At 37.6% G+C, this 144,179-nt stretch overlaps 1 protein-coding gene across 1 annotated transcript; it reads right to left on the reverse strand.

Moving 5' to 3' along the window:
• Positions 1–21,459: 21,459 nt before the first annotated feature.
• On the reverse strand, positions 21,460–118,090 carry LOC129238714 (protein sidekick-2-like). Its single transcript, XM_054873846.1, has 8 exons — positions 118,069–118,090; positions 116,957–117,126; positions 98,056–98,182; positions 94,825–94,948; positions 64,747–64,928; positions 47,645–47,826; positions 29,832–29,946; positions 21,460–21,479 (listed from the first exon to the last, which is right to left on the reverse strand). The coding sequence occupies exons 1-8, from the start codon at positions 118,088–118,090 to the stop codon at positions 21,460–21,462; spliced, it is 942 nt and encodes a 313-aa protein (XP_054729821.1).
• Positions 118,091–144,179: the final 26,089 nt, after the last annotated feature.

The raw sequence follows: 144,179 nt of genomic DNA on the forward strand, positions 1-144,179 counted from the left end.
TGAAGGCCAAACAAAGAGAGTGCGGCGTTTGGCTGGATCTATACAGTTTGGGCGAGTTCGCAAATCTCCAGGTGCACTAAACTGCGAACATTCAACTCAGATGTGAAGTCAGTGTTGTTGTACGGAAGTAAAAATGGCTGGTCTGCAACACCATCACACAGAGGCTACAATTTTTATTCAACAAATGCCTCCGCATCATCTATCGAATATTCTGGCCAAACACCATCAGCCATGACGAGCTGCGGAAATCAACGAACGACGATCTTATCCTATGGCAAATCAAACGTAAAAAGTGGCGATGAATATGTCAAACGTTGAGAAAGCACCAAGAGAATGGCACTGGACTGGAACCCACAAGGGAGCAGAGATCGCGGCCTGTCAAATACCATTTGGCGAAAGTCGATGTTGCGTGAACTAGCAGATGCTGTGATGGGACGGCGCAAAAGCAAAAGCCTAGAATCGTGTAAGATGGAAGTATCTTGTCGAGGCCCTATGCTTCCGAGCGGAATCAACAAGGATATAAAAATTGGGTTTGAGAAAATTGTGTGCTCAATGGGTGCTGCATTCGCGCTCACATTGGAACAAAAAATACAGCACGACTTTCTCAGCAACATTAAGAGCGTCTTCGAGAGGATAAAGCGGATCTTGCACATGGATTCTTGGCTCTATCATTATGATCCTTAATCAGAACAAGAGGTATAAAGAGTGTTGTGAACCTGGTTCTACGGCTACGAAACGAGTTCGTGTCCAGAAATCGACCAAGAAAGTGTTAGCTTTAGTTTTTTTGGAGGCTAAAGGAATTTTGTTTGTGGGTTACTTCCAAACTGGTAAAATAATACATTCTGAATATTATTGTAATCTTTGAGACCAGCTGAAGGAAAAAATTCGTGAAAAATTACACAGTTTGCAAAAGAGAAAAATCATTTTTCGTCAGGAAAATCCACAGCGCCCCAAGAGCAATTTGACAAGCCCATGCATTAAAGCTCTAATTGTTGGAGCATCCATCGTATTAAACAGATTTGACCCCTAGCGACTTCCAACTCTTAAGCTTCGACGACTTCCAGACCTATAAAAAATTAATCGTGCTTTGGTAGCGCTTTTCATCAAATGATGAGGTTGTAACAAGTCTGCAAGTTTTTCTCAACATAGTCCGGGAGCGTTCATACATCTCGGCGGCGCGCGGAAAGTTCAGTGCTTTGGCTGACGGTCTTCCTATCGCTATAAACGCAGCTGGCCATCATTATTATATTTTCATATGTGTCCAAAATTATGTAAAAAAATTTCAATCGGCATAAAGTAGTTTTACTTTTTAATTTATTTTACAAGTTCACCTGTTCTGCTGACGTATTTCCCCCCCTCTACGACGCAGCTGACTATTTTTTTTTTATTCTGCTAAATGTCAACAATACACAGAAAAGTTTCAGCCGGTATTAAATGAGTTGTTAAAAATTTTTCTCGACATGTTTCGCAGCATCCCACGCACCCGAACCCACCGCTACTGTACCAGGTGACGGTTGGTTTCGTAATCCATTGGATGGTGTTTGCCTTCAGTATTAAAATCACTCGGCATGAAATGATAAGGTCAAAATGACCCCCGTCTCCCGGATTAACACATTTTTAGGCCGTTTATTGCGGGCTTGTTGGCACAGAACAATCAAAAACAGGGAGCTTTTGGGTGAATTGTATACATTTACGTATCCAGACTGAAATATAGCAGGGGAAGTGGAGGTGGATTGGCCATACTCTTCAAAAGGATTCCCCAAAAATATGCAGGCAAGGCTGTATAGAAACCCTCAAAACAGTAGAAAGAAGTGCGCCCTAAGTGCACTTGGAAGATAACTCTCGAAAAAGATGTTAGGCTGTATGGATATCTTTCAAAGACGTCCAGGTCATCGAGGAGGTGGGCATTGGAAGCGTTTTATTGAGGTCGTATGGCCCATCCGGGAGGGCAGGAATTAAGCATAAGAGCTCTGGAAGCGTTTTTTACAGCCCTTCTAGATTCTTATTTCAGAGATAACAATAGGGGTGAAAACAAAAATCGGCCAAATTTGCCCATAGCCTCCCTAGCACCAAGTTGCCCTGTCTGAATTCACAAATTGTAATCTCGTTCGAACAAATATTTTGGTGTTCAAGGAGACTTTACTGAGTGATAAAGTCCATTGCAAACCTTAAAATTGTGTTTTTCTGATCCAACCTCTAAACTTATGGGACAACCTAGTACATGTAAATATTGCGCAAAAAGTCAAACAAATACCCTGGAAGGTTATTTAACTGGAATAGGAAGAACGGAAGCACACATAACTGTATACCTACAAAGAATCAGCCGAGAAGGTGAGTAAGTAAATACCACCGAAGCCGTTTTCATACCTCAAAAGCCAGAAAAGTGCTAAAGGCGTATTCTTACTATTCTTTGCCCGTATTTTTGTGGGCAATACAGCTCATTACGAAAATAATCTGCCGCTGAAGTTGCATATTTGAGAATGACAAACTCTTCTGCTACTTTGCTATCTTTGACGCGTGAATTTATTCTGGCATTTGCGGGTGCGGCAGCGTTGCTATAGGCATTCGTACTTAGTTGGGCGTTTGCTTTTTACAAATACTTTGCAGTTTGTAAGTTTTGCCAAAATTAATTACATCTAACGTCACGTTAGCATACTTTGTGCGGCTTATGTGCGTGTGCATGTGTGCGCGTTCATTAAGTTTTCGTGGCAAGGCGGTAACGTTGAGGTAAGAAACGGTAGTGGGTGTTGTGCAATGTTGAAATGTAGGCGAAAACACTTACAATGAGACTTGAATGGCAGGCGTTGGAAGGGAGTAATTCCTGACTTCATGTGTGTGTGTGTTTGTTGATCCATCATTTGGCAGTTGTTAGGTTTATGCTTGTAAATAACGGTCTGTTGCGAGCTTTATGCTTATTTGCTTTACGCACTACCACCAAAGCAAAGTAAGGTAAGGTAACATAAGTAAAAGTAGAATGAAGCAGAGTTACTAAAGTAACAAAAAAAAAATGCAAAAAAGCCGTGAAAATGAAATGTACATATGCGCTTGTCAGTCTGTAAAATGCGAACTAAGACGGCAATAATAATGCTCGAGTTCGCATTACTAATGTAGATTCAGCGCATGTTAAAGTAACCACAAAAGTTTTTTACGTTTCGACATTAAACGAAGGCAAAAGGTAGTAAAGAAAGGTGGATAGTGCGTGGACGGTAGTGCGTGGATGGGACAAATACAGACACATATACAATACAAGTTAGCGACTGAAAGTGGCTGCGAAGAAGATTCTCTACCTGCCCTACAGACTATCTTCAAATAAATAAACTACGCCACCCATCGCATTTACCTTAACATTTACGAATAACCGCCAACCATTCCTTTTCCCTTAACATTTACGAATATGGATAAAAGTGTTGGCGTAGGAAAAAGCTATTTATTCGTATTCGTTGACGTTAAAGTAAGGAAAAATATATGAAAGTATTTATAGTTGTGTTTTCTTTCTGTACAAAAATATTTTCCTGAACGCACGCCCGTCCTTTTCATCAGAGTTTTATTGCACTGCATTTTACTTAAAGAGAAAATTATTCGAAGACTAGGCGTGAGTAAAATAGAAGCAAGAGGGGATGCTTGGAGATGAGGCCAAAGGTAAAGGCGACTTCGATGAAATTTTGCTCACATCACTTTTAGTAAAAGTAACAAGTAAAAAATACTTAGAATTAAGTGAATTCTACTAGAATTTTCATCAAAGTTTGTGCACTTCACTTATAGTTCAAGAAAAAAACTTCTTTAGAATTGAGTGAAGTAAAAGGCCGTAAGATGGGCTAAGGTAAGATGGGACTCGAAGGTAGAACTTTTTTTATAATTTTGAAGCCTTGAGTGGAGTAAAAGGGGGGTGAAGTGAAAGAGGTATTATAGAATTTTTCTATTATAATTTTATAATTTTCATCATTGTGCACTTGACTTTTAGTAGAAAAAAAATATATATATCACCAAGAAATACATTTGGAGACTTGGGTAAGTTAGGTGGAAGGGTTGAAGTGCCAGTCTGGCACTCCTCAAGTAGCACTGAAGCGGTGGTTTGATACCATTATGAGACCTCCAGCAGGCAGATATCTAAAGCCAGCCAGAGCCAGAGTTGATATAAAGGAGAAGATTGATGGGACTTAGTTTGGCGCACTGGCCCAGGCTGTCGAAGAATGGAGCACCCAGTGACCTTAGTTGTCTAGCTGCCAAACCCGGACATTTACAGAGAAAGTGCTCAATAGTTTCCTTCTCTGAAAGGGCACCACAGTTGCTGCAATGGGGATTAAATGTTAGCCCTAGCTTTTCCGCAGGTGTGCCGATCGTCCAGTGATCGGCAAACACAGACACGAGTTTGGAGTACTTGGGTAAAGTAAAAGGGAGGTCTCTGAAGTAGAATTATTTTCCTATAATTTTATTCAAATTCTGCTCAAACTTTGCTCGGCTGACTTTTCAGTTAAGAAAAATACATCTTTGAGCTTCAGTGAAGTTGAAGAGGTAAGAGATATCTCGGAGGTAGAATTTTTTATAAAATATTTTAGTAAAATTATATTATAAAAATAAATAATTAAAAAAAAATTGTGACTTCTAATAAAGGAAAAAGTAGGAAAATAAATATAATATAAGAAAAAGGGGAAAAGTTAAATCGGCTAAGAGGGGGTTTTTTGAAGTAGATGGTTTTTTTTTAGAGTTTTACTAAAGTTCCTGTCAAATTTTGTTCAGCTGACTTGAAAAATACTTCTTTTGACGTTAAAGGGGAAACGATATCTCGGAGGTAGAATTGTTTTATAAATTTTTTTACAAAAATTATTAAAAAAATATATGACTTCTAATATGTGAAAAAACAGAAAAATAAATCTAATATTGGAAAAACGGGGAAAGTTAAAGCGGGTAAGAGGGGGTTTCTTGAATTCGACTTTGTTTTTCTAATTTTCTAAAATTTTGGTCAAACTTTGATAAACTGACTTCTTATATAAAAAAAATACATCTTTAGGCCTTAGTGACGTTAAAGAGGTAAGAGATATCTCGGAGGTAGAATTTTTTCTAAAATTTTTTACTAAAATTATAAAAATAAATAATTAAAAAAAATTGTGACTTCTAATATAGGACAAAATAGGGGAATAAATCTAATATTAGAAAAATGGGAAAAATTAAAGCGGGTAAGAGGGGGTTCCTTGAATTCGATTTTGTTTTTATAACTTTCTAAAATTTTGGGCAAACTTTGTTCAGCTGTCCTTTCATATAGGAACAATGAATTTGTCGGCTTAAATGGAGTAAAAATGGGGTAAGAAATGTAGAATTTTTCTATTATAATTTTACTACAGTTTTCATCAAATTTTGAAGAATTACTGCAAAAACTAATTACGCGCAATTTTGGTTTCGTTCCTTCCATTCGGGCATTTTTGATGTTAAAAACGCATCTCACTCAGGCTGGCCTGTCATCCAAGTCGATAAAATCATAGGAAGAATCGAAGTTGACCGGCATGTTAATAGTCGTAGCATCGCCCAGGAGCTAAAGATCAACCATAAATCGGTTTCAAACCATTTGCGCAAAGCTGAACTCAAAAAGATACTCGTTGTTTGGGTGCCACACCAATTAGCACCAAAAAACGTGATGGAACGATCTGCGCAGCCTTGGCCAAACGGAATGAAATCGACCCATTTTTTAAACGGATAGTGGCTGGCGATGAGAAATGGGTCAAATAAGACAATATTTGCGAAAAAATCGTGGTCAAATCGTTATGAAGCAGCGCAAACGGTGGCCAAACCAGGACTAACGGCCAGGAAGGTTCTTCTCTGTATTTGATAGGAGCTGAAAGGAATCATTTAAGTATTATGAGTTGCTTCCGTATGCGTAAACTCTAAATTCAGATTTCTACTGTCAACAACTACCATCTGAAGCTAGGTATTAACCAGAAACAGCCAGAATTGGGCAACAGAGGAGTTGTTGTGCTCCATCAAGGCAACGCAAGGTCACACACGTCTGCAGTGACTCGCCAAAGATTCCGGGAGCTTGGTTGGGAAGTTTGAATGCTTTCAGCCTACAGCCCGGACCTGGCACCAAGCGATTACCACTTTCTTTCTCCCTTTAATTTCCATATATGCAGTTTTGTTGGCTCACTTTACCCATTCGCCACAAATACTTGCGAAAGGACCCATGTCCGGACAAAAACTGTGTGCGGTAATAGTTAACCTCACCGTGCTTTCTTTCTACCCACTGTTTTAGATCGGGTATTAGTCTCGCTGTCCATCTACTATACCGTTCAGAGTCCCATCTTGCCTGCCAAAGTGTGAGCGTTTGAACTCTAGTATCGGAGAAGCGTGCTAGAATATCTATAGGGTTGATTCCGCTGATAACTAACACCGCTGCTTCAGATACTGTTCTGTATGAAGAAGCCACTCTGAGAGCGCAGATGCTTTGCACAGATTGCAGAATTTTCCGCCGGCATTGCACCCTTACCGAATCTGCACATATTTCGCATCCGTATAAAAGAATCGAGTTCATCGTGCCCATTAAAAGTTTTCGCTTGTTCTGCGTTGGACCTCCAAGGTTTGCCATGAGCTTACTTAACATGCCGCTTATTTTGGCAGCTCTTGTGGCAGCGTGATGTATGTGCGCCCAGTAAGTTAGCCGCGTGTATAATTGCACTCCTGGGTATTTGACCACTCTTTTTGTCGATAAAGTGGCATCAAGTAATTGAATATCTACTTCTAATGGGATGCGTCTGTTCGTTAGAAGGATTAACTCTGTTTTCTATGTGGCCAGCTTTAATCCGTGGCCTTCTAGCCATGTCTCAACTCGGATAATCATCTGATTTAACTTCCTTTTGGCTTCGCCAGTGTTTCGGGCAATTATTACAGCTGCAATGTCATCTGCGTACCCCACTAAATTCACATCCTCTGGCATCTCTATTCTAAGGATTTCATCGTAGCTTATATTCCAGAGTTCCGGTCCGAGTATTGTTTCTTGGGCCGCACCTGTTGTTATTTGTTTAGTCTTACACCCTTCTCGCGTTTCGTATAAGAGCACGCGATTGCTTAGATAGCTACGAATAAGATAGATTTTTCGGGATCTTGAATTTTACCTTTAATTCTTCAATTACGTCGTTCCAACTTAAACTGTTGAAAGCATTTCTAATATCCAGTGTGGCTAGTAATACTAAGCGTTTGGAGTATCGATTACCTGCCCGGGCATGTTCTACACTAGCTATTACATCTTGGATGGCTCCTAAGGTAGATCTGCCACTTCTAAAACCGTGCTGCCTGTCAGACAGGCCACCACTGTTCTCTACGGCTTCGCTAAGCCTACGCTTTATCAGTTCCTCAAAGAGTTTTCCTGCGCTATCCAGCATACACAACGGTCTATAAGCGGACGCTAATGTTGGGTCTCCCTTTCCCTTACTGATTAGTACTAGTTTTTGTTTTTTCCATAGTTCTGGAAAAATTCCTTCCTAAATGATAAGAAACTAATATCAAGTGAAGATTGTGGTAACCGATTACTAGAGTTTTTCGCCAATAAAGACGAAGACTTCCATGGAAGCGGCACTATGAAACCACCTTTAAAATGGCAACCAGTTATGCAACAAAACGGTGCATATTTGACACCAATCGGACAATCCGAAACGCTCTAAATTGTATGATAAACTTAGTTTTGAATTTTACGCAAATACCAAACGTATATTTATAAAAATTAATATTTATTAATATTTATTAAAATATAAAAAAAAATTTATAAAATATATTATAGTAAAACATAATTTAAAATTATTAAAAAAAATCAGAGCACCTTAAATTTTTTTTGTATTCTTCATCAATATCATTCATTATTTTGATTAAATTTTACTTTTTTTCTTTGATTTCTCACACCCACCACCACAAACTCCATTTCTTTCGCACCACACCCATATTCTTGATTTGACTACATTTGCTTTCATTTTAATGCATTTGAGCAGTAAATTTTTTTACTACTGTAATTTGATGTTGTAGATTTTAAGTTCTTTTTTTTGCTGCCATTCTTATTTTTGCGGTTTCACTCTTTGTCAGCATTTGAAAATGATAAACCGCATTCACTGATGCCGAGGGGAAAAAGAGAAACTATAAAAAGTAGTAAAGTATAAAAATAGTTAAGTAATAAAGAAGCAGCATGCAAGATGCAACAGCCAAATACCGCGTAAACCAACTTGCATAAAAAAAATGCAGGCATCGTAAAAAGTTGGAAATTAATGAGGAAAAACTGCAATTAAAAGGTGTAAAAGGGATAGTTAAAAAAAAATAGAATGTCATAAACGCAATACGAGCAAATATTGTAAGGGGATTACTTGCCACCAAATGCCAGAAACAAATTCCAAATGGCTGCTATAAAACTAGCTGACAAATGACTACTCTTTGATTGCTGTTATCTGTAATGAAGCCAATGGCTTTTGTATCGAAGCGCGCGGGTTAATATGCGGGCCTTATATTGGATGATACACCCACTTATGAAGATATTTTTTTCACAATAGCGCGTGAAGAAAATGAAGGGAGTTTATGCAAAATAAATTGTACAGGTGCCGAAAACCCTTGGCAAAAGTATAATTTTTTTTGCCTATAGACGAATGGGTTTGTGCTAGATTCGAAAACTACACTAGGTGTGTGATGTGATGTATCGAATAATAGAAAAAGGTTTTTTCTGATAGCGGTCTCCCCTCAGCAGGCATCGCTCCTCAGGGTGTATTTCTGCCATAAAAAATATCTGTCGTTTGGAGTCGGCATGAAACTGTAGGCCCATTCATTTGTAGCACAACACCAACATTAGTTAACGGCTTACTCAGACTCTGCATGCTATACTGAAAACTAGTTATTTAACTAGTTTACATATATCAGATACAAGAAGGTCTAGTACAAACTGAGCGAAAATCGTCAGATTTAGATGAGTAGAAATAGTAGAGAAAAAAATTTATTAATTCACGTTTCAAAAACATGATTTAAAACGTAATAGAAGTATATTTGTTTTCCATAGAGGTCATTTTGCAACTAGTACAAAACTAGTCTTCTTCCAACTAGTCTGATTTTTTCCTTCAATTACCAATTCATAAACGGGAATATCATAATGAAAGAGCAAACAGAAAAGCAGTATATTTTTTCTGGTGTAGATGTAATTTTGCAACTAGTACAAAACTAGTGTTTTTCGAACTAGTAAGAGTTCTTCCGTCAATTACCGGTTCATAAACCGAATGTTATAATAAAACAATCAACATAATAGCAGTACATTTGTTTTTCATAGAGTTCATTTTGCAACTAGTACAAAACTAGTCATTTCCGAACTAGTCCAATTTCTTTTTTAAATTACCAGTTCTTAAACTAAAGTGCCAAATAAAACAACAAAGCAGTGAATTTGTTTTTCATAGAGTTCATTTTGCAACTAGTACAATACCAGTCATTTTCGAACTTATACAATTTTTTCCTTGAATTACCAGTTCATAAACAAAAATGGCACAATAAAGCAACAAACATAATAGCAGTATATTTGTTTTGCTATAGAGGCCATTTTGCAACTAGTAAGAAACTAGTCATTTTCGAACTAGACTGATTCCTTAATTTAGTTACCAATTTACAAATCAGAAAGTCACAATAAAATAACAAATATAATATAAATAAATTTTTTTTGCGATGAAGTCATTTTGATACTAGTACAAAACTAGTCATTCTCGAACTAGTATGTATTCTTCCTGCAATTACCAGTTCATAAACAAGAATGACACAATAAAGCAACAAACAAAATAGCAGTATATTTCTTTTGCTATAGAGGTCATTTTGTAACTAGCATAATAACAGTCATTGTCGAAATAGTATGATTTTTTCCAGTTCACAAACCAGAAATTCACAATAAAACCACAAACATATTAACAGTAAATTTGTTTTTCCTAGAGTTCATTTTGATACTAATACAAAACCACCCATTCCCGAACTAGTGTCTGATTTCTTCTTTCAAGTACCAGTTCATAAACTAGAATGTCAAATAAAACAACAAACATAACAGCAGCGTATTTCTTTTGCATACCGCTCGTTTTGCAACTAGTACCAAACTAGCCATTTTCGAACTAGTCTGATTTCTTTCTTCAATTACCAGTTTAGGAACTAGCCAAGCAGTTTAGCTTTTCATATCATGCAATTTTTACATATATACACAAATGCATATGTGTGAGAATAATATCGAAAGTCTGTTATTTGTTTCACCTGAGCCATGAAGAAATAAAATGAAATAAATAAAAATTGGAAATATAGTTTGGCTGCTAAGTCAGCAACGGAAATTCATAAATATCGCAATATTGACTTCCTTACACACGAACGCATGCGTGTGTGGTAGAGCGTGAGGGGTGACAATAAAACATAATTGTCATTGGAATTTCACTTTGTTGCACAGCCAAAAAAAGAAAAAAATAATAATAAAAAATCGAAAATGCTGACCTAGCGCATTCTCATACGAAGCAGCCAACAAAAATGGGCTAAAATCACTAGATAGTTAAGGGGCAAAGAGAGGATACCTCCGCTAAAGCTTTGAGTGCATATTGGCGCAAATGCGTGCAACATTTGAAGCAGTGCAGTGTGCATGAAAAATTAAAAAAAAATCCACTTTTGCTGCATTCACTTTCTTGTGCTCCTATGCAATGTTTCGTATGGCATTTCGGTTTTTGGCGATGCATTTTTGCATATAAACAGCGAGCAACAAAAGAATCCTTTAATACAATAAAGTATTCGCAAGCTGTGATCAAGAAATAGTTTCAATGCATTTGCATTCGAGCTACCTGCGATATTTGCGCACTTCAGCAGCATTCGAACATTTTCTCATCATTTACTTCATTCAATATAATCCACGTTAAGGTAAAACATACGAAAAAATATTCACCAGCACTATTTACCTATGTGCATACTTGAGCGCTTATTTTAAGAAACTTATTTTTATAATCCTTAATGCGCTTCAAAAGTTTAATGGCTGTACGTCAGCAAAAGCCATTGGTAGTGGTGAGTGAAAAAGGTGAGGCAACAGGAAAGTAAAATAAGAAAACCAATAACGTAAAAATGAGATGAAAAGCAGCCCTCTTTTGCTGCCGTAAATCTTTTGATGTGGCTGTAAAACTGTTTATTATTACTCTGTTTTATTATTTACTTATTATTGTGCATTATTTTTCCACTCTTTTATGAAATATTGGTATTCCAGTTAATGCGACAACGAAGAGCGAACAACTCGTTTCGTTCACGTCATCTTCTGTTTGGAGATACGAGCCAGCGGGAGTACTATTACTTGCACTTCCATAATTATGCCTCATTGTATGTGTATCAGTGGCGGCTATGGAAATATCTCCGCATGAAAAATAATACAAAAGCTCGAAAGGTCAGCAGCTTTATTTTTGGAATGTCAGGTATGCATATACATACTTATACATACATACATATATGTATGTGCACATACTCACAAGTATGAAAAGTGCAAAATTTCATTATTTCGTAATGTAGGCAAAGATTTAGAATTAAATTACTCCGCTTTCTGTAAATTTAATGTAATATCTTTAAAAAATTATAACATTTTTCTTTCACAGTTAAATTGAATAAAGGATTGAGACACTCTAGAGACCCATATGCTGCCTGTGAAGGAGCATACAAAACTGGTCAGCAAGCAGTTTCTGCTAGCGTGTTACCGCAGGCCTCACCTATGCGGTCATCTGCTTGAAGCTGAGCCACCTCCCAAGGCACGTCAGCTGGCATTTCCTCAACTACGCGAAGGAGATCCAAGACAACACAGACAGACAGCTACTGGATCGGACAGTGTACAGACAGGCTATAAACGACATTACTCGGGAGACCCTTACCACCTTCTTAAGCTCCCGACCCCCGAATGCCAGCATCGGAGTCCAACCACTCCCCCCATTGCAGACGAAGAGCTCCAACTTCCCCGAGAGTCCCGCGTAATCTTGGCACAATTACGTTCTGGATACTGTAACAGATTAAACTCCTACCTATCCAGAACTGACCCCGATATACTAAACCTATGTCCGGCATGTGAAGGCACCCCGCACGACACTAACCACCTGCCCCATCAAACCCACTCATCTAGCACCCCTCTCCCTCTGGACCCAGCCGTCGAAACAGCTAGTTTTCTGGCCTACCGTTAGATGAGCTAGACGGAGACGGCCGGTGGTTACACTAAACTGACAGGGCAAAGCTACTGCTACAACAACAACAACAACACTCTAGCGACTGAAAGTATTAACAGATTTGGAATTTTTTCATTAGAAAATCAAAGTTTTGAAAAAAATCAAATTCCTACGTCCACCTTAAAGGATATTGACGGACGCTTTTCACGTGCCAAGTGGTCTACGACAAGGCTTCCTGTAACCAATTCTTTTTCTTCTTGCCACGGAAGGCGTCTTGAACACTGCCTTTAGCAACGAAAACGAACAGAGAGGCATCCAAGGTCAGACGAACACACATTCCTCAGATACTTGGCATACGCTGATGATATCTGTTAGCTCGCATACAAGCTGAGTGATCTCAAATCGCTGACACAAGCTACGCAGGAGAAGTTGAAACCGAACGGTCTCAAAGGCAACGTTGATAAAACGAAAGCGCTGCATCTCAATGACACCATCAGTTCGAAACCGCTGACAATTTCTGCTACCTTGGCTGCTTGGCAACCGCGGATGGCGGCTCTGAGGTGGATGTCAAATATAGAGTTAGCAAAGCTAAATCAACTTTCCGCATTCCCACTCTATTGTGGCAAAACAAAAGCATCAGCCTTCAGACCAAGCTGCTCATCTTCACGCGGTTTAACCACGTGCAAATTAACTGCGAAGATCACGAATCGCCTGCAAACGTTAATAAATCGCTGCCTTCGTCGGATTTTGCGAGTTTTCCGGTCCTGGACAATAACCATCGCCGAGTTGTTGACGCAAGCAAACCAGGTCGACGTTGCATCAGAAATCAAATAAAGGAAATGGCAATGGATTGGCCATACACTAAGGAAAAAGGACGACAATGTCGCTAAATAAGCGCAATGCTGGAGTCCATTTTCTAAAGCTGGTTAAGCAATTGGCAGACCACGTAGCTCTTGGCGGCGCTCAATAGAAGCTGAAATGAAGTCTCTGGGATTATCGTAAAACGAACTAAGACCCCTAGCATAAAACCGCGTCCGTTAAAGGATCACATTTATAAATATTCTGAAAAAGTTCTCGTGTGAGACGCGCCATGAGTAGTGGTCATTTGATACCAACTTGGTATCGATACTTTTATTTCTTCTAGTGCTCGGAACAAAGTATCGGGTGCTGAATAAATATCCGTAAAATAACGCTTACTATATATTCAAGCGTTGAATAAAAAATTTTTGCTATAAAATCTGACAACATTTTCTTTCTAAAATTTCTATGTTGAGCGATTTTTTTATGTTTTGTTAGAATTTTTTAAAAGAAAATGCATAAGCATTAACAATTTTTTATTTTGCATGAGAGATGAAGCAGAAAACTTGTCCTCACTAGCTAAGGTACAAAAAAATCATTCCTCTAAATATTTGCCTGATAGGCAGGTGGTTGGTTTCCTTTCTGTTTAATTATAATTGCTACTCTCGAGAAAAGTCTTTCGCGCTTGTAGAGTATGCCACGACAGCTAAATACATAAGTACGTAAAATTTTATAAAGAGAGGGAAAGAAAGTTTAATTTTTTCCCACTTGTATAAAGGATTGAATATTCAGTTAGACCCTTCTTTTAACCTTGAAAGCCCTATGGATAATGGAAGAACATTACACTCAGTTATCAAAGGAACTATTCAGATAGTGGGAGATCTATTTGTATGAAAGTTAACGATAAATGCTACATCCAGTATTCAGAGACGATTCAAGAGATAAAATACGAAATTTAAATTGCCCTTGATGAGATAAATATTGAAACTTTGGACATAGGAAAATTTACTGCAAAATCGGGTCAATAGAAATACAAAATTTAAATTTCCCCTGATGCGATAAATACTGAAAGTTTTGACACTAGAAAATTTACTGCGAAATTGGCTCATTAGAAGGGTTGCTGAGAATCCCAAGTATTTTTGTTATAGTTTTAAATTTTTCTTTTTTGGTAGGCTTGAGTATAATAAGAAGTGGGCGGCAATAGACCATTAGGTCGAAGTGCAAACCTCAATTCTATCTATAATAAGAAGTAACTGAAAACATTAAAAAAAAACTTTATAATTTTCAGATTTATTCAATGCTTTAATTCAAAACTACTTATTAAAATTTTTTTTTAAAGAAAATATACTTGTTGAAAGCAATTGAAAAACATACTTTTTAAAAAGTTTTTTTTTAAGAAAATATACTTTTTATAAAAATAATTATTTAATTTAATAAATTAATTTTAAACTTTTTTGAAAATATATTTTCTTAAAATTTTTTAAGTATATTTTTTAAAAATGTTTAAAGTTTCTTTCAAGAAAAATATTTTCTTATAAAAATTTTGTATATAAAATCTATGTTTTCTTTCAAAATTTCATAAAAATTTTGAACTTAATTTTTTTTCTGCTTACTTCCTATTAATAATGTAATTTTTGAAAAAATTGCGATAATAAGTAAAATATTAGGTTAACTTTACACTTTAAACTTTTCATTGCAAAACATCATTGAAATATATTTTTCACATTTGGCGAAAAACTAACATTTTTCGATTAAATTTTTTTTTAAGAAAATGTACTTAAAATATCACTTTTTAGGAAAACAAACTTTTTAAAAATGTTTAACTTTAAAAAAGTCATTGAAATTTTTTTTTTAGACTTAAAGAAAAATTAACTTTTTCCGATAACATTTTTTTTTAAAGAAAATATACTTAAAGTAAAACTTTTCTTGAAAACAAACTTTTTTAAAAAGTTTGACTTTAAAAAAATCATTGAAATATTTTTTTACATTTAAAGAAAAATCAACATTTTTCGATACAAAATTTTTTTTTTATAAGATGTTTATAAATGTTTAACGTTAAAAAAATCATTGAAATATATTTTTCACATATAAAGAAGAAATTAACTTTTTTTGATAAAACTTTGTTTTTTTGAGCAAATGTACTTAAAATACAACTTTCTAGAAAAACTAACTATTTAGAATTTAAGAAAACCGTTTGTAACTTTTTAAACTTAAAAAAAAATTTTCTTATAAGGAAATATATGTTTTGAAAGAAATTTTAAACTTTTTTTAAAAAGTATACTTGAAAAAATTTTAATTTTTTTTTTAAGATTTTTATTTTTAGGAAAAAATTCTTTTTTAACAATTTTTTTACTTTTATATTTTTTTTATCGTTGAGAAGGTTGTAAAATGTTAAAAATACTGAAAATATTTTACTTTAAAATGGTCCATACCAAAATTTATTGTTGCCCTTTGCTCTCACGCGGAACCATAGGAAATTTATTATATTATACGAGTAAGTATGTATTTATATACCGAAATGTATGCAGCACTTATTTATAACTGAACCAAATTCCAAACGCTAGGTGGACCACCCTGTAGTAGGCAAAAAAAAAAGACAGTTGTGAATTTTCAAATATCAGTTGAAGTGACTCTTTTATGTAAAGAATTGAAAACTCAAATTATCCACTCGATTCCATATTCTGAACTTAATTCCACAGCTGCTTAAAGCTTCCCACATAAGCACTTAATTCTCACCTCAGCGGAAAGGAAATACCTTTGGGCCTTCTGTGTTTAACCAAATACTTTGCCATTCCGATTTGAGTATTGTTAAGATTCAAATATCCGAAGTTTACCTTAACACCTGCAATGTTGATCCTCTTTTTTCGTTTGAAGTAACCGAATGTTGACGTTGCCGATAATAAAAGCTTAAAAGTCACTCGTAACAAATTTATTAGCAGTTAAGCACATTGCACTTTGAGCCCTTAACGATAAGGCAGCAATAAAAGCAACAACAAAGTAAAACAGTTGACGAAATGAAGGAGTTTGGCAACGTCAAATAACAACAAATTCGTCAAGATAATACAAATGTTAAAAGTACACGCAAACACATACACCACCGCCCATAACAGAGTTGACAGAGTTTATGACGGCTTGACAGCTGTGACAATTCACGTCTATCCTTCCCCAGCTGGGCGCTCACTCGCTGCACTGCCGACCGAAGCGCCAAGTTAAAGAAAACTTTTTGTTTCACGAAAATCTTCTTCCTGTTTGGGCTTATGAGTTACGATGATATTTACATATTTACATTTTTTGTCAAAAATGTGGCGAGCGGTATGAATGAAGCAAGCAAAAATGATAATAATCGTGGTGCATGTGCTCCGTTGAGGAAACACAAATCCAGCTGCATACATACGCACCTACTCCGTGAAGCGAAAAACAAATCTTTAGTTTAAGAAATACCGCTCGTCTTACTGGCGTTTCTTTTGCTCTTACACCCACACACAGACACTCACATACATACATACATGCATTTTTATTTGTTTTCCTTGCCACCAAAGCAGTTTATGCAAAAGCTTTTAAGGGATTTTCGGATGCTGTGTGCTTAAAGCGGGGATCAGCTTCCAAAGAAATACGATAATGAGTTTACATGGCAAATAAGCCATCGACCTCTAAGCGTTAGCAGGTAGGCTTTGGTTCGTTCGGGGGTAGTTTTGGTGTAGAGATAAAGCAAAGAACTGCTCGACGGCTGTTTGCACGCAAGTTACGCTGCGTGCCTTCTTATAAAATTTAATATTTTCTGTTGTGAATGAAAGCTGAAATATTTATCTTCAAAGATTTTCATAATATCACTTGATTAATTATGGTTTCTGGCGCGAAGAAATTATTAAGCGCAGTTGGAAGTGATAATTTATAATGGACTTGAAGGAAGAGTAAGTGTAACAAAGAAGAAATACCAAAATACGAAATACGAAATAAGTACAATACGAACTACAAAAATAAAATAATACTAAAAGCTTTACAAAATGAAACAGTACAAGAAAGCGACTTTTTATGTAGAGTAAGGGGTTAGAGATCAGTGGCGGTGGCCGTGGCCAAATGGGTTGGTGCGTGTCTAGCACTCGGCAGTGCATGACCATGAACTGATGGAAAAACTTTTTAATGGCGATTGCTCCTCGGCTGGCCATAACCAACAACCGTGGGTATATCCGCCATGGAAAAGCATCTCATAAAAAATACAAAAAACCATCTGCTGTATGTCAGACGAGGCCGTTTGGTGTTCTCGTAAATGTTCGAATTAAGTTAAAAAAATGCCAGAAAATCAATCTCTAATTTTTCTTAGATGTAAGAGTTTACATTTCTCATTTATTTAATGAATTGGATTTTTAAGCCAGGAATTCAATATTATATTTTTTTTTTGTCAAATATCTCACGAAGCCTTTTGAGATAAATATATAAATTGAGTTTACAGAAAGTCAAAAAATAAATATTTCGTCCCCTTAGTATTAAAATCGCCTGTACATTTTTTGATGTTTTGAGAAAATGAATTTCAAACTTTTTGTCGAAAGTATTGTTATACTAAGGGGACGATTTAGTATTTTCAGTTCTCGTTTAAAGTCAGGAAATCAAGTTTTTTTTTATTTTATTATTTTCATTATTATTATTTTTTTGTTAATGTTAGTTTTTAATTATTATTATTATTTTTATTTTTTTATTATTTTTATTTTTTATTATTATTTTTTTTATTTAACGTTTTTATTATTTTTATTTTTTATTAGTATTAGTTTTTTATTACTTTTTTATTAGTGTTACCTTTCAACTATTGTTATTTTATTTTTATTTTTCTATAAAATTTTTTTTATTTTTTCTTTTTATTACCATTTTGTTATTTTTTTATTAGTGTTACTTTTCAACTATTATTATTTTATTTTCATTTTATTTTATTTTTTTTATTATTTTTTATTACAATTTTTTTATTATTTTTATTTTTTATTTGTATTACTTTTTCGTTTTTAATTTTTTTTATTAATGTTACTTTTTAATTTTTATTTTTTTTTATTCTCTATATTTTTTTTTAATACCATTTTGTTATTTCTTTATTAGTGTTAGTTTTTAATTATTATTATTTTCATTTTATTTTTTTTCTAATTTTTTTTTATTTTTTATTAGTATTAATTTTTCAATTTTTATTTTTATTAGTATTACTTTCTTATTATTATTATTATTTCGTTTGTTCTTTTGTGTCAAACAGCTGGCGAAGGTTTTTGTAATAAATATGTGAATTGAGAGTGAAAAAAATCAGAAAAGCAATTTATAATTTTTTCACAGGTTTTAAAAATGAGAAAACCAATTTTTTATTACTTCTTTTTTGTGTGTGTCAAATAACTGACGAATCTCTTTCTGATAAATTTTTGAATTAAATAAAAAAAAAAAAAGAATTTATAAATCAGTCAGAATAAAATGAAAAAAAAAAATCGATTTCTAATTTCTTTAATTTTTTTTTTAAGTCCGAAAATACATTTTTCAGTAGTTCAATTCTTTTTAATTCTAAACTTTAAATTTCTTGTGAGCTACTTTTAAGTGGCGTTCATAATTATCAGTGTGTAACTTGTGCTGTTTGCAAAATTCGTAGCTTGCCTTACAGTGCATATGGTAGGGTATTATCGGAAAACGTGCTGGACTTGATTCATACAGATCTTTGTGGTCCCATGCGGGTTAAATCGTTGGGGGGAGCGTCGTATTTCATTACATTTATTGATGATTTCTCCCGTTATATGACAGTGTATTTTTTGAAAAATAAATCTGATGCTTTTGATGCATTTAAACATTTTGCTGTGACTGCGGAGACACAGATAGGCCGGAAAATAAAAACTGTGAGAAGTGATAATGGTAAAGAGTTTGCCAATATGATGTTTAAGCGGTATTTTAGTGAAAGGGGTATTGTTCACCAAACTTCAGTTAGCTATTCGCCTCAACAAAATGGCGTGGCTGAGAGAGCGAACAGAACATTAGTGGAAATGGCGCGTTGTTTACTCGAAAGTTCGACATTGCCTCAATATTTGTGGGGAGAAGCCATTAATACATCGGTGTACTTGAGAAATAGAACAATAACTAAAGTGTTGAAAAACTTAACTCCTTATCAAGTGTGGTATAACAGGAAACCTTCGGTGTCACATTTTAAAATTTTTGGCTGTGACGTGGTGGCTTTAAAGAAAGGGCCATATAAGGGTGGCAAATTCGATACAAAAGGCACTAAACTAAAATTTGTTGGCTATGCCGGAAGTGCTAAAGGCTATAGACTTTATAATCAAAACAAGCGAAGCATTGTTATAGCTCGTGATTGTATATTTTTTGAATCGTCTTTTGAACCAATTTTAATACAAGAAGACGTTAGTGAAGAAGTACCTTTCTACCATGAAATAAAAGAGTCATCTCCATCGGATGATGGCAAGTGCAGTGAAATTCAGAATGAAAGTGTTGTTGAAGAGCAACTTGAAGACAATGGCGATGATGATGATGAGGGGTATTCTTTAGATGAAGAAAACGACCCGGTAGTTACGCGAAAAAGAGGTCGAGGAAGACCAAAATTATTACGAACAGGTACTGTTGGTAGACCAAAAAGACGGTATAATGAGGTAGAGGTTTTAAATTACATTGCTGAGAGTCCTGAAACTGTAGAAGAAGCTTTGTCTTCGCCAGAACGTGAATATTGGGAGGAAGCTATGCAAATAGAGTTCGATTCGCTTACTAAAAATAATACGTGGGTGTTGGTGGACCGACCAAAACATAAAAACGTCATTGGTTGTAGGTGGGTGTTCACCAAGAAGCGAAAACCATGTGGTCGTATCGAAAAGTACAAAGCGAGATTGGTAGCTCAGGGGTGCTCCCAAAGGCGCAACATTGATTACACCGAGACTTACGCACCTGTTGTACGACATTCGACCATTCGATTGTTGTTGGCTTTAGCAGCGAAGTACCAACTGGTGGTTAATCATGTCGATGTAGTATCAGCTTATTTAAATGGTGATTTAAACGAAGACGTCTTCATGGTACAACCATTAGCGTTTGAAAGTTCAAGATACCCCAATAAGGTTTGCAAATTAATTAAACCCATCTACGGTCTTAAACAGGCAGGCCGCGAGTGGAACAAGAAGATCTCCGAAATCCTCACGACTATGGGCTTCAAAAGATGTCAAGCGGATAGTTGTGTATATTTTAAGAGGGAGTATAGTTCCATGTGTCTTATTGGTTTGTACGTGGATGATATGCTGTTAGCTTGCTCTAATGCAGGGCAGACGAAAATTATTTTAAAGCAGCTAAATGAGTTTGTTGAAACTGTAGATAAAGGGCCGGTATCGTTTTATTTAGGTATGGAAATAGAGAGAGATGCATCTACTGGCACAATATCAATTCATCAAGAACATTATGTGAATCAGCTTCTTAAAACATGGGGAATGGACTCATGCAAGTCGGCAACTACACCTTGGGTTGATGGCACGGTGCTCAAGAAGTGTGAGAAGCAGTGTAAAGATATTGACGCGATGCGATACCAAAGTTTAATCGGAGGGTTGATGTACCTGGCGGTAATATCTAGGCCAGATATCGCCCATGTTTTATCTAAATTATCACAATTTAATAATCATCCACATGAAGAACATTTTAAAGCTGCGAAGCACGTGTTACGATATTTGAAGCAGAGTTCAGCAGCGAAAATTACTTATTCATCTACAGGCGAAAATTTGGTTTGCTACACAGATTCCGACTGGGCTGGTGACGTATCTGATCGCAAATCATACAGCGGTTACGTAGTATTCATGTCTGATGGTCTGGTTTCTTGGGAATCAAAAAAGCAGCCTATCGTTGCCCTCAGTACAATGGAGGCAGAATATATAGCTCTATGTCAAGGCGCAAAAGATGTTGTTTTTCTTCGAGCGTTGTTGCATGAAATGGGGTATGACGGATACGTAAATGAACCTACGAACATGCATTGCGATAATCAAAGTGCACAATTTTTGCTGAAGAACCCGATGGTGCACAAGCGCAGTAAACACATAGATTTAAGATTTCATTACGTCCGTGAGTTGTTTGAAAAGGGCGAAATCGAGGTACATTTTGTAAATTCTGATGCAAATGCAGCAGATATAATGACTAAATTTTTAAAGAAATTGAAACATAAAAATGGATGTAAATTGCTAAAGCTTACAATGTAATTAAAATGTACTCAAAAGTAGCAATATTATTATTACAGTTTTGTCGTAATGAAAATATTAAAATACGGAAAATTTTGAAAAATGTAATTTATAATATAACTGGGTTGAGAGGGAGCATTGTAAGAATCATAGCAACCCATGATTATAAGAATCATAGCAAGCCATGATTTGTAAGAATCATAGTTGGCTATGTACATTTTGGTTCAGCCGTTATTCTTAGTTTTAATATGTACAGTTAGTTGAAATAAAGCAACCGAGCAGTTTAAACGTGCGTTTCCTTTGTTCCCGGATGTGTTATATAAAGGTAAAATAACCTTACACTTCATTTACATGGAACTTATGTACTCTGTAAAAACAATTATACATTATAATAAAAGCGTGAATCAAGAATGATAGAAAGAAGATTGCGCTCATCAGAGAGTGCGTGACGTCACGTTTTTCCGAGTTGTACAGTATTGCCCACCATTTGCCCTTCCCAATAAACTTAGTGCCATTTTATACCGAAAATACGAAAATTTTTAAGTTTGTTGTTTGTTTCTATTTTTTTAATTTAAAGCTACCGAAACTTTAAGTTAAAAAAAAAAACTGTATTATTAAGCAAAAGAAGGTTAAAAAAGGCCACTCTGAGAAGATTTTAGTGCTAATGAAAATTAGTTGGTTCGTACAAAATTTGATATTTTGAAAGCGTAAATTTAATTTTTTGCTATTTTTAAGGTTATGCAAGAATATTAGGTGTCCCTCTCTTAACTCTTCTTAAGATTGAAAACCTTTTTACTTATTTTAGAAGGCGTTTGAATTTACTGAAAGCGGGATAAAACCATAGAGGTGTAATCGTTTCTTCCGGCCTTCAATCCTTAGTGGGACATAGGGCATAAAGAGGTGTATTAATTAGTAAAAATAAGCCACAAAATACCAGAAAATACTAAAGAAACCATACTGACATTTTTACAAAAAAGTACCTTATCTAGTTACATAACCTCAAATATAGCAAATCAGTCGTTCCGTTAACAAAAGAGTCTCTCTTAACAAAAAAAACTCATAAATAAAATTGTACAAAAGCATAACACATTTATTTGAACAAAAAAAAAACGCATTCTAAAGGCAATTTGTCACGCATACAAAGTTTTTTAAGTAATTCAATAAAAATTTGGTGTTTTATTTTCTTTAAATGGGCATTTTAGTGCATTTTTATATCCAAAGCTAGGCAACACTGCAGTAGCGAGAGAGAGATATGACTACCGAAAGCAGAAGAACCCCAACAACACCTGCAATCGCGGGCAATGCCACCAGATGTTAAAAAAAAGTAAAGCTAAATAAAACTGATTTAATTATTGAACTATTTTTTATGAAATGTATATTTTACAAAATTAGAAAAATTATATTTTAATTGAAACAGGCTAGAAAAATGTCATGAAGAAAGAACTAAAACTCTGAGACTAAATAACAAAAAAAAAAAAATGCTTAATCAAGTTACGAAAATGGTAATCTGGCCATACCGAAGCTAAAATCACGTAACTCGTTGTCGAATTCGCTGAGAGCAAAGTAACGGGACCACGATAGACGCCATCTCATTATTCTTTCCATCATGAGCGTGAATTACATCCACACGATTTTTCTTTCTCTGCGCGAAAGTACTGCTTCAGTTCCTTATGATAAATGCTTGAATTAAACTCAAAAAGTTAAAAAGTTTTTTTTTCTTGGTCAGAAAATCAAGGTTTTAGTTATCTAAATCAAGTTGTATAATTTAAAATAAACTCCATTTTTTTATAAATTTTTGAGTGCCAAATAAATATGACGAAGCTATTGGGTATAAATATTTATGTGTTTAAAAAATTAGAGAAATTAAATTTAAATTAAAAAAAAAACATTTAACCTATAATTAAATTTTTTATGTCACAATAATAAATTAAAATTGTTTTATACATTTTTTGGGTGCCAAATAAATATTTGACGAGTCTCGTTGAGATAAATAGAAGGAATGAGAACGAAGAAAGGAATTTGATATTTAAAAAATTTTTAGTTCAAAAGATGCATTTTTTATACTTTTGCTTTCAGATAATCAAGCTTTCAGTTATTTTGTTTAATAATTTTTTGTAAATTGGATTAAATAAACATAATTTAATTTTCCATTTTTGTAAACATTTTTCGAGTGTCAGATAAACATATTTTTGTATTAAATAGGAATTTAAAAACTTAAAGAAAAAAATTTAAATTAAAAAAAATTTAAGTCAGGAAACCAAGTTTTCAGTTAAGTATATAATTTTTTTAAGTCAGGAATTGAATTCTCCATTTTTATATAATTTTTTTTAGTCAAAAGAAGAATTTTTTATACCTTTATTTTTTTAAGTCAGAAAATCAGGTTTTCGGTTATTTTTTTTTAATAATTTTATATAAATTGGATTAAATTAAAATGATTTAATTTTCCATTTTGGTATACCAAGTTTTTGAGTGAAAGTGAGAAAAAATGTATATAAAAAAAAAAACGTAAGTCAGGAAAGCATGTTTCATTTAATTACATAACTTTTTTTAAGTCAGGAATTTAATTCTTTCCTTTTATATAATATAGTTTTTATAATATTTAACAAACCCCTTAGGATAAATATTTGAATTAAGAAAATAAATTGTTCAGTTACTTAATTTCTTTTAATTCAAAAAATACATTTCTTTTTAGTCGAAAGATCAATTTTTTATATCTACCTTTACTTTTTTTTAAGTCAGAAAATCAAGTTTGTGGTTATTTTTTTTAACGATTTTATATAAATTGGATTAAATTAAAATGATTTAATTTTCCATTTTTGTATAAATTTTTTGAGTCGAGCGAGAACAAATTTAAATAAAAAAAATGTAAGTCAGGAAACCACGTTTTCAGTTAGGTATACAATTTTTTTAAGTCAGGAATTGAATTCTCCATTTTTATATAATTTTTCTAATATTTAACAAACCGCTTACGATAAATATTTGAAGTAAGAAAAAAAATAGTTCAGTTATTTAATTTCTTTTTAAGTCAGAAAAAGACATTTTTTTAGTCAGAAATTCAATTTTCCAGTTGTCTATTACTTTTTTTTTTAACGTGAAATATCTGACGAAGCGTTTTGTAATAAATATTGGAGTAGGGTCCAAAAAGGTCCAAAAATTACAAAAATTTTTCTAAGTCAGCAAATCAAGTTTTTAGTCACTTAATTTTTTTTTAATAATTTGAAAGTTTTTTATACATTTTTTGAGTGTCAAATACATACCTGTTGAAGCTATTTGGGAGAAATATTGGATGAATTTAACGCAAATCAGAAAATAAATTTTGAGTTTTTTCATCATTTTTTGAGGCGTTAAAAGCGAAGCTTTTTGGGTTAAATATAATATTTTAATTCATTAAAAAATCTGAAATAAGTTTTTTTTACATATAAAGTATGTACACACATAATTTATAAATATATTACCATGATTAAAATTTGTTGACGAAAAAGCATTTTCCCAAAACAAGCCAAAGCATGTAAAACTTAATCTCTGTGGGCCTGCATTTTACTACGACTTCACCTAATCCATTGTCCTTTCGCAAGTAATGGATATTGAAATCATTCAGTAAAATAAAAAAAAAGAAAGGAAATTCTCAAAAAGGAAGATAATGCAAGCCACACTCATTTATTCATATTTGCCTTCTGTATGACATTTGTGTGCTTTTTTTTTGTATTTATTTTGGCTAAATCCCCAATGCCTCGCAACCAACACCATGGACCTTGGCCTAAGCAGGCCGCCAACTGAAAGTAATGCCTTCAAAGCACCAAATGTGGCATACAAAACAGGTGGCGGAAATTTTTGTTATTGTATCACAAGTATTGTGGCAAACATGTCAACAGTTATTAGCTACTAACTATTACCGCCGTTGCGTGGCAAAGACCTTCACGCTTCAATGCACGAATACTTGCCACACGAAGCAAACATTAATGTGGTGAACCCCCATGTGGCGGGAGTTATGATGGAAAAATACACAACAATGCCAGCTGCAGCAGGGGACACCTTTGTGAAATAAGAGAAGGTAAATACAGGCAAGCAATTATAATGCAGAAATGTATGTACATACATACACACATAGAAAAGGATACACAAAAGTCAGTGTTTAGTCAACAAATATGATTTCACAAGAAACTGCGATAGCTGCAATCAATACCAAACCGTTGCTGGAAAGCCAGCAGCAATACAAACAAGGGGGGAAAAACGTGAATTGTATTGCATTGCCAGTTAGGCCAGACAAAAAGTTATGACTTTTCAACTTGAAAGTAATACGTCTTTGGCCTTTTTGGTTGGCTTAAGCCGTAGCCTGGCAAGCCTGTGTGGGGAAAATAAATAAAGACATGCATACTTTTGGCTTATGAAATGTGAAATGCGAGTTCGGAGAAGTAGTAGACCGTTGAAGTCGTCGGCATATTTAATTTTTGTTTTTCATAGGAAAATTATTGTATAATTCTGTTGCAGTTCTAGCAAATGTTAGCTCAAGAAACTTAGAACGTTTAATGATGTTACATAGCAACTGTACCAGTACATGTTTGGGCGTGGAAGTGGGCGCAAGTGGAAGTGCTACTTCTTAATCTGTTACTTTTTCTTACTTCTCTTTCTCCTTCTGCACTTCTTCTTCTCCCCCTACTCCTCCCCCTCCTTACACTTACTCCACTCTCTGACAAGTATTTCATATTCCACACAACCTTTTGTTATTTCTTCTAGTTTAGTTAGTCGCCAAAGGTGTTTTTACTGCATACATTTCGCCGTTGTCAATGTGTGTAGACTGCAGTTATTTTTAACTTTTTGACATCTAAGTCTCTTGGTTTTTGTCCATTTTCTTTTCTAGGCCTTACCGGCTGTTACATTAAGCATTTAAAAGGATTCTTTAACTCTTGGCGTACTTGGTGTGCATACTTTTTAAGTCGACTGTATTTTGTTGTGCAACTCAAAGGGACCGTTGTTGAAATACACATCTCTGTGTGTTGTGAGTTTATGTGAGAATTCACCCGTGCCGTCTGCTCGTGTTCAGTTCAAAGGGTGGTGCCCCCTTTTGTTTCAATACTAAAAGCGTACAAATGGAACGGCCAAAGGACATATTCGGGCAAGTAATGCTTGAGCGGGTGTTAGTGATATGAAGAGCGATAGTGTCGAGTGTTTTTGCTATTTATGTAAAAGTAGATAGGAAGTATGAAAAACACTTTTAGATTTGTTGCTTTGCCTTTGTTGTTAGCTTATCTTGGCATTGCGTTTGTGCGTAAACATGACTTGAGAAATGATTGTGGCTAATGTGTTTGAAAGGTTTATTTCTATTTTCCCAGGACTCAAGTATGTTTTTGTAAATGCTTTCATTGTCTATGTTTTTGGCAAATCGTCTAGAGAAATTGCTTTAAATGAAGTTGAGTTAATATAGCTTGAAGGCTAGTTTAAAAAATATTCTTTTTTTTCTTATAAGTCAGTAAATTTTGTCGAATGAAAAATATTCATGCAGCAGTTATTCTTTTTCCCACTAAGCATAGTTCACTTCACTTAAAAACTAGTGGAAGGATATTTAAGAATAAATCGCTTGCAACCACTACTTATTTTTTCGTTTTTTTTTTATTTAACTTTATTTTGTATGCTGTGTGTACTTCAATCAGAGAAGACCTTTCGCAAATATTTGAATTCATTTAAAAATTGGCATTGATTCAAATATTCAAGCTAATTTGGGTCCCAGGACACAAAGGTATAGATGAGAACAAAGTAGCGGACGCATTGGCAAAAGAGGCTGTGAGCACAACATTAAAAGCACCCGAATCCTTCCTTGCTACGAGACAACATACAATCAAGGAGAACCGTAGGGCTGAACAGCTTAGGAGGTTAACTGGCATCAAACTATGAGGCTACACCAAGCGAAGTCTTTAATGGGTGAATACAACGGAAATAGTTTTAAAAAACTCATAAATATGCCTAAGGATGAACTGAGAATGCTCAAGACTGGTCGTTTCTGCGGCCAAGAAGACTCCAATACACCTTGTCCTGGAATGCAGTGATATAGCGCGGAGAATGTTGAGACATCTCGGACAATTGCAAGCAGAAGAAAGGCATATAAGCCCAGTCTAACCCAACTTCAATTATTTCTGCGATTTTAGACATCATAGACATCACTCACAATTTAAGCGGCCTGGTTGCATTTTTGCCTTTGCCAAAGAAAAACTGTAAAATGTACCAAATTTTCTCTTTGATGACTTCCATTGTTGACACCCTGTCACTCACAACTGAATGGAACAAACAAAAAACAGCAAAAGAGTTTTTTAGTGCGAAATGCCACCTTGACAACGAGCATAAACTTTATATTGTTTGATCGATACTTTACGAAATATTGATGACTAAAACCATCTAACGAGAAAATAAACTAATATTTGAACATTTCGCAGATGTTCATAAATAAATGGAAATACCACTCCAAACTAAGATCATTGATTTGTTTGTAACGTAGCCAAAATTATCACAGCGTGGAACTTAAGCGGTTTTGAGCAAAAGTGGTGCTAATGTATCCAAAGACACGGTTCGAGAACGCTTACGTACAGAACATCTCAACTTCCGGAGCACATTGAAAAAAGATTTGCTTGGGCTAAGGCAAATTCAGAACGGACGAATCTTCTTTTCGGCGGAACAGCCCTGGTGTATTGCCAATACTGAACAATTTCGACGAACTGTTAAACAACCAGTTGAGGTTTATGTTTGGGACTGCTTCTTCGAAGAAAGACTTGGCACTGTATTTGTGTTTACCGTTATTGTGAATGCAGTTTTGTTGAATAAAATTTTCCTAAAGGCATCATTGTTATCAGCTGGGAAGATATTTGAAAGAATTAGCAAACCTTGGATTTTGCAAGAAGACAGCGATTCCGATGGTGTATAGAGTGGAAGCAGCAAAATGGGATTCAAATGCTGGATTGCGTTCATAGTCGACCGATGCCAGCCCTATGGAAAATGTTTGGGCTCAAGTTAAGCAAAAACTCAAAGGAAAGTAAATATGGACAGTTAATCAGCTATCAAGGCAAATTCTGTTGAATTCTACAGAGCGATTTTTTTTCTGTTTTTTTGCTTCACATCAGACAAAAAGTGTTTTGTATGCGACCTATTCTAAAAAATTCTTTTAGAAACTAGTATGTCTTTTTAGATACCTGAGTGGGCATTCTATTCTAAGAATAATATAATTAACATGACGAAGTATCGATCCCATGCACTACCTATTTAGTGCCCGACATAATTTAAACAATCAAAGATGGTCAAAAGAGCATTCTTTCTCAGACTGGATATATCAGTCCAGCTGTGTTTACCTCACTATTTTTTAATCGTTCCCTTTTTAGGTTTCTTATGCGCATCACTAAAATGATAGAAATAGTTTTTCTTAACAGCGGTCTTACCTCGGAAGGCAATGGTAAGCCTCCGAGGGTATTTTTGTCCTAAAAAAACGACTCACAAAAAAGTGTAGGCTTAAAAGTGTAGGTCCCTCCATTTGTGGAACAACATTAACACGCACGCCACAAATAGGAGGCAGGTCTCGGTCAAACACCTAACAGAAATGTATGCGCCAATGTTTTATGCGATGTATCCCTGCGATTATGCGATTATGTGATTCGACCGTGACAGATTTCTCCGCAGAGCGTTTCGTAGTTCGAAGAATTTATTACTGAGGTTTATGTTTTAGGGGTTTTAGGGGTTAAATTTCAAGGGCCGATGTTGAATGTGAACCACACCTAAACGTCAACGACACCGTTGGACTCCTTTCTTTGGAGTTATTTAAAGGAAAAGGTGTACGTCGATAAGCCAGCAACAATTCAAGAGCTAAAGGATGAGATAATTCAGCACATTAACGGCATAGTACCTCAATTATGCCTCAGTGTCATCGAAAATTTGGACCATCGGATGGAGGTGTGACGTCGAAGGCGCGGCGGCCATTTGGCCCATATTTTGTTCCGTACGTAATTGGGCCATACCGGTATTATCATAATAAGGAGAAATGACAATAATTTCCTAAAACAATTGTATTTGATTCTAAATCAACACCGGCCCTTGAAACTTAACCACCCTTTAGAATAAAACCCTACACCGTCAATAGAAGAATTCTTTTTGTTTTCTTTCTCTTTCTTTTTCTTCTTCTTTTTCTCTTTTTTTCTTCTTTATTTCTTTCTCTTTCTTTTTCTTCTTCCTTGCGTCTTTTTTTTCTTCTTTTTTTCCTTTTTCTTTTTGTAAACGTTTCAAAAACTATTGATTTTGTAATTGGTGAGTCACTACCGACGAAATTTTGTGACCTCAAATTGAAGACGTGGACAACAAAGTCTAAACGAGATCAAACGCCATACCACATAATCCATCAAAAACTCTATCTCGTACTCGCTAAGTTCAAGAAATGTTTACCATTTAGCGTGCCATGTCTATTGGCCGCCACTAAGACGACTATAACGCGAGCCCTTCATCAGATAGAAGGAAAAAGCATCAAAAAAGCCTTGCGAAATTCAGTAGATAGATTCAGTCAGCCGAGGTAGTCATTTCAATGAAATCCTCCTGACACGCAAATGGAAGTACTTTACTCTTTTTTCTTTTAAAATATTTTCAATAGCTTTAAAAATAAACGAAAGCGCTTTGCAATTGTTCTTAAGAGTTCCTAGAAATCCATTGAAATTTTGCCAATATTTGTAATTGAAATTATTTTGCATTCACTCACCTCCTTCATCGGTCATCACTAGTATGGTGGTCTCCGGACCCAAACCTTCGGGATTGAAAACTTGCACTGTGACTTTGTACTGCGTGTAAGTCTCCAGATTAGTTATTTCATGACTCTGTAAGAGAAAGGGATAAAATATAACAGCTGATGAAGTATGAAGTATTCTAAAACAAAAATTCCATAATAAACAAATAAAATAAAAATTATCAGTTTTCTTTCTACCTCTCTATCTCAATAGCCCCTAAACTACAACTAATAACAACAACAAATATAATTACACACATTAAGTAAAGTGATTGCTATGCGATTACATAAAGGCTATTACAAATTTTCCTTGCCCAACCAGCAAATTCTGGTGCTTAACTACTTTTGTGCTGAATTAAGGATTTGCAGTAAGCTTTAATTTGGTTGCTAACGTAACAACAAGAATTTCCATTTATACCCAAGCGCACATACACCGAATTATAAGGTACACGCACACATGCATACACGCAAATGGTAAATGGTGAACAGAAAATGAGAAAAACCGAATTCAAACTGGCCAACCATAAAATACGTAAGCTCATTTGGTTAAGCAGCTCATTCAGAGACAGAGTGACCCCAGAGCAAAATGCATACACCTACTACATGAATACATTTTGAATATACTCTCATACATGTAAACAGACTAGCATTCATGTGGCGATCTGCATTTGCATGTGTGTGCGCCGTAAAATATACACCAAAGTTCAACTTGGCTACAGCTTATGCGTTGGCCTAAACACTAACGTAACTAAAACATTCACTCCCACACCTACGTGCCGAATGGTTGGACAATTGCAATTTATGCGACAGTGTTGGTAAATTAAATTCGTTAAGGGATGCCTAAAACTACACACGCAGCAACTAAAAGGCAGGAATAAAATATTAAAATAAAGAGTTGACAAAACCGCAAACATAGGCAGCGACACGTTAACGTTGAGCGCACATTTGTAGGTGGGCTTTTAATGCTTGCGAAGGTGTTTAACTAAATGTAGTTGCACACACACGCATTGGCCCACACACACACACATGGCAGTGTCAGTGTATTGCTGTAATTAGACTGACACGAAGGAAAGCTTACGTGGTATGGAAAGAGGGGGTAAGAGGCCGAGTAATACCTATTAATAACTGTTTTTATTTGAAATGCGCGGCCGTTGTTTAGAGCTGTCATTTGCTTCTGATGAGTTTGCGACTTTGTTATGCACTCAACTGTCCTGAGTTCGCTATGGTTATCGCTATCATTATCACTTTTAATACGCTTATCGATATCAATATCGATATCCATGTTAATATTAATGTCAAGTATAAGTATAGGTATGAGAAGGACCAACAGGACTGACACAGCGGAAATTTGTCGGCGCAGTCGATGCCATCCGCTGGTAATAAATACAGCAGAGAACCATAAAAGGCCACAAGAAGACCAGGTGGCACTTTATTACTATTATTAGAAGGTCATTACGCACTGCGACCAGAGCTGATCTATTGTGAAAGGCCTATTTTTGTAACTCTAGAGTTTTAGGCTTCTTGAAAATTTTAGCACAATTTTGGGTTTGTTGTTCCAAATATTGCATGGAGATAGTACGATACCACCAAGTTGATGAAGTCTCTGTCTGCCCAACGCAGGACATTCACAAAGCACATGTTCTGAGCTTTCTATGTCCATTTCGCAAAAGCGGCAGACATTGGTCTCAGATAGACCAATATTATTTAGATGATACCTCAGGCTGCAGTGACCTGTAAGATATCCTGTTAAAAGACGCAGATCTACTCTACTTAGTGAGAGCAGCTTGTCAGATATTCCTTTGTTGGGACTTGGGAATAGTTTGGCTTGACGCTTACCGGCACAGTTTAGCCAGCCTTTCTTCCCATTTCCCAAGAAATTCATTAATGTGGCCTTTTGTGAGTCCACAGAAAGGCTCAGGACCAGTAAGTTGCATATTTGCTGCTTGGTTTGCAAGGTCATCAGCCATTTCATTTCCCTCATGTCCTTCATGTCCCGGAATCCAGCCAAGTGTTACTGTGTTGAGGTTTCCTAACGTGTTGAGAAGGTTTAGGCAATCATTTACCAATTTAGAAGTGATAGTTGTAGAGAGAAGGGCTTTTAGAGCCGCTTGGCTATCTGAAAGTGTGTAGATGTGAGTACCTCTCATTTTCCTGCTAAGGCATTCTCTCACACATATTTCAATGGCATGTATTTCTGCCTGGAATATTGTTGGGTAGAGTCCCATCGGAAACGATTTTTTGGATTTAGGCTCATTGATTCCTGCCCCTGTTCTACCATTTTCCAATTTGGACCCATCAGTAAACCATAGCTAAGAGCCAGGTTTGAAAGTGATAGAATTAGTTCTCCAGTCTGTGCGTTCATTAATTATTACTTGGAAGTTCCTGAAGAGTATTGGTTTGGGTGATAGTATATCATCCCTATGAAGAATGGGACTATGTCGGAAGTCTTCTAAGATCTTTAAATGTCCTTTCATATCCCCACTTTTAAGTTCAGATATACCTTTTAATCTTAAGGCACTCGAGCGAGCTTCCCTTTCAATCAAGATTGGAAGCGGTGGTATGTTCAGGAGCACATCCAAAGCATCCGTGGGACATGTAATACCAACACATATCAGGCGATGCAGTTTGTTTAATTCGCTTACTGCTTTTCTTTGCTTGACCTTGGGCCACCATGCTAAGGATGCATAAGTGACTATGGGTTTCACAACTGTGGTGAATGTCCACAAGAGCATTCTAGGGTTAAGTCCCCATGGCTTACCAAAAAGCCTTGTGCAGGCAAAGAATGCTCTTGTGGCTTTTGAAATAACTCCATCAATATGGGAATTCCACGTAAGCGTTTTGTCTAGACTGACGCCAAGATAGTTCGCTTCTGTCGAGAGTTGAATTGTTGTTCCATTAAGGGTCGGACATTTGAGATTTATGTTCCTTCTCCTAGTAAACGGTACAAGTGCTGTTTTGGATGTGTTAATGGAAAGCCCTTTTTCTGTGCACCATTTGTTTATTATTGTAAGGGCTTGCTGCATGCGATCCGAAATGGTTTCTTCAGATGGCACTTATTGCGTTGTTGCAACTTGAGACGTCAAGAACGCTTTCAACTCGGCAAATTCGTCGATGGTTTTCTCCTCGTTGAAGGGTTTTGGAGTCTCCTCGTATTCATATTCCGAATCACCCGGAGTTATTTCGACGAGAGGTTCCTAGAGTACAACGCAAACGGTGGGCCTCAAAAGTACATAGTGACTGGCAGGATACCTCAAGGCTTTGTTCTTGATCCTACGCTATGGATCGCGATGTATAGTGGCATCCTAAGATTAGAGCTTTCCCTTCGAACGCAACACTAGCCGCCTATCCTAAGGCAGACGACATTGTTCTTGCTGTGGCAGGATTGCATTGTTCACCTGCGCCGATGCGATTGCAAGGATCCCGCGATGGCTTTATAATGCGAAACTCTAGCTAGTAGTGCAGAATTGGAAGCAGTCCTACCGAGCAGACGAAGAAGGAGGGAGAGCTTATGTATTAACCTGATACAAGTCAGCATGCCATGTCTATTGGCCGCCATTAAGGCTACTGTAACACGAGCCATTCATCAGTTAGAAGGGAAAAGCATCAAGAAGGTCTTGCGAAAACCAACAGATAGGATGAGCTACAACTGAGCCAGCCGAGATAGTAATTTCAATGAAGAAGCGCAAATGGAAATATTTTTTTATTTTTTTATAGAAAATTATATTTTTAGTAATTTAAAAATAAGTTCTTAAAGAGCTTAACCATCAACGACGGGGGCTTAGACATTCAGTCAAAGCCAACGGCAAAGTATCTTGGGGTCATGATCGACTCGCGCATGCCTTTTAAAGAGCATGCGATTGCAGCGGGCGTCAAAGCCAAAGCAAAATGATTCCAAGCTCGAACGTTTAGGACAGTATACGAAAACATAAAATGTGTTATTGGCGGAAAATTTCCAATGGATATACATACATGCAAATTACATGACCTCTTTGATAGACCAGGCGCAAGAAGTTCAAGGGAGCAGAAACGAGAGCAACAAAACTCAATATATGGCAATGAAGATGATACTCATCCCGTGCGACTTTTACCTACCACAGGGGACATGGGACATGGATGCTTTCACCATTATCTGCACAGATGTCCACCTGCTCTGAAGAGCTCGAAGACGCGAAGCTTGTTCTATTCCACTATTCTCGGTTCGCAAGAAGGCGCGAGGAGTTCGCCGTGGCGTGTGGTATACAACCGAATGTGTCTGACCTAATAAAAAGCCTTATACAACTCAAAATACTAGGGAGATGCGGTGTGCAAGTTTGGTAAGCTGGAGATGCGGTCGGTGAGTGAGCTCGATGCAGAAATGCTAAGAATGGAACTGTTTCAACAGTAGCTGGTAGAAGCAGGTAGCTATGGCACCCGAGCCTGTATTCATTTAGAAGCAGAGTTCCAGTGGAGGTCGAATAGAGACGAACTGACGACATTCACAGACGCCTCAGTTTATCACTCAAGATTAAGTCATGCAAGTACAGTTACAAGATCTGACCTATAGTATAAGCTATTGGAGGACGGACGAACGTCGTATTACCTATATACTATATGTCCCAGACAGAGGGCCAGCACGCAGGTTCCTATTGTGGTCAATTGACAGAGTCACGGCCCCGCCTCGATGTAATGCACTCATCCAGTCCAGTGTGGTAGTCAGCTGAAGAGAGCAGGTTTCTTTTAGAGGGAACATGACCCACATATCTTCGGTGTGACGGTAACAAATGAATGTTTCTGACATTTTTATAGGTATAAGTATAGGTATAAGTATAAGTATAAGTATAAGTATAAGTATAAGTATAAGTATAAGTATAAGTATAAGTATAAGTATAAGTATAAGTATAAGTATAAGTATAAGTATAAGTATAAGTATAAGTATAAGTATAAGTATAAGTATAAGTATAAGTATAAGTATAAGTATAAGTATAAGTATAAGTATAAGTATAAGTATAAGTATAAGTATAAGTATAAGTATAAGTATAAGTATAAGTATAAGTATAAGTATAAGTATAAGTATAAGTATAAGTATAAGTATAAGTATAAGTATAAGTATAAGTATAAGTATAAGTATAAGTATAAGTATAAGTATAAGTATAAGTATAAGTATAAGTATAAGTATAAGTATAAGTATAAGTATAAGTATAAGTATAAGTATAAGTATAAGTATAAGTATAAGTATAAGTATAAGTATAAGTATAAGTATAAGTATAAGTATAAGTATAAGTATAAGTATAAGTATAAGTATAAGTATAAGTATAAGTATAAGTATAAGTATAAGTATAAGTATAAGTATAAGTATAAGTATAAGTATAAGTATAAGTATAAGTATAAGTATAAGTATAAGTATAAGTATAAGTATAAGTATAAGTATAAGTATAAGTATAAGTATAAGTATAAGTATAAGTATAAGTATAAGTATAAGTATAAGTATATGCTTTATTTTATCGTACATATGTCTGTGTGTAGTCCACAAAATTTAGTGGCTTGCAGATAAGAATACGTTTTTACGTATGCACTTTTGCTTAATTAGAAAATCTTATCGGACTCAAGTCCTAGTAGCGGATTTATTTGTATTTATGAAGCTTATAGGAAACGAAATGGTAAATGTGAATTTTTGCAATCTTTACTTTTGTGCGAGCCATAGTTCATATGAGAGATTGAAAAGTTCGTGATTACTCGTTATTTATTTTTGTATGAATTTTGCGCCAAAAATATGCGCAGACAATTTTTTTTTTTCAAAGAAAACAATGCACACTTATCGCTTTCGCATCAGCAGAGCATTTAAAGTTTGAGGTTAGCCGGTAAAGCTCACTATTGCATTCACATACATGTATACTTATATATATAGTATATGTTTGTATTGGACTAACGCACACCCAAGCGGGTACGCGCAGACATCATTAAAAAGCAGTTTGAAGCTGGCAAATGTGCATTGCGCGACGTCTGTAGTAGATTTGGTAGTAGCTATATATGCATGTATGTGTGTGTGGTAAAAGTAACATTTTGCTCCGTTTGTTACATATACCCAAATTTATTTAATTCTTTTTTTGTGTTCTACTCGGCGAGCACGCGTTAGTGTGCTGCGGCACGGCGTATCACATGGAACAAAATGTTGCGATAAAAAATTGAAGTTGCACGTTTTCGCCTCGCAGGGTAATATTTCAGCATCAAAGTGTTATGCAAATAAAAAGAGAATAGCTAAAAAAAAACACAAAAAAAAATCTTAAAAAAAAAGGAAAAGTAAAAATAGTATAGAAGAAAGAAATATTCGAGCAAATGCACTAGAGTGCAAACAATCGAAAGGGATGAAAGCTAAAAAAATAATATTGAAAAAAAAAAACACAAAAAAAAACATAGAATAAAAAGCGGAAAGTTACAATAAAAGCACGGAAAACGCAGCAAATGGAAAAATGAAAAGCGTGCGCTAAAGGCGCGATAAGTGTGCGCTTTTCCGAAAAATATGCACTTGGGAGTGCTTTACCGTTGCACTACTGCTCCAGCGTAAGCTAAGCGTTGGAAGTGTGCATTGGCGCCATTGCCATTGCCCATCCACTGACAGTTCACTATTCGTCGGTTTTCGCGCTCCATATACTGCTTCGTTGCAGTCTTTCCCTACCCCCTGCCGCACCATTCGTACGTGAGTATAATCGCTGATAATTTTCGGGATATATTGTAAGCACGATAAGTTTGCAATTGCACTGGCAGCACATAAAAGAAAAAAATTCACTACTAAAAGGGAGGCGCTAACAAAGCGTAATATGGCATATGGTGGAGCGGCTGGCGAGGGGGGCAGAAGTGGCATAGAAGTTTCCGCTGAAGCACAGGCAGTTGGTGATGCATTAAATTTGGAACGTTTGGGTTTGTTTACGTTGCTTTATGTCGTGAAATTTAAATTGAGTCGTATTTTTTACGCAATAGAAATTTATTTGGAAGGTGAAAATATTTGCTCTAAAGTACCAAAGATAATGGAGAATTATGGTGCTGAACGTTAAGATATTTCTATGTAAGTGGGTATAAGAACTTTTAGTTTGAATACTTGAGAACAATTTTTTTTTTGCTTAGGCATCCATTTAGGGGGTGAAATAGTAATGAATCTGATATTAAAAGCAATAAAAGTGTAGAAGATTAAAATATCAAAATATGTACTATTTATAAGTGCGCGTCTGCCTCACCTAAGGGCGCCTTTGCAGGTGTGAAATCAGATATCTAGACCCTTTAATTCAAAGTTGAAGCTGTACTGCATTTTACACATAAACACTTTTTATTATGAAAAAAACGTACCTTAAAAAAACGAAATTTTTAACGGTTCCGTTCTGGTAATATAAATGTCCAATAGGAGGCGTGTTCTGGTAAGCTAATCGTCGAAAATTTTGAAGAAAGTTATGGAAAAAATCCAGTTCGACCGACACTTATTTCATAGCCCTAGAATTTTGCATAGAAACCCTCTTTTTTCGGCCAAGTTTTATATTTCCAATTTGAGTTATCACACCTTAATTATCAAACACCCCGATTATCTTGATAAGCTTTTTATTGTCTTTGAAAAAGCCTACGATAGCACCAAACGGGAAATCATCTTTAGTTACCACAGATAAGCTAATTACTCTGATAAGGGAGAGCTACAAAGACACGAGCTGCTACTTCTTGCACAAAGGATTGCTTTCTGAGCATTTACAGGTGCTGAGGGTTGTACGGCTAGCATGCATATTGTCGCCAATGCTGTTTCTGCTTGTCATCGAGGACGTCAAGACATTCAGTGGCAGATAACCAATCATTTTCTGAGGTGCCTGGTATACGCGGCTGACATTTGCTTGCTACTTTATAAACTTTGCGAATTGAAACTGCTTACTCAAGGCGTGCGGAATAAAGCTTCAAGGTACCGGACTTAAGATCAACGTTAGAAAAACGAAAGCATCTCAATGACTTCACATCTGAACCGGTTAGAATGGGCACACAATAGGATGAAAGTGTAGACACATTTTGCTACCTTGGCTGCATGACCACCCACGAAGCTGGGTCGGAGGTAGATGTTGAGTGCAGAATTAGCAAATCTATTTCATCTTCGGATTGGACATACGTTTAGAAAATGTGATGGCAGTATTGTTGGGTAGGTAGGTAGCACTAAAGCGCCGTTTTGATAACATTATGAGGCCTCCAACAGGCACAGCCAGCCAGAGCTGTTGATAAAATATAGAAGATTGTTTGATTGTTGGCGCACTGCCCCAGGCTGTCGAAGAAAGGAGCTCCCAGTTACCTTAATCGTCCCACTGCCAAAACCGGACATTTACAGAGAAAATTATCAACAGTCTCCTTCTGGGAAAGGTCCCCACAGCTTCTGCAATGGGGATTAAAGGGTAATCCTAGCTTTTCCGCGTGTGTGCCGATCGTCCAGTGACCGGTAAACACAGCTACGAGCTTGGACGTTGAATTGCGAGGAGTCCAAGGGACTTTCTGAGTCATTCATATATTGTACTGGGGCCAAAGGGTTCTCGAAATAGCACATGAAGAAATGAAGCTCCATCTTTTCTGCGCTTTCCTGTGCAGTTCCCCTTTAACAACTGTCAGGGGGATGCCAATGCCCGGGTAGGAGGTCTCTGAGGCCAATTCAGTGTCCTTCCTGGTAAGCTCATCAGCAATTTCATTTCCCTCTACGTTGCTTTGCCCTGGAACCCAGATCAGAGATTTGATCACCTCCTTACAGGAGTTTACTAATTTCGTTCTGCACCTCAATCGCGGCTTGACTATCGGAGAAAATGTTAATATCTCCCTCGCTACCGCGTTCCCTAAGCATTTTGCATGCCTGCAGGATCGCAAAGACATCTGCTTGAAAACACTAGCAGTATTCGGCAGTTTAAAGGATATAGATAAATGAGCTGATTTCGAGAAAACCCCCGCTCCGACACCCGATTCCATCTTGGAACCGTCAGTGAGGACAGAGGTGCAAGCTTCGGTGCAGATTCTCTCCTCCCTCGATGTGTAGGTCCCGCCTTGTGGCCCCTCCCAACAAGCTGGCTTCGGAATGGGTAGACCACGTATCACCTGCAGATGTTCAGATCAAGCTCTGGAATGAACTTTCTTTGCTTTATTTGGAGCTAAGTGGGAATACATGAAAAAAAAACCGTGCACTTTGGTGAAGAAGCGTAATTCATGCGCTATGCTCCAATAGAAGTTAAAGAACAAAAATATAGAATAATAATAAAATTGAGGGAATGAGACATCTTGAAGTATATATCTCATCTCGCACGAGGGTCCGTCCACGAAGCTAACGGAATCTCGGGTATTCTGGCTTTCAGTGCGACCTCATGAGGGATAAAGAAAGTTTCAAGGGAGACTGGAAACTAGGCTCCCTCCATCCAATTCCATTAAATCAAAAGAAAAAAAATAATAATAAAAAACAATTAAAAAAAATCGTGAGTGACAACGGAAGTTTAATTGAAACTTGAAAGTAGGCTTTTGCGACTCCCAGATACGAAGAATCGGAGACGGGAAACTCGTAAAAAAAATCTTGTATAATCGACATAAGGGATAACAGAAGCTTTGAGGGGGACTGGAAACTAAGCCTTTCCGACTCCTGGTTACGAAGAATACGAGACTGGAAACCCGTCCTTTCTGGCTCCCTACATTTATTCACTTTCATTTCATTCACATCCGATTTAATTAGATATACATGTTTATATCGTTGCTGTCTCCACTCGGGAGCATAGGGCCTCGACAAGACCCTATTGAGGACTTCCATCGAGCATGGTTCTGGGTTGCTGTTTTTGCGCCGTCCCATGATGTCGACATCTGCTAGTTCGCGCAACATCGACTTTCGCCAAGTGATCTTTGGCCGACTCCGACCACTGCTCCCTTGCCCCTATATATCGTATATATATTTCGTTTGAGCAGATACTTACATTAGCAAATAAGATTTGCTAATTTATTGTTAGTTTCGTATACAAGAAAAATTCAGTAAATCAAGAAAATGAAAAAAAAAAAAAATATTATTATAATATTGGGTTGGCAACTAAGTAATTGCGGATTTCCCTCATAGATGGCTTCAGTTGAATTTTTAGGTATGCAGACGTAGTACAAATGCAAAACACATTTTGTTATTTGATAGCTGGCAATTCAGCTGTTAATCAGTAAAAAAAGTTTTTTGATCGATTGCGTAGTTTTCGTTTGGCGTTCGTTGAAACATGGAAAAACAAAAGGAACATTTTCGTCATATTTTGCTTTTTTATTTCCGCAAAGGGAAAACCGCATCACAAAATCATCAAAAGTTATGTGCTGTTGATGCTGGCGAAGCCTTAAAAGAACGGCAGTGTCAAAATGCGTTTGCCAAATTTCGTTCTGGTTATTTTTCATTCAAAGATGAAAAACGCGCTGGTCGTCCAATGAAGCTTAGCAATCATCGATTCGGATCGTCGCAGTACAAAACGTGGGATTGCCGAGAAGCTTCATGTAACACATCCGTGCATTAAAAATAACTTAAAACAACTTGGCTATGTTCAAAAACTCCACACTTGGCTTCCTCACGAACTGAAAGAAACGCATTAACCACTGCGATTTGCTAAAGAAACGTAATGAAAATGATCCATTTTTAAAACGAGTAATAACTGGCGATGAAAAACGGGTTGTTTACTAAAACATCTAGCGGAAAATCGTATTCATCAAAAGAAGGTTTTGTTATCAGTTTGGTGGGATTACAAAGAAATTGCCTACTTTGACTCTTACCACCCCACCGAATGAACAATTCTGATGTCTACATTGAACAACTAACGGAATTAAACAATGCAGTTGAAGAAAAGTGCCACATCCACCATATAGTCCTGACCTTGCACCATCTGATTACTTTTTGTTTCGATCTTTACAAAACTCCTTGAAGCATGTCAAATCGTACCTGATTCAGTTTTTAGCTAATAAAAACCAGAAGTTTTATGAACGTGGGATTATGATGCTGCCTGAAAGATGGTAAAAGGTCATTGATTAAAATGGGCAATAGATTACAGAATAAAGTTAATTAGTTCCATGAAAAAATAGAGTTTGATTTTCTAAAAAATGTTATGTTACTTTGATCTGGACAACTCTATGAAACGAAGACATAAATACATATATACGGCCTTATTAAATTTTTCCGGAAAATATTTTGAAAACTTGTATGCCTTCTAAGCCATCCAAAAAGGTATAATATTGAAATTAATGAAGTAACTTCTTAGGCGTCGATGGACGAGCGAGAATGGAGAATAAAATTTTAAGACCATGCAACGTTTTGGGCATTTTCGTTCCGCGAGAGAGAAAAAAGATATATATATATAACGTAGAGGAAAGGAGAGAGAGAGTTATACCTCATATATATCTTAGATACACTTTAGGCTGTTTTCCCTGAATTTGCCCTTGTGGGTGCTAATTTCTACTGAGAATTAACATTGCCTACTTTTTGGTTTTTTTAATATTTTTAAAAAAGGATGTAATTTTGATGAAATTCTTTCTTATTTTCCCAAAGTTTGAAGTGTGAAATTATATGGAGTTTGTAAGAAATATATTTTTCAATTGAGAAATTCAATGAGCTATAAAACTGCATACTCGAAATTTTTCCAGAAATTCCGTTTAAGAAACGTGAAATTTTAATGAAATTTATTAATTTTCTTTTAATGTTCAAAATTTGGATTCATATGGTTTTTGTACGAACATGAGTTATATTTTCATAAAAAAATATATAGGAAACATTTAAATTTGTTAAAATTTGTCAATAAGTCTCAGTGCTATAATTATTTAACCCACTCATTATTTACTTTACCTAATATAACATTTAATAGTTTATATTCCTTTCCTGAAATTGCCATTTTTAACATTCCTCCATTACTTGTTGTTGTCGCCATTGTAACGACTACGATTGGATTTGCAGGCGATTCAACGAGATCTGCGTAAATTAGCATTTAATATTTAGTACATAAGCCATTTTTACGCTTTGCTTGACATTTAACTAAGTTGTCAACGTTCGTAACACAACAACCCAACAACAAAACAGCATGCAACAGCAGCAACAAACAACAACAGCAGCATAAATTCACAAATACATCGCGATAGTTGAGCCACTACAAAGCAAAGTACAAAACAATAGCTGCTACAATAAATGCAACAATAATGACAACAAGTGTGAGAACAATTTAGATTGCTCCAACTACAACTACAACACCAAATTCAAACAAAAACTTAATTCAGCCTATGAGCTAGCGAATAAGCGAACGACACCGGAAATTGTAAGTAAAACTTTTTTGGCTTTGAATTTAAGCCCAAAATACCAATGCAGGCGATAAGGAAATAGGGGGGATAGGTAGATATCAAAGTACGAATTAACACAACAACAAAATGGTTAAGGAAGGTAGGTGGCTGTGGCGTATTGAGGTGATAGTATCGCTTCTGTCTAACTATACTTTCAGGTCTTTCGTGGGCGGTAGGTCGCAAATTGTGTTGGCAAATGGCAGCAGAAGTGAATTTCGAGTTAGATGTTTGCACAGAATGTGAGTAAGTGTGTGTGAGTGCATGTTTGTGTTTCGTAGAGAAAACCCTGCTGTAAAACAGGTTGTGTCTTCTACGAAAATTGAAGTGGAACTTGCATCACCGGCTACAGTCTGGCTTTTTAACCTGCTGCTTGAAAATATTCACCGAATTACAGAATTCCAGCGCTCAGGTATCATTTCTTATTAGAGCTTACAAGTTCTGCTGCAAATCGTTGATATTTATATCATCGGCCCCAAAAATAGTTCTTTTACTACTACGTTTTCTAAACGGTATAATAATGCGAATCCATGGAGCTTGAAAGGGAACGACTTCTCCGAGCCGTTCGAAACCAAACGAGGTTTCGGATAAGGTTTTTCGCTGTCGTGTGACTTCTTTAACCCGAAAGTGGAAAAGATCATGCAAGCGGCAGAACTTAATCGCTCAGGCATAATTTTTATAAGAGCTTGCAGTGGTAAGCGTATGCCGACATCGTCGTTTGGCGGATATCATCGGCCTTAACAAGCGTGCCGTTAGTTCTGCCTTTTGAAAATTGGATAAAGCAGAAAAACGAATGGGTCTGGGGGTGAGCGAAGACAAAACGAAGTACCTCCTCTCATCAAACAAACAGTCGGCGCACTCGAGTATCGGCACCCAGGTCACTGCTGACAGTTATGATTTCGAGGTTGTATATAAAAGACTTCGTTTATCTAGGAACCAGCATTAACACCGATAATAATGTCAACCTTGAAATCCAACGTAGAATTTCTCTTGCCAATAGATATTATTTTGGACTAAGTAGGCTGCTGAGCAGTAAAGTCCTCTCTCGACGAACAAAACTAACACTCTACAAGGCTCTCATCATGCCCGTCGTAACGAATGGCGCAGAAGCTTGGACGATCATAATATCCGATGAAGCGTCCCTTCGAGTGTTTGAGAGAACGATTCTGGACCTTTGCACATAGGTGGTGGCGAACATCGCAGGCGATGGAACGATGATCTGTACGAGCCTTATGAGTACATAGACTTAGCGAGGCGAATAAAGATCCGGTGGCTTCGTTGGCTGGGTCATGTCGTCCGAATGGAAACAAACGCTCCGGCTCCGTAAATATGCGAAGCGATACCTGGCTTGTGGTAGAAGAGGAAGAGGAAAGGCTTCTGGTGGATAGAGGACTAAGAAATTGGGTTCACTTGGTGTGTCTAACTGGCGCCGGTTAGCAAGAGAAGGAGAGGACTTGCACGCTTTGTTAAACTCGGCCAAAACCGGGTAAGCGGTTATCGCGCCAATCAAAAAGAAGAGACAATAACAAAAATACAAAGCGAAAAAAGTTTTCCTTAAATTTTATTTCATTTATTGTTGTTAAAGGACAATTATAAAGCGGGTAACCCTCTCTGGGTGTTTGGCGGCCGAGCTACTTCTCCTATTTGTGGCGTACGTCTTGATGTTGTTCAACAAATGGAGGGACTTACAGTTTCAAGCCGATTCCGAAGGGCAGATATTTTTTATGAGGAGCTTTTCCATGGTAGAAATACTCTCGGAGGTTTGCCAATGCTTTCCAAGGGGTGGCTGCAATTAGAAAAAATGTTTTCTTGGTTTTGGTGTTCCACCGAGATTCGAACTTACGTTCTCTCTGAATTCCGAACGGTAGTCACTAACCAACCCATTCGGCTACTGCAGCCGCTAAAGGACAATTGCACAAATTATTTCTCAGAAAAGCGCCGAAGAGATCGAGCTCCATGGGATGTCCCCAGTACAATAGACAGAAGACTCAGATAGCTCTGGCTAATTCAGGCCATTTAATTTCCAACTCATAGCTGTGTTTACCGGTCGTTGGACGATCGACACACAGAAAAGCTGGATTTACCATTTAATTCCGAATGTAGAAGCTATAGGGATCTTTCAGAGAAGGCCACTCTTTAGCACTTTCTCTGTAAATGTCTGATAAAGGTCATTGGTGTTTCTTTTTTCAACAGCCGATGGACCGTGCTCCAAACAAAATCCAATTAATCTTCTCCATTACATCAAGAGGCCGGCTGTAGACATCTGCCTGTTGGAGGTCTTAAAGTTATCATAACGCCGCTTTAGTACTACTCGGAGAGTGCCAGACTGATACTTCAGCTATTTTACCAATCTCTCTTTATTTTATTTGCCCGATTAGTATATTTAGCTCAGATTGATGCTTTGAATAATATTCCTGATTTTTTGAAGCAATCTTGGTTAGAAATAGGAAAAGTTAGTTCAACAAAAAATAGAAAAGAAAAGCACAAAACCAATATTTCACATCCATGGGTTGAACCTTGTTATATATATATATATATATATATTGTTATATATATATATATATATGTATATAAGGCCGAGCCCTTCCTCCAATTTTTGGTGCCCGTCTTGATGGGTTTCCTACAGTTTTAAGTCGACTCCGAAATGCCGTTGGTTTATTGTTGTTATAAGAAGCTTTTTCATGGTAGAAATACACTCAGAGGTTTGCCATTGCCTCGCGAGGGGCGATCGCTATTAGAAAACACGTTTTCTTACCCTCAGGGAGTTTTAATTTGCTCATTTGGCCCCATCGTTCTGCAAACGAGTTTCCCATCCCCACAAAATTAGGGACCCAGTATAATAGAGATAGAATCAGATAGAGATTGAAGGATATAGCCGTATCTACTGGCAGTTCCTCTGTACCTCCCACCTGTAATTGAGTAGAATATACTTTAGTTTCCTAGCGCTTGCTTCGATGAAAGGGTAGGTGCTCTAATTGGTTACAAACCAAGGAAAGCTTGGTTACTGGGCACTCGGACTAAACGGCAAGACGTTTCTTCTCTGATCGTTCCATGTGGACTGTTATCCAGTATAGAAGCAAACATTAGTTCATTGTTGTATTTTCAAGAGCTCTGCAAACAGACTTTAGTTGCTGAAGCCAAAAACTAGTTATAAAGGTGTCCAGGACCTTAATTTATAGGTTTGCCTCTGAAGCAGATGCTGTAACCATTGTAGTCTTTTCATACAAGTTTACAGCTTAAAGCATTTATTAGATTTTAATTATATTTAAAGAGACTCCCATCGAGCGCGACCCCTAGTGGCGGATAGGGCAATGCTCGACAGATATGTGGAATAGGTGGGAAATAAAATATCAGCGCGGACTAAAACAGGAATATCAACTCTATTGCAGCCAACAGGCAGATATGTACAGTCAGCCAGAGCTATTGATATAATGGAGAAGATTGATGGGATTTAGGTTGGCGCACTGCCCCAGACTGTCGGAGAAAGGATCACCCTTAAGCCTTAATCATCTAGCTGCCAATCCCGGAAATTTACAAAAAGAGTGCTCAGGAGTCTGAAAGGTCCCCACAGCTTCTGCAACGGAGGTTAAATAGTAAATCGAGCTTTTGATTCATTAGCGTGAAGTTTCCAGTACTTTCTGAGTCCTTCTTTCATTGCACTGGAGCGAAAGGGTTTCCAAAATGGCACATGAAGAAATGGAGTTCCTTATTTTCTGTGCTTTCCTGAGAAATAATTAGCGCTCCATTTTAACAACTGTCTAGGGGCGTTGCCGACCAGTTTTCCCAATCCATTCTTCCCAAAACTTTTTTCCCAATGCTTACTTCTCCCAAAGGCAAATGTTCCCAAATTTTTTCATCCAAACTGTTTTTCCCAAGACTTTTTTCCCAAAAGTCATTTTTCCCAAAACCTTTATTCTACGCAAAAATACGGTGGATTGCGTAGCCGAAGCTGGACTGATGAGGATTATTTTTTTGAAGCGCGGCCGAAGGCCGCCCACGCGAAAAGGAGTTCTACGCAAAAATACGATGGATTGCGTAGCCGGAGCTGGACTGATGAGGGTTATTTTTTTGAAGCGCGGCCGAAGGCCGCCCACGCGAAAAGGAGTTCTACGCAAAAATACGGTGGATTGCGTAGCCGGAGTTGGACTGATGAGGGTTATTTTTTTAAGCGCGGCCGAAGGCCGCCCACGCGAAAAGAAGTTCTACGCAAAAAAAACAAGTTTGGGAAAAATAGGATTTTAATTGAATTGGGAAAATTGTTTTTGGGAAAATTGGTTTGGGAGTTATTTTATTGGGAACAAAAGTTTTGGGAAAAATGACTTTTGGGAAAAATTGATTGGAAAAAGTGTACGGTAACCGTCTAGGGGATGCCGATGACCGGGTAAGAGATCTTTGAGGCCAATTCTTTCTCCACCCTGGCAAGCTCAACAGCAATTTCATTATCATTTCATATCGAGTTAAAAAAAAAACCATTCAGTGCCTTACAAATAAACGGCCTTACAGTAAATCGTCTGACTCCGAGTGAGCGGCTGTACATGGAATGAGGAAAACTTTAACGGGAGAAGGGACCGGGAAACGACTAAAGCAAACTACAACCATCCAAATCCGGACTAGTCTTGTGCTCGCTTGAGCACAGTTCAATCTACCATCACACATACATGCATATGCATATATAGGCACATATTTAAGTGAATGTGTGCTGATTTATTTCATTGTGTGTGTTAGATGAATTGGCGGGTTGGCGGTGTCATGGCGCAAGGTTGTTGGTCGATTGTGGTGTGACCGTCAAAGCCTAAAATGTTATTCACAGAATAGGCATGACTGCCTGGCTGGCTGGCTGGTAACTTTCTTTTGCGTTGGGGTGAGTGGTTACATTTCTGTGCTTGCCTTTGGCCAAGCTGTCAGACGTTCACTACACAGACATCGGTAGCAACACCGGCACCGACACCGACACCGACAATGGCAATCAAATGAAAATAGATGACATTCACGGCTGACATTGCAACATTCTGGCGCGAGGCTTGATTGTACGTTTTAGTAAGCGAGTGCGGATGGGGGTGCAGGTGCGAGTGCTCGAGCCGCAGGTGATAAACGAGACAATGTGACGAGATGTAAACGGAGATATATGCACGCAGTTAGGTATGCGGAGATCAACATGCGCTGCTGGTAAATGCGTCCCGACAATAAAGCGTGTTTTTACACACACACACACACACACACACACACACACACACACATACCTATAGACATCCATTCACAGCTAGTTAACTGTTTGTTTTACGCGAAAGACAACAAACTAAGGCTGCTGGCATTTAGCGGTTGAATAATAGCCCTATTTTGCAAGGTGGAAACGGCGTTGCATGTTCTGCGCCATTAAGTTGCGTTAAATTCAGATGAATGCGATCATTATATTGCTTTTGTAAAGTCTACACTTCTTGCTGTATCTGAAACTGTTTTAAACCAATATTCTCACTGAGTCTAGTCGACTCACTTACCTCGACGGTGCTGTCGCGTATGTAAATCTCTTTGGTGTCATTGCGATCCCGCGGCCGATACGTGATGCGGTAGCCGAGAAACTCTCCGAGGATGGTGTCGGCAGGTGGGGCTTTCCACGATATATACACGGACGTGGACGAGGTGTTGTGGGCGGTGGTGGGAATCGGCTTGCCAGTTGGTGCTGCAATCAGAGAAAAATATTAAGAATATTAGACAAAATGAACTGTTGATTTAGAAAATATATTAAGAAAATGCAAAAAATAAAATCCCATTTTTTTGAGATTTCTGACTATGCCTAACCCCTTAAATATTTGTTGTTAAAACCATTACTTGATTCAGTAAAAAAAGCCTGGTTATCCCAGGCATACAAACTTGCCTCCACCAAAATTCAGTGCAACAGCAACATTATAAATATAAACGATCTATACGAGAGGTGCAAAATTCAGCCAGTACTTAACGTGGAGAAATGGCGAAAATGGAGGTGGATTGGGCCTACGCTTCGCAAGGACGCAAATGAAATCTGTCGTCAAGCACCGGATTGGATTCCACAAGGTTTTCGCAAGGTTGGCTGTACAAAAATATCTGGGAGGAGAACTCCAGAAGGAAGTTGAAACGTCAGGAAAAACTTGGAACGAAATAAAGTTTTTTGAAAAAAAAAAAAAAAACAGATGCAGATGTTTTACTGACACTCTATGATCCAGTGGGAGAAACAAGAACCGATGATAATGTTGAAAAAGTCAAGACATATCTATGTTGCTTCAAAACCTACTTTTTCCACTACTTCCTAGGAATTTCTAAAAATTCCGCAGAACAAGAACTCTTATCCCTTTCAGACGATCTATGAACCTATCACTTTTGTAGTTTCTTCGTAAGGCTGAAAATGCTGATCAGCCACAGGTTCAGCCATCCAGCAAATAAAATGACAGTTGGAAGCACCAAATCAGAAGAGTAAAAAGAAGGAGTTAAGTCCGCGTATTTCAGTGTAAGTAACCATGCCTTCACCCCTCTTGAGACATGAGGGCGAGCGTTAACTTTCTGGAGGGAACTTTGTCGTGCCTCTCTAGCCATCTTCTGTGACCTCTCAGTGTTCGACTCAAGCACGTTAGACGCTTTCTGTACTAGTTTCCTGTGATAGTTTCTTTCGGTTTTGTTTTTATTTAATTATAATACATTTTTAAGAGATGAAACTTTGGCAAGCTCCGGTCATTAAGTAAAAAATGCCAAGTTTCGGTTTTCTTAAAACTAGGCCTTTGAAGTCGTTGATATAGCTTCTTCAAAAAACGAATAACGAATGGGTCTTTGCACACTTCTTCAATGTAACAGTCAAGCGCCTGAAGCAAATATGTTTTTCACAATTAATTTTACAAGGCAATAAGTAATAGAAATTATAAAGGGTTTCCCAGTAACAGGTGTTATTTTGAATAACCCGCTATTTTGGTAGATGTCTCTTCTAAACCTGTAATTTTTTGGTATTTCACAAGTAGAAACTACGCCATTAATAAAAATGGAGCGACACATGGCAATGAACGCATTAAAATTCACTATAAAAATGGTGAAAATTTGGCAGAGACGGTTCGTAAATCTCGAACATTTTTGGGTCATCGTGAAGCATCTTGTCGGACCGCAATACAGAAATTGGTGCAAAACTTCGTGCTCTTGGGACAAGTTAGTGATGTGAAGAATAAAACCCGTGCACGTCGCTCAAGAACAGGCGAAAATATTGCTGTTGTAGCCGAAAGTGTTGAAGAAAACCCACCGTATTTTGCATAAAGATTTGGGTCTTAAGGCTTATAAAGACCAGTTAACACAAGAACTCAAGCCGGCCGATCATCAACAACATCGTGTCTTTGCTGATTGGGTCATTAAAAAGCATGACAACGATCTGGAATTCCATCGAAAAATCATGTTGAGTGATGAGGCCCATTTCGCCCTCGGTGGCTTCGTCAACAAGCAAAATGGTTGGTTCTGGGGCTCAGAAAATCCAAAAGTTATTGTTGAAAATCCTCTCTATCCTCAACGTGTGACTGTTGGGTGCGGTTTATGGTCCGGCGGAGACATTGGACCTTACTTTTTCGAAAATGAAGCTGGAGCAACAGTTATAGTGAATGGATTGCGCTATAGAGAGATGTTTAAAGATTTTTTATGGCCGGCTCCAACAAGGGAGGTTATAGCCCTGGTGGAATATTGCCAGCAAAAGCGTCTCCGGTGGATCCTCTGCTGTGATGCAAATGCGCACCACACAGCGTGGGGAAGCACAAACATCAATCCAAGAGGTGAGTACCTTATTGAATTTCTACTTAGGTATAATATAGTATATCAATCCTAAACCGAGGCAACGAACCTACATTCATTAATGCAATCAGAGGTGAAGTCCTTGACATCACTCTCTCTAGCCATAATGTTTTGTCCGAAATCTCAAATTGGCATGTGTCAGAGGAAACATCTATGTCGGATCACAGACATATTAGATTCGATATAGGTGCAACCAAACCACAAACGACAATTTACAGAAACCCCAGAAAAACTAACTGGGACTACTTTCACTTCTATCTAGAACAAAGTGTTAACTGCTCTAAGCGTCACATTCAGCTTATATCTGAGCTTGAGTTCGAATCGAACGAACTACATTCAAACCTAATATCTGCGTTTCAGGAAAGTTGCCCAGTAAAAGTGAAAAAGCCACAAAGAAATGTTCCTTGGTGGAATAGTACACTTTCCAACCTCCGTAAAGAAACAAGAACCCTATGGAATAGAGCTAAAGCAATGGGGGACTGGTCCTCCTACTCAACAGCCCTAACCAACTACAATAAAGAATTGAGGAAATCTAAAAGGGCTACTTGGAGGAATCACTGTGAAAAGATTTGTAGTCTTCCGGATGCTATTCGAATCCAAAAAGCCCTACTAAAAGATCACTCAAACGGCATTAGTACCCTGAAAAAGCCAGATGGAAGCTACACAAGGAATCCAGAGGAAACCAGTCAACTTCTGCTGGACACTCACTTCCCTGGATCACTTGTGCTAGACGAGATCTCTGTACCGGCAGAAACTACTACATCTGCGGGTGCTGAGAACTTAAAACTAGCAAACAAGCTATTCCATGAAAAGCGGGTACAATGGGCGATATCAACATTCAGTCCATACAAATCTCCTGGTCCTGATGGGATATTCCCTGTCTCTTACAGCAGGGTGCTCACCATATTATCCCTAATTTGACCAGGCTATACAAAGCAAGCTTACTGCTAGGATATTTGCCTACAAAATGGGCTGAGGTTAAGGTCGTATTTATTCCAAAGGTAGGGGAAAAACCCGAACAATTGCCTAAATCATACAGGCCAATTAGTCTCAGCTCATTTTTCCTCAAAACAATGGAAAAGATAGTCGATCAGTATATTAGGGAATACAATCTAGCTAAATTCCCATTGCATCGACTTCAATTTGCCTATCAACAGGGAAAATCCACTGAGACTGCAATACACAGCCTGGTAACAGTTATAGAAAAGGCTATTGAGTCCAAACAGATAGCTCTATGTGCATTTATTGACATATCAGGAGCTTTTGATAACACCTCCTATGAGGCAATCTATAATGCCCTATATCTAAAGGAGGTACCTGAACCCATCACTAGATGGATAATATTCATGCTGAAATCTAGGACGATCAGCACTGAACTAGGAGGAACATTCAAATCGATTAAAGCCACAAGAGGTTGCCCTCAAGGTGGCGTACTCTCACCTCTTCTGTGGACTCTAGTCATAGATGAACTTCTCCACAAACTGAATAACCTAGGATTTCACACTCAGGGTTACGCTGTTGACCTAGTAGTTTATGTATTAGGCTGGCATGAGGAAACCATTTCGGATCGCATGCAGCAAGCCCTTACAATAATAAACAAATGGTGCACGGAAAAAGGGCTCTCCATCAACCCATCCAAAACAACTCTTGTACCGTTTACTAGGAGAAGGAACATAAATCTCAAATGTCCGACCCTTAATAGAACAACACTTGAACTCTCGACAGAAGCGAACTATCTTGGCGTTAGTCTTGACAAAACGCTTACGTGGAACTCCCATATTGAGAGAGTTACTTCAAAAGCCACAAGGGCATTCTTTGCCTGTACAAGGCTTTTCGGCAAGACATGGGGACTAAGCTCTAGAATGACCTTCTGGACATTCACCACAGTTGTAAAACCCATAGTCACCTATGCATCTTTAGCATGGTGGCCCAAGGTCAAGCAAAGAAAGGCGGCAAACGAATTAAGCAAACTGCATCGCCTGGTATGTGTTGACATTACAGGGGCTATGAAAACGTGTCCCACGGATGCATTGGGTGTGCTCCTGAACATACCACCGTTTCCAATTCTAATTGAAAGGGAAGCTCGCTCGAGTGCCTTAAGACTAAAAGGTATATCTGAACTTTAAAAGTGGGAATATGAAAGGACATTTAAAGATCTTAGAAGACTTCCTACACAGTCTCATTCTTCATAGGGATGATATACTATCACCCAAACCAATACTCTTCAGGAACTTCCAAGTAATAATTAATGAACGCACAGACTGGAGAACTAATTCTATCACTTTCAAACCCGGCTCTTAGCTATGGTTTACTGATGGGTCCAAATTGGAAAATGGTAGAACAGGGGCAGGGATCAATGGGCCTAAATCCAAAAAATCGTTTCCGATGGGACTCTACCCAACAATATTCCAGGCAGAAATACATGCCATTGAAATATGTGTGAGAGAATGCCTTAGCAGGAAAATGAGAGGTACTCACATCTACACACTTTCAGATAGCCAAGCGGCTCTAAAAGCCCTTCTCTCTACAACTATCACTTCTAAATTGGTAAATGATTGCCTAAAGCTTCTCAACACGTTAGGAAACCTCAACATAGTAACACTTGGCTGGATTCCGGGACATGAAGGACATGAGGGAAATGAAATGGCTGATGACCTTGCAAACCAAGCAGCAAATATGCAACTTACTGGTCCTGAGCCTTTCTGTGGACTCACAAAAGGCCACATTAATGATTTCCTTAGGAAATGGGAAGGAACTTTGCTGCACACTGGCTAAACTGTGCCGGTCAGCGTGAAGCCAAACTATTCCTAAGTCCCAACAAAGGAATATCTGACAAACTTCTCTCACTAAACAGAGTAGATCTGCGTCTTTTAACTGGATACCTTACAGGTCACTGCAGCCTGAGGTACCATCTAAATAATATTGGTCTATCCGAGACCAATGTCTGCCGCTTTTGCGAAATGGACATAGAAAGCTCAGAACATGTGCTTTGTGAATGTCCTGCGTTGGGCAGACAAAGACTTCACCACCTTGGTGGTACCGTAGTATCTCCATGCAATCTTTGGAACAACAAACCCAAAACTGTGCTAAAATTTCTAAAAAGCCTAAAACTCTAGGGTTACAAAATAGGCCTTCACAATAGATCAACTCTGGTCGCAGTGCGTAATGGCCTTCTAATAATAATAATGGCCGGAATTGGGTGGTATTGATCTGGACAACCTTTATTTTCAACAAGACGGCGCTATGTGCCACACAAGCAACGAAACCATTGATCTTTTACGGGAATAACTCCTCTTACTGGATAACCCTTTAAAAATTTAACGTTTTAGTACGCAAGCCCTGTCCAAAATATAAAAAAAATTTTTTTTTGGTTCCTTAACCCCTTATGTGCAGGGTGCATACAATAGTTCAGGAGATGAATATCTGTGGTTATAACTTCCCGAATCCATTATTTTCCTTTTTGCTTAATTTCAGATAATACCGAAGATGGGCGACTACAACTTCACTCAAGAAATGAGAAGACATGGAGTTACCATCGCCATCACATGCAAATCACACCGATTTAGAAATCTTAAATTTTCTGAAGTGCTCTCGTTCATTCGTTCATAAGGTTGGCCGTGAATTGGAAGCATCGGACGGTGACGCAGAATCATTTGCAAATCGCAAAAAACACGAGAAACGTTCTGTCACTTTTCGATGTGGAAAATTTATTCAACAAGAGCATGCATTGACGAGGATCCTTCAAAATAAAGTTACAAGAGAGCTTAAAGTTTCTGAGGGTCTTATCTATCGAGTTCTCCATGAGAATCTCCGCTATAAATCCTTTGTTAAGCGCAGAAGACTGTTTATATCGGAGCAAAATCGAGAACAGCGAGTTAGCCGACCAAAACGCCTTCTAAGTAAGAGTAAACACACTGGTTTCTTTCTGTTGGAAAAATTATGGTTAAGACCAAAAGACCAACCGCAGAAATGGTAGTTGGCTATGTTCCAGTCCTACAGAGGTTCCTGTAGTCAGCCACTGTTACGGTTTCAGTTGTTGCAACAAAGAACATGCCACCACTCTTCTTTACTCAAGGATTTCCAGTAAATTCTGCTGCATATATCGAGGTTACAGAGACAGTAGAAATCTCTGGTTTGATGGTATATGGGGTGACATCCCATACATCTTTCAGCAAGACTCTGCTCCTTCACACATAGTAATAGCGACGTTAGCTTGGATGGCTGAGAATTTTAATGACCACATAACACCAAACTTATGGCGGCCTAACTCTCCAGATGTTAATTCCATGGATTACTACGTATAGGGCGTTGTTGAGCGTGAAACCAACAAGTATACTCATAGCTCCATTTCTTCTCTGAAGGCTGCAATTAATGTCGTTATGGCAAATATGAATAAGAAGCATTTGATTCGGGAATGCAATCTATTCAATGGTTTTTTAAGTTAATGTTGTGCAAAAAATCGTAACAGCACAATTGTTCTCAAAATAAAACCTATTTAGTTTCACTTTGAAGATGTACGAATATTCACAGAAAACATTGTTTCTGTTTCTCCCTTGTCGCACTTCTTGAATTATTCCATTCTTTTGCCCAACATGAAAAAGAAGGCAAACAATTTTTTTTTCAATTAATTAAACTCTTTACTCGGAGTCTTTTGGGGTCGCTGAATAAGATTTTGAATTAAATTTATTACTGTATTTCTCATTAGTACAGTTCCTTCGATTCTCTAGAAACTTATTTCTAGGTGGGTTTTTGGGGTTGCTAAATACCAATACGAAGTAAATATAATTTTTGTAATTGAAGTGACGAATTTAATAACCAGTAAAAGAAGGGAAAAATCAATATTGGGTTTAAATTTAAATTTCCTTATAGCTAGAGACCCTGGTCGCTAAGTAATTTTTAATTTGTACAAGAAAACGTCGAATTCGTATTCAGTGGCCATAAACACCTACCTTACGTGCAATTAGGTTAGGATATCTATAACAGTGGAGAGGTGAGGCTACAAAAACTTTGGGACCTCAAAAGTATTTGTGCTTGCTCAGCACTTTCGGAGTCAACGCGGAGACCTCCTTTTCTGAATATACTAAAGGTAGTCAGAGGAAAAGCAATCCGCTCTTTGCATGTGAAAACTATCTCACGATTCTGCAAAAATGTTGTTCATGTCAGATCCCCCTCTTGCCAGTTCGTTCGCTTTTTCATTTCCTTCAATGTTCCAATGGCCCGGGACCTAGATGAAGGCAATGTTATGGTTTTCACTCAAGGTGGTAAGGCTATTTTTTTTTGTTCCACCAGTTTACAGGTTTTTTTAGCGGAATCCAGTGCCTGCATTGCAGCTTTGCTATCCGAAGGAATAACGATATTGCCCTTAAAAGAGAAGCCTGCGATTAGTGGCCTACAAACTTCCCCAATTGCCAATACTTCCGGCTGAAAGGCACTGCTAGTATGAGGAAGGCGTACAGATTTTTCAATTCTAAATCTATGGGAATATATGTATACCAGCTCCAACAACGCATTACAGTTTTGAACCATCTGTGTAGACTGTGGTGTCGAAGTCGTTTAGTAAAAGTCCCTTACTTAATTCCTTCCGAGATGGAAAGAGAGTGGCAAAATTAAAATTGACTGATTACATCGTAGCCCCTATTGAAAATTGCCATGGGGACCATGTAATCAGTCCTCCCTGAGGTGAACTGAGTTTACCGCAATAGTAGACTGGCTGAGGAATCAGCCCGATAGCTTCTTGTAATGAATGGCCAGGTACTTCCCTGAGTTTGCTTTCAAACTTTTTTGTGCCGCCCAAAAGTTATGTCAGACATTTTGCGACTAGTTTCAGCGAATTCCACAGCTGGATTGCCGCTTGACCACCGGAATACGTTTTTACTTCCTCGACAGTTATTATAGAAGTTAACAGACAATCAACAGCTTCTTTGATAGCAGCTATCTTAGCTTGGTACTCACGGCTGGGCTCATGAAATAGAGTTTGATGAAAATATCGTCGCAGAAGATGACACCACCGAACCTACAGGCCAACTTAGAGCTAATTCGTAAACAGTTTAATCGAACTCTGACTCTAAATGCTCCAATCCTCCATTGCGGAAATGGATGGAAGGGATCCCACGTGGACCAGTGTGGGATGTGCATCTATCAGTCAACATGGTAATGAAGTAAAATTTTCTAAGAATCCTGGAGTGCCTTTAGCTCAAGTTAACTTTCTTGTGATATCAGTGCCACCTGTAAAGTGCGCTTCTCCCAATATTTGTTGTATTTTTAGAAGGCGCAATACAAATAAATAACTAATTGTAAACTAAAACTTCGACACTCCCACCTTTTAAAGTTTAATTCGCAGTCACTTCAGCTTGACGCTATAGTTTCCCCCACTGCGAGTATGATAATCCTATTTCATTTCTCCCCCATCCTTGAGCGTATTTAGATGTGCTTGTCACAGTGAGTTACAACATCGTGTCGCCGTCCGTGTGAGACATCGTGAGTCACGTTACTCACCAGCAGCTTGCCGCTTTTCCATACCCTCTCTCAGTGTGCATAGTATTCTTTGGCGAAATGAAGTGATTACCCTTCCTTTCTTCTCTCAGTTCTTGTTCCTGTTTCATGTAGTGAAGGAGATTCACACTACATACATACCATTTCCGAACTTGTCTTTTACTCACTCGCGTCTTAACGCTTCACTGCGCAAATTGATGCTTCATTTGGTTACACTTTGCGTTGTTGTTTTTTTTTTCCAATTTAGTTAGTATTTCTTCCTGCCACTTTCTGTGCAAATACCATCTGTTGTATGCCTTTAATGTCCCTCTACTGCGTAGTCGTACTGGAAAGTCAGTTGACATACTTCAAAGTTTACTTGACGCTTTTGGTTTTTTTATCACCGCCCATTTTACTTTTTATTTAGCTCACTATCTGGAGTAGTCCCGGGGACCATATTTTTTTCGCGCTCTGCCCTTCTTTTGAAAATAGTGGTGCGTAAGGTGACAAGAGAATGAGCTCGCTTTGACGCTTCGCTAACGTTTTTGCCCACCTGCCATTTAATGCAAATAAGTTCAAAACTTTAAGTTGATTTCAGTTCGAGTAGAAGTAGAGCGAGTTAGTAAGCTGAGCCCATCGAAAGGAGGTAACGAAAATAAAGGAGTTGAAGAATTTATAAGCGGCTGCGACTTTGTTCATAAAATAGTTTTTAAATATATTTTATATCCCCGGAGAATATAGAACATTTGAGTTGCGGTTCTTTGTACACTGATGGGTATACATCTTCAGAGGATGTGCTGGAGTCTCCTGTCAACGATGAAATTGACATCGAAGTTGTGAGCCCTCAATTGTTGCTGCTGCAGTAATGTTCATTCCTATAGGCCTCCACTCGTCGTATCTCCTGCACTGCCTAGATGTTAGCCCTGCGTCAAATACTTTGAACAATTAGATACAGGTATCGAAAATAGTATTTTTTATATTTTTCGGAAAAAAATCAAAAACTTCCAAATATCGCAATATGATACCTCCCCAAGGAGACATCTCTAAGAACATGTCGGAGCGAACTCAGAAGGCTCCTGTTTCCCATTGTACCAGAGTAAAGTTTTCCGTCCGACTTCTCAGCCGAAGCTACTAATAGTGGAGCTTTCTTGCTAAAATAATTTTACAATTCCATTGCAGCTCTTCTAGCTTCCTAAAAAATTTATTTATGTCACTTATTTTAAAACGCGAAAAGCCTGTCATTCGCTATATCGCATATCCATTGAGAGACCTAAAACTTACCGCTACTGAACGCGGATATTAGCAAAAGAAGTTATGACCATTTTTCTAGCTCTTATTAAGGGGAGTGCTGCACAGTTTCCGTAATAGGAAAGCTAAATGCTTGTAGCATGTTTTCCTAGTGGGCAAGTTTCTAAGGTCATGGAATTACTAAGTCTGCAGTTCCCACTTATCCAGCTACCCAAAGGTGATATCATTAACATTATATAATTTGAAAAGAAGTTCAGAATTAACCTGGGCAATAAGGTAAACTGGAGTACACCTGGATTTGAAAGGAAGTTCCACGAATGTAATTTACACTGGTACGCAAATGGCTCGAAGAGACCTGAAGGAAAAGCCGCTGTAAGATATGGCCCCAGAACCAAGTGTTCTATGCCGATGGGTAGTTTTTCAAGCGGAGGTGTATACCATCCATCCATGCGCAGAGATAAATTTAGAAAGCAATCTCCGGAATGAGCGACCATCAGATGGCTCTCAAGGCACTGTCATCCTGTTAGACTAAGACTTCACTGGTCCTTGAATGTATCGAGAAATTGAATCTGCTAGGAATGCACGATCGACTCAGACTCAGACCCAGGACGCAGGGGTATAACTGGGAACGAAGTAGCGGATGCATTAGCAAGTGAGGCTGCGACCTAGTGATTAATAAGATTCGAGCCCTTTCTTGCTAAGGGACAACACACCATCAAGGAAAAGCTTGAAGTGAACAGCTAAGGCTAAGGGAAGTGGTGTGCACATTGATGTTGTTCCACAAATGGAGAGACCTACAGTTTAAAGCCGACTCTTAATAGGAAATGGTTTTAATGGGGAGCTTTTTTATGGCAGAAATACACTCCTGCAATATGTGGCCATTTGAATAAAGGTAAGTGTCTCTTTTTTTCTATTTTCAGTTCTTAGCGGGTTTCTATGCTTTCTGGCTTTGATTACTGATATCTGCGAACATCGGGCGTTTGCATAGGATATAAACCCATGAGAATCCGAATTCTTCGTTAGAAGTGAAATGTGGCGAACATATCTGTATACGCTGCGCAGCAGTAGAATACTCATAGAAAAATATTGTTATAAAATTATATTTATATTTTAAATGATCCTTTCTTATTTTGAAAAAAGTAGGAATTTGTTTATTTTGAAAGAAAAATGTGGTTACAAATTTTTTTATTTTAAAGGAAACAATTTAAAGAAAAATTTTGAAACTTTTTTATTATGAATGAAACAATTTTGTAAATATTAAAAAAATTTATTTCAATCAATTTTAATTTCAATTAATTATGAGGTATCTATTGTTATAACTTAAAATTTTTTTTTTATGTTAATAAAAAAATTTTTGAAAAAATTAAATTCCTTTATTTAAATAAAAAACTGCAAAATTAGTTTATTTTGAATGAAAAAATACTGAAAGAACTTATTTATTTTGAAGGAAACAATTTTCAAAAAAATTTCTTTTTTTTATTTTGAATGAAAAAATTTTGAAAATATTAAAGAAAAAATTATTTCAGTAAATTTTTATTTATATTAATAGAAAACTCTGTTTATAACTTTACATTTTTTATTGAAAAAAAAATTTGGAAAAATGAAATTTTTTTATTTTCAAAATATTTATTAGAAATTGTCTTATTTCGAATGAAAAATTTTTTAAAATATTAAAAGAAAATTTTTATCTCAATTAATTTTTTTTTATATTAATAGAAAACTATTTTTAAAACTTGACATTTTTTATTGAATAAAAAAATTTTGTTACAAATTTAGTTCTTTTATTTTGAAAAAATTAAGAATTTGTTTATTTTGAAAGCAAAATGTTTGTTATATATTTTTTTTTTATTTTGAAGGACTTTTCATTTTCAATAAAAAAATTTTGAAAATATAAAAGGCAAATTTTTATTTCAATTAATTTAAATTTAAATTAATTATGAAGTAACTATTTTTATAACTTAAAAAAATTTTTATTTTTTTATTTTGAATGAGAAAATACTAAAAGAACTTATTTATTTTTTATTTTGAAGGAAACAATTTTCAAAAAATTTGTTTTTTTTTATTTTGAATGAAAAAATTTTGAAAATATTAAAACAAAAAAGTTTATTTCAGTTAATTTTTATTTGTATTAATAGAAAACTCTTTTCATAACTTTAAATTTTTATTGAATAAAAAAGTTTTGAAAAAAATTTAGTTCTTTTATTTTGAAAAAATTAAGAGTTTGTTTATTTTGAAAGCAAAATGTTTGTTACATATTTTTTTTTATTTTGAAGAAAACACTTTAAAAACATTTTTTTTTATATTTTTATTTTGAAAATTCAAATTCTTTAATTTTCAAAATATTAGAAATTTTTTGTATTTTGAATGAAAAGATTTTGGAAAACTTATATATTTATTTTATTTTGAAATAAACAATTTTGAGAAAATTTGAATTTTTTTTTTGAATGCAAAAATAATGTAGATATAATATTAAAAAAAAATTTTAAATAAATCGTTTTTATGTTAACTATTAACTAACCAGTTTTATATATTAACATAAAATTATTTTTTTTTAATAAAAAAACTTGGAATAAAATTAAATTCTTTTATTTTGAAAAATTTAAAAATTTGTTAATTAAAAAATTTTGAATAAATTTAACACTTTTTTATTTTTAATGAAAAAATTTTTTATTTATTAAAGAAACAATTTTATTTCAATTAATTTTTACTTAAACATATATTAAAATAAACCTATTTTTATAAAATAAAATTTTTATTTTTAATAAACAATTTTTAAAAAATGTAATTCGTTTGTTTGGAAAAATTTAAAAACTTGGTTATTTTAAATGAAAAACTTTTGAAAATATTAAAAGAAACTTTTTATTTCAATTAATTCTTATTTATATTAATCGAAAATTATTTTTTTTTAAATAAAATTTCTATTTTGAATGACAAAAATTTGAAAAAATTTGAAATTTTTTTATTTTGAAGGAAATAATTTTGAAAAAATTTCAAATTATTTTTGTTTGGCTGAAAAAATTTTGAAAATATTAAAAAAATATTTTTATTTCAATTTATTGATTTTTATATTAATCGAATTTGAAGGAAAGAAGTTTGAAAAAATTAAAATTTTTTTATTTTAAATGAAAAAAACTTTGAAGAATTTTAAATTGTTGTAAAACATTCCCGTCATTTTAAGCAGAAGGCTATTGATAGACAACCAAACACAAGGAAAAAAATTATAAAATTTTAAGAATTTAATTGCTCAAGAAAATAATAATCTTTCTAAATTTGATATGAGGGTTTGGAATGGATTTGGGTGACTCCGTTTATCTCCCCATCGACGCAAATGATACCACATTTTTGCAAATTGAATCAGAAAATTTTAACTCAAATAAAGTTTTACTACCTCTAAGCACTCTTTTGATTTTTGCGATCTTCATAGCTTCTGTAAAATAATGTAATATTTTATTGATTTATGAAAATAAAAAAAAATTTGAAAAAAAATGAATGAAAGTGTTTTGAAAAAAATCATTTCTTTTTGTATTTTGAATGAAAATGTTTTGAAAAAATTTAAAATTGTTTTTTATTTTCAAAGAAACAATTTTGAAAAAAATTAAATTTATTAGTTACAAAATTATATTAGTCAAGATTTCGATCGACAGCAAATGCCAAAGTCGATTTTCTACTAACTTGCTATGGTTATCTCCTACTTTGCATCTGTTAGGCTTCGCATAAGTCTTTCAAGTCTCTCGCCAACCCCTTTTACTGCCTCTAAGATGTTCGTCTTTATATACAACATACGGAAAATACCTAAGCAGGACAGGAAAATTAATTGGAAATCTTGCCATGGAAGAAAGGACTTCCCAAATACGTTGTGATTTGTAAATCAAAAACTTAGGTTTCACTGAGCCAACTGACTCCAAGTAACCGAAAATTTTAAATTTGTACCACAAACCAGATTAAATATTAAAGCTATTGTAAAAAAGAATGGAAGCGTTAAGAATTTAATAAAAGTAGTACCAAGCTCTCTTCATTAAATGAGAAACTATTCGCTGCATCAATTTTCATAAAAATGCAAAAAAAGGTAACAGAGCAATATGGAATTAAAATAAGATAGTACGCGCATATGTATGTGTTAGTTTTTCCTCCACGCACACACACATCCAAACACACGCGAAGCAGAACCTCTTTGCCGAATAATTTGCCTGGTTTCTAATAAACGGAAGCTCATTTGGCGTATTCAAGTGCCGTAAATGCTTGTGGCAACAACTCACATGCTCTACAATACATACACACACACACACTCGCTCAAACACACGCACACATTCAGCATCATGCGCATTTAGGTAGCAACAAAAAGCATTATTGGCTGCTTAGCGAAGCGTGCGTGGAGGACATTTTCTCGTGTAAATATGTAGAAAATGTAAGTATGTACATATGTATGTATGTGGCCATGTGAGTGTATGTGTGTTGGCTCCAACAATGAATGGCTTAATTGTTGACAAAGTGACAACCGCAACGAGCTTAAACGAACGCTTTAATGGTAGCGCAAGAAAGCGCTGAGGTAGGAGCCAGATGAGAAGATAGTGGAAGACATTTCAAGCACGAATGTGGCCGCGTTGGCAACTGCACAAACAAAAATAACCGAAAGAGCCAAGCAAACAGGCAGCCAGCCAGCCAACCAGCCAACCAGCCATCTGTTGTTATCTGGCCTTCAGGTGAGGAATCCTTTGTGGAATTAGTTGTGTGTAGATAGATAAATGTGCGTATGTAGGTGCCATAGAGCGTCAGCAGTCACATATACATACATGCGTACGCACATAAACAGATAGCAAACTGGTTAACTGCCATGAAATCGAGTCACACGCAATATTTTGGTTCGTTGCGGAAAACTGTAAGGAGAAATTTTGCACATGGACGACGCATGGACTGACTGACTGCATGACTGCCTTACTGCCTGACAACAGTTAGGCAAACGATTTGACATTGTTTGTTGTGTTAGTTTTTGTTGTTATACGAGTGGCGAATTGACGGCTGCAGGTGAGCCAGTCGCACACTAATGATGCTTCAATGGTCCCGCTTTAGTGTTTGCCACAATTATTCTTGTTTGTTCTCGTCGTTGTTGTTGTTGGTATTGTTGTTGCTTCTATTACTCCAATCGAGGCATTTGCAACTGAATAGCGAGGGTCCCATACATTTGATCGTTTTGCCGTCTACATTTGGCCATTCAATCATAACATTTGGCTTTGTGAGCAACATTTCGCAGCTCCATTGATGTACATTTGGGCGAATGTGGGCAATAAATTTGCGTTTGTATACACGAACGTACATACATATGTAAATGAAATGATATGCGTGAATATACAGGTGAATATGCGTATACAGCTGCTGCCCGAATAATAGCATCTCTTTATAAAAATATATATTTTTTCTCTCTTTTTCTTTGAAAATAAACCAGACGATTACCAGCCTCTCGCCCAATCGACAACAGGAGTTTAATCCGCATGACCTACTTACCCGTTTTAGTTGTTATGCCGGGCAAAAAAGGAGATCTAAGACTGTTACTGCCACTAAACTGCTGAATGAAAAGTGTGAGGTGTTTTTTTTCTTGTTCACTCCTCTTGGGAGCATAGGGCATCGACAAGACTCTTCCATCGTACACGGTTCTGTGCTGTTGTTTTTGCACTATCCCATGAGATATCGGCATCAGCTAGTTCGCGCATCATCGACCTTTTCCAAGTGTTTTTGGTCGACCACGACCTCTGCTCCCTTGCGGGTTCCAGTCAAGTGCCATCCTTGTAATGCTATGTGGTAGTTTTCTCAGTGTGTGACCTATCCATCCCCACATTCTGCGTTTCATTTGCATAAAAATGGGTTCCTCGTTCGTTAATCTCCACATCTGAGTTGCGTGCGCTATTGAAACATTGTGATTTCAAAAATTATTCTACCATACTAAAAAAATTTTGAGTTGTCCCGTCAACATTTTCGCGACATTTTTTCTCCCAGTTTTATCACTTGTGTGCTGCTAATATTTTCACCGCAACTGCATGTAAACGCCGTTGTTAAAAGCAAATGCTCAATTATTGGTTATCAAGCCGTTACATATACCACTATGGCGCTTTGATAGGTATTGGTTTTATTTACATCTCTCTTGCATGCGGAGTTAAGCTGCTTGAGTGCCTATTGGGAGCCTGTGGGACGCATGGGACGGTAATTGACTTTTGTCTTGAGTCACTTTCTCTTTGACATTTTGTAGGTGGGATTGTGTTGCTTAATTGGCTTGCAGTTCAATTAAGATGCAGAAACTCTTGCAATTCGTTGTACTTCCAAGGAGGGATATTCATCTAAATGGCACACAAAGCTTTGAGGAGTCAAGCATTCACAATTGCCTTAAGTTAATTGCCCTTATTCACGAGGCACATATTCACAAACGAGCATGTCCTTTTCTTGCCCACTTTACTTGGAGAGTCAAAGACTATTCTTGCTGTTATTTGGTAGTTATCACATGAGATGCAGTGAGCTACGGAATGTCAAGAAAAAGTAAGATTATATGGCGTCCCTTCATAATGCGGCACGGTTTTCTTTGGAGTTAGTTCTATATACTGACTTTATTATAGGTGCGCGCAAACATTCAAAAATCGGCATGCAAAATGACTTTAAAAAAGTGTTCACTCCACAACAGAAATGTGTGGTTGAATTCAATGAATTGTCACTAGAGTCAGTTAAAATGTGGAAAAAATAAAAAGAAGAGTAGACATAGAAACCTGGGAGAAAAATATTATTAAGTTGCAAATAGTAAAATTTTAGGAGTAATGACTTTGTGGAACATTTGAACCCATTAGTTCCCTCATGAAGGGATCTTTTGACCACTGTTTTAGAAACTCCGAATAAACTGGAATTTCTAAAGTCGCTAGAGGGTTAAAATCCTCTAGACAATTATTTGGCAGTACTTGTCAGATTCTCTCCACACATTCGAAGAGCGAAACTTAGTTGAGTAAAACCCTTCATAAGCAAACAAAACAAAAACAGCATTTCGCCTGCTTTAATTCTCACTCATCCCGGTGGTTCGGAAAATGTTAATTATTTGCTTTCGTTTAACTCTACTTACCCTCACGCAATGTAAAAATGTAGTAGGATTCTTTGGACGGTGGGCTGATACCCAATTTGTTCACCGCCAGCAAGCGAAAGCTGTAAACCGTGAAGGGTGTAAGTCCAGTGACTTGATATGATGTCGCATTCGATTTCGTTAAAATTTGTGGTACTTGATCCCATGAACCGTCTTCGCCGACACTGAAAAAACAAATGAAAGAAATAATATGTAAGTAGATGTGGGAAAAAGCTGTTTAATTTGTTGAATTTATAAATCGGTGCAAATGTCTGACTAAGAAGGAATGAATGAAAATGAGGCTCGCATTAAAAAACACAACCTAAAACAGGGAACTAAAATATGGATACAAATAAAAACCTTGGAAATACTGGAAGATCACGAATGGTGTTAGTTACTCCAAAAAGTTCCTGACTATGTACGAAAAGGGCCTCAGTTTACTCTGTGTCGTACTTACAGGCCACTTTGCCTAGAATATCTAGCACTAGTTTATGCAGCTTCTGCTGTGATGAGGAGGAGTCCATGGAACACTTAATCACCAACTGTGAAGCAATAGAATACAGAAGACACAGAATCCTGCCCAGGTGCGGGGTCGGTAGGTACAAATAACCAGTTTACTCTGGACTCTCATTTAGCCAACTAACGAAGAGCTGATGCCCGCGCATCTTTAAGAAGTCCCTCTCTGTGCGAGCTGCGCGCTTGACAATTCCCTGTTCTTGAATGAGATCACTTTTCTTTTACCAAAACTTTCCTTTCACTTTCACTTTACTTTCACTTTCCCTTTCCTTCGCCTACCCGAATGCTTAAAACTCGTTGGCTGAACATGTTTTAGACCAAGCCATTTCAACCTAAAATGAATACAAGATTATCTAAATAAATTGTAAAATCAAATCAATTGGATACGTTGGAAAGTCTTTCGTATTAGTAAATCCAAACAATTTGTATCACCTCAAACAGGTTATTTTACCTACTTTCATCACAAACTAGAACAAAATAGTAGAGATAATGTGAAATATCGAGGTAAACCAAATAAAATCAGAGATAAACACAGACAATTGAAAACGTGTACCACATCTGCAGATGCAAGGTGGCGCAAAATTAATCATCTTATCGGAGGATTCATAATTTTCGCAAATTGTGTCGTAGGCCAATCATATTTGATAGCTGCCATATCTTACAGCTGTAGTATAAGTTAACAATGACAATGATCATCCATTCATTTCCCCTTCAGTACGCTACTACTGGGTTGCATTCTAAACAAGATGATAATGATATTGGCACCGTGTGCAAAAGCAACGGAATTGTCACCTTATGCCAAAAAAACAACAATGGTATTGATCAATAAGTACAGCCTAATGCAAAGCGACCTGAATTGTTGCTACACAAAAAAATGCAACGGGAAGATGGAAAAACAGCAGTTCGAACACGCAAGGTTTCCTACACCAATTCTGCTTCGCCGATGTGCCATTGATTGCACAAGTTTAGAGAAGAAAACATCGAAAATTATTTTATACAAATTTCACTAAACTCATTCTTCACTAAGAGTTTCATTAAATCAGACGAGTAAGACATAAATAAACCGTTGTCCAAACGAAACGAAAAAAACATCGAAAATTATTTGGCGCCCAACTAGCAGGCTTCCCGAAAAGAAGAGGATCATAGAAACCCTGAGGAGCTGATTTACACCATTATTAATATATTAATTTAACGACGAAATTATTTATGTAAGTGTTATTTCAAATATTGGTTACGTGGAACTTAAAGATTGAATTTTATGTGTTGTGTGCATTAAAAGTAATTTATAAAATTAAAAACAGCACATGTACGAAAACTGCCACAAGATTTTTTTTTTTTTGAAGCCCCAAAATTTAATTTAGATTTCTATTTACTGCATTGAATGAAAAATAAAATAAATTATAGAAAGGTAAAAAAGTGCTTAAGGTCATTCGAACTTTTTCACTTAATTGTTATCAAATGCGATAGTTCGATACCTTTTAGCAGTAAAACTTCTTTAAATACTTTATATAAAGATACGTACATATATGTGTTAATTAATAGTGAGATTTGACATTAACTGGGCTAATCAAGGCCCGAATTTAAGAAACTGTTTTTGTGAAATTTTTCATATTTATACATTTTTCTTTACATATACATTTTTTTTGGAGGCTCTTTGCCTCAAAATCTGCGAGAATATATTATTTTTTATACAAACTTAATTTTTTGTGCTCTCATGACTGTCAAATCCAGGAGGTTGTGATATCGTTAGTACATACAATAACCAATTCAAGTAAAATAAATTGTGTCAAGTTGTGAATCAAGTCTTTCGTCGAAGGGTGAATTTATAAGCGAAAATGTTTGCTAATAGAGAAGAGGTGTTAGACATTGTCAATACGTCTAATGAACGTACCAAGCAGGAGCTAGGAGAACAGATACGACGTCTAACTTTAGCCGTTAGTCGGCTGGAACCAGCCAGTGTCGAGCCGTTCTTACCAGTATCCATAAACCCATTAATTGAACAAAATAATGCCAGTTTAGACTTAATTAAATCTCTACCCGAGTTTAAAGGTGAGTCTTCCACGTACCCGGCATGGCGAAGTGCTGCAGAATTCGCTATGAATTATTACAAAGAAGGGTCGGAGAGGTATTATGTAGCCATGGGGATTTTTAGGAATAAGATTGTTGATTCTGCCAACACTACTCTCGCATCATTTAATACCGTTTTAAACTATAAGGCGATAATTTCCAGGCTCGATCAAACCTATGCTGATAAAAGGCCATTATACGTATTGGAAAACGAGCTTAGTATTTTGAGACAAAATAACTTGTCAATTGCAGAGTACTACGACAAGGTGGATAGGCAATTATCGTTAATAATTAATAAACAAATTATGACTCATAGTGGCAATAATGATGTTGTAGAAGCTCTGAATGATCGTGCCAGGGACAATGCATTGCGCGTCTTTATATCTGGTCTCCGTCGACCAATGTGCGACATACTTTTCTCGGCAAGGCCGAAAGATCTTCCATCCGCTCTCGCAGTCGCACAAGAACTTCAAATGAGTCATATGCGTTATGACTTTGCACAAGCATTTGCAATGGGTTACACCCCAAAGCCTAACAACCCCAGAGCATCAGTGCAACAGCAGCAACCACGCTCCTACCCAAATGTTACGAAGATGCCAACCCCAATGGAGGTTGACAACGGTTCATCTTTTTATAGACAGCACACCACCAATCCTTATTTGACACAGCAGCAACACAACAACAATTTTTCTAAGCCTAACATATTTACCTACACCCCTAAGCCACACATTTCCAATTCTAACCAGCAATTCACGCATAAACGAGCTCGAGAGCAATCGAGTTCCGACCGAATACCTATCCAAAAGGCCCAGAAGATTAACTTTATGCCAGATTTAACTAACCCCAACACGATATGTGAAACTGAAACTCAGGAAGGTGTCGAGTGTAGGGACTACTACTATAGTGATTATAACCAACATAGTGATTGTATTATTCGTGAGGAGGGAGATGCCATTGCAGATCACGATGACGTTATAAATTTTTTAAACTAAATTCGCTCCTGCCGTATATTACTAAGACAGCTAGAAACGGTCAGGAGCTCCGTATTTTAATTGACACGGGTACATCAAAAAATTATATCAAGAATTCTCCATTTCTTCAAGGTGTTAAACTGTTAGAAAAGCCGTTTCGTTTAAGTTCGATTAATGGTACGAATATCATTGATAAAAAATGCTTAGTTAATATATTAGACCATACCTCAACATTTTATTTACTTTCAAATTTAAACATGTTTGACGGTATTATAGGGTATGACTTCCTGCGGAAAATCAATGCAAAAATCATCACTGACAGAGGGTATTTACTTTATCGTAACGGCAAGGTTAAATTACAATATCTCTCAAGTAACCAGGTCAATTCAATAACACTAGAAACAGACTCAGTCCCATTTGATTTTCAATCTAAATTTCGTCATATAATAAATAAAAACGTAAACGCCTTTGCTGACCCAGATAGGGCGTTGCCATACAACACCTCTGTGAAGGGCAGAATCCGCACAATTACCAAAGAACCGATATATAGTAAAAGTTATCCCTACCCTATTTCAGTAGCTCCCTTCATTAACAAGGAAATTGAAACCCTTCTCAAGGATGGTATCATTAGGAAATCATGTTCGCCCTACAACTCACCAGTCCATGTGGTATCCAAAAAAGGGCTCGATGAGTATGGTAAGCCGAAGTTGCGGATGGTGATAGACTTCAGGAAGATCAATGAGAAAACTATCCCCGATCGATACCCCATCCCAGACACAACAGTAATTCTCTCCAATTTAGGAAAATCTAAATACTTCACTACCTTGGATCTTAAGTCAGGGTTTCACCAAATTCTCATGTGCGAAAAAGATATGCAAAAAACGGCGTTTAGCATAAATAATGGCAAGTATGAATTTTGTCGGTTACCTTTTGGCTTAAGAAACGCACCTAGCATATTTCAAAGGGCAATAGATGACGTCCTACGAGAGGGAATAGGAAAGTTTTGTCACGTTTATGTCGACGACATAAATATTTATTCTTCCGACGAAGAGTCTCATTTAAAAGACATTGATGCTGTTTTGGGAAAACTTGAAAAGGCGGGGATGAGAGTATCGCCAGAAAAATCTAAGTTTTTCAAAACCGAGGTAGAGTTTTTGGGCTTCTTGGTATCCGAAAAAGGTATCAAAACCTGCCCAGACAAAGTAAATGATATTATTAATTACGAACCCCCAAAATCACTTCGAGCATTACGATCATTTCTCGGCCTATCCGGATACTACCGGCGCTTTGTAAAGGACTATGCTGCTATAGTCAAACCGTTGACTGCATATCTCCGGGGTGAAAATGGTAACGTTAGTGCGCGGAGTTCAAAAAGTGTAAAAATTGAGCTTAGCTCAGAAGCACTCCAGGCGTTTGAAAAAATAAAACGGGTTTTGGCTTCTGATGATGTTCTGCTACAATACCCTGATTATAATCAAGCATTCGAGCTAACAACTGATGCCTCGTCTAGTGCACTTGGTGCAGTTTTGTCTCAAAATGGCCGTCCGATCACCATGATTTCACGCACACTATCTCCTTGCGAACAAAACTATGCAACTAATGAACGTGAGCTTCTTGCGATTGTATGGGCACTGAAAAGACTACGGCATTATTTGTATGGAATAAAAAACATAAATATTTTCACAGATCACCAGCCACTCATATTTGCCATTTCGGAAAAAAATCCGAATTCAAAAATGAAAAGATGGAAATCCTTCATAGAAGAGTTTTCACCTACGTTCCACTACAAGCCTGGAAAAAATAATAAGGTAGCAGACGCGCTTTCCAGACAATACTGTCACAACCTTAACTGTACGGAACAAAGCCAAAGTGTGCACAGTGAAGAGTCTTCAACTTCTGTCATTAAATCGGTTAAGTGCCCTATTAATCAATTCAGAAATCAGTTAGTTTTATCCGAATCAAATACGTTTAGCAAAGCCACTAAGATACTTTTTCAAAACCTCGTCCGGCATACAATCTTTTTCGACAACATCGCAAACCTAATACAGTGCATAAAATATGCTGTTAACCCCAATGTTAGCAATGGCATTCATTGTGACCTTTCTACTTTGGCCAAAATAAAACATACCCTAAAATTAACATTTCCTGGGGTAAAGTTTATCCATACAGAAATCCTAGTGATAGACTTGGTTAACAAGGACGATCAGCTAGAAACAATAGCAGCTGAACATAACCGCGCTCACCGTGGAATGCACGAGAATTTCCAACAAATATCTCGAGAATACTACTTTCCAAAGATGAAAAAAATGTTGCAAACGATGATCATAAATTGCAAAATATGTTTGGAAAATAAGTACCAGAGGAAACCGCTTGATCCTGGAATAGGAAAAACCCCTATTCCCCACCTTCCAGGCGAAATACTCCATATGGATATTTTTATGACCGGTAAATGCCATTTTCTAACCTGTGTCGATAAACTTTCAAAGTTTGCTATTGTCAAACCTATTGCATCGAGATCCTCAATTGACATTAAAGTTGCCCTATTAGAAATTTTACTGACATTCAATAACCCTAAAACCATTGTTTCAGAAAATGAAAAAGCGTTCCATTCGGATTTAATTAAGAGTTTACTTAGGGACAATTTTTCTATCCAACAGTTTTTTATACCCACTCTCCACAGCGAAAGCAATGGCCAGGTGGAACGGTTTCACTCGACCTTGCTGGAAATAGCGCGTTGCATAAAAGAGCAACAGAAGATAGATGAAACAGTTGACTTAGTCCTGCTAGCGACACATAAGTATAATTGCAGTATCCATTCCGTCATCAATGCTAAACCCACCGAAGTATTCCATAATTACCCTCCGGAAAAATTAGAAATAGTAAGACAAAAATTGTTGGAGGTCCAAGAAAAAGTTTTACACAGGAACAACTTAGGAAAAAAATTAAGAACTTATTTTCCTGGTGAAAAGGTTTTCCTAAAACGAAATAAAAGACTTGGAGGTAAGCTTGATAGGATTTATGTTGAGAAGGTTATTGAAAAGGATCTTGGCACCACAGTTCTGATAGCTGGAAAAAAAATTCACAAAAGCAATCTGCGGTAAAGTAATGGTTTCTGCCGAAAAAGTAATGGTTTAAAGACAACTAGAAATTACTTTTATTGTTACTATTATTATATAATACTACATATGTACATATGTACAGACAGAAAATTTTTTACGCAATTTAGTTTGAATGAAAATTTTTGTCGTTCAAACATAAAATTTCAGCAGTTTAAAATTATCTGCCAGTTGCCTAAAAATATAATTCTTTTTTAATTTTATAAAAGAAAGGCCAAAATTTTCCATTTTAATTGAGAAATTGAGCTTTAATGAAGAAAATTACTTTAATTGTGGAATTAACTGTCTTACTGCTTCACCTATAAATTCCACACACCGATTTTGAATTATCACATTTCTTAAGAAAACAAATATTGATTGTTAATAATTGTATGTAATATATTTTGATAGTTAATTGTTCATACATGTGTCATAAGAAGCAAAATTGTCTAATATTTAAGTCAAAATTTGTAAACTCGAGCGACTACGTAAATCGTATTTATCCATCTTACTAACGAATCTCTACCATCAATACCGCAAAGATGATGCTGCAACGTACCTTTTATTATTTCGAATCGAGGACGTTTCGAGCTTGATAAGGGGGATAGTTAACAATGACAATGATCATCCATTCATTTCCCCTTCAGTACGCTACTACTGGGTTGCATTCTAAACAAGATGATAATGATATTGGCACCGTGTGCAAAAGCAACGGAATTGTCACCTTATGCCAAAAAAACAACAATGGTATTGATCAATAAGTACAGCCTAATGCAAAGCGACCTGAATTGTTGCTACACAAAAAAATGCAACGGGAAGATGGAAAAACAGCAGTTCGAACACGCAAGGTTTCCTACACCAATTCTGCTTCGCCGATGTGCCATTGATTGCACAAGTTTAGAGAAGAAAACATCGAAAATTATTTTATACAAATTTCACTAAACTCATTCTTCACTAAGAGTTTCATTAAATCAGACGAGTAAGACATAAATAAACCGTTGTCCAAACGAAACGAAAAAAACATCGAAAATTATTTTATACAAGCAGCCCAGCAAAGGAGCGCGCAACTGTCAAAATAAAAATTTCCATCAGTCAAAAACTTTTTTTTTTGTTTAGTAAAAAGCTATTCAAAAACAAAGCTGGATGATTAACTTTCCTTACTTCTAACTATATGAACTTTGGGGATGGTCAAGAGCTACCGATTATATGCCTGGGGCGACCGCTATTAGAAAAAAACATGTTCTTTATTTTGATTTTTCACTGAGACTCGAACACACGTTCTCTCTGAATTCCGAATGGTAGTCACGCACCAAACCATTCGGCTATGGCGGCCGCCCGATTATACTATATGAGTAGGAATGTGAATATCGTTAATTTGTTATCAGGTGCCTGCTGGAGAATTTCAATAACTTTGAAGAAATAGAAAAGCATTATTTTCCAAGTAGATGCCTGCAGTAATCGATATCTCGTAAAGTATCGATAAAAAAAGAGGTTGTCTGTAAAGTCGGTTTATTGACGATAGTTTAACGTGACAACGTCATAAGAAAATATTGATGGAATGGTTGCAATTTTCAAAACAAAATTTTAATTTTATTTGTTTGATAGATATTTTGTATGGATATAGAGAAGGAGGTAAATGGAATCGCAATGGAATAGGTCAAGTTAATAGGTCTATGAATAAGTTCGTGCGGTTTTTTTTCGAAATTTGAATTTCGGATCATTCCCATGGCTTTTAAACGTTTGGAAATGGTTGATTGATCAACTCCCAAAGTTTTTGCAACCTCTTCTTGCGTTTGAGCCGGATCTTGATCGAGCAATTCCTCCAATTCGGTATCCATGAACTTTGGCGGCGCGGCCAAAATCACCACTTTTAAAGCGTGCAAACCACTTCTGGCACGTTCGCTCAGCTAGAGCATGCTCACCATAAACTTCCACCAAGATACGATGACTTTCGGCTGCTTTTTTCTTCATATTAAAATAATGAAGAAGAATTCCCCGCAAAAACACATTATTTGGCACGAAATTCGACATTTTCAAGTGTGGTAAAAATATTGTTGTTTACGCTTCAAATAAAAAACTTATACTGACGTTTGTGCCTTACGACAGTAGCTCTCCAATGAATGTTTGGAAATGTGGATCGATGGAATAATAATCAAGTTACGCCATCTGTTGTTTACATTTACACAAACGTGAAAAATGACGAAACATTTATCAAATTCATGAAAGATATGTTTAATTTCGATTGTGCATCAGACGTTAATAAGTCAACAACACTAAGAGGCAACATCATAGATTTGCCTTTTTCAAGACACTTTACACTCGAAACACCCCCTTTCATTTCCTACTTTTCCTAGCATCGTCCTATTCTCAACAGAGAAATGGTTCATTACCATGCACACAGGAAGAAGGCATATGCAAATACAAGTATGTGAATTTATATACATACATATACATACATATATATGCTCACTCAAGTAGGGCAGAGCCAGATGTCGGACGTTGCCGAACGCGGGGGCCGATGGTGCTCTTTGTCGTTCGTTCCGCGCTCTCGCTTGCAGTTCAAGCAAGGTAACGACGCATGAGCAAGATAACGACGAATGAGCAAGATAACGACGATTGAGCAAGATAACGACACATTTTTTCGTGTGTGCAGCCGGCTAAATCGAATTATAAGATGTTGTCACGTTAAAAATTTTAAATTTATGCTCACTGTGAAGATAGCATTTCACACTAAAAAATACTTTTGCTGTTCCGTTCAATTGTGAGTTACAGAGTGTTAGCAATTGAAGTCAACATAGAGAAAATTTGGTGCACTTCACATTTTTGCAATCGATTAATACATTATAGGAGAATATGCCTTCAAAATTTTATAGTGGAGTTCAAAGTAATTTCGGAGTTACAGGCCTGTTACCGTCCCTCGTGTGAGTATACTGTCTACCTTCTGGGGGGTTAGATGGGAAAATGAAATGATGCGAACAATATAGCCACTCCTCTCCAAATGGCAACCTCTACCCACTGTCCAGGACCTGATGTCCTGGACTTTGTACTCCCTGTTTTCGCTAACCAAGCTCTGTCGACCGGTGACAAGGAGGTATAACCTTGTCAGTACTTTAAGCTAAGGTGTCGAGGTACCGAGTCGAGAGCTGAATGGCTGGCAGTGTCTAAATAACCAGGCTTTAACGGTCCCCTCCGATGCCCAGGCAAGGTCGGTTGTAATAAATGCCTTAACACGGCATGCCGGCTCTGCCTACTCGTGGGACCAAATAGCGAATGGAATCAAAAATATTAAAAGAAAAAGAAGGAGTTAAGGAGTTAACGGAGAGTGTGCTGGGCACGCTCTCCAAGGATGATATACTGGCCTCCAGCCAGGAAATGATTGTCGAGCCATGTACAAGAGGTGCAAAACACAGCACCCCGCTTCTCAGACCTAGCCTACTTCAGTCGGCTACCAAGACAACCTCTGGCGAGGTAATCAAGGCGGCCTCTGGAAAGGTTTCCTCTGGTAAGGCCTCTGGTAAGGCCACCAAGGTGACCGCTGGCAATGATGGCCCGGTGACCACTGCGAAGGTCACCATGAAGAAAAACAACCACAAAAACAGCGTAAATCGGCACGGAGCTCGGCTAAACCTAACCGCTCACAGGATGTGAGTGGACGCGAGGCCCGGTGACCACTGCGAAGGTCACCATGAAGAAAAACAACCACAAAAACAGCGTAAATCGGCACGGAGCTCGGCTAAACCTAACCGCTCACAGGATGTGAGTGGACGCGAGGCCAAAAAGACCAAATACTCCTCAGCCCAGGGGGCTGAGCGCCCTTCAACCAGTGCGGTAGCCGAGGCCGCTTTCGCTAAAGCTCATCCCTGTTTCAGAAATTCCTAGGCGACCACGAGCTAGAATCTGGTTGCCGAAAATGGAGCTGGACAGTTTGGAAATTGTCCAGTGACTTAAGCTAGAAAATTCTGAGGTTCCTATGGATGACTGGTCTGTCATCAAAGTAGAAGAGCCTCAGCAGCATAGCTCCACGGTATTACTGCTGATTAACAACGAGTCGCTGGAGGCACTCGGAAAACAGCAGTTTAAACTTCGCTTTGGCCTCAGGTTGGCCAAAGTGAAGGTCTTGCCCGTCTCTGTCGCTCTGGATGATGACTTGGGGAAATTGGGGTTGACACTAAGAAACTGCTTGACGATCTGCGGTTATCTGGGACGGACGCAGATTATGAACACGGAGAGCAGTCGTAAAGTTATGCAACACTTTTGAACTTTGTTAAAAGTAGTTCAAATTAACCTTCGTCATTCTAAACTAGCCACCGATAACCTGCGAGTCACCCTCCGTGAGGAGGACATGGATGTCTCGCTGATACAAAAAGCACTTTTTTCAATAATTAATTGTGTATTCATTTTTTCATATTTTTATATTATATGCGGGAAAGTCTTCTGAATATGACAATATTTTTCTTTTGTGTTTCAGGTGAAAACTACGACCGCAATCTTACACGCCGTTTTACTAGCGAGCAACAAGAAGCTGTGCGAGATCCCTCATATGTCCGCCATTTCGTTTTTTCTGTTTATGTTCAAAATATATTTATTACTCTTCAATCATGCCTTCAAATAAATGCAAAAGATTATTCCTGTGTGTCGCTTTTTTCGCCGCGAAAAAAGGAGAAAAAATACCTTTTCTTGAAGCCACTTATAAAAGGCCCCCCTTAAAATGTGAATGGTGTTTATGGTACCGATACTGTAACAGCTAATTACGTGCAATTTGGGTTTCCTTGATACTGTTCAGGCATTTTTGATTTTAAAAATGCACCTCGCATAGGCAGGTTTATCGTCCAAGTCGATAAAATTCCATAAATAATCGAAATTTACCATCAGGTTAGTTATCGATACATCGCCCAGGGGGCTTAAGAACGACCACAAAAAAGTTTTGAATCATTTGCGCAAAAAATGTATGCAAAAATAACAGATTTCTTCTTCCCAAACTATTGTAATACTAAATTATCTGCGCAAATGCTAACATTGGGCGCTAATGCCTTAAAGAAGAATACAAAAATATCACAAGCCAAAAGTATTGAGTGAAATTAAATTAGTTTGAGTATTGTCCAGCCCACCCGCTTGTGTGCATAAGCGTTAAAGAAAATTTCATAAGCTCTAATGACTTCGAAAAAGGCGAAGTGCCTTTGCGGTTGAGTGAAAATGCGAAAAAAATAGAAAATACTTTTTTAATACAATTTTTTTACGCTCATAATGGAAATTTGCTGCGAAAGCTAGAATTGTTAATAAAATACTGCGTGCCAAATGTGAATATTCGTATAATTTAATTCTCCAATTTAGATTTGGAAGAGTTTTGCATTATCGCATTATACTCAATTATTAGACCACAAATAATAATTTTAATGACTAATTCAAAAATGCTCTTTCAAAATTAATTCACATGCAACCCATGCACATTTCAATAGAAATGGCTGAGCGCATACACACACACATACATACACATACACACATGAAATATGAAATAAATCTAAAAAGAAATAAATTTTGAAAAGAGGATTAACATTTGCACAGCATCAAAGTGAATTGAGAAGCGGGAGTGCATAATTTTTTAATGTGTGGCTCAAAACATATGTACACATCAACACACAGCCACATCTATATGCACACATACACACATGCATGTGTATAAAAGAAAATTTTATTATGAAATGGGACAACATAAAAATAATAAATTCTATTGAAAAATATTATCAAAGCACCATCAAATTATATGTGTGTATGTGTGCGTGTGTGTGTTTGTATGTATGCATAGGAGCACCGAGCGAGCCAGCGCATTTAGTTAAACGTAATAAGCAACGCCAACCAGTGAATGCAAAATTTTTGAATGGACTCGGAACATACACACGCATTAATTCATCTAAAGAAATAAGCATTAGCGAATATTTACTTGTGTATTTGTAAGTGAGTAACTAAAGGGTTTTCCAATAACAGGTGTTATTTTAAATAGCCCGCTATTTCGGTAGATTGACATTTTTGAAGCTGTCATTTTTTGATATTTGACAAGTAGAAACTACGCCATTAAGAAAAATGGAACGAACAACGCATTGAAATTATTAAAATTCGCTATAAAAATGGGTAAAAGTCGAACATTTTTGGGTCAACGTGAAGCACCTTGTCGGACCCCAATACAGAAATTGGTGAACAAATTCAAGCTGTTGGGGCAAGTTAGTGATGTGAAAAATAAAACCCGTGCACGTCGCGCATGAACAGCCGAAATCATTGCTGTTGTAGCCGAAAGTGTTGAAATTGCACCGTATTTTGCATAAAGATTTGGGTCTTAAGGCTTATAAAGTCCAGTTAACACAAGAACTCAAGCCGGTCGATCATCAACAACGTCCTGTCTTTGCTGATTGAGTCGTTCAAATGCATGAAAATGATCCGGAATTCCATCGAAAAATCATCTTGAGTAGTGAGACCCATTTCCACCTCGGTGGCTTCGTCACCAAGCAAAATTGTCGGATCTGGGATCTGTGGCTACGAAAATCCAAGAGTTGTTGTTGAAAAGACTCTCTATCCTCATCGTGTGACTGTTGCGATTAATGGTCCGGCGGGGTCAATGGACCTTGATTTTTCGAAAATGAAGCTGGAGCAACAGTTACAATGAATGGATTGCGCTATCGAGAGATGATTAATGATTTTTATGGCCGGAATTGGATGGTATTGATCTGGACAACGTTTATTTTCAACAAGATGGCGCTACGTCTCTCAGAAGCAAAGAAACCATTGATCTTTTACGGGAATAACACCTCTTATTGGAAAACCCTTTACATATTTTTGATTATTATGCAGATATTCGAGCTGTACGCGCTTATGCAGCCGAAGCGGCAAGCATTGCTGTATGCGACCGCTCTTCGAGCGACAATATACCGCTCGAAAATTACCCGGAATTTTTCAACAAAATGAAAATTGTTGACTGAAATTTATTTTACTGCATTCAAAGTAATCTAAGCATGGAAGACGTCATGGTGCCGATCCAAACTGCTCAACACCTATAAGGAGGATATCAAATATTTTGGATGTGCAAGTAACATTTCTGTGATCTGTGTTCCACAACATAGGAACATAGAGGGAAATGAAATTGCTGAGGAGCTTGCCTGGAAGGGATCGCCTAAATTCGTCTCAGGGTTCTCCTACTCGGTCTTAGACCTCCTTCTGACTGTTGCGAAAAGGGAATTGGACAGCTTATTTCTTCTTCGCGCTAGTAGTGATGGATAAGAGGTTAGATAATCTGCAGGAGAAATGAATTGATGCAGCAGCAAGAGTACAACACCGACTGTGGCATGCGGGATATAAACTGGCATCTGGCATGAAGACGGAAGCGGTCCTCGTTACGACACGCAAAATGAGGAAGCAGATGAAATTGCGGATTGGCGGCCACGATATGCTGTAGCGGGAGGCTTTGAAGTACCTGGGTGTCTTGATTGATGGACCACTAAGCTTTAAACAGCATCTAACTACTTCAAATTCCAAAAGAGCTGCAGGAAGCGGGGCGCTCACAAGAATTCTGCCAAATATTGGAGGTGCACAAGGTGCAAGAGTCTCCTGTTCAAGTTGGTAGCGTTTGGTGTTCTCTTTGCTGCTCCCAATTGGGTCAGAGCTAAATCATCTAACGTACGACACGTAGCACAGATGTTACGACCGAATGCACTCAGAGTGCATTCAGGATCGTCTCTGACGACGCGATTTGCGGTATCGCCGGAAAACTCTCTATGGATATACATGCACGAGAAATGAGTCATCTGTATTACAGGCAGGGAGTAAACCCATCAACGGAGAAAAAAGCGACAAGAAGTCTTCAATCCATAGAAGAATGTGAACATAGATGGGATCTTTCAGTTAACGGGCGTTGCATCCATAGACTTATACCTGAAATCGCACTATGTCAGACCAGGGACATGGCAACGTTGATTTTCATCTAACTGAGTTTAAAGCGGGCATAGATATTTTCGGTAATATCTCCACCGTTTTAAGCTGACAGACAACGCTTACTGCCGGCACTCCTCCGACACAATCGAAGATGCATAATATGTTAACTTCCGTGACCGTTTTCGAAACGAGCGTCACCCGTTGGAGACCCGTTGCAGGTGTGCACCAATAAGTAATTGGAGTGCTGTTAAGACTTATGCAGCAAAAATAATGCAGTACCTCCAATATGAGGAGTGGGCGCGGCTGAATAGTAGGAACTCTTGAGTATGGAGGCACTAAGTGTTTGACTGACGAACTACACTCACGAACAACTGAGGTAACGCTCACTACGGTATCAGACGGGAACAAGTCGATACTTACTATTGATGACAAAAACCTCCATATGTCAGAAGGAGAAGACGCAGAAACCAATTGGGGTGAATGTACACACAGGCGACTCAGAAGACATACGAAGACCAGCCTATAGCAGGAAGCTCGCTGCACTAAGGCGGACCAAGAGTGATAGACAACTGTTCCACTTCATGGGCGCCGTTGTAGGCCCTTCCGAAGTAATGCAGAAAATAGTTCCGAGAACGGAGTCTCCCCAGAAGAGGAGTAGTGATTATTTTAGTGATCCTACCACTCAACGGAGTAGACGACGGCCGCTGTAAGTGCGTAGCCATTTTGAACCCTACCTCACCCCCACAAAAAAAAATTTCTTTCTCAGAAAAGCTTAGAAGAGATGGAGCTGCATTTCTTCATAGAATAGACGCATAAAACAGAGAATTTTGGGCATTATTCCACATTCAGTTCCCAAACTTGTAGCTGTGTTGACCGGTCATTGGACGATCGACAAACACACCGAAAGCTAAGCTAAGCTGTTAGGATCTTTCAGAGAAGGATACTGTACTTTCCCTGTAAATATCCGGGTTTGAGAGCTAGACGATTAAGGTCAATGGATGCTCCTTTTTTAGATAGCCTGGGGCAGTGCTTCGACCTAAATCCCATCGACCTTCTCCATTATATCAATAGCTCTGGCTGGCTGTAGATATCTGCCCGTTGGAGGCTTCACAATGGTATCAAAACTGCGCTGTACTGCTACTTGGTAGTAGTAGTTCAACCATTTCACTTACCTACCTAAGTAATAAACTGCTTGACTATTATTCACACCATCCTTCCAAAATACTTGCTTTCCTTATGGATCTCTACTTTACTGCTTTAAACGTCCCAAAATGCTTTCCTAGGCCTCCTTTCGAAATACCTACATATGAAGATTTTGAAACCACCTCCAGCTCCTTTTGGCATTTCGTCTTTATTGCTTTAGACTTCCCAAAAAGCTTTCCTAGCCGCTTTCGGCAATACCTAAGGAAATTGTGAAACAGCCTTCAGCTCATTCTGGGATTTCTTTTTTATCACTTTAAACGTCTCAAAATGCTTTCCGCGAAGTAGTCACCCCTTTCCGGTAAGAGTCTTGAGAACAGATGAAATTCAAGTGAGGTCTTACTAGGAGCATAAGAAGCTTGTGCAACCATATTTAAGTAGTTTCGGGTCAAATTGTGCCAAGTGGAAATTTGTGAGCCGGTACATTGTCTTGCTGAAGAGGGAATGAATTGCTACTCTACAATTCTTGCCTTTGTTGATTAACCGTTTTCTTCAGAAGCCTCTGAGTGCTCTCGTGATATTCTTTATTTATTGTTTGGTTTGCGGAAAAGAAGATGGAGAGGATCCCACATCACTACTTGTAGATAAACGGTCAACAAAATTCTGATTTCGCATAGACTTTGTTGTGGTTTTGTAGGTTTTGTTTAGTTTTCTTTGCTTGGTTTTATCGATGTTTCTTGGTTCGCCGTAACCAGACACGTATCTCGTTACCAGTAATAATGCAATGGTGCAAAATACGCTACTTCGATTCAAAGGGAAAACAGCATTCGGTCGCTGGTAGGAGGAAACAGAAGTTTGCACATATCTTGGTACCCCCTCCACGGTGCTCAGTTTACTCGAAATAATCAGTTATTGAGCACAGCCATTTCTTTGAAAAAATTTATCTCAAAAATGTCAAACAAAAAATTTAACAAAATTTCCTCTTTCATCAGCATATGAAAAAATGTGAACCCATACATATGAGACCGAAACTACACAATCGGTGTCTTTAAAAACGAATTGAAGTCAATTTCAATAAGAGTTGTTGGCACACGAAGCACTTCAAAGAAAATGTTGACTCACATCTTTCCACCATTCAATTTTTTCGCTTACGACGGTTTATTTTCAAGCCTGCACTCAATGATGCTGAAAAGAAATCGTCAATTTTATTTTGCATATCGGTGTGTTTGACGGAGAGAAGGCATATGTTAACAGCATAGGCAAGGCCTTCAAGATGATCATGGAAGTTACAGTAAATACCTCTTCTATTCTCCTTAATGCAGCTTTTTAGTATGCCATCTAATAACAATTAGAAATAACAAAAGGAAAACCTTGCAGTACACTATCACTGGTGGGAATGATTTCTGCTCGTATTAGGGCTATCAACTTTGGCAAGACGACTAAAATACCTTGTAATCAGTCATCGAACTGTTTTCCTTTGTCTAATTTGCAAGTTTTCTGCTTAGTTCTTATGAGCTGGTTGTAGTTTTCAACGATTTGTTGCTTATCAGCAAGGCTCTTAGGTTGGTTCTTTATTTTTCTTTGGCCGTCAACTTTCCTCAAAGAGGTCACAGGTATACAAAACCAGCGGAGAAGTGTTAGTGAACTGCCAGAGAGTCAGTTTTACGACATCGTGGGAAGTTTTCCAAATTGCAGAAAGCGCGGCTTATGACGTAGTTGAGTCTAGGTCTGATTTGAAGCTACTTTACGAACTTTTAAAAATACCTGGTGGCGCAAATTTAATCACCCTGTAGGAAGATTTATAATTTTTTGCAAGTGGCGTCGTACGTCACTCCAGTATACAAACAGTATCGAAATCAATTTCGCACGGGTAACCATATCACTCCACCGGAATCCTAAAAGAACCGACTGGTCTCTGTTCAATAGGGTTTTCAATAATAAATTGAACAGGCGAACTTTTTCCTACTCGTCCACCGATCAACTGGACAAGCAGTTGGAACACTTGCAGCGATCCTGATAGGCCTCAAGCCTTCAAAGTGGCTTGTCCAGTATCTTGAGGATCGTGCTAGGACAATCTTTCCAAATAGGCAGAGTTGGATCGAGGGGAAAATCTGCACCGAAGCGAGGGAGATATTAACATTTCTCTGATAGTCAAGCCACGAGCAAGGCTCTGACGACACCATGGTGCTGAACGAAATTAGTAAATTCCTGTAAGGAGAAGGTTAAGCTCTTCTTTGACCTGCGTTCTAGGACTTAGGAACATAGAGGGAAATGAAATTCCTGATGAGCTTGCCAGGAATAGGACTGATCTGGCCTCAGAGACCTCCTACCCGGTCATCGGTATCCGCCTGACAGTTGTTAAAGGGGAACTGTACAAATTATTTCTCAGGAAAGCGCAGAAAAGATGGAGCTCCATTTCTTCATGTGCTATTTCGAAAACCCTTTGGCCCCAATACGACATACGAAGGACTCAGAAAGTCCTTTGGACTCCTCGCCATTCAACTTCCAAACTCGTAGCCATGTTTACTGGTCACTGGACGGTCGGCACATCCCCACATTTAGCAAAATCCATACATTTTCCAATTTTTCCTGTTTCCATTTATGTGGAGCCGCAGCTCTATGTGGCGGGCATTTCTGCATTCTTATGGTATTTTAAGCAATTTTTTTACCCCTTGAATTTTGGCGCTCTGCTACTCTTCCAACGGGCTATTCGACGTTGTTAATGATGTAATCAGTTTTGACATATTGTTTTCAAGAAACTGATAATTAATACTAAGCAGGATTATTATTAGCCAAATGATTGATAAAATGACTGTCAGTGTCAGCGTAAAGAATTTATGAGTTATAAAATTAATTTGATTAACTTCTTCGTTAAAAGTTGCACATAAGCAGTTATGCGTTTATAGTCCACTAAATGACTTCATTTTGAACTCAAGCTCATAATTTAATTTAATCACCTATTTCAATAAAATATCAAAAGTAGAGGGAAATAGTCTCTAAAATGCACAAAATTAAAATAAGAACTTCTCTAGCAACAGCGTTTTTAAAGATTTTTGGAGCATAACAACCACAACCAGCAACATTTTGAGCTACTTTTTATATGTGAAAGAAAAATCTTCTATTCCATTAAATAAATCACCACTCCGGCCATCGGCTGCCACCAGCTATGCCGCACGTGTAGTCTGCAACCCACAGTTTATTTATTAAATTACATACATTTCCTCTCATTTTATTTATTTTTTAATGTATTTTGTCCTTAATTTTTTATATTTTCCCGACCTTTTTTCCTGTGTATGGTTTATTGTACGCCAAAAAGCGTTCGGTCAGAAACATTCGTTCGCACATAAATCACATAAGCATGAATGAGAAACCAGTGCCAGAATGGCGGCATACTTTTTAAAAATTTGCCTGTTTCACGGTGCTTGCTAGCCTGTTTACAAGCTTGAGCTTATGTAAGAGTGAGCTTAACATTTTTCCCATATAAACTCGTTTGCTTTTTTTCTTTTTCGGTAGTTGTCGTTGCTTCAATTGTGGTTAATAAAAGCGATTTAACGGTTTTGCCGCTTTGGTTGCTGTTGCTGCATTTCATGCTGGCTTTTCGGTAGTCTATAAATTCCATTTAAGCTGTATTCGCTGACAGTCATTTAACAAATGATTTTATGTGCGATTAAGAAGTTGAGAATTTTTACGCATATGCATTAATTGAAATAAGTCAACAACAAAAGCTGTTGTAAAAAATGAAATCTAGTAATCGCAATACCAAGGCAATTCCCAAAATCCGCACACAACTGCATTGCATTGTCATCGGTTGATGCGCGAATATGGCTGCATTTTTCAAAATCTGAATTTAATTGGGGAACAACTTTTTATTTAATGAACAGACTTTTTTAGGTGCTGCATTGATGCCACAATTCGTTTTTGTCATTTGTGGTGGTGGCGTATATACGTATGTGGATCCTGCATAGCGAAACCGTACCGGTAACTAATGCTGATAGACGTTAGAGGGGTTTGACAGAAAGGTACTAACATTAACATTAACATTAACATTAACATTAACATTAACATTAACATTAACATTAACATTAACATTAACATTAACATTAACATTAACATTAACATTAACATTAACATTAACATTAACATTAACATTAACATTAACATTAACATTAACATTAACATTAACATTAACATTAACATTAACATTAACATTAACATTAACATTAACATTAACATTAACATTAACATTAACATTAACATTAACATTAACATTAACATTAACATTAACATTAACATTAACATTAACATTAACATTAACATTAACATTAACATTAACATTAACATTAACATTAACATTAACATTAACATTAACATTAACATTAACATTAACATTAACATTAACATTAACATTAACATTAACATTAACATTAACATTAACATTAACATTAACATTAACATTAACATTAACATTAACATTAACATTAACATTAACATTAACATTAACATTAACATTAACATTAACATTAACATTAACATTAACATTAACATTAACATTAACATTAACATTAACATTAACATTAACATTAACATTAACATTAACATTAAAACCGTTTGATCCCAACCTGATAGAGTTTCTAAAAAAACCTCTTGATTTCGGAGGACTGCATAAAATACTTCCTAAGCATACATTTTGCTTACAACAGCGTATCTTTGCAGCTCTATGCATATAGAATGAAATGCAGCTATACTCATTTAGAAGCTAAACGAAGCATAAGAAGGGTAAATGAGCAGCAAAAAACTTATATGTATCAAAAGGTGAAATTCTCCTTATTAATGCGACAGTAATGCTCACTGCTAACTTCATTATAACTTCAGCCAATTTTGAATGGAAGTGTGCTCCCTCAACAGCTCCCTCTCTCTCTCTTTTTCTCGCTCGCATTGCTGCTCTAGAGCAGTAAGGCCTACGCGAATGGATGCCTTCAAGCGACGTGGTTGTGTTGGTAGATAAAAAAAAGTATGTCGAGCAGAGCGCCAGGACCAAGCGTAAATTACTCTTGGGGTTTCTTTTTTGTTTTACGCCTTTGATGCCAAAAAACAAAAAACTGAAAAATTTACTTCTTCGTTATTGTTTTTGTTTCTGCATCAAATAGTTGGCAGGATTTCATAAGCACTGAGTGACATTCTTGCGGCTTCTGCTTTGCATCCGTATGGGCCACGGAGACTCACTAAGGCTTTCACTTTCATCTTGGCTCAGTCTCGGGTGCCTCGATCAACGTTTTACTTCTTATACTGTTATTGTGTGTGTGTGTGCCAATTGATAGAACAATTTTTTTATATATAGTTTCCTCAACTTGCATTTTTTTTATGATGTGTAGAAGAAATATTTTCAAAGTGGGGTGCTTACGTTGCTCATGGTAAATTAATTGCGAAGTTATCAAATGGGAGGGGTTAAATTATATAGAGTAAAATTTATGAGTCGCCAAGTCATTTTTTGAGAAGTGAAGTTGAGCTCCAAAAGCTGGGAGTTCGTGGGTTTTGGCTAATTGCGAGTTGAAAAAGTAAACGTGCAGCTTACACGAAATTTTATAATTACTTTTGAAAAGCATTTGAAATACATATAAAATATTAAATTTAAAGTATTTTGTTTTTGTAGATTAAATACTATTTTTAAATATTTACACTCTCTCAGGAAGAAATTTATTAAAAATGCCACGGAAAACTTCTATGACAATTACCATAAATGTATATTTTGTGAGTGTAGTAGACATATTAGTTAAACATTTTCTAATTAAAAAAAAAAAATTAATTAAAAAAAATTATTAAAGAAAAATTAAAATAAAAAAAATGAATTAAAAAAATTAAAAAAAAATTAAAAATTAATTAAAAAAAATTTAGATATATAAAATTTGATAGAAACCAAATAAATTCAATTAAGAAAAATGATATATGAATCAAAAAAAAAAAATTTAATCAAAAAATGATTATTGAGAGGAATATTTTAAGATATTAAAACTAAAAAAAGAAATATTTTTTTCCTTATTTTAAAGTATATAATTTCAAGGGCCGATGTTGAATGTGAATCACACCTAAACGTCAACGACACCGTTGGACTTCTTTCTTTGGGGTTATTTGAAAGAAAAGGTGTACGTCGATAAGCCAGCAACAATTCAAGAGCTAAAGGATGAGATAACTCGGCACATTAACGGCATAGAACCTCAATTATGCCTCAGCGTCTTCGAAAATATGGACCAACGGGTGGAGGTGTGCCGCCGAGGCCGCGGCGGCCATTTGGCCCATATTTTGTTCCGTACGTAATTGAGCCATAGCAGTATTATCATAATAAAGAGAAATGACAATAATTTCCTAAAACAATTGTATTTTATTCAAAATCAACACCGGTCCTTGAAACTTAACCACCCTTTATATATATTGAAAGTATATGTATATTTTAAGGCATTTCCGACAAAAATATTTAAATACTCTGCTGAGTAACTATACCACTAAAAGTTACTGAGAAGTAATTTTTCTCTGAATAAATTTTAGTAGCAATGTTTTTTATGAAAATATAGTAAATTCTCGCGCAAAAACCGTGAGAGTTCACTTCACTTAAAGGGGATAAACCAGTTCCGAATGAGGCCTTGAAAGCCAGCATTACTAATAGTCCGGGAGCCAAGAGTCATTTTGACCTCATCATTTCATGCCGACTGATTTTAATACTGAAGGCTGACGCCGTTCAATGGATGACGAAACCAACCGTCACCTGGTACAGTAGCGGTGGGTACGTGCATGGGATGCTGCGAAACGTGTCGAAAAAAATTTTTAACAACTCATTTAATACCGGTTGAAATTTTGTTTGTGTATTGTTGACATTTAGTGGAATAAAAAAAAAATAGTCAGCTGCGCCGTAGAGGGGGGGAAATACGTCCGCGGCCGCCGTGGCCGAATGGGTTGGTGCGTGATTACCATTCGGAATTCACAGAGAGGTCGTTGGTTCGAATCTCGGTGAAAGCAAAATTAATAAAATCATTTTTCTAGTAGCGGTCGCCCCTCGGCAGGCAATGGCAAACCTCCGAGTGTATTTCTGCCATGAAAAAGCTCCTCATAAAAATATCTGCCGTTCGGAGTCGGCTTGAAACTGTAGGTCCCTCCATTTGTGGAACAACATCAAGACGCACACCACAAATAGGAGGAGGAGCTCGGCCAAACACCTAACAGAAATCTACGAGCCAATTATTATTATTTTTTTTTTAAATGTCAACAATACACAAAAAAAATTTCAGCCGGTATTTGTTGGTATGAGTTGGTAGAAATTTTTTTTCGACACGTTTCGTATCCTCCCACAATCACACCCACCGCGGGTGCGCCAGCTGACGTTCACTTACGTTATTCATGTTCTATTCATATAAATGGTTCTAAACGAAAATGATAAAAATTGCCCAACCAATGTGAAATTTTTTTTTTTATTTCAATTTAAATTCCGGTATCCCTAAATTTATCCTTTACAACCAGTAAAAAGTTACTCGTAGAGAGGAACCTAAAAAGACACTATACTATTTTCCTAAAATACATTATTTTATGTATTTTTATGTAAATGTTAGTACTCATACCTAAAAATATCAAATAAAAACTCCCTCGGCTATATAAACAAAATAAAATTATTGTTCGAAAAAACAATCAAAAATTCTAGTTCTTCATGCCACTGCTTGCTTCTAAGCTCTATTCCCTAATCTACAATACATAAAAAAGGTTTCTTAAATACTAATTTTTACTGCCTCTAACCTATGTCTTCTCACTTACAGCTTGAACATTTATATGTTTGCTTGTATAGGTTTGTGGGTGTAATTTCGCTAGATCAGTCGCTTGACTGCATTTATAGGTTAAGCCACAGTGTTTGCAAATATTCCTAAAATGATTTTCTCTGAATTGTTTCTAATTTGTTTTTTTTTCACTTTTCAGTAGCCGTATGTGCTACGCTTTTTCTTCTTCTTCTTCTTCTGCTTCTTCTCCTTCTACCTACTTAAGTTGTCTTACAATTTAATTCATTATTATCCTTAAAATATTTATATACGAAATTTACTCTCATTTCAGTGAGTGCTGTGGATGAAAGTGCTGCACACACATATACACACATAATGCTGCAAATGTGACTAGATATGCATGTATGTGTACAGTGACATACCACACATACACATACACATATACAGGAATGTAGAAGTAGGTACGTATGTTGCTCTATGACATTTTTCCCTTGTTGGCAGCCATCGCTCAACATACATATCAATTAAAATGAAAGTCATCATGTTAACGCTGCTGATACATCTGACGATGGCGAATGGCGCTGATGTGGCCGATGTCGCTGCTGTTACAGTTGCAGCGCTGATGGATTGGTTGGAGGCATTTACTATGTGCCGCGCCGGTGTGTTGACAGGCCAACGTACGCAGCTACACCATTTGCACTACCAGCTTTAATGATAATACAACACTCGTTTTTCCATTTTACTTATTTATTTTTCTTGGCTTTTGTTTTCTCTTTTTTTCCTGCTTTTCTATGATTTCACTTCGCTCGTTGGGGAATTGCAGCAGCATTAAATTGCAACAAATGCGATCGCGTTGCGACTGCAGTGCAGCTTCGTTGTGCATAAATGCATGCAGGCGTGGTGGAAAGTGTGGGCAGACGGGCCCGCTGGATATCAGTGCATGGCTGGCTGGCTGGCGGCAAGAATATTATGCGGCCGCTCATCTCGCTCCCTCGCGCTATAGTAACAATCATCCTGCCACTATTCTGCTGCATGCAATACACTTTATGATGCCCACAAATGCAAACACATTACGTTTATATGGCTGCTTGCATTACGGTAGGAGAATGTGTGTGTATATGTATGTAGATGTGCATAAGTGCTCTGCAGGAAAATGAAGAAGGAGTATGGTAACATTCTTGTCTAGATTCTGGTATTTAAAGGAAGAAATCAAACATTTATTTCTTCGGCTCCCAAGTGCAGCATAGAACCACAACAAGATTCTTAAATCTATCCCTGTCCAATGACATTCTTTTTGTTTGGTTCCAGTTCAATTCTTCATCTTCTTCTTCTTCATTGACGCGATAACCGCTTACACGATTTTGGCCGAGTTTGACAAAGCGCGTCAGTCGTCTCTTTCTCGTACAAACCGGCGCCAGTGAGTCTTGACTTCACTCCACCTGAACTTTCCAACGCTGAGAAGGCCTTCCTCTTAATCTGCTACGACCAGCTGGTACCGCATTGAATACTTTCAGAGCCAGAGCGTTTGTATCCATTCGGACGACATGACCCATCCAACATAGCCGCTGGATCTCAATTCGCTGCGCTCTGTCTATGTCGTCGTAAGGCTCATACAAGTGATTATTCTCTTACCTATGGTACTCGCGGCCACCAACGTGTAAAGATCCAAAAATCTTCCGCCAAATCTTTCTCTCAAACACTCCAAGTGACGCCTAAACAAATATTGTCATCGTCTACGCCTCTGCGCCATACGTCGGGACGGGCCTCAATTGCCTAATTAGTCAAAGCAGCACTTGTTGGCAAGAGAGATTCTACGTTTTATTTCTAGGGTGACATTGTTATCGGTTTTAATGCTGGTTCAAGATAAACGAAGACTCTTACAACCTCAAAATTATAACTGTCAACAGTGACGTGGATTCCGACAAAAATGATTTTTGTGATGCAAATCTTTATTTGGGCCTTTAGAATTTTTTCAAAGTGGAAAAGATGACATCCGTCAAGTGACCACCGATACAGTTAATAAACATTTGTGCCCGTTTTATCGCATTTTCCGTGATATGCCACAAGATTTTTCGAGATAACTATTCGCATGCCTGTCGAATATTCTCATTAAGAGCTGCAATTGTCTGCGACTTCTTGCCATATACCTGGAACTTGAAGTAGCCCCTAACAAAGAAGTCTTGGATGGTTAAATCGGGCCATTTTGTTGACCATGCCAGATCACTAAACGCGGAGATTACGCGACCAGGACACGCTTCCTTCACCATAGCCATTGCGGTCCGTGCTGTGTGTGCGATTGCACGGTCTTGTTGAAATCTCATGTTAACTAAGCACCGCCCATCCAAGAAGTCATTTATCATGACCTTCTATCGGCCGCCGATAACAGTGACCTTATCGTCGATGATGTCCTCAAAAAATACGGTCTAATCACATTTCTCTCGTCACCGCCGTATCTTCCAGTAGCTTTGGCTTTGAGTGGGTGTAATGGCTCTTCAGCAATCACTTGCGGATTCTCAGTGCCAAAAAACCAAGTTTTTGCTTATTGACGTAATCGCTTAAGAGGCACCGCGTCTCGTCGCTCATTTTCAATCGTTAGAATGAATCGTTGAATGGATGACTTTTTGTTACATTTTAACTGGTCGAAAACTACTTATTTTAGACACGTATTGGACTAGAAGTTGTTTTACTTAATATAAACTGGTATTTTGCTGATGTTTGGCGGTTCAATTGAAATTTCGTAGAACAGTGCCAAGTTAAAAAACACCTCTCGCTAGCATGAAAAAAAGGTAGAAGACGAACAGGTTGAACTGAAAAGTGCACTGGCATCATTTTATCAGAACTAGTCTTTTTCCCTGCAGGGTATGCGCTATATCTAGATGTATGTATGTGTGCGCGCAACGCGATTGTGCTGAAGTGTAAAAAATCCTCGTACGAACTTAAGTGGAAAGTAGAGCTGGCGTTTCTGAATACTCGTTAAGACATTTGCAGTGACGAAGGTAGGAATTTTTCTTTGGGGGTAGGCATGAACCCCCCAAGACTATGGCAACGAAACTCAATCAGCAACTTCGTTCAACTGGTATAAAGACGAATGTTGTTAAAACTAAAATCCTGTATCTCCAAAGCATCAACATGACTGGATGTCCGGGCAGCACCCTTGCAGTGTTTGAGAGAAAGATTCTGCGGCGGATTTTCAGACCTTTGCATGTTGGTCGTAGCCGATGGATCAATGAGCTGTATGAGATTTCCAGCATCAGTGTATTTCATTTAGTGTTTGCCTCTTTAAACTGACGAAGCCTTCGAAGTTAACTTCTCCACTTGGAAGTTGCATGGTTTTTTAGGTTGCTGTCTGAACAATCCCTCTTTTATATACGGCTCTGTGTTTATATGCCAACATATACACCCATATGTGCGCACACACACAAACACACATAACTATAAATACATACTCTCAATTAGTAATGAGCTGAAATGGAAATTGTGTTGAGAAAGCCAAGAGCTTAAAGATCTTAAATGAGCGAATCAGCATGCACAGGAGTGCCTGTAACCTACTACCAATACATATACAAATAAATTGTATCTTTTCAACGGATACTTTAAAATATTTTAGTTAATAAAACTAAAAAGTTAAGAGCTTTTTGAAAAATGCTGGAATTAATCCTTCGTGTAAGTAGGTAGTAGTGGATAGTAGTAGTGGTTGTAAATGGACACACCTAGGTCTGTTGTATGTCCATTGTGGTACAACCAGGGCTGTCCCCGCTCTTCACTCTACATTGTCCCCACTGAACCAAACTGTGGCTTTAATACATCTAACACGGCTTGTTATTTTTAAATTGGCTACTTCTGCCAAGTTATTCAAAAAGCGTTCTCCTTGAATATTGAACTTTTTCCTACCCACTTATAAAGTGTATTATAGTCTCTTCTTCTTCCATGTCGTTACAGCTTCTGCAGTAGTTGTTATGGGGGTTGCTCCTAGTCTGCTGGCATACCTGCCTATAAGTCAATGCTCTGTTAGAACCCCAAAAATATTTCTCATGCCCTTCCTGTTCAGTTTCAACAGTCAAATTTGTGCGGCCCATGCTGATCACGTTTTTCTACTCGTTGCACAGTTCAGGAACTGAGTCTACAGCACGTTCGCAGATTTAATGGAGTCTCTACCTATTAGTACCTTAAAAGTTGCTTTTGTTCCTTTTATATGGTTGATTTTGTAATGTGGTACCCAATCTCACTAGTTCATCTTCTTTACAGTTACCTTCTATGCCTCTATCGTACCGGTGAGCAGAGCAGATTTACTGTAAAGTAATGTGTTAGTTTTGTCAAAACGGTGATATTTTCTTTTACTGTAATATTATATTATGCGATTGTAGTGATTTCAGGGCCGATTGGTTATCTGATTATGTATTTCTCTTGTGGTGAGAACACTTTCCTTAAGACCAACTGGCTTTCCCTGATCGCCAGAATTTCAGCATGAAATACACTACAATGATCCGGTAGCCGGAAGGAAGTGCTGGCACTCATCTCCTCAGAGTAAATGCCTCTGGCTACGTGCTCATTGAGCTTAGAACCATCAGTATAAATATCAGCTCAGTCCATAAGTTCGTGCGTATTTTACCCATAATTTCACTTTTGTAAGATTTTTGGATACAACAAATTATTCGCGGAATATAACGGAACTATTTGTATCTTCTTTGATATATTGTGCATTCAACAATTGATTTTAATCGCGGATAGAAGCACGTGTTGTTAAAAAATAAAATGGAATCTTCGAGCGCGTATAAAAGGCATATTTTGTAATATATTTCTTTATAAAAGTGGTAAAAATGCAACAACTACTACTGCAGAAATAAACACTGTTCACGGAGAGGATACCGTGACTGTAAGGACCACGCAAAAGTGGTTTTCAAAATTCCAAAGTGGTAACTGCGACGTGGAGGATGCCCCGCGTTCTGGTCGTTCTGAAGTCTTTAACTCCGACGCCTTGCTCGAACTCGTGGAAGCTGAGCCAAATTTGACAGTCGATATGATAGCTCAGAGGTTAAATTCATGGAACAGTTCACAGGCACCTGCTTCAGTTGGGAAAGGTTTCAAAGCTAGGAAAATGGGTTCCGCATAGACTTTCCGTCGCCAAACTTCAGCAGACAATGAATGTGTGTTCTCAGCTGCTGCAACGGCTTGAAAATAAAAGTTTTTTGAACCGTACCGTTACTGGTGATGAAAAATGGGTACTTTACAATAATCCTGTTCGCAACCGCCAATGATTAGAATCGACCCCTAGAGATGTCCTTCACCCCAAGAAGATTCTCTTGTCTATTTGGTGGGATATGACCGGTTTTGATTATTATGAACTTCCGGAACCAAACCAGACTATAACTGCTGATTATTATTCCCATCAGCTATCAAACCTGAATGAGGCACTTAAAAAAATCGACCGTCTTTAGTGAATAGACGCAAAGTTTTGTTTCACCACGACAACGCAAGACCTCATACCGCAAGGCAAACATTAGGCAAGCTGAACGAGCTCGGATGGAAGCTAATGCCGCATCCACCATACTCTCCGAATATTGCACCCTGTGGTTATCACCTTTTCCGTGGACTTCAATCCCATATAAGTAACAAGAACTACTCCTCAAAAGGAGCTATAAATAGGGATATCGAAGCGTATTTTGGCTCCAAGGACAAACCATTTTTTGAGCAGGGAATTATAAATTTGCCTAAACGTTGGGAAGACAATGTAAATAATGAACATTTTTTATTAATTTTAAAACCACCTTTGAAAAACGCACGAACTTATGGACTGATCTGAAACTATATTAACTCCACTTCTAATGGCCATTACTCCATTGTCCTAATCTTCTCTCGTTGGGAAAGTTGTGGTAAAGGATGTATTTATGTGCAGCTCTGTTGAATTACAAAGGTATATTTATTCTTTTTTTAAGTAACACCAAACAAAATTTCGATCCAGACCCGTCCCCACCTTTCAATACTGATAAAATACCTGGCATAGATTATTTAAGGGCAAGCCCTCTTTTCATTTCGTCTACAATTTCGTTAAAACTGTTTTCGCGTACCTGCCCTTAGAGTATGCGTAGTGTATGATTTATTGAGAAAAGCGGTGAGGGTTATTGGCCTAAAATCCTTTGGTTTCATATGTAAGCCCCTGCCTCCTTTGGGGATAAAAATAAAACCCACTAAGATACATCCCATCGGTAAGCGGCAAAGGTTGAGACAAGCGTAGATATTTATGAGAAGGGTACTTCGAAGGTCATAGACTGCTTATCAAGTAGTGGAAAATATACCATCGAGTACTGGCACCTAATTGCTAATTCAACCTTTTTTATGACTTATGATATTTCCACAGATACTCCAGGTCCTCAAGTTAAGAGTGTCGGAGTCAGTGTCCTCTGTGCACCTGAGGAAACAGGCGCTCATGACTAATCAAATGGACGATGTAGCTCGTAGCAACCTACCAACAAATTATCTTCCAGATTGTAAAAAAACAATCATTCCAACAATATTTGTGTTCTATATTATCATTTAAAGTTCCCACGTTCTTAAAAAATACTCGATATATGCATATGTAACCTCTTTAATTGATCTCGGATCTAAATTTGACGACATACTTACCGAGTCTCAATAATAAAATGCGTCACTGGTGCATTTCGTGGATGCTGAGAATGCGCCCAAGAAAGATTCACAGAACGCGAAGTAAAACTTATTAAAAGTGGGCGCTCAGGTGGATCGGGTACATCTGAAAAAAGTAGAGGTGAGAAAATAAGTTTGAATAAATTATTTTTAGAAACAAGCTAAAATTTAAATTTAGTTTGGTTTGAATAATTCCATGAAATAGTTTTGAAAGATAATAGGAATTTACAATGCGCTTTAGCCTTATTTAGAGTCTTAGCATTTCTAAGTTTTCCAATCAGCAATCAACCAAGTGTACTCTGTTGAATATTACTAAGGAAGATTTTGGGAAACGAAAAGTGATGTCAGCTAAGAACATGGAATTGCTGAGTGTACGGGTCCCACTTGGCAGGGATGGTATCACTAAAGTCATTAAAGAAGTAGAAGTCAACATATTATATGAGAAGTTAAGAATAGAACTGGACGACAAGGTAAACTGAAGTGCACCTGCATTTGAAAGGAAACTCCAAGAGTGTACCATGCACTGGTATAGAGATGACTCAAAGACAAAAGGGGGTTTAAGAACCTTATAACCCTCCCCAAGGATAAACTGAGAATGCTCATGGGAATGCTCACAGTTCACTGATGACTACGCAGTTATCTGCACATAATCGGGATATGGTCCACCGAACCGTGTTTCTCGGAAACTCCAATAGGCCTTTTCCTTGCGTGTAACGGTATAGTGCGGAGAAGGTTGAATCATCTCGGTCAATTACGTCCAGGAGGAAGGCATATACCAAAATGGTTACAAATTTAATCTTCGAAATAATAGCTACACATTCTTCACATCTCTCAGGCAGTTTGTGTATGCCCCGCCAAAAAATTGGCCGTCTTTGGCAGCAAACCAATCATGGAGCCATTTTTTGGCTTCCTCGTGGGAATTGAAGCGCTGCTCGGAAAGTGCGTGACCCATCGATGCAAACAAATGATAATCGGAAGGCGCCAAGTCTGGTGAAGTAAGCCGCATGCACCAGCGGTTCCCAATCGTACGTCTTCACCAATTTCCGGGTCGCTCTTGTTCGATGTGGCGGCGCATTGTCACATTAGCAGTTCATGCGGCACCCATCTTCCGACCATTAAAATCATGCCCATATCTTTCAAACATTTGGAAATGGATTTTGGGTCACTCCCAACTACTCTGCTATAATTTCTTGCATTTGACCATCATCTTCATCCAACAATGCTTGCAATTCGGCGTCCTCAAACTTTTTCGGTGGCCGGCCACGGTCCTCGTTCTCTACGCTAAAATCACCACTCCAGAATTTTTCAAACCACCTGAAGCACTGTGCTCTACTTAGAGCATGCCCACCATAAGCTTCTATAAGCATTTGCTGAGCTTGAGAAGCGTTTTTCTTCAATTGATAACAGAAAATCAACGATGTCTGCAAATCGTAGTTTGAAGGCACGAAATTCGACATTTTTAAGAGCAACCCTAAATGCATTGTTGTATGAACCGTAACAAACAATGAACTAAATATTGTTGACAGATGACAGGCGAAAAAAACAAGACGTTTGGGAAGGTTTAAAAATACTCCTAGTGACATATATGGACTAATAGCTGAAAGTCTCGTTTCATAGGTATATAGGTACCATATACGCTCAGCCCAACCCAGCTCTATCTTAAGTTTAATAAGGGAACTGGGGTTGGATGAGGTACTGTGATGAGTAGAGGGCATGAAAGATTTTGAGGTCGAAGTGCAAACCTCACAACAAATTTATCTATCTATTCTCAGCTTTACATTGTCTTCTAAGGACTTGTGATAAATGAATGGGTCTAGTGCTCGCTGAATGCGTTTTACGTATAGTTGAAAACTCGAGTCGATTGCAGGAAAGATTCCAGTAAGAAGGCTGAATTAGGAAGAAAGTGATATGCTACCTCCTAAATACAGACTAATATACTGGCAGACTTTGTAAAGATAATTTAAGAGGAGTTCGCGCAATGGTGGGTGATTCAGATTTATGCCACTTTGAGAAATAAAGTTTATATCGACGTAGAATCAAAAATTTTAAGACGGGTTTCTTTGTAAACAAACCTTGTTTTTAACTCTATTAGGGAAAAGTATCTGGGATGCTAGACTAACTAGGTTTGGTCTTTAACTATGGTGAAAAATACAATTCTGAGGTGAACTTCGGATGCCACGTCACTTGGGAAATTCGATAGCCGAATTCTGCACGATTATTTTACATGTACTCACACACTCGCCCAACGTCCGGTGTTTTTAACGTGAGTCACTTCCGGCGACGTTATAACACCACGGTGCTCAAAAGCACAACGGATCAAATCAATGCGTTTATGAGAGCCCCAAAAACGCTGCAAGCATTTACGGTACCAATTAGTAGCGTGGAATGGACACACAAACCATCTAGGGGTTCGCGGCTATCTAAACTTCTACCGTGATATGGGTCCGGCACCCGGTGGCAGTGCAACTCCACATCGAGCCCAAAAAGGCTCTGCATTTGGGAGTTAAACCCCAACCACCACGATAATCCCCGTAGGGGCCGTCCTTAAGAACAGGTCGGAGCAAGCTCCGAGGGGTCCTGTTTTTCATGGTGCCACATTTAAGTCTCCAGTTAGACTTCGTAGTTAAGTCTACTACCGGTTGAAATTCCATACAGCTCTGGACTGGTGGGCATACCGCAAGTCCCACAACAGCACACACAAGCTAAAGCTAATCAACTGAATGCCTAAAAGTTCCTTCGCCGTACAAATAATTCACGCGCATATTGAACAAACAATTCGACATTCCAACGAGTGAAAAATACGCCACTCGCATCATACCGTCCATCGGCTTAACTAATGGCCACACCCGCAAGATTCCTAATGTCTGAGTACATCGGGCATTTGTAGAGGACACGCACCCAGACTTGTCTTGCCGATCCACAAACACATTCCTCACTTACGCACACTCAACCAATCAGTCTTTGTTCACAGATACCAACGAAGTGTCATTGGTTAATTTTGTTTCTCATATCACCAACGCAATTTCGGTTTATTTTGTAAACGCGTCCCAAGTGACGTCAGCCCATCAATTGATTCTGCCCAATTCGCTCAGAGTCGAATAATGGTTCGTTAAAGAGCACACCTCTAAACATGTTTCATCATTCATCATCGGCATACAAAATATTATATCTCTTTGACTGCTGATTCTGTTAGTTTTTCTTAATTCCACTCACCTTGCACCAATAAGTCCACAATCGCCTCCGGTATGTGACGATCATTGACTAGGCAGAAGTACTCAGCCGTATCTGTGGCTTTGGCGGGGTTAAATTGCAGCCCAAAATTATCCGAGAGAAGTTGTATCTGTAATGAAAAGAATTTAAGTGAGAATTAATGAACCATTCACCTGATTTAGTAACAAGATTAAATTTTATGCAGCGTATAAAAGAAAATATCAGGAAAAGTTTTTAAATTAAGATTGAACTTAATCTGCAGAAATGAATTATGCAACTATTTCATATGAGCCCTGATTTTGCGTATATTTCCTGCAACTTTGATTCCGATAGGAACTTACAACATTGCGTATTTGGCTCGTTAAAACAGTTATGTAAAAATTTTCATGCTTCAAATTAAAATTTCATACAATACCAAAGCGTAGAGTAGAGTAAAAATGGCAAAAGTAATAAAAATTTCAAACGCTGCTCAGAAACCACTTTATAAACGGCCACCAAGCAGAACTGCCGCTCCAATTTTCAAAAGTGAAAGAATGTCAAAAAGTAAGCAAAACCGACACAGCCGCCAACCAGCCTGTTTTCTAACTATGTAAGTTCGAAAACTTTACATTGCCTTTGAAATTAATTAATTAATGTCAAGTAATTTTTCATGCATTCCACATTAGGGTGTTTGTATGCGTGTGTGTGTGTGTGTGCGTGCTAGCTGGCGCGCGATAACGCTCATAATTTCAAGCCGCTTGCAAAGCCACAATTGCACTTTCCACCAACATAGACGCCGACTGCACTTATCCTTAATTATGCAGCCGCGCACACTTTGCCAACAGGCCGCAGAGCAGAGTAGAGCCAAAGCCAAAGCCAAAGCCGAAGTAGGCAGCCAAATCAGAAGCTGGCAAACAAGTAAATTGCAGCGGGGTAATGATAAGGCTTGTCGAGTTCCACAAACTTGCAAGCTAACTGTGTTTGATTTTTCTTCGTTTCTTTTCTTTTTTATAAACCAAAAAACTAAGCGAACTTACATTTGCTAACTACCCCTTTGGCGCCTCACACTCAGCTACGTAGCTAGAAAAACGTTAGTTGCACGGCCTTGAATGCGGAAAGCAAGTGCCACTTTAACTTAGGTATGTGTGTGTGTGTGTAAGTACATAAGGACTTACATAAATATGCAAATAAATAAGTGTGCATGTGTTTGGCATTTGCAGGAATTTGAAAACTCAAAAAGTTTGCTGAATATAAAAAGAGCAAGGATTGAGGAAACATAAACTATTTGTGGCTGCCTTGAAAGTTTCATGCCAGTGTCGGGCTGTTTGAATGCCTAGCGATGCATCGGCTTCGAGTTGGTTACACGCCTCGCTGTCTAACTAGCTGACTAGACTGCCTGCTTGGCTTGTTCGGGCTTGTTAGTTGGCTCAATGTCTGGCTGCCTGACTGCCTGACTAGTTGACTGCTTGGCTGCTGCGCTGCCTATCTGCATACAAAGCCGAGCTGAGTTTGGTACTGTGATAGGCATTCAAGCAAAGACAGAGTTGCAGCATAATTTTAAAATTATGTACCGCATACGCATTCACCTCATCACCTTATTACTCACACTCACACAAACATACACAAAGGTGTACCTTCTGTTCAAAAGGTGTGCTTAATTTCTCATTTAAACGAATCACGAACTGTATATGAAACTTAAATTTACTTTGTGTCAATGGCTTCGGCTTCAGTTTTCAACACACAAATCGCCATTTGGAGTCAATTAAAAATCACACTGATTTAAAAAAAAAAAAAATTCCAAACGATTTTCTTCGCTATAAAAAACGTCCGAATAGGAATTTTACATGGTGGAAACTTCTCTTTATTCTATTCAGAATTCGATCTTCAACAGTTGTACAAGCTCCGAGGCTGCTATAATAGTTTGCAAGTTGTTGGTGTTGTAGCATCATAAACATTTCTCATAAATATACGGGGAATGATGCTGAAGTGACAGTCCTTGACCGCATATAAATTCGGGTCGTTCCGGTTACGCAAAGCCGACTGCCATGGAAGCGATAGTTCCCACCTACGCTATAACTCAGGCGGTGCAGCTGGTAGCCGAATTTACTGCTTGCTACTCTACCTCAGACTACGACAGTCAATAAGACAGTAAGGCTTAAGTAAGTAAGTACTTCAGACCCGTCCTTAGATGCTCTGATTGGTCTACCACCACTTAATGCTTTCATCCAAGGAGAGGCCTTGAAGGCCATTTGCAGCCTGAAACACAATGGGGACCGTTGCGGCCCCTGTCCGGAAAATTGGAAAACCGGGAAGGCATGGACTTCGATCCAACTATTCTTTCCATGCCCCTTGACTCCATGCCATCAAGAGTCGTACTTGAAAAGAGATACAGTGTAGTGCTACCAGAGCCGCAGTTGTGGGAAGACTCAGAAAATGAGCCCGGCAAACACTGTTTTCGCATTTTCACGGATAGATCCAGGACCAAGCACGGCTCCGGCTCTGTGGTCTACCTAGGATCCAGCGAGACAAAACTACATTTTGCTCTTGGAGTGCATGCATCCGTGAGGTGTATGCAGTTCAAGAAGCGATGAACTTTGTTGTGGAAGACAGATGAAGAGGCAGATCTATATGAGTCTGTACTGGCAGCCAAACTGCGCTCATGGCCTTAGACAGCCCCTCAACCACATCAGAGGTAGTCGATTCCTGTAAATCTCGGCTCAACCATGTCGGTAGACATAATAGCCTGATGCTAACATGGGTACCAGGACACGTGGTTATCGTGGATAACGAGACCTCTGATACCTTAGCTAGGATGGGCTCTGAGGGCAACTTCGTTGGCCCGGAGTCTGTTCTGCTACTCATTTTTGAAGCCATCAAAGCCACGGTTAGCAAGTGGACTACTACAACCCACAAGCAAGCTTGGCAGGCTGAGAGAAGATGCTGATGGACTAACGTGATATTGTCGGGTCCAACCGGCTGTACCGCAAGTCCTCCTATCATTAAGCAGAAGGGACTGCAGACAGCTGGTTGGACTGATTACGAGCCACTTTCTGTAGGCGAAGAACATGAAAAAGGTAGGCATCTCAGAGAGTGTACCCTGCCCAGCTTTTGAAGAGGAGGATTGGACGGCGGACCACTTCCTGTGCGTCTGCCCGTCTTCCTCTCGACTCAGGTTTGAAGTATTTTGCACTGATGTGTTAAGAAGCGATCACCTTGGCTCCTTGGCACGAAAATATGTACTCAGTTTTTTTGGAGATCAGGGAGATTTAAATAAAATTAAAAGGGAATCCGAGCGTAGTACAATGGACTTAACTGTGTCTGAGTGCTGCACTTGCTAATTTTCCCGACAAAAAAAAAAGGCAGTAATGGGTGCGATGACCAATTCGCTCTGTGTTCGAAAGTGTGGAGCTGAAATACGTGACCCAGAGGGTGTTTCGACTCAATGGAATTCAAAGGAATGAACCAACCGATACGCTTTATTCATATACATATACAGTATGCGTTACTTAACGTGTACAGCGTCCGGCCCTCTCCCTACTATTTTTGAAATAAAGCTTGACGTGGTAAGAATGTTGAGATGAGTCATTTGAAGCTTGGAACAAAAATGTTACGAGTACTCAAAATTACCTTCCGCAACACTTTCTATTGCCGCGCTGTTAACGACTGATTAACTGGTTAAGAACTCGCTCGCCTTGGTTCAGCGTTTCTCCTCTACTATTAAGAAATATTCCATGTTAGGTTAGGTTAGGTTGAAATGGTTGCTCAAAGAGAAGACACACTTGAACGAAAATCAAAAATTCGTCCTTCGGGAAACCATTGTAAATGAGATAAGAAGGCTTGGAAAAGAGGAAGGAGCAGAAGGGGGGATGTGTATTTGGTAAAGACAACAGAACTATGAATGGTTTGGGGTGGTGTTAGCCGCTTCGTACTACTGATGAAGCCAATAAGGTTTTTAATATCAATCCTTGCTATATCAGCAGGCGTGGCAAAGAGATGAAAGTCAAGATGCTTAAAATTTAGCCCTACGAAAGCGGGGAGAAAGTACTGAGATGATTTCACCACATCCTTCGCGCAAGTTACTCCGATCCACTCGTAGCCAGAAAGATTTTGCGACCTAACAAGTTTGTGTACTTGCATAGTGCTCGCTGAGTTGACGTGAAGTCCAGCTCTCCAGGAGCAGACCGCAGGTAGTCAGCGGGATCACAATCTTTTTGTTTAGCGGTGTAACTACTTCACAGGCCCCTCTTCTAGCCAGCTCATCTGCATCACAGCTTCCTGCAATGTCGAGCTATGACCAGGTACCCAGATGAGCCTGATATCACAGAATTCGGATGCAATCAAAAATGAAATCACATGATCAGACATTTACTAATGCCTGTGAAACAGTGTATCACGAGCATGAGCTGAAGCCTACGCCTCCATATACTTTCTTGTCTTTGACGCTAGAGATCAGTTCCGAGCATATGTAAGTACATTTTTTATTAGGAAAGTTAACAAAACCCAATCTAATCTGCCTGAAGCTGTTTAAGCTCTGTGACTAACGAAAACATCGGCAGAGTGAAGAAAGCTCGTAATGTGAACACCACAGCTGCAACACCCATCCAAAACGATCCATGCTTATTGGTCATTCGCTTTGATTAGCGCAGTGCCGGTTACTGCAAATCTCTACCACCGGTAAGATTATTAATAAAGAGTATCACAAGAGCAACCGAAAGCACTTTATGGTAAACGTTCATTGGAATTGTCATAAATAGTTCGAAGTTTCTTCGCGGGTTCACTCATCTAATTTTTTGCTCAACTGTTTAAGTAAAATAAGCTGTATGCCCACCCTTACTTACTTATTTGTATTTGTATGAGGTATCCTCGTGGGACTATTTTCTGTTCAAGCTACCAATTTCCGTAAAACGCTTCGGGAGCATTGAGGCGGCAAAAGAGAATTCACAGAGGAAAGGAAAAAGTGGAGATTGGGAGTAGTGTTGTGTATGGATTAGTGGGAAAACTACTTGGATGAGAAAATGAATACGTAATTAATAATTATATTTTCCCTTCATTGACGAATTTCGGGCTCTTTATGAAACAGGTAAGTTGAACAATTCTCCACACAAGAAAAAAACAAGTTTTTCGAAATAGAAACAAAAAGAATATTATTTTTGTGCAGCAATACACGATTTTGCGCCCTTTTTGCTAGATTCTTCTTAGCTCTGACTGAATTCGGTTTGACGAAAATACCGTATTTAAAATTGGACAGCGACGTAGCCGAATTGGTAGGTGCGTGACTAACATTCGGAAGTGCACAGGTTCGAAAATTCGGGCAAGAAGAATCAAGTGAAAGAAGAAGTTTTTTCTTTTTTGTATTAGCGACCAGCCGTCGGCAGACAATGCCGAACCACAGAGTGCATCGATAATCCGATTCGATAAAGAATTAAACCGAGGGGAGTCAAAATTAAAAACGGTATGAAACCAAAAAAAAAAATATTGAAGTTTCTTGCTAATATATTATTCTCACTTTCCGAAATGATGTATCAGCCATATGGAATTTGGAAAAAGTGTACCTTTGGACCCTGAAGTTTCAACTACTACTGGTCAAAACTATATATTACCACCGCATACTTACTGAACTTCGTGACAGCATGAAGAAAAAGCAACCCGAATAGAGGAAGGCAAGTTATGGGTTCGTTTTGACAAAAAAGAATTGAATCACAAATCTGTTTTTAAAACTCGTTTTCCAAACGTATTACAAAAAAGTCTAGCAAAAATTATGCAATATCTAAATTATTTACATTAAAATGTTATACCCACATATAAGAACGAGGCTCGTTTGAAAAGTCCCCGCAAAGCTAGCGAGAATATGGCACTAATGGCACATATTGAGGTTATGGTTTGATAGTCTATCTTTTGAGAGAACACACACGAAGTTTTAGCCAGTTCCGTCCATTTCTTTGTGTTTGGCATTAGTTTCAATTGAGTGATTTTCCTTGTCCATCGCGACAACGCACCAGCTCACGGCTCAGCAGTCGTTTCACATATGACATATTCTCTAGACTTGGCTCCCACAGATCCCTCGAACTACTATTTGTTTCTCAATTTGAAGAAATAGCAGACAGGAAAAAGATCTTATTCAAACGATGAGTTGATTGCAGAAACGAATGACTATTTTTTCAGAATTGCACAAATCCTACTATTTGAATACAAAAATTTGCCAGATGGTGGCACTCTAAGTTCTTTATACTTTGCAAAAAGTATGGTGTTTTTTCGAATAAAGGGTGAACGAATATTGCATGTCCTTTCGCGCGGCTTAAGCTTGCTGGCGGATGCGCATATGAGCCAGCTAGTTAGTGTTGAGTAGAAAGCTGTTAACGTAATTGATGGCAGAAATCCGCCGGCGAACCCAGCCAGTCATATAACTGCGTTGCTGCGTCATATTCATGCTTAGGCCCGACTACAAAAGCCATTACACGTTCTTTTACATACAAATGTATGTATGTATGTGTGTATGTGCTATACACTCGTTCAACTTGTGCTAGCTACTCAACGGAAATGTGCTTGTTTGTATGTGTGTAGATGTGCCTTTCCACAATTTTAGTGTTCATCATTACAGTAAATGGTTTAAAAGTTTCGGCCACATTACTCGGCATTGGCTTCCTTTTATTATTACACCCAGCCGCTCTCGTGTCTTTTGCCTTCCTCTCTCACGCTTACCCACACTTGAACTGCATTAAAGGAGCGCTGGGGAGTTGCACACCAGTTATTGGTAATGTCTTGGCTGCAATTGTTGGCTAGCACGACAATGCCGCTGCCACGTGCATTTAATTTTCAACACACACACACACGCGTGCATATATGTGCATATATTATTTGGTTTGCATGTGCTGTGCGGCAAGAATGTGTTAAATAGCAGGCTGGGACACTTAAAATTGTAACCGGCAAGTGCGCTGGACAACACTCAACCGCAAGGGCAGGCGATCAGGTTCAAGTAACTACAGGTAAAACTACTTTCGGAACTCCCCCCCTTTCGGCTTTCAGCTAACTAACTATGATATGTTGCACCGCTCGCCTTAAAAACTTTGCACTTTCGAGTTATTTCGATTATTCTACACCAGCAGCAATCGCAACTTTGCCTACAACATTTGCCGTTGCCGCTACCATCTTATGAGGCCTGGGCCGGCGTACACGTTTAACAAGCAAGCGCGTCTTCTCACCTTGCTTGTTGTAGTTCTTCCGTGTGCCGTCTTTCCTTCCGCATATGCTATCCGGATCGCTTTCTTTTTTGACCCCTTGGGAAGCTATTAACTTTTGTTTTATGGACCAAACTAATGATTTGTGTACATGGCGAGTGTTGAGCTGCCGCATGTCGACGCAGAGTGCCGGAGTTGCTGTCAGTTGCTAAACTTATTCAGAAAGAAGAGAAAGAGCTCTGCGGCGACTATGAAGTGGCGGCGAGTGTAAGGTGTTGCTCTAATGCCATTGCCGAGCCACAAGACGCAAGGTTTACTCCCAGCAGGTATTAGTTGACAGCCTAATGCCAGGTGTACCCGTACGGCACACAGCACTTGATTTAGTGAGATAACTTGGAATCATACGTGTGTGAAACTATTGGGCGGGAGGTGGTGCGAGCAAATCCAAGCGAACTGCTCGGCATGTTCATATGGACATAAGAGTGGTAATACGTTGGATAAACTAAAAGTGACAAAGTAGGTAAGGGGTTGGGTGAATTGATTAAGTAGCCCTAAGTATTAGGACATATTTAGTTGCTCAAGTCGCATGGGTGCCAGTGGCGGACAACAATATCCTGGTGTTAACTGTCGTTTAGCTCAGAGAAAATATTAAAGTTTAAATTACTATAAACACCAGCTCCTACGCTGCAATTCCTTTCACTCGGCCGCATTCATTTTGCTGTACTGTCCGGTACAAGCGAAAGTCGCTTGAAGAAATGTTCCAAAAAATGCTCTACCAAATTGACATTTTCTAAAAAAGCTCTGTCTTCTACTTATAGTGAAACCAAAAGACTAATTTGGAGCTTAAGAAATGCTAAAGCAACGATTCTGGCAGACCTTTTTCGCAGATATGGAGCATGACATGTATGAAGGCCAAAAAAAAAAATATGGAACTGACTTCTGAGCTTAAAAAAAGCAGTGAGTGAATTCGTTAAGGTATCAACTATAACTGCCGAAACATGGATGAGGTACTTCTCTTCCCTATAAAGCAATGGAAAGGAACCAACCCTATATTGGTCCGGCACTCAAAGAGCAACCAATTAAAAAGGCCTTAAATATAATTTGGGAAATTACTTTTATTCAATTCAATGTAAAAAATGTGTGAAAATAATAGAAAATTAAGAATCAATTTACTTTTGCTCGATATGACCACCTTTTGTCTTGACTATGGCCTTGAGACGGTCCAGAAACGAATCGCAAGTTGCCTGAATGTGACTTGCATGTATTTTGAACCACTCGCGGTCAATGGCTTTCTTCAGCGCTTCGAGACTGGTAAATCCTTTAGTTCGGACTTTGCTCTTCAAAATGACTCAAAGAGAATAATCCATCGGATTCTCGTCTAGTGAATTGGAGAGCCATTGTGTGGACTTTATGAAGTTCGGAACGTTGTTTTTTAGCCATTCTTGATTCACTCGAGCTTTGTGAGACGGTGCCGAGTCCTGTTGAAAAGTCCATGGCCTGCCACCGAAATATTTTTCTGCCCACAGGTTCAAAGCAACCTCCAGAATACTCCACCGATAATATTTCGCATTTACCTTGACGCAAGGCTCGATGAAAACGATTGAAGAGCGCCCATCTGCCGTTACAGCGGCTGCCTCCTGGTGGCTAATCGATGACTCAAATTCTCGTACGAACGGTTGGTCAAATAAACCCTATCAATTTGAAAAATTGTCGCGTCAGAAAACACAACGTTCGGAAATGGACCGCTTACGGCTAAGCGAAGCAACTCCTTCGCTTTCTCATGTCAGACTTGAGAGATTGCAAAAACAAGCATTACAGAAAACAGGTTTCCGAAGAAATCGATCAGGAGTAGACGCAATATTCAATAAAATGAAGGTATGCGAAAAAGCTTTGGCACTTAACGAACCTAGGCTTTGTAGACTTTTTTGATAGTCAGACTGGGTGAGCTTTTAGCGCTGCTTAAACTGAGGCATATACGGCAAAATGTTACAGTCATTATAAAAGAACTCAGCACGGGGAACAAGACATCTATTCGAGTGGATGGCTACCTCTTTCTATGAAGTAGGCTCTTAAATCTGGATGGAGTGGCTTCACGATTTCTCACTGGATTTATATGGAACATCGTAGTCGTCGTTGTTATTTCAGGCGAGGAGGCGCTCAAATTCATTTGAAACCTTGAATTATAGGTTCATGGTTAAGAGCAATAAACATCATCAGAGGTTTATTGTGCGCAGGCACTATAACCTAGTGAAGTAACGACCTACTTCATTTGAAGACTACTCAAACAAAGTTTATGTACGTATTCTTATGTTATACAAGTACATGTAGAGCTTCCGATAGAATAGCTTTCAATTCAAATATTCTGGTCAACTTATGTCTATGATCTATTTTTTTATACTCCAGTAAACTCCATAAATGATACTCTTCGTCGCTGCTGCTATAATATGCCGATGTCGTCGCATTATCGTCGAAATCAACCTCGCTGTATGATCGGCATTTTAGATTAGATAAGATTTGTCGGACAAGCCCAAGCACTCAGTCAAGAGCCCATTGCACTCCACCTGGCCAGATTTCAGTAGAAAGAATAGAGATAGGAAAAATATGGGTGATGTGATCGACATACTCCAGCTTAAAGCGAGAGGCGAGCAACGTGGGGCTTGTAGTGAATGAGGGCAAAACAAAGTACCAGTTGAGTCATCGAGTCTTGGACAATATGCCAGTGTTGACAACCATCGATTTGAAGTTCCGAAGGGCTACCAGGGGGCCAGCAACAGCCTAGAGAATATGGTAGAGAAAATAATAGTTGAGAATAAGTCTTACCCACAGGTGTTACTTTGGGCTCAGTAGGTAATTCAGAAGAAGAGCTCTCTCTCTCTCTCTCTCTCTATCTCGAAGGAACAAACTGACATTCTATAAAACGCTCATCATTTTCGTCCTGCTAAATAGTGCAGAAGCACTTTTTTCCCCTTGCAATGGTATCTCAAAGAATGAACCAAACTTCTCTCGTCCAAGTGTGCCTACTTTCTAGGCATTCCATTACAACCTAACTTAACCTAACGAATGATGTCAACAGCAAATGAGAAAGTTTTGGGAGCTTTCGGGAGAAAAATTCGCCGTAAATCAGTGGTCCTCTCAGCTTTGGTGAGGAGTATCGCGTACGGTGGAACAGCGAGCTATTTAGCAACTTGGTACATCATCGAGCGCAGGACAGACAACGCTGGGGACGCCGATGACCGAACAAGAGCCCTTTGAGACCAATACAGTTGATCTCTTCTTGGGAAGCCCATCAGCAATTTAATTTCTCTCCGTCTGAGTCTACCCGTCGTCTGAGCCTACCCGTCGTCTGGGCCTTGATGGTAACTGGACTATCGGAAAAAAATGTTCATATCTCCCTCGCTCCCTAAGCATTTTGCTTACCTGTAGGATCGCAAAAACTTCTGTCTGAGAAACACTATTAGTATTCGGCAGTTTAAAAAACCCCAGCTCCGACTCCCTTTATTAACTTGCAGCCATCAGTGAAGATAAACGTACCAGGCTCGGTACAGACTTCCCCCTCGTTCAAATTCTGCCTACTTGGAAAGATTGCCCTGGCACGACCCTCAAAGTCCAGTTTGCGGATAGAAAGCTGTACGAAGTTCACCGAAACGCGGTGTTAACTGCCCAATAATGCCATGTTCCTTCAGAGATTGCCTCTAGAGGCCAACATCCTTTAACATGATTCCACTCGTTGTTAAATGTTCTGCCTTATTGTAGTAATTTTTTAGGCGTAAGTAGATATTTTTGCCGTAAATAAATAAAAAATAACTTCTGCTGTTGGTTGCCTTGATTTTGTACTGTGATTGTGCATAACTATAATATATTTCAAGTAAATATGTAAAATAAAAGAACATTTGCCGCTCGTTGTGTGGAGAAAATGCACAAGACCACCAGAAAAATAAATTGTCAAAAATCAACACGATTTTTGAGCCACTTGAAACTTATTTTTTTAAACCAGAATCTAATGAGTTACAAAACTGCATACTCGAGTTTTCTTTTTAAATTTTAATTAAATATTTAATTAACTAACATTTTAATGAGCCCTTGATGATTTTTTTTTTTAATTCTCACAAAGTTTAAAACTGGGATTTATGCGGTTTTTGTAGAAGCAAGAATAATTTTTTCACCAAAAAAAGTAATAAAATTAGAGCAAATCCTAATGGTTTTGAAATGAAACAAACAAACAACTATTTAAGGGTGAGAGGTTGAAACTATTGAGTGCTTATTTTCCTTAGTTTACCAATTTTTAGAAATATCAAATGTGAATTTGATATTAGAAGCTTTACAGCAGAATATGTAAATGCAAGCAAGAATATATTTTTGAAATAATAACTGCTCCGTAGCAACAATGCAATTTTATTTTTATTCTGTATGGATTTCAAAAGTTAGATATTCATTAAAAGCAAAAATCATTTACCCAACAATTTCTGATTTCAAGTTACCTTTTTCTAATTGAGTTGCATGTGAGTATATTATTAATCTCACGTTAAGAACTCAATACTTATATGTACACACAAAAATAAAATTTCAACTAATGTTTGTTGTTTTTCTACAATTCAACTCGCTCATTTCACAGAGTCCACCGTAAAACACAGTTGCAAACAGGAGCTCTACAACGCTGTCAGTGCTTCGGATATGAAAATGTATATATAAATGTATGTATGCACATACACTACTACATACATACGCACACACTAACTTTCTGTTTGCTCCTGTTACCCCACAGTGGCACTGGCAAGCCCAAAATAAGCAAAATCTAAGTAATTTTATTCACTCAAAAATTTTTTAAAATATTTTGTATTTGGTCTTTTACACATAACGCATTTGGATATAAGCACACACATATACATAAATGCAGTGAATTAAAAGCATACACATTTATATGTGCATATACAGGGGATTACTATAAATACATACCGATCTTTTGCCAAACTCCTTTCAACCACAATTTTCAGCACAGTTGCCCTGGGCACTATCGGAGCTGAGCGGTGTGCCTTTGCAATTCAGTTGTGTTTATTTTTTTGGCAGTGTATTAAAATTTTAAGCTTGAATACCTAGAAATATTCTACACCTATGCAATAACAAACAATGCGAGCGCAATGCTTGCTGCCAGCAGTAAAATGGAATTCGATATTTTCGAAGAATTATGCCATTCAAATTTGCTTGCAACGGGTGTTTTTTCGATTACTAGCTGTATAGAAGTTTCTCTAAAAATGTTAATTTTTTTTTGTAATTTTATCTATAATGTAAACCAGTTGCTCAAGGAAACATATAAAGGGGTTTTCAATTGGCGCGGGTCGACTTTGGCGCCCTGTGGCAGCCATTTTGTTTTGGCATCTGTCAAATCTTTTGTTTATTATTCAGTTGTTTATGCCAAATCATCATGGCAAATTACACGATTGAACAGCACGTTCAAATGATAAAACTTTATGCTCAAGCGCTTGATTTTGATGAACTCAATCAGAGCCCCGGAGATCCCGAAAACAGTCAATGGAGGCTACAAATGTAAATGTGAAGGAATGACCTTATTGAATTGCTTCAATTGGAAGGAACGACCTATTGAATTGCTGGCCTTCAAATATATCGTCAACCTATTGCATTTAAGGGGTTCCGCTGGTCTAGAACTATGGTATTTTCAGGATTTTTTTTCACAATGAAAAATTGAAAAACGATATTAAATTTTTTAGGCATTTTACTTAACTTCCTTTACATACAAAAATGAAAAACCATTTTTTTTTTAATTTTAATAATTTTAAAAATTGCGCTGAACTTGACTCTCCTGAAATTAGACCTGGACGGTGTTGTCCATTTTTGCTCTTCTATTTATTTGAAACACAAAACCCAAAAAAATATTAATCAGTATGACTGTGGCTATGTCCCCCTACTAGTATAAAAAAAAGTTTACAAAATGCCGCGGTTTTGATTTGGACACTCTCGAAATCGTGCTGTTTTTCAGTTTTTTAATCAAAAAAATACGAAATAATGAAACAATAATATGATTCCGGTAAGGGCGATAGCCATTGATGTTGTCAACAACATATCATATTAAAATTTCAGATGATTCGTTTGAATAGTTGTTTTTTTTGACAACACCTTCGGCCAGGTAGTTCGATATAAATGAGTTTAAAGTTTGAGCTACCGGAGTGCGCGAACCGCTCTCTACCTAGTTAATGGGCTGTAGAAGCTATAATATTGAGAATTTCCGCATGAAATTTTCACAGTATATTCTTAAGATACTATATTTGTCAAGTATCTCAAAAAAAGTGCGTGTAGCGTAGTACACATAACAGAAGTGAAACTTTCAAGGGAGAAAAAGAAAGAGGGGTAGACCTGAGAGGGAATGTGAGAGAGAGAGAGAAAAAGAGAGAAAGAATATATATTAAAATAAATTCACAACTTTTACAGAGAATACAAAAAGACAAAATTTACAAATAAATTCCCTTTCATCGCTCGACATATTGACAACTCGTACTTTTACGATAAGTAATTGCATTGTGTGCGGACAAACCACCGACGGTACGACCCGTGTGCGGAGGCCCTAACTGCGTTAATTCCTAAACATTCTTCAAATTGAATCTGCCTTATGAATACTTAGCGGCGACGTTAAACTAAAATTTGCTTCGGCATTGGTGTTTTGTCTTGCTTTTACCTAATAGCACTGCTTACATACTATTCACAATAGACGTACATGGGGACAGACTTGTTTCATTTTCGTAATATTTGAAGGTAAATTTGTTAAACAATTCTTAATTTACCGATTATCGAGGGGAAAAAATATACGGTATGCAAGGACTATGGATCTGAGCTTGAACGAAATAATTAAAACCAAAAAGATTGCCAACCATCAGCAGTTAAGAAATTGTAAGTATGCCGAAATATAAAGGGTGGTTAAATTTCAAGGGCCGATGTTGAATGTGAACCACACCTAAACGTTAACGACACCGTTGGACTTCTTTCTTTGGGGTTATTTGAAAGAAAATGTACGTTGATAAGCCAGCAACAATTCAAGAGTTAAAGGATGAGATAATTTGGCACATTAACGGCATAGAACCTCAATTACGCCTCAGCGTCATCGAAAATGTGGACCATCGGATAGAGGTGTGCCGCCGAGGTCGCGGCGGCCATTTGGCATAAATTTTGTTCCGTACGTAATTGAGCAATAGCAATATTATCATAATAAAGAGAAATGACAATAATTTCGTAAAAAATCGTATTTAATTCAAAATCAACACCGGTCCTTGAAACTGATCCACCCTTATTTCCTTATGTTCAAGTCTGAGCAATCTGAAATCTTTTGGTTAACGCTTTTCATTCATTGCGGCGGCAATGCGGAAAACCCACGTAAAGGATTAACATTGCGAAAAACCTTAAATAAGCCGATATTTAAACAGAGCGTTGCGGCTGATGCTCGTAACAAAATAATAAAAAATATAAACTGTCAAATATCAGACGGTCAACAGCAAATAATCAATCGCTAATGGATGGATTTATGATGGCAAATTACTATAAAACATATAAGGTATATCTCTCTCTCTCTCCTTTTCCTCTATGTTATATCTTTTTTCTCTCTCACGGAACGAAAATGCCCAAAACGTTGCATGGCCTTGAAATTTACCTCTCCATTCTCGCTCGTTCATCGACGCCTAAGAAGTTTCACTTCGAAAATTTATTTTTTGAAATTTCTAGACCACCGAGTCCCCTTAAAGGACAAACTCGCCAAGCTAAAATTTCTGACTTTTAAAATCATTTTAAATATCTTATATACAAAAAAATTGTTTTTTTCTTAATTTTTAAAAAGTTTTGTTGAAAATCGTGGCTATGTCTTTTATAGAAAAAATATTAAGTTTAAATGAAAAATGAATAAATTGTCAATAAGTCCCTGCGCTCTAGCCTTCCAACGCAGTGTATATCGAGATATGTGTCTGTCCGGCATTCAGCCAAATGCGAAGCTTATCAAGCTAAAAAGTTTGCTTGGAGTCCACACCTTTAGAAAACCACCCATTATATGGGTTCTCACCCAAGTTCCCACAGCTGTACTAACTGCACTGATATTTTCCCCTGGTGGCTTATGAAATGGGTTTTAATTTCTGGTAAAGAAATTAACAAACAAATAAAATAATGAAATTTCAACTCAACACACAACTCCGCTCAAAATATTCTTCCTACGATTTGTGATTACGGCTTAAAGAGGTAATGCTTATTTGTTTTTGTAAACATTGTGATGAGAGTGCAGCAATAAGCTTGCAAATAAAGGTTTTTGGTTTTGATATTTTAGCCCCTTTATAAATTATTTCCATGACAATATTACTACAAAAATTGCACCTGCAACAACACTAGGGATGAATAGTCTTCTTCTTGGAACTTTGGCTAGGCAAAAATTAGTGAAAAGCAAATTCATTTTTGTTTGCTGCTTTCTTGCTTCATAATTTCAACATTTTTATTAGCGAAAAATTTTTTTGAGAAAAAATTGTTGGGAAAGGTTGATGAATATGACTGATGATAAATATACTGGGAAAATATGTAAGTAGATTTAAGGAAAATATTTGAAAAAATTTAACAAAAAGCGGAATTACCATCCAGTGAACTTAGGGTGCTGAAAAGGTCGACTACAATACCGCAAAAATCTAGCTAGTCTAGAAGTAAGGCTATGTTCGGTTAGGCTCGATTCGGATAGGTGAAATAAAATTGGATGGCAGTGATTTCAGGTTGGAGATGAGCGGACGCTGACAATATCCGATGAGGCGTCCCTTGGAGTGTTCGAGAAAAAGACTTTGGAAATTGTTTCTCGATAAAGATTCTGAGAAAGATTGGGAAGATTTTTAGACTTTTGCACGTTCGAGAGGGTGAGTATTGTAGACGATGGAAAAATGAACTGTATGAGCTTTACGACGACATAAGCAGAGCGCAGCGAGTAAAGATCCAGCGGCTAGGTTGGCTGGGTCATGTCGTCCGAACGGATACAATGGCTCGGGCTGTGAAATTATTCGATGCGGTATCTGAGATGCTAGCAGAGGAAAAGGAAGGCCTCCTCTGTGCTGGAAAGATCAGGTGGAGAAGGACTTGGCTTCACTTGGTGTTTCTAACTAGCGCCGGTTAGAACGAGGAAGACACGACTGGCGCTTTGCTAAACTCGACCAAAATGGCATATGCGATTATAGCGTCTTCAAAAAGAAGAAGGTGATTTAAGAACTAAGAGAAATCATAAGAAAATTCCCCAGTCAGCAGATATCCATGCCCAAAAGCTTCTCAGCCCAATATACAAAGTAAGCATCAAGGTATCGGAATCTTAGCCGCGTGAAAGCGAGACGGCTGAGCGATCGTTGAAGACAATATACCACTTGATCATCTCATAAGCAGCTACTGCAACAGAAATTTTATGTAAAACAGATTCACATGGCATGTACCCCATCGCATAGTGTAACGTTAATATCTCCACTACTAACGAAACTTGGTTAGCCAAGAGGGCCCACTCAGCTACTTACAATTTATTCAGCTTGTTGTCTCAGAGTCAATTTCTAAAGTTCGTCGGTCAAATCTAAGGCAAAAACCGAAAGCTTTCTTTTATTTGTACGCCTATTGCCTAACAAAATCCGAGGACACAGTTACTGAAAAATTAAGGTCTGGGTAAAAATATATAGAATAATTGGCTTGCAAGTGAACAGACAGTCTAATTTTTCGTAATAGCGGTTAGTTTTGACTGAAATACACTGCAGTGCTCCCAAAGTTTAGTTAAGGTTAAAAAATTGTTTTCCTACGCTACCAAAACAACTTCGAAGCATCCCTACAGCGAACTGCCGGTCGAATGAGGTTTAAGCAGTAAAGTTTACTAGTACGAAAACATGAATGAATCGATAAATCGAGTGATCATTAAAAAACCAAAATGAATCGGTAAGTCGCGTGATCATTAAAAAACCTAAATGAGAAAGAAAAGTTAAAAAAAAAAATTTAATTAAAAAAAAAAAATGTTATGCATAAAAAAAATTTTTAAGTATTAAAAAAAAAGTTTTTTTCATTCATTAAAACACAAAATTAAAGAGAAAAATTTAAAAAGTAAAAAACAAAATATTTTTTTATTAAATATTAAAAAAAATGTAATATTAAAAAAAAATTTTAAATATTAAAAAAAGTTTTTTTCATTCATTAAAAAACAAAATAAAAAAGAAAAGTTTAAAAAGTAAAAAAAAAAATATTTCTTTTATTATTAAATATTAAAAAAAAATTTATATTAAAAAAATTTTAAATAGTAAAAAAAATTTTATATATTAAAAAAAATTGTAAATATTAAAAAAATTTTTTTTTAAATAAAAAAACAGAAAATGTGTGTAAGGAAAAACCATAGCCATAAGGGGAGAAGCAGAATATTACACACTTAACTCCTCTTCAAACTTCCTGAATCCTTTTTGCATTTGTAATGCTTGTCGAGGGATAGAAAGTTAAGCTAAAAACAAAGAATGTGATTCACCATTGTTGATGATGCCTATGGTAGCCATATGCTGACCCTAAGGATTATGCCTCATTAAAAATCTAACCAGCGATCGAAGTTCTTATCGATTTCTCAAGAAGTTCTTAGCCGTAAGTTTCCGATTCTTTAAATGCTTATTAACTTTGAGCCTTAAATAGCCCTGTGAACGGTTTTACCGCGAGGTCACAGCGGCATATAGGAAAACTGCTGGGCTGACGAATTGGCTTGACAGTGATGCTGGAGACGGTTTCATCGCGAAATTGTAGGATTGGCGTTCACTTGAAAACCTGTAGTCTGCTCCTGAAAATATGGGCCTCGTATCAATTCAGTGAGTGATGAGTTAGAGCGCAGCCGTGCGAAGTCGCGAGATCCTTTCGGCTACTGGTAGATGGTGGCCGTTCGACGGAGCTTCTGTGGCTAAAAAAGCCACAGCTCTCAAATTTGGTGAGAATTTTTAACGGGCATTGTCCGTTGGGTATCCGTACAGTGAGGCTTGTGATTGCTTCAAGGCCTTACTGCAGAACGTGTCTGTCACAGCAGCTTCCCTCCAACTGTCTTGCTCTTGTAAGGCTAAGATTCAGTTGTCTGGGTTTTCACTTTTTTGCTACATTACACAACTGGTGAATTTCATCAGCGGTTAACGGTTTGTAGCAGTTAACGCGTTGCAATTAGTCACCGTTTGGTCATCATACTTTAATTCAAAGTCGCTTTGTCCATCTTACTTCTGCTCGGTTGTTTTGGCTTGGCGATTTAAAAAATGAATTGATCTCTGAGCTACTTCCTACTTCTAGATTGGTTTACCTCTATTTTTTAACCCAACAAATAGTGTTAAAAAAACTGTATTCTTCATTTTCAAATCTTTCATTGTCGAAAGTTTTTCTTTTTTAATTTTTAATAAAATTCATTTTTTTTTTTATCTCTAACAAAATTAGTTTTAAAAATTAAAATTATTTTATTAAAAATTAAAAAAAAAATGAAATAAGCTAATTTTTACCTAATTTAAATGTTTTATGTACCGAGATGAATCCCGAAAACCCGCGATTATATTAACACAATCCCGGATTTCGGGTTAACCAATCACTGCTAGTATTTTTATCCCTCGAGGTAGACTTTTCTTGTGCTTTTGCGTTCGTGTCGATAATTTGCGTTTTACTTCCTACACTCCCTTTTGTTTTAAGACTTACAGATTTAATCTTTCTTGGCTTTGCACGTTCATAATAAATACTTTCAAAATAATACTTTAAATACTCACCCTCGGACTATGCAGATGCTGTATCCGATTGGCAAACTGTGCTATTGTGGTTGTTGAGGTCTTCCACACCAAAGTATCGACCAGCGAGTGCTCGGAGACGCCTGGGCACAGAATAGTAACATTTTTTCCAGCATCAGCGACGACATTCACATATTCCAAATTTGTTACATCTGAAAATGTAAGGATTGAATGATAGATGCATTAGTATCAGGCGAAAATAAATGATTGTATTTAGAAGACAATGGATTTATTATTTCTTTATTTATTTATTATTTTTTTGGAAAATGAATTGAAAAGTCCACGCCATGAACAACTGGATGGTATTGATTTATGTGAGACTCAGCATACGAATATGAGTATGATATTTGTCAATCATCCCCATGGATTTCTATAATATTGCTGTTTAATAGAATATAAAGCGATTTCATAATAATCTAAACATTCTTGTGCGCCAATTACTTGGCAACCAGGAAATATCTTTTATTTTCATCGAATCTATTAGATATTCGGAGTAACCTGGTATCAAGCTGGCATATGACTGAGTTGATGATGACTTAGTCTCCTCATTTTATGCGAGGGTTAGACTGAACAGAGGTGCTAAGTAATACAAACAACGCTTTACCGATGCCGGAAAACACGGAAGGACCGGCGCTCGCCCGGAGCAACGAAAGCTACAATGAACACTTCGCGCAATGAACACTTCCTGACCAGGGTCCAAGGCGGCTGGTTACTGATATACACCGGGGCTAACACATCGGCAGAGCGAATTCACATCACCCCTTTGAGGCCGCAGGTGGAAAACCATAACGACCTATTCAGGGACTCCCAGTGCGCCTCGTTGCATACCGGTTATGCTTTTTACATACAGTCGCACCTAACATGGTGAACAGACACTGACCAATACACCACCCAATATGGGAACAGACATGTGGTGGATTTTGTCTCTTAACTTTCTAGCTAACTCTTACAAAGTCGCTGAAACGAGGGACATCTTGACTAGGGTCCGCGTCGTAGCCGCCACCTCCTTAAGGAAGATGCCCTTGCGTGCAAACAAGGATGATGGATTACAAATTATGAGAGTAACTTCAGCTGCCACGTCAAAGGGGACTCACTAGCAGAATTGCGCCCGTTCATTTCGCTCCTCCAGTCGTCGTTGTTCAACTGGCAGCGAAGTAACTTGAGCGGTGGTTACGTTGATTTTTTCATATGTCACCAACACAATCCCTAGAGAAAATAATTTTTGACCGATTTTAATAATATTTTTCTCAAATTACTCGTGATTTCGGAAGAAATTGTCTAGGCTTGAATTAAATTTTTTATTTTACATTATATCAAAACTCATTCTTTAATGGGGGTATTTTTATAAATTAAATGATTTTTGTGAATTGAATGATTCAGAAAAACGCGCAAAAAAAAACAGAAAATTTTATGTATTCAAATTCAGATTGACATTTTTTATTGTAGTTCTAATCTGTGGACGGCCTCGCTAGTCTAGCGTAAGTGTACTAGCCTGCCATCATAGACGTTGTAGGTTCAAGTACCACGTAAGGCACGGTCCTCGCACTTTTCCCAATTTACCTACTCAAACCCAAAACTTACTAAATCAAGCAAAAACAAACAGTTACACATTGCATCAGTGGCGACAGTAAGAGGAAGCGGGCAACCGCGGTAATAGAGCAGACACACGAAATTTAGCGAAGTCCTCAACCCTCTGTGCCAGAAAAATGTAAAACACAGATGGCGCCCATGAGCCTCAGCGCTGAACAAAATTCAAAGTCTAAAAATGCGGATCTTGGACGAGTTTTTCATGAGCCCAATGACTGATGACGCTGTGGAAACTCGGTCGGTTTCATATCTTAGACCAGCTGTATTTTATATACTTTCAAATCAAGATCTTTGCGTAAAATCGCCCAAGTGGTGTCATAAGATAGGCCAAGTTGTTGAGATCGGCGCCGAATCGATTTGTCCAGGTCTTCGGCAAAACTTTCATTTACAGCCGGTCGAAACGGTCGGTTATCATCTAATAGTGTAAAATTATTCTCAATTTGGCCAAAAGTTTGCCGAATAGTGCATTCGGAGAGTGGCTACGTACATACATCATAATTTGGGCTGAGCGCGTGATGAACACTTTTCACAGTTCGTCAATTTTGGTAATATAGTTGTACGATTTGTAAACATTGTTGAGACGTAAGTTTTTTTTATGATGAAAAGAAAAAGAAATACCGAAAAAAATTACGTATTTAGTTTGCCAGCACTCAAGCGTGATCTGTCAAAAAAACCTTATTGGGAAAAGTACCTCCAATCTGATCACTTTTCCCAAGTTTTATGAGGTATAACTATACTCGCTAGTAACAGATTTGCTCCATGCACCAAATCCCAAAATAGCGAGCAAAGCAGTAGCGAATCGAAGATGCCTGAAAATAATCATACAAGCGCTTTGTCGCCATAATTTAGCTCGAGATGGAAAAACGGAAGCACTCGGAACTATGAAAAATGGTAAAATTCCGTTCCAAAGCACACCTTTATAATAAAATTAACAAAAATATGCCGGCATGATTGTACACAATTTTCGAATAAAGTGTTAATAGAGATTTTAAATAAAAAATTCCAAGCCAATACAAATAAAAAATCAGCTGTTCCACGTATATCATCTGGAATAAATTCACATTCGTGCATTTAAAAAAAAAAATTTTAAATATCAAAAAAATATTTTTATCAGTTCTTGGAATGAAAATAAATACTGATTATTCGCATATGCCTGGGAAATGTAAAAGTTACGGTCCTCGCACTTTCCAAATTTACCTACTTTCACTTTTTCTACAAAAAAAATTCCATTCCTCAAACCCAAAGATTTATCCTTTCCATCCTTACACCCGCACATTAGTCAGCGACCCGCACATTATTTGCATGGTGGCTGCTAACACAAGCAAAAACCAAGAAAACAGACGGTTACACATTGCATCAGTGGCGTCAGCAAGAGGAAGCGGGCAACCTCGGTTATAGCGCAGACACACGAAATTTAGCGAAGTCCTCAACTACCTGTGCGATCCTTCTGGCAGAAAAATGTGAGACACAGATGGCGCTCTAAGCAGTTAGAAGGCGTTGTTCCTAAGCAACGACAGGTGGGCATTCCCACTACTTAGAACTGGTACCAGCAGGCTAATCACCTACGCTGTCAGAAAGCAAAATATATTAATGAAACCAACGCAAGAGTAAGTCTTGTCGAGACCCTATGCATCTGAGAGGAGTGAACAAGTAAAAAAAAATACCCCTAATTAATTTCTCAACATCATTCGATTTGTACTATCTTTTCCGCGTGAGAAGCCAGCAAAAATCGCCCATCATTGCATTTCGTTCCAAAAACTTTAATAGCGCACTTGCAAAGCCCTTTGATCCAGATGGATTTTATTCCTTGTTAGCAGCAAAATAAATTAAAAGCCGTTCAATACACCAAAGGTAACAAGATGCACCGATTACAGTTGTCGACGCTTATTATGAAATAATTATAATTACAACATCTTTTGCCTTTCAAAGTCAATTTGTCATTGGAAAATTTTCAATTTCATTTCGTGGGCAATGAGCACATTTGGAAAACTAGATTTGCAAAAGCCCCCTGCACACTTAAGCGCACAAAATTTGTAAATGCAATATCCAATACATGGCGATTTCGGACTAATGAGTATAAAATTGACGCGCAAAATTGCGATGAGTAATTAAAAACAGCAAAAAGGGAGCGAAACGCAATTGATGGCCAACGAACCAATGAGACCAATGTGACCATTGACGACAATCAACTCCAAATACCCACAACAACGCACATATTGACGATGGTGATGAGAAAATCAACTAACAACCAAAAATAGGCGGCCAAAATAAACTTTTCGATAATATCTCTGTGAACGCTAAGCAAACTGCTGTGGTCCAATATGCAACACTCATCGAATGGGTGAGTGAGTGACTGCTGCAGTGGAATGGAGTGTGCGGCTGCAGCGCTAATGAACGTGTGACAAGTGACATACGAGTATTCGTATTATGTAGGTGTGTGTGTGTGTGTGCGTAGTTCGTGCTGTAAAATTATGCTCACCGCAATGACAAAGCGCTAGACATTCTAATTTCGGCGTATCGGCACAATGACGAAAAAATAAATCTATCGAAAAGCCCTTCGCTCCGCAAACAGTCACGTGTGGGCAGTCAACGTAGCACCGGCGGCGGCTTGCGCAAAGATTTTAAATTGAAAAACCATCAGGAAATTAAACTCGGCCACTCATCAGGTTTTACGATTTATAAAATTTCAAAAATCGCACATCCAAAGCAGACCACCAGCACCAATACTCACTGCCCTTCATATCCTGGAATTTAGTGGCTGGCGCATATAGGAAACAGTGAGTGCCACTGGAAATCGTACAGTTTTTTTGCCCTGACCGGTTTACTAACTTTTTTGGTAATCTGCATATTATCAAAGTGTAGCCCGTGCTCTAACGGAGAAAATATAGACCATAGTTGCAGGCGTTTAAAAAGTTTCACAAAATTTTAAAATTTTTATCAAATAAGCTAAAAATTTTTAATAAAATATTTATTAAATTTTTTAATATTATATAATTCAACCTAATTAAAGCAAAATCAATAAAATATTAAAATATTTAATAAAATGGGAAAATTATTTCAATTAAATGTTTTAATATAATTTCAATAACAATTTTTTAATAAAAATTTAGTCAAACTAAAAAATTATTAGATCAAAAAATTGTGTCAAATTAAGTAATAAATTTCGATACAATTTTGATCACACTATAAAGAGTAGTATCAAACAATTTACTGCAATGTATAGAAAAATTTCAATAAAATATCTAACAAAATTTCAATAAAAAAAAAAAAAATAATAAATATTTTTATAAAATTTCGGCCAAATTTTTTAGTGCAATTTCAAGAAGTTTAAAAAAATTGCAATAACATTGTTTTATTAAAACTTTGATGGAACTTAAAAAAGAATTTAAAAAATTCAAAAAAATATAAAAAACATAGTTTCGAAAAATTTATTGAAAGAAGAATATTATATTAATAAAATTTTTTACAAATGTACAACAAAATTTTTAAGTGAAATTTGAATCAAAATTTTTGATCGCTTTTATTCAAATTTTTAAATAAAATTCGAACCAAGTTCTAAAAAAATTCTAATAACACTGTTTTATTAAAACTTTGGTGAAACTTAAATACTAATTTACAAAATCTAAATAAATATAAAAAAGTAGTTTCAAAAAATTTATCGAATTATAAATAAAAATTTGAATACAATTTTTAACGAAATTACAACAAATTTTTTTTATAAAATTTTTAAGTGAAATTTCATCAAAATTGTCGATCACTTTTTTGATTACTGGAAAATTATTTTTAAAAAATTCTATCAAATTTAAATAAAAATTACCAATACATTACCAAAACTTCAATAAATTCTTTCATAAAATTCGAAGTGAAATTTCAATCAAATTTTTTCATCACTTTTAATCAAATTTTTAATTACAAATTCAATCATATTTTTAATAAAATTCCAATAACATTTTGAATAAAATTTCAGTCCAATTTTTTAATAAAGTTTTAATCGCATTTTTAATTGAAATTGAAAAATTGAAATTTTATCAAATTCAAATAAAAAGTACCACTAACTTTTTCAGTAAATAATAAAAAATTTTGATAAAATTTAAATAAAACTTTTTAATAAAATTTCAGCAAAAACTTAAAAAAAATATCACCAAAACTTTTAAAAAAATTTCACCAAAAATTGTAATAAAATTTCAGCAAATACTTTTAATAAAATTTCAAAAAAAAATTTTAATAAAAATTTTTTCAATAAAATTTCAATAAATTTCATAAAATCTTAGTAAAATTTTAAATAGAATTTCAGTCAAATTTAGTAATAAAGTTTACATCAAAGATTTTATTAAATTTCAGTTACTTTTAAAAATAAACAAAATAATTTTGAAATTTTTTTTCAAATTTAAATAAAAAGGTTAATAAAAATTGTTGATAAAATTTGAATGAAACTCATAAAACAGTTTCACCAAAAGTTTTAATGAAAATTCAGCCAAAACTTTTAATAAAATTTCAACAAAACATTTAATAAAATTTTAGCAAACATTTTTAATAAAATTTCAAGAAATTTTGTAAAAAAAGTAAGATACATTTTTTTATAAAATCTCAGTCAAATTTTTTTATTAAAATTTCCAGCGAACTAAAATTAAATAGTTTCAAAAAATCTGATCATATGAAAAAAAATTTGCATACAATTTTTTAATTCAATTTCTAAAAAAAAAATTTTTTAAAATTTTATAAAATTGATATCAAAAGTGGGAATAATTTTTTTAGTTAAATTTCAATAAATTCTTCCATAAAATTTCAGTAAAAGTTTTAATAGAAATTCAATCAAATTTAGTAATAATGTTTACAACAAAGATTTTAATAAATTTCAGTAACTTTTGAAAATAAATAAAATAATTTAAAATTTTTTTTTCGAATTTAAATAAGAAGTGTGAATAAAAATTGTTCATAAAATTTTAATTAAACTTTTAATAAAATTTCAGCAAAAATTTTAACAAAATTTCAGCAAATACTTTTAACAAAATCTCAAAAAAAAAAATTTAATACAAATTTAGATAAATTTTTGAATAAAATCCCAGTAAATTTTTTCTATTAAAAATTCCATCAAACTAAAGTGAAATAATTTCAAAAAATCTAATCAAATGTAAGAAAAGAATTCCATAAAATTTTTTAAATAAATTTCAAAAATAAAAAAATTAACCAATAAAATCAAATTTTTTCTAAGTAATTTTAACTATATTTTTTTTTAATAAAAAAAAATTATAGAAATTTTTCAAACAAAATTTTTTTTAATAATTTTTTTAATAAAATATATTTATAGACATGTGTTTAATAAAATAAATGTTTTAATAATTTCTTGAATAAAATTTCTATATTTTGTTTTAGAAAATTCCAGTAAAAAGTTTTAATAGTTTTCTATTTCAATAAATTTTTTTATTTTTATTTCAGTCACATTTAAAAATTGTTTTAAAGTAATAATTTGAAGTATAATTTTTTTAATAAAATAACTTTTTTAACATTTTTATTTTAATACAATAATATTTTTAATAAAGTATATTTGTAGACACTTTTTTAATAATATAAATTTTTTTTATAAAATAAATGTTTTAATAATTTTTTTAACAAAATAATTTTTTTAATAAAATGTCTATAATTTTTTTGCACAATTTCGGTAAAAAATTTTAATAGTTTTCATATTTCAATAATTTTTTTTATATTTCAGTCACATTTTTTACTAAAACTGCGATCAAACTAAAAAAATAGTTACAATAAATTTAATCAAGTTTAAAGAGAATATTTCCATAAAATTGCCTTTTCTGGGCATACCGAAGAATACGCTTCAGAGTTTAAGGAATACATTTCCTGAGCACCTGGGAAATTGAAGCACAGACTCATTGGAGACAGGCTGATTACGTTCACCCAAAGCTTGGCACGAACAAATAAAAATCATTTTACTTTTCAAGCAAATTTAATGAAATTTAGCTGATTTTTCGTTAGAGTTTTGAAGAAGAAAAATAATATTTTTTCAGAATTTGAAAACTTTTTGAAGTTTTTGTTTGTTTTTATTTAAGACATTTTTTGGCGACATCTACTGTATATTAGTACCCGCATGTGCCCCACAGATGAGCGACAGACTTTCCAACTGCCATGGTGCACTCGACCACCACAACTGGTATTTTGCAGTTTCAGCATTTTTCGTGCAAAGCCATAAATTACACGAAACCCAACCGCAGTCAGCTGGCGGCAAGCTGCACGCAGCAAGCAGCAATAGCGACATCAGCACAATAACAACATTAAGGACAATGCACAGTCAGTTGGTTGGTCGCACATTTGGTTATTTAGTTAATAATATGCAAAATGCTTTGGCTTTCGAATTTCGAATTTTATTGTGAAATGTGGGCAAAATGTTGCTGAAATTCGTATGGCAAATTCCCAAAATGTGCGTGAAACGAAATTGAAAAACAAAATATTAGGCGATAGCGCAAAATTTGGCAAATTTCACAATGAAAGCTAAATTCAACGCACATTTCGGCAATCACCTGATGACAGGTATTGTATGAACATTAATTTTGTTGAGTTTTGCTGCCGAGCTTTGCCTGGGGGCGAATGGCAAATGGCGATTGCTGGCCCCTCATGCTTTGTGTGTGTGTGTGTGTGTAAGTTCATTAAAGATATTTGTGGAAATGTTTTGTGGGTGTAGGTGGGTACATTTGCAAGGAGGAATTACCCGACTACTGAATTGAAATCTATTTAAGATGGACAGGCAAATATTCAATTTTGGAATAAATCCAGTGATTTATTTTTATGAGCCTTTAATACGTTTCTATCAAAGCCCAGTCCTGGGTTTGCAAGAATTTGGGTTTGAGAAAATTGTCAACTGCTTCCACAGCTTGTTTGAAGGGTACTGCGCTAAAAATTTAATTCGTTTTCTTACGTATTTCTCTGGATGTGGCTGCTTATCTAAATTTTAGAGTCCGGCGACCAATCAAATTGTCTCGACATTGACAGGCACAAATACGCCGTGAAAGATGGGTTTGAAATGGGTCAGGTTTGGCTAGCCGAGTTGCTTGTCTAAGACAAGACACTCGGTGGCCCAAAGGCACTTTGTGATACCTACATTGGATTCCATCCCCTTGAAATGGGATGGGTTTGAATTTTGATATTTCTATGAAATTTGACAAGGGCTTTGACTGGCGTCTACGCTTCAACACGCTAGCGGAAGTTGTATGGTGGAAATGTTGCATTAGACTTCAAGAATTTTGAGTTGTCTTAGTACTGAGATACACAAAATGCTGCAAAATTAATCATCCAGTTTTGTTTGTAATAACTTTTTTTGATAAATAAAAAAATAAATAAAAAATTTTTTTTGAGGTGTAGAGGCTTACCTATTTTGGCCTTTTTGGGTTTCTTTGTTTGACTGTTTCTATACCGCTGCTGTCTAGTTCACAAGTGTCAAATATAATTGGCGCACGACGCCATTTGCAAAAATCACAAATCTTTCGAGAGGTTGATTAATTTTGCGTAACCCTGTACTTATGTGGAGGTCGCTGTTGCCGTAGCTCAATTAGCTTTTAGTTTTTTAAAGTGAAATATCTTCGTTTCTTTTTAAAATTTTTATAATTTTTAGTTTTCTAATTTTCTAGGACCAAGCCAACACACTTCGGATTATAGTAGAACAATCAGTTGAGTTGAGCTCCCGCGTAGATTTTAAGAAGGTAAACTTTAAGAAGGCGTTCGACGCTATTAAACGAGACGCAATATGGCTAGCATTGAGTAGAAAGGGAGTTCCCGCCAAGATAATCCGCCTCATCACAGCCCTTTATGAGAACTCCGAAATGGCTTCACAAAGGCGATTTCAACGATTCATTCACTACCAACGCAGGCCTAAGGCAAGGTTGTCGCCTGTTGGCCCTTCTCTTCGCTATCGTCCTTGATGACGTCATAAGCCAACTGGCCCTGCACAAAAAAGGCATTGTATGGGGCTTCACCAGACATCTTGAGGACCTGGACTTCGCTGATGAAATCTGCCTCCTCTCTCACAAACTCTCTGACATGCAAGCGAGGCCGGACAAACTAGTCGCGCTGGCATGCACTGTCCAACTGGATGTCCAGTGGAATTCGTTGAAAGCTTCTGCTATCTCGGCTGCATCATCAAAGCAGATGGTGGAGCAGATGAGCAGATGTAAACTGCAGGCTAAACAAAACAAGGGCGGCGTTCGGGCGAATGCATACAGTATGGGGAGTTTGCAAATCTCCAGGCGCACTAAACTACGAATATTCGGCTCATACGTGAAGTCCGTATTGTTGTAGGGAAGCGAAACATGGCTGGTCTCTAACCCCACCACACAGAGGCTACAATCGTTCGTCAACAAATGCCTATACAAATTAGGAACCCATCCTTAGAATCAAACGCAGAAAGTGGCGATGAATAGGTCACACATTGAAAAAACCACCAGATAGCATCACGAGAATGGCACTGGACTGCAGCCCGGAAGGGAGCAGTCTACCAAAAAACATTAGGAGACGGTCGATGTTGCGCGAACTAGCAGATGCCAACATCTCATGAGACGGTGCAAAACCAAAAGAACAGAACCGTGTACAATGGAAGTGTGTTGTTGAGGCTCCCGAGAAGAGTGACCAAGGAAAAGAAACAAAAATTTCTAAGATAAAACATAATTTTTTGTTGGAAACAATTTTATGTTATTTTTTAATTTTCTTAGAAAAATATTACAATTTTTTTCGTAAATTTAAAAAAAAAAAATGGTTTTTTCTTGTAATTTTTGAAGAATATCACAATCCAGATTTTATATTATTTTTTTGTAAGCTGTTTTTATGATAAGTAGCCACCTAATTTGAGGTAAATAAAGAAATGCGTGTGAAAATGACCATCGGTTAGAAGAAGTTTAGTTTCAAGCGATCTCAGACCCTTTTTTAAACGTTTCTTTAATATTTTTCTAGGTTGAGATAACCGATCAAGCGATTTAAAGTGGAAACAGCTACTACTAATTAAAGTAGTAGTTCAAGTATAAGCCGCTATGGTGTCTCAAAATGGCACGTAAGTGCTAATTGAAGGTACTCTTGCCATCTTACCTTTCTACCAACCAAGTTTAAGCAGGTGTAAGACTAGGGCGTGATCTCCCACCTCTGCTGTTTAACATCGCGTTGGACGTCATCATGAAAAACGGCTCGTCATCTGGAAGCTGCATTACCTGGGCGCTGTAAGTCCACCTAGCGGACCTCGACAATGCAGACGACATTTGTCTGCTATCTCACAACTACCTTGACATAGTAGCGAAGATCCAAGCTGGACAAGTATGAGTTGAGAATGCCGGTCTGAGATTCAATATCCCAAAAACCAAAGTCATGTTTGTAAGCCTACAAACTACGAAAAAATTCTCAATTGGTGGTACTGGCCAGCGTTACATCGGCGACTGACGGTTCGACCGGAAATATCTAAAGCCGGATGAGGAAAATATTGATGACATTCGGCTCTCTGCAGACAATTTGGAACACATCATACATATATTTATTTTTTTTTGTCGGGACAGTCTGGTAAGTACATTACTCAGACACAGTTAAGTCCATTGTACTGCACTTGGGTTCGCTTATTAATTTTCTTTAAATTTACTTGCCCTCCGAAGAAAATCTAATCAGTGCCAAAGACCTCAAGCCTGATACGAACGAAGGCCGGGCAGACGCACAGAAAGTGGTCCGCCGTCTCATCCTCCTCTCCACATTCTGGGCACAGTGCACTGTCTGAGATGCCCACCGTGTCCATGAGCTTTGCCCACAGAAAGTGGCCTGTCATCAGTCCAACCAGCCGTCTGCACTCCCCTCTGCTTTGTGGAAGGAAGTTTCATGCGAGGAAGACCAGCGTAGACCTGTTAACCAGGTTGAAGACAATACATATACGGGAAATGTTGCTGAAGTGACAGTCCTTGGCCGGATAGAAAACCGCGTCGTTCCGGACTAACTGTCGTGGAAGCGACCAGCAAAGACCTGGAGACCACTGCTGGAGTCAGAAGCCCTTGCCATATGCCTTAGCTGAAATGAAATTAAGGGATTGGCGCAAAACAGACTCGAATGGAAGAAATTCGTTGTGGCTTTATGCTCTAAATCGGAACTCTAGGCATTGATGATGATGAGAGCTGTTATTGAAGAATGGATGTGATAGCTATGGGTGGTACTAGAGGACGACCTATGCCTTTTCTATGTTAGAAAGTTGAAGAAGAGACGGATAACGTAATCTTTAATGATTTGTTGATCCGAATTTTACAGGCATATGTTTTTTTTTCACTAGAAAACTTTTTATTTTTCAATCATCCCAAATCAGGCAAGCAAAACACTTCTACTCCGCACTTTACTCTCAGTTTCACGTTTACCAGTTCAAGGCTACTCTTGCCACCAGCCTGTTCACCCACTTGTAATCGCAGCAGTAAAGGTCCAATCAACACTACACATATGGCGCACACTGTATCTGGAGTGCCAAACCTGTCGTTAGTTGCAACCGCGCGCTAATTAGTGTGCCACACAGCACAATGCCAGGCAAGCGACGTTTACGTATGGGAAATGAAAACAATTTTTACTCTATGTATATTTTATTTAAATTGCTCTTTTTTGAGTGAGCATTTTTTGTTTTTGTTGTGGCAAAGAGCGAGAATTGCAGTAGCGCCACAGCAACCACATCAAAACGAACAGGAGCAGACTGCTTGCAGGTCGGAAGATGCAGGATGCAGAATTAGCGCTGGCTTGGTCGTGTGGCTGACGGTGTCGATAGTTTGGTAAATCAAGCATTCGGCTGCCACTTTGGCTTTGGCTTTTGGTAAAATTTAACAAAAAAAAAAAAAAGAAAAACACAAAAAAAAAAAGGCTTAAGACTCATAGCTGAAAATTGCAAGTGTTACACGCTTGCGTGTGTACGACTCGATTCTGTGTTTGTCCGCAGTAAGTGGAGCAGTAATACCCTCATCAGCGGCCATACAGCTGATGCTGCTACTACTTCGCTACTTGCTACTATTTTCGTATTTTCGCTGCCATCGGTACTACTAATTACTTTCGCATTATGCAGGCTATTTCGTTTTAATTACAAGAAAAGCGGGCATGCCGTAGAAAGCAAAAAGCGTAGTGTAAAAACCAGAAGTGTCAGAGAGATGGAGGATGTGAGTGAGTGAGTGAGTGAGTTAGTGCGGCGGCAAGCGTAAAGTGAACGCCAGCTAATGCAAGTAATGCCGATAGGTAGCTGCCACGCATCCGCCTCTCGCTAAATCCAACTGCCTGTTAAGTGTTTTGCTGTTAAAAGCCTTTGATGGCTCATCGTGGATGCAGAATGGCGGATTTGTCGAGTGAAAATCGCCAAATATTACATGGAGTACTTAAAATGGTGGTGAACAAGGAAGCATCGGCAGGCAGTTGGAGGAATTTGCGAGGCAAGCTAAGGTGCAAATATATTTGAATGAGAGGCGGCAGAGGCAAGTGGAGGTATATCACAGCTCAGCTGATTACTTTTGCCATTTTGGCGCCACTCTCAAGCAGTCAACCGCAAGGAGTTGTAAAACTGCCTGAAAGAAATAAAAGAAAATTAGAAATTTGCGTCGCATTAGGGCAATGCTGGGGAAACAATAACACACCAACATTCATACAAAGCTGAAAACGGTTGACTGCTGACTCGCTAAATAGGTTTTAAGTGGCGCGGCATTAAAATTCTCCTGCTACAGTGGGTGACATAGTCGAGTGAGTTTCTTCCGGGTGCGTCGGCCATTGTGAACATGAAATACGAGGGTCGCTTGAAAAGTACGTGCAAAAATAAAAGCCAATGCATTTTTTCGGGTAAAAGTAAATAAATAAATAATTGAGGCGTACACTTTTGTTAGGTGTTTGGCTGAAATCCTCTTCCTGGTAGGTTGTGGTGGGCGGCTTGATATTGTTCCACAAATGGAGGGACCCACAGTGTTAAGCCGCCTCCGAACTGCAAATGGTTTTTATGAAGACCTTTTCAGAGCATCAATACAGTTGGAGGTTTGTCATTGTCTGCCGAGAGGCGACCGCTAATAGAAAAAACTTTTTCTATCGTTTTACTGTTTCATGGACGTATGAACCTTTTTAGTGTTATACCTTTTTTATTTCTCGACATAGTCTCCTCTTCCTCTTACACACTTCGTCGAACTCTCCTGTAGTTTGTTGATCCTCACCGAATAATGGGATTTTTCCATGTCTTAAAAATAGCAATTCATTTCTGCAAACACCTCCTCATTTGAATAAAATCGTTTTCTTGTCTGACATTTCTTCAAACTGGGGAACAAATAGTAGTTCAAGGCATCCGAGGGAGCCAAGTCTGGATAATAGTGGCTATGTGAAACGAATTAGAGCTCTATTTCCAAAAATTTTGCGACCACAACTACTCTGAGATGTGAGCTGTTGCATTGTCGTGATGGAAAAGAAAAATCCCTCGATTTCCTTCATTCAAGAGAATGCTAAACACCGATCTGGTTGAAACTTGGTTTGCGTTCTTCCACAAGATGCTTCTAACTAAACATAACCTTGATATCCACCAGCAGTGTCATCTTTCTGATTTTACACAGAATTATATAACGACCCCCGCATTAATTGAGAGAAATATATTTATTTTTCCTTCAGTACCACCCGATCTTCGGTAGTCTAGATTAAACCTTTGCGTATATTTCGGCCGTAAAAAGCTGCTCATGAAAAAAACGATCCGTCTTTCTGAGTTGGTTCCAAACCGTGGAAGAAGCTCTGCCAAGCACGTAAATTAGAGATAATAATAAGAAAACAAATGGATATGCTCAGGTCGAGCCGTATCCTAAAGTCGTCAAAAAAGAAATCTGGACGTGTGCTACAAGATTTCTTTTACAAGAAAGGTGTCCAGCTTCCTAAGTTTTCCAACACTGATTTATTCAGCCCAAATACTTCACCTCCGAGGTGGCTAATTAATATCGCTGAGATGGCTGGTAACTCGATTACCGAGCTTGGCTTGCAAAAGATCGATTGTGATATGGGTAGCCAACCTGCTAAAACCAAAGGTCCATGCCTTTATTTTTCGATCTCAAAAAAATCATTTATCATACCTCCGCAACTCTTATCCTTCAGCAAAACGGCATTTCCAGCAACATTTTCAAATAAAAATGGGCCAATGATCTCCGAAAATTCCCGAGATGTATCTCTGAGGATACATTGGCTTCTCTACGATCAGCGGCATATTTTCCGATTCCCTGATAAGATAGTTTTGCTTGCTAGCATAACCGCCGGGATGTAAATGTGTTTCGTCAGAAAATAAGATTTCCCCATTTCGAGCTACTCTATAGCCCAAACTGCGAGGCTGTAATGAAGTCGATGGTCGGGTGCTTTCAATTGCTGTGCCAATGGGGCCTTATAAGCGTGGGCTTTGAGCAAAATTTGCAGCAGGAGGGTCAATATTTCAGGACTGACTCGCATACTCTTGATAGAAAGATAGACCTCGACACAGTGCAACAAAGCGAAGCCGCACAGATAGAGACATAAGAAGACTATAGCATGAAAGCTGACTACAAATATGGTGGAGCCAGACGTGGGTGAATAGAATTGGTCCATTTCATGGACATTGCCATGGGCCCTCCTCAAGTAATGCAGAAAGTAGTCCAGGGAAGAGTGTCTCAGTGGTCACACCACTCTGCACAGTAGACGACGGCCGCTATAAGTGCGAAGGCATTTTGAACCCAACCTCATCCAAAAAAGAAAAACAAAAAAAAGTTCTTCAAATATATATTCCGAGGTTATAAGTATATTGAAGAGGATTGCTGATAAAACACATCCTTGGCGAACTCCCTTCCTGAATGCAATATCATGCGTTTCATCATTTTGTAGTCTCACGTGCGCAGTTTGGCCCCAACAGAAGTTGAAAATGCACATTATTTATTTTTTACCAATGTTCATTTTTCTCAAAAAATATCAAATAGTTTTGTGTGCGGTGCCTTATCAAAAGCTTTTTCATAGTCCAAGGAGCACATAAGATTATTTTTCTGGACTGATGAGCTGGCTAGACAGCGAGCTTTGGAGACGATTGGGGTTTCTTTAAGAACCTTTTGTCTGTTCTTGGAAAGATGGGCCTCGAGTCAACTCAGCGAGCGCTGGGCTAGTGCGCAAACGTGCAAGTTCACGAGATCCTTCTCGAAACGGGTGGATTGGAGACGCTCGAGGGAACTCCTAAGCTAACAAAACCCCAGCTACGGAGTTTGGTGGGTATCCTTACCGGACATTGTCCGTTAGGTATCCATGCGGTGAGACTTGAGATTGCCTCAAGTCCGTTCTGCAGAAGCTGTCTTGAGGACGAGGTGGAATCATCTCAGCATCTCCTCCTCAGCTGCCCTGCTCTCGTCTGGCAAAGATTTCGACATCTCTCATTTTTTCGCTACGCCTGCAGATATAGCAGGTTTAAATATCATACATTTGGTGAAGTTCATCAGCAGCTTGTTGCGGTTAATTACGAACGTAAATCAGCCACCGTCGGCGTCGTCGTAAGTGCATGGTCATCATTCTCTAATCCCAAGGCTCCTTCTTCCTGCCCTTCTCCTTTCCCCTGTAAGACATCACAACGGACGAATTTTGAATTTTTGTCCAAGTGGGCCCCAAGTTAGGGCTGCCATTTAACCTAACCTAACCTAACTCTGGACTTTTCAGACAACGGCACGAAGGTGCACTGTAGCCACTCCTTTGTATACATACCATAATAGTAGATTTTGTTAAATATTTGAATCATAAGTTATATATTTTCGTCATCTAAGAGTTTTTATGTGATTAGCCTGCCGCTACCAGCCCTAAATAGTCGAAATGCCCACCTGTCGTTGCTGAGGAAATATGCCATTCTTTCTGCTTTTTAGCGCCATCTGTGTTTCACATTTTTCTGCCAGAGGGATCACACAGATGGTTGAGGCCTTCGCTAAATTTGATGTGTCTGCGGTATTACCGCGGGTGCCCGCTTCCTTTTGCTGGCGCCACTTATGTAATGTCTACCTGTGTGTTTTTCTTTGTTTTTGCTTGTTTCAGCAGCCACCATGCAAATAATGCGCTGACTTTTGTGCGGGAGTAAGGATGGGAAGGATACATTTTTCGAGTAGTTTTTACTTCTTCTTGACATGAAATTATTTGATTTCCATCGTTCATGAGAACACCGAACGTTTTGTTTTTTCTGTAGACATTGGAAAGTTCTTTAATTTTTTTTGCAAAAACCATAATCGTTGTGCAATAGTTGTAAGTTTTCTATACCAGAACACTGAATATTTATCCAATTATGATTTTCGTGCCAACTAAATGTTTAGTTCAACAATAGTTTTGAAAAAAATTACGAGCTGTAGGGCAGCATGCTCTCACGTCAAATACGCAACCTACTTATTTTCTTATCCACTTGTCTCTCTCTTCTGTCTCTTATCCACTGCACCAATCCCTGATATCAAAAAATGGGAAAAATCGCGACTTCCTTGGTACACCGAGATGCACCCCCGGATCTCCAAATAAAGCATTTTTCCAGATCAGTGAAAAGCTTCAAACGATCGGTTTATATAGAAAAAGTTCCAGAAAATCAAGGTTTTTGCAAGACGATTTGCCAATTCAACGAAGAACTGCACGAATTGAAAACGCTGATTTACTGAATTTAAAAAATCAAGACTCCCGCACTGTAGAAATTATTACTTTTCCATTTTTTAATTTTAAATATTTTTTATTTTTACCTTTTTTATTACATTTTTTTGTTTTTTTTCAACTCATCACAATCAGCTTTGGGCGAACCGCAGCAGTCATTTTTCCCTGCTTCGTTCATTGCCACTGTCAATTTTATCCCGGCTTTCTGGTTCTTTATATTTTTGATATCCATTTCCGCATGCCTCCCTCAGTTGTAGTCGCTGATGTTCCTCGCTGGTGAGCATGTGAAAGCGTCCACGCCCATAAAGTCAACGCCTTGGGCAGTTGTGCGGTTAGGTGGGCCGGAGAGAGGTGAGCGCAAAGTGCTGACTAACGGGCGTCAGTGCGGTGCGCATAAAACAGTAAAATGAAGGAAAAATCTCGCAACTTTGACGGCAGTAAAATGAAAATGAGTTTACAAGCAGTACTGCTACACACACACACATACACACACACTGACACACTCTGACAAGGTATAAAAAGAGGCACACACACGCGCGCATAGTTTTCGCCTTCTCGTATTATTGTTTCGCTGTGGTCGCGCTTTTCTCGCAGGTTGTTTTCTTTTTTTTAGTTTGCTTTTCTTTTTTTGTGCGCTGCAAAAAAGCTTTCTTACTTGCCGCTTGTTGGCGCGTCTCCTCAATGTTGCATGTTGCACGATGTCCGCTGCCCGATGCTGTTGCATTTTCGTGTGTGTGTGTGCGTGTGTGTTTGTGCGCGTGTATGAGTGTGTGTTCTTAAGGTTGTAAATGTAATTAAATCTCCATTAAATAATGTTTACGTGCCCCACATTGCAGCTGCATTGCACTCAAACAAGCTCTCGCACACCCATACAAACACACAAGCGAGCCATGCGGTCATTTACAAGCCTTAATGCATGTTCGCGTTGTTGATGTTCATATGTATGTGTGTGTGTGCACAGTCGCGTTTGTTTGTGTGCTATTTGCGTATTACAGCCAACATTGTAGGCTTACTTTGCTGGGGCACTCATTAAGAAGCGATGCTTTAAGCCAAGGAAATACAGAAAATAACAAAAACAAAAATTATGGCTTGGTAGAATTAAAAATGCCTACAATGTGCGTCTACATTGGGTAGTACAGTCTGGGCCACAATTTTAGCACACCTAAGTATAACGTGTTTTTTTCATAAGAAAATTTTTTTTATAAAACGAAATTGAACAACGTCGGGTCTTTGCCGATTGGGTCGTTGAAATGCACGAAAATGATCCGGAATTCCATCGAAATATCATCTCGGTGGCCTCGTCAACAACCAAAATTGTCGAATCTGGGGCTCGGAAAACCAAAAGTTATTGTTCAAAAGCCTCTCTATCCTCAACGTGTGACTGCTTGGAGCGGTTTATGGTTCTGCGGAGTCATTGCACCTCACTTTTTCGAAAATGAAGCTGGAGCAACAGCTACGGTGAATGGATTGCACTATCGAGAGATGATTAACAATTTTTATGGCCGGAATTGGATGGTATTGATCTGGACAACGTTTATTTTCAACAAGACGGCGCTACGTGCCACACAAGCAACGAAACCATTGATCTTTTACTGGAAAACCACCTCTTATTGGAAAAGCCTTTACATGAAGTGAGCTTAAGTTTTGCTCAATACTGTATTCACTAATTTGTGTGATGTGAGTTAATGTTGACGATGCTGCCGCAGTTTACCATATTTTTTATTTATGTGTATCTGAGTTGGGGCAATTTATGTTTTAATTTTCGTTCAACTCAGTAATGTTTCTGGCGACACATAGGCGCATAGATATCTTTTGTGTTCATAATTTGAAAGGGAGGCCAAAATTAATTTACGTTTGATCTTAGAGTTAAAAATTGTAAGAAAAAACATGGTCACCAAAAGGAAAATACTCCTTTTCCCAGAAACTTCTTTTTCTTGATTGGGCGATAACCGCTTACGAGATTTTGCCCGAGTTTCACAAAGTGCGCCAGTCGTTTCTTGCTCGTACAAACTGGTGCCAGTTAGAAACTCCAAGTAAAGCCTAGTCCTTCTCCTTCTGGAGCTTTGCAACGCAGCGGAAGCCTTTCGCTTCATCGGCTACCACCAGCTGGTACCAAATCGAATACTTTCAGAGCCTGATCGTTTGTATCCATTCGGATGAAAAGAAAAAACTTATCCTGCGTTTTATTCCAACAAAATTTCGGCTTCAGACGAAGTAAAAATATTATGAATATATGAAAATATTATTATATGAATATTATTTAGACGTTTTAAAGCGTTTGCGCGAGAACATTCATCTTAAAAGGAAGGAATTATGGGACAACAAGTCATGGTTCTTGCATAACGATAATGCACCAGCTCACACATCACGTCTTGTTCGCGATTATTTGAACAAAAATAATGTTAATATCGTTCCGCAAGCACCGTATTCGCCTGATATGGCTCCATGTGACTTTTTCCTGTTTCCCAAGCTCAAGTTGCCGCTCCGTGGGAAACATTTTGAGACAATTGAAGTCATAAAAGAGAATTCGAAGAACACACTCGAGCTTCACTTGCTTACAGTAGCACAGAAAACAAACTATGTGACATATCACGCTGAAATTTGCCATGTGAGCTTATAACAGTCCTACCAAAAAACAAAAAATTTATTTTTGCCATATGTCATCCGCGGACCGTTTTATTGATAACGTCTCGTTCATATTTGAGCAGAAGTTATAAATCCAGTTTTATGCTTTTATAAATATTTTTATCTCTTATGAATACTTGTTTTCCCATATTATTCTTATTCTTATTGAACATGAAATTACAAAAAGTCAGTGCTTCTGAATGTTGCGAAATTATACGAGCCAGGTGGATGGATGGTATGGGTGTTGATGTTTTTCCATAAATGCAGGGATTTACAGTTTTGAGCCGACTCCAAATGGCAAATGGTGTTTTGGGAGGAGCTTTTTCATGACAGAAATACACTCGGAGGTGGATGGTGCTTAGCTTAGGTTAAACGGTTGCCCAAAGAGCTGGCTCACTTGGACAAAAATTCAAATCAAAAAGATGGTGATTGCTTGCCATGTAATGATTGTGGTTCATTGATACATTCTTGCCTTGTTAATCCACGCCGAAAATTGTGGATAATAATTAAATTGAGTAGTCAAACACCATTTTTTGCCGAGATGAACTTTCATAGACACTGTGAACGACACTAATATGGCCCACACATAAAAACGGTCTAAATGAGTTTATGGTAAAATAAGTCAAACTTTCCAAACCTTCGTATTTCTCGAAGTGTCTTTGACGGTTTCTGGATGTTCTGTAGGGCTTCTATAAGATTTTTTTAATTTCAAAGAGTTCTGTTTAAGCAACTTCCGCTTCATTTACTTCGCGCTTGTAAGTGTGCTGCAAGTTGGGCTTTTGTTTATCATTTCATTTGCCGAGCTGAACGCTGCATCTCTCAAAGCGCTCGCTCATGAAATGGTACATTCAGAGCATACAAGTTGAGGTCCAAAAGAAATTAGACTGGCATCATAAAAATGTTTTTGATAGTGCCATGTTCTTAATGAGTTAGTCCGTTGGAAGTTACATCTCTAGCTGACTTCCAGTGAAAGCTTGGTGACATTCGGTTCAGAGGAAGCGAACTTATTGTGTCTAAAGTGTCAGTATGTTTGTGTTATCGGTACAAAAATGAGTTTCGAATAAAGAGCCAATATCAAATTTTGTTTTAAAATCGTTTAAACGTTTACCGAAACATTTGAATTGATGAAAAAAGTTTATGGCGATGATTGTCTATCTCGTGCCAGAGTTCATGAGTGGTTTGGACGTTTCAGAGATGGTTGGAAGGACAAAAATGACAATGAACATACGGACCGCCCAAAATCAGTAATCACCGAAAACTGCATCGAAATTGTTCGTAAATTTGTCGAAAACGAACCGAAATCATCGTTAAAATTCATGGAATCGGTGTTGAATATCTCTAAAATCGCACTCTTTATCGCATTTTAACTGATCATTTGGGCTTACAAAAGATCTGTGCACGTTTCATTCCGTTGAAGTTAACTGAGGAGCAAAATTTGCGCAGACTTCAACATTCGAAAGGCCTCATTAAAGCGGCGATGATGAAACGTGGTGTTTCCAACATGGACCTGAAACTAGGCGTCAAAGTACCGAATAGAAAGCCCCAGACGAGCCACCGCCCAAACAATCGCGTTTGGAGAAGTAAAAAATCACGGCAATGCTCATTTGTGTTTACGTGTGTTTGTGCCAATGGGCCAAACCGTCAATGCAATTTTCTATCTTGGCGTTTTTAAACGTTTGTTCTATCGCACTCGTCGAATTCGCCCTGAATATCACGAAGGAGGAAGCTGGCGCTTATTGGATGATAATGCACCACCTCATCGATCCACTCTTGGAACTGATTTTTTGACTAAAAATCGCATTTTAACCCTGCAGTAGTCGCGCGGTCTACATATGTAATCCACCATTGCTAAATTTTAAATTTCTTGAAAATCGTGCATCGATTTCATCGGAGATTTTTGCTACTTGTAACTAACAAATTGAGAGTCACTCTCAGTTTTCCGCTGTTAATTGTCGCATGCAGTTGTGTCGCTAGAGGTTCGTGAAATTCATGGTCTACGTATGTATGCCGCGCGACCGATTACGTAAGTATTTTAAATTAGGTTTTATGCTAATAGCTAGTTATACTTTGTAAATAAAAGTGGACTTTTGGCATAATTTTTCATTTTACAATTTTGTGGAACTTTTCTTATAATATTTACATATGTATGCTACTCTGCTGAAATGACTTTGGACGAACAACTCTTGTCCTTCAGAGGGCGTTGTTTTTGTCGGCAGTATATTCCAAATAAACCTGCTAAGTATGGACTGAAAGTTTTTGCACTTGTAGATGTTCATTACCCATACACCTATAACTTAGAAATTTACGCCGGCCAACAACCCGAAGGTCCATTTCGGTTAAGCGACGAGAGATTTGATATCGTGATGAGAATGGTGCAACCAATTTTGAATAGACATATCATATTACTATGGACAATTGGTTTTCCTCTCTGAAAATAGCAAAGCAATGATTTGATAATGGAATTACAATGGTTGCTACAGTTCGAAAAGATAAAAGAGAAGTTCCCCGGGAATTTAGAATTGCCTCTAACAATATGCTCCTCAAAATCACTCACTCTCCATATATTCTGGTTTCTTATGTACCAAAAGCCAACAAAGTAGTAATAGCCATGTCTACAATGCACAACGATACAGCGATTGATTCTGGCACCGGAGATCAACGAAAGCCGGAAATAATAACATACTATAATCGCACTAAAAATGGCGTTGATCTGGTTGACAAGATGTGTTCTCTTTATGACGTATCTAGGAATTCGAGAAGGTGGCCGCTGACTAAGTTCTATAATCTTGTAAACCTCAATGCTCTCAACGCATTATGCATTTACACTGCAAACAGTAACTATGAATCTGTCAAAAGGCGTGATTTTCTCATGGAGTTAGCCTTGTCTTGGATGAAACCACTGGCTCACCAAAGATTAACACTTACCATGCTACCTAGAACACTGACATTTAAAATAAAAGACTTCTTGGATCTTCCACAAGTTGTAAGTCATCAAGGTCCAACGCACAATAACTACGTCGGTCGTTGCTACGATTGTGGAAGGGCCCGTAATAAAAGCACCCCTAAAGTGTGTAACGCTTGCAATAAACGCATTTGTCCTGATCATTCCAAGACTGTATGTTTGTCGTGTTTCGAAAACAGTTAAAATAAATCAATTAACTTCTGGTTATTTTATACTTTTGTGAAGTATCTTAATTTTTTGTTAAAAAATGATGTTTTGGTTTTTATTTATTCTATGCAAGAACTGAAAGTTTATTTATGTTATTTTTGATTAATATTAGTAAATTAAACAATAACAAGAATACTTAAAACAAAAGCACTGGAAGAATTAAATATTTATCTTTTGTATTTTTAATTTTAAAATGGATTACATATGTAGACCGCGCGACCAATTACGTCAGTTTCAGGGGCGCGACTACTGTAGGGTTAACCATCAATCACTCACCGTCTTCGCCTGATATGGCTCCCTGTGACTTCTACCTATTCGGAAAATTGCATTTGGCCATGAAAGGAAGAGGTTTTGCGTACGTAGAGGCCATCCAAAAGGCTGATATCCTGAAGGACATTCCGGTCAATGAACTTAAACACTCTTTCGAAAAGCTTTTAGATCGCGTATCGAGGCCAGAGGGGACTATTTTCAATAAAGACACTCGAACTTATCAGAACAAAGCTCCTGCCGATTCTATTTTAGCTCAGTCGAGTTTATTTTGGACTTCATACTGCATGCACAGCTCTTCGCAAGCGACTCATTTCTTATTAAAAGGTATTTAGCCGCACCACAGTGGAGCGCGCTCGTCCAAAAGCTGATCTAACACCTCCTCCTTTTTCAGTTCCCTCACTCTTTTTAATTTAAATAAATTGTATAAGATTTTAAGTTGATTTTTCGACTCGTGAGTATTGAGTTTTGACCCTATATGTCTGGTGGGCCTATGTAAGACTTGTCTCTTCTTTTAACAAAGTGTTACACGCTCAAAAGTAGCCTAAGTGATTTAAAGGTAATGACGAGTAACGAAGGGCAAACGAGATTTCAATAAAGAGTAGAAGGTAAAGTGATATGAAGTTTTATTTATTAAAATTAGTTACGAAATCAAAGTCTTATAAATATATTGGAGGCGCTAGCTACCAAGATTTTCGGCTCGTTTCAGCTCTTACTTGGTCCACTCACAAAAAATTAGTTCTGATTTTTAAATGAATCAAAACTTTGCGTGTATTTTAATTGTTATAATGTGTTTTATATCAGTAGCTTAAAATCATTTCCAGTAATTCACATCTACACTCATACATTGATGAACACATCAGACCCTAAATACGCTCGTCCGCAGGTAAGTAAGTTTCCGTGTAAAATAATCAACTCAAAGTTGATTCAACTCATTACGTCGACAAGTACACGAAGGTACAGGGTGGCTGATGAATTTTGCTACATTAAGAAACTCAAATAACTTTTTTTTTAGTGTATGGAATTCATTTATTTTTTTTTCAAGTTGAAGGTCATTAAATTTTATTAAATGTAGCTTGACTAGTTTTAAAAATAATTGAATTTAAATGCCCCCCATGCTCGTTGACACAAGTGCGGCATCTTAGTAAAAAGTTGTTCATTGCTGCTTTGAGAGTTGCGACAGGAATAGCCGCAATTGTTGCCCAAATGGATTGTTTTAGTTCATCCAAATTTGTTGGCTTTGTTTTATAAACTTCTTGTTTACATAAACCCCACAAGAAAAAGTCAGGTGCAGTAAGGTCAGGCGACCTGGGGGGCCAACGAAATTCGGAGTTTCTTGAAATCAGTTTATTGGGAAATTTTCGTCGCAACTCTGTCATAACAGTCTGGGCTATGTGAGACGTTGCCCCATCTTGTTGAAACCACACAGAGTTGAAAGGAATTCTCTTTCGGCGTAGTTCTGGATAGAAAAATTCTTTCAGCATTTTCAAATAACGGTCTCCAGTAACCGTAACGGTGTGACCATTTTCTTCAAAAAAATAAGGCCCGACAATACAGCGTGAAGAAACCGCACACCACACTGTCACGCGAAGAGGATGCAATTCCGTCTCGTGGAGTATCTGTGGGTTAGAAGTACTCCATATTCGACAATTTTGTTTGTTCACATTGCCGTTTAAATCGAAATGGGCCTCATCAGACATGAAAAGGCAGTTTAACATGTTTTGGTCTTTTTCCACCATTTGCAGGATCTTCTGGCAAAATTCCAAGCGAATCGGCAAGTCTGCTGCATTCAGTTTGTTAACCATTTGAATTTTGTAGGGAAATAAGTCTAAATATTTGTGCATTATTGTTTGCAAAGACTGTCGACTGACACCAAGTTGAGCAGATAAGCTTCTTGTTGAAACCCTTGGATTGCTCTGTATAGCTGCAGCTACAGCAGCGATCGTTTCCTCCGTCCGAACTGGTGGGTTTCGATGATAAGGCCTTCTTGCGACTGTTCCTTGCTCAGCAAAATTATTCACCAGTCTCATTATGGTCCATCTGCTCGGGGGATCGCCGCCAAACATCCGCCTGTACTCTCTCTGTACCAAAACTACGGACTCCAGTGCGTGATAGCGGCGGACTATCCAAATTCTTGTTTGCGTGTCCCAGTTATCCATTTTAATAAATTTTAAAGATCAATCTGCAAATTAAAACAAAAATGGAACAGATAACTTAAAAAGAAAAAAAGTTATTCAATTTTTTTTTGGTAGCGGCTTTCATCAGCCACCCTGTATTTACAATTTGCACTTGAGTGATTCAAGCTTTCGTATCTATGCTTTCTCCATCTCAAAAGGACTACTTCCTACTGCCAATGCGGTTACAGTTAGTCTTAGTGAAAATCGTACACTTCAATATATGTATTTAAAAAAAAAATATTTTTTGTGTATTTTCTTATTGATTAAAATGCCTCGCGCGATAAAGCGCGATCACATCATCTTTTGACTAGTCTTAATCTATTTTCTTCATATAAAAATAATTATCGTGCATTTGTTTTATTGAGCAAATGAGCTATACAGCTAAGAAATAAAATTATAAAAATCAACGGGATTTTTCAGCAACCTGAAAGTGTTTAGTGTATACAAATGCTTCAGCTCTGAAAATATTCGATGCGGTACCAGCTGGTGGTAGCAGAGGAAGAGGAAGGCCTTCTCAGCGTTGTCGCCGATTAGCAAGAGAAAGAAACGCGCGCTTTGTTAAAATCGGCCAAAATCGCGTAAGCGCCAATTATGAAGAAGAAAATGACAATTAATATAATACAACTGGCCTAAAGTTACTACTGAATTAAAGAAAAAAGACTAACGTTTACGTAACGGGTTAACGTTTTAGTTTTTTTTTTCATCCATTTGAATTTACTATTGTTTCTGTTTGTATCTCATCAATCTATTAACTCTATTAATTAATAAAAAATTATTTTAAAAAAAATGAATAAAAAAAAAATTATAAATAAAATATCTAACCTTTTTTTTTTGTTTTTTTATTTTTTTATTTATTTATTTATTGAAAAGAGTACTAAATAAAAATAATTATTCCACTTAAACGGTGAGCAAAAAAAGGAACCTGCACTGGCTGCTAAGGTCTTCGGCTATTGTTTTAAATTTTTTTTTTTTTTGTCGGGACAACTAGCAAGTGCAGCACTCAGACATTAGTTAAGCTCATTGTACTACACTTGGATTACCTTTTAATCTTTTCTTTAAATCTACTCGGGCCAAAGAAGTTGGCCTCAGAGCCCATCTTGGCTAAGGAGTCAGAGGTCTCGTTACCCACGATACCCACATGTTCCGGGACCTGTGTTATCATCAGGCTATTATGTCTACCGACATAGTTTAGCCTGGACTTACAGGACTCGACTACCCCTGATGTGGTTGGGGGGCTGTCTAAGGCTATAAGCGCAGCTTGGCTATCGCTCCAGACACATATAGATCTGCCTCTCCATCTGTTTTCCACAACAGCACAAATGCATGCATTCCAAGAACAAAGTGCAGTTTTGTCCTGCTGGATTCCACGTAGACCCCATAGCCGGAGCCATGCTCGGTCCTGGAGCCATCCGTAAAAATGCGAAAACAGTGCTTGCCGGGCTCATTTTCTGAGTCTTCCCACAGCTGAGCCTCTGGTAGCACTACACTGTATCTCTTTGCAAGTACGACTCTTGATGGCTTGGAGTTAAGGGGCATGGAGAGAATCGTTGGTTCGAAGTCCATGCCTTCTCTGTTTTCCAATCTTCCGGACAAGGGCTGTACCAGTCCCCATTGTGTTTCAGCCAGCAGGTGGCCTTCAAGGCGTCTCCTTGGATGAAAGTATCAAGTGGTGGTAAACCAATCAGAGCATCTTATGCCGGGTCTGAAGTAGTTGGAAAAGCTCCGGTGCATCTGATGGCCAGAGCGCATTGTAGTCTCGATAAGG

The sequence above is a fragment of the Anastrepha obliqua genome, chromosome 1, assembly GCF_027943255.1.
Source record: "Anastrepha obliqua isolate idAnaObli1 chromosome 1, idAnaObli1_1.0, whole genome shotgun sequence".
NCBI classification, from domain to species: Eukaryota; Metazoa; Arthropoda; class Insecta; order Diptera; family Tephritidae; genus Anastrepha; species Anastrepha obliqua.

Excerpts from the sequence above, each read along its gene's own strand:
- LOC129238714 (XM_054873846.1), bottom strand. The coding sequence starts at position 118,090 with ATGAACGGGCGCAATTCTGCTA. Across the intron at positions 117,127-118,068 it reads GAACGGGCGCAATTCTGCTA|ATGTAACAAATTTGGAATAT; the intron begins GTGAGTCCCCTT and ends TTACATTTTCAG. Across the intron at positions 98,183-116,956 it reads AGCATCTGCATAGTCCGAGG|ATACAACTTCTCTCGGATAA; the intron begins GTGAGTATTTAA and ends TTTTCATTACAG.